Genomic DNA, 144,179 nt, shown 5'->3' with positions numbered 1-144,179 from the left:
AACACTACGCTCACATGCGACACCTCTTCCGGAAGACAGAAACCGAATTAAGGAAACCGTTTCTCCCTGTCGTGTTTGCATGTTAAGGCCTGAAGCGGAATTGCTAGCCCCGTTAAATATGGCGGCTGGAAAACAGCTGATCGAGTTTCTGATTCAGTCAACACAATCGTTATTTCTCTTCACTTAAATATTACAGGTAGATAGCTTCATGCGCAGTCTAATACCTCTGCTTCACCTTCACTGCACAGTAAGCCCATATTAATCGCATATTCTGAAAACAAGACGTAGCTTGACAAACCAAGCACGTTTCAAAACTGGTTGCGTTTTCATGGTAGCGAAAATCGATTCCGTAATTGTAAAACCGGCAACTAGAAGCGGATTTCCAGAATCGACTTTGAAGTGTGCGGTGTTGGGAAATCTATTCACGAAATGCAGTTTTGGGAGCCCCATGTAAACGGGGTGAATGTCACCGTGAAGCCGGCCGTTGTGGCCGAGCGGTTCTAGGCGCTTCAGTCTGGAACCGCGCTGCTGCTACGGTCGCAGGTTCGAATCCTGCCTCGGGCATGGAGGTGTGTGATGTCCTTAGGTTAGTTAGATTTACGTAGTTCTAGGTCTAGGGGACTGATTACCTCAGATGTTATCCCATAGTGCTTAGAGCCATTTGAAACATCTGACACCGTGAACCTATCTGCAATTTAGACGTTTCCCCAACAAAAATCGTACTGTGTCTCGTAATTTAAGCTTGGTGCACGTTTCCAGATGGTGCGGTATTTCATTCGCACACTGTGATGCACGTGCTAGCCGCATCCCAGCAGAACTGTATCTACAAATGGTTCAAATGGCACTTAGCACTATGGGACTTAAAATCTGAGGTCATCAGTCCCCTAGAACTTAGAACTACATAAACGTAACTAACCTAAGGACATCACACACATCCATGCCCGAGGCAGGATTCGAACTTGCGACCGTAGCGGTCGCGCAGTTCCAGACTGAAGCACCTAGAACTGCTCGGCCACAGCGACCGGCCTAACTGTATCTACAGGGAACCCTGAACGTGTACACTCTTTTTCCGCATTGATATCCGCGTGGGACCATACGTATAACCTGGTACTTTAATACGTGACAGCAGGTCAAAGCAGGGGAAACGCTACATGTGTCGGAACACCTGATGATAATGTAGATAACATACAGTGCGACTTTCTCTCTCGAGTTTCTTTGCTCCATATTCCAGAAGCAGGTTTTAATTATTTTTTCCCTCTGTGTTTAATCTGTAAATGTCAGTTTCCATTTAATGGCACGTTTTTAGTTACGTGTATTGTAGATATGTAACGTTTTTCCCGGTTCATAGGTAGCTGCCGAACTAAAACTCTATAGCGTTGAAGAAAATTTTATTGTATTAATGTAGGGGCACAAACGGCGTAAATGCTAGCCAGTTGTAAGATTTAACACAGTGGAGTCGCAGCCTGCTGTGTCATTAGTATTCGGTATGTTTTAACGGCACGGATCGTTATGTGTGCATAGAGAGTGAGAGACAGCATCTTTCTCGATACCTACGAAATGCCCTTGATCTCTGTGGCATTATTAAGAAGTATGTAATGGAACAAAATTGTCAGACAGTCTACCGGTTGAAGTTATCTGTTGTATTGGAATTCACGATATTATTCCAGCACATGGCTCGCAGCATTTGTCACCGAATATGAGGAAATAATTATTATAATTTTATCGTGAAACTGATGGTTCCTCACAAGTTCTATAGACTCTCAAGCATTAAGCCCTGATTAATTCCAGCTTCCTCAACTTACATGTAAATAAACCTTGCGGAAAACCAAAAATTCGAACCACCATATTCACGAGGAGTAGGACTGCTGTACATTATGTTATCGTCACTCATATTTAGTGAATACGAGTCCGTTAGTTGATTAGCAGCAGCCATTGCAATGATAATTTAAATTCTTTCATTAGGTGCTGGCGCGGATATTGACGCTCTTTTGCCATATCCTTTAATTTAGTGTTATGTGTGTATAACTGGAAGTAACGAGGACAGGATAGGGTATCGGACCGTAGGGAAGACAGAAGTACTAGCACGAATTTGGACTATGTAGTCTGAGAAGGTGTAACAGGCGTCTCTGTACAACATAACACGAACCCAGATGATAACTGAAGAGGTTATCGCATCAGTATTCATTCTCAAAGTTTTAAGAGGGTTGACAAAAAGAAAAGTCTGCCAAATTGATGATATGGAAATTTACCGTACGTACTTTAAAAAACACAGAATATTCACTTAATGGTGGTCGTCTTAATATGAAAAATTTTAATTCACATACTTCGACTGCTGAAAATGTACCCCCATGTCGTTTTCTGTGAGAATCAGCAAGAGCTTCGCAACAACATATCTACAGCATCCCACTCTTCACTCTCAGTGACCGAGCGAGATGGCGCAGTGGTTAGCACACTGGACTCGCATGCGGGAGACGATGGTTCAATCCTGCGTCCGGCCATCCTGATTTAGGTTTTCCGTGATTTCCCTAAATCGCTTCAGGCAAATGCTGGGATGGTTCTCTTGAAAAGGCACGGCCGACTCCCTTCCCTAATCCGATGAGACCGATGACCTCGCAGTTTGGTCCCTTCCCCCCAAACAACCAACTCTCAGTGGTTTGATTAATCTTGCTAAAACTTTTAATCGCGAAAAGTCGGGGTGCAAAGTTAAAGATAGTTGCGCAATAGAATGACGCGACAAAAAATTCCCAAGTAATGTGAGTAGTCCTTTTTCTTCTCTGTCAGTCAGCATATATTTAAGTTACACTACTGTTTGTTTGCTACTAACTTCTTTCGGCTATCACGTGCGACACAAAAATGTTTCAAATGGCTCTGAGCACTATGGGACTTAACTTCTGAGGTCATCAGTCCCCTAGAACTTATAACTACTTAAACCTAACTAACCTAAGGACATTACACACATCCATGCCCGAGGCAGCATTCGAACCTGCGACCGTAACGGTCGCGCGGTTTCAGACTGAAGCGGTTCTAGGCGCTTCAGTCTGGAACCGCGCCCCCGCTACGGTTCGCAGGTTCGAATACTGCCTCGGGTATGGATGTGTGTGATGTCCTTAGGTTAGTTACGCTCAAGTAGTTCCAAGTTCTAGGGGACTGATGACCTCAGATGTTAAGTCCCATGGTGCTCAGAGCCATTTGAACCAACACACACACCCATGCCCAAGGGAGGACTCGAACCTCCGACGGGGGCAGCCGCGCGGACCGTGACAAGGCGCCTGAGACCACGCGGCTACCCCGAGCGGCCAACGAAAATATAAACTGCAGACTGGCAATAGCACGAAAAGCGTTTCTCAAAAGAGAAATTTGTTGACAACGAATATAAATAAGCAGTCTGAATTATTCTCAGCTACTGGAAGAATACAATTAATGCGTGATGCCTAAAGCATGACGGTGAACTCTCAAATTAATCGCCACAGTGGTAATTGGTTCAAATTGTTCAAATGGCTCTGAGCACTATGGGACTTAACATCTATGGTCATCAGTCCCCTAGAACTTAGAACTACTTAAACCTAACTAACCCAAGGACATCACACAACACCCAGCCATCACGAGGCAGAGAAAATCCCTGACCCCGCCGGGAATCGAACCCGGGAACCCGGGCGTGGGAAGCGAGAACGCTACCGCACGACCACGAGATGCGACAGTGGTAATTCTGCGTCTAACTTGTCCTATAACTGTACAAAACAGATGTAGCATGTTAAACAGAAAGCTGAAATACGCCTAAATGAGAGTATGAAAAAAAAAAAAAAAAAAAAAAAAAAAAAAAAAAAAAAAAAAAAAAAAAAAACTTAACATCTGAGGCTATCAGTCTCCTATACTTAGAACTACTTAAACCCAACTGACCTAAGGGCATCACACATATCCATGCCCGAGGCAGATTCGAACCTACGACCGTAGCAGCAGCGCGGTTCGGGACTGAAGCGCCTAGAACCGCTCGGCCCTGAACAAACACCGCTTTATGGGGAAGAAGATAAAACACACACTAAATGTTTATATCAAGTGCCACAACGCTATTTTCAAGTTTGCAATGTGCATCAAAATATTCTTTGCAGTATAACTGTGTCTAAAACATGCCAAAAATTGTGGAAGTGTTTTAGTAACTCATCCCATCATCTAGCATCATGTTCTACTAAAGGAAGATACAGTCGATGATACTGTAGGGGTTCATTCCAAGACCCCTACGATTGTCAGAATTGTGCCGAGCTGGGAGCAGAGAGGAGGGTCTGTTCACACTCGAGAGCAACAAGGAAACATTAGTTACATCAAAACATTCATTAACCAGTAGGACAGGATTGTCCGCCATAAACTCTGGCAGTTCAGTTAAGCAGTAGTAGCGGGTGCCCGTCACCTGGCAGTAGTGCTACTATGCGGACAGTATATCGTGGCAGTTGACCGCGACCGTTAACAAACGAGAACCTGAACTGTCCGAGGGGGGAGGAGCGGTGCGGGGGAATAAGCCCCCCCCCCCCCCGAAGGTCTACCACTTTACTTCCGCGTTCTGTGCTTCCACGAAAACAGAACTGACATTAACGATCATAGCGATAGTTGATTTCTTTTCTTGTGAGAGTCTCATGCGGATCCCTTTATGTACCAGAATTAGTCCCTCCACTCATTTCAAAATAAAAAAGGAAAACAAGTAATCCACAACACAAAGTAAATTGGAGTACATAAAGCATTTGCTAGTGGCTACAGCGGAGTTGTTTGCTGCGGTTGGCAGTAGTAGTTGACGCGACCTGTACGGGTATCTTACGCAATCCTGGTTCAAAACTGTCCACGATATTGTGTCTGCATAATATGTCAATGGAAGACTCAGATGGCATTACATTACCGGCGGTCAATGATCCCCAGGCATCGTGTCTGACGGTACCCTCGATGGACGGCAGCGAATTGCAGCCTCTGCAATCTTATCTCCGAAGCGCTCTCATTTAAAACTTGTGCGTAGGAGACTCATCTTCCATCCCAGCCTGTAGTACTCGTCGTCGTGTAAAGTTCGACCTGCGGCCTGCAGTTGGGAGACAGAGGCCGGTAGCATCAGTATCAGTCGCGGGAACGAGGCGAACAGCAAAACTCGCTCACCCTCACGATGGCGGATGGCTACGGCTTCTTGGCCCTAGTGGTCAAGTCTCCAGTGCGCCAGCAGAATGATGGCAGTCTCTGCTCCCCATCAGATGATGACTCGGAAGTTAGCACTTCAGCTTACAGGGGCAAAGTCTCTCCAGCGAGACTTGCGACTCCATAGATGAGTGCAGACGATTTGGAGAATGGAACGTCAACTGACGGCCTCCCCTGTACCACGGGACAGCTGCAAATGAGAATGAGATTAAGAAAGCTGTAGTATTTATGATGACGCTTTCCGTGCACTCTGCTGCGGTGAGGGTAGCACTGACATCATGTGTGCTAGTTTTCTCGTGTGCTCAGCTCTTCGTAGTGACTTCAGACTTCTGTAGCTTCGTCTTTCAGACGCTCTTTCCTAATGCGTCAGTGGCTGAATGGTTACTGTTGCGTTAAAAATGGGCTTCCTTGTGACACTTTGCTCTGTTAGCAATTTGACGTAACAGTCTGTTACCGTTGCCATGATGTCATTGGGCAGCGTTTTTGAGACCGGCGAGCTCAGCCGGCCCTGCTTGTCTCCCCGTCACTTCTGTGTTCACCGCGGCGTGTTCAGCGTTTCTTCATAGCTGGCAGATTCCCGCTCATCGACACAGGCGGCTTACTTCTGGTGTTCCAGGTGAAGAATTTTAGTAAATTTGTAATGTTTCTACATCTACATCTACAAATGGTTCAAATGGCTCTGAGCACTATGGGACTCAACTGCTGAGGTCATTAGTCCCCTAGAACTTAGAACTAGTTAAACCTAACTAACCTAAGGACATCACAAACATCCATGCCCGAGGCAGGATTCGAACCTGCGACCGTAGCGGTCTTGCGGTTCCAGACTGCAGCGCCTTTAACCGCACGGCTCTACATCTACATCCATACTCCGCAAGCCATCTGACGGTGTGTGGCGGAGGGTACCTTGAGTACCTCTATCGGTTCTCCCCTCTATTCCAGTCTCGTATTGTTCGTGGAAAGAAAGATTGTCGGTATGCCTCTGTGTGGGCTCTAATCTCTCTGATTTTATCCTCATGGTCTCTTCGGGAGATATACGTAGGAGGGAGCAATATACTGCTTGACTCCTCGGTGAAGGTATGTTCTCGAAACTTCAACAAAAGCCCGTACCGAGCTACTGAGTGTCTCTCCTGCAGAGTCTTCCACTGGAGTTTATCTGTCATCTCCGTAACGCTTTCGCGATTACTAAATGATCCTGTAATAAAGCGCGCTGCTCTCCGTAGAATCTTCTCTATATCTTCTATCAACCCTATCTGGTACGGATCCCACACTGCTGAGCAGTATTCAAGCAGTGGGCGAACAAGCGTACTATAAACTACTTCCATTGTTTTCGGATTGCATTTCCTTAGGATTCTTCCAACGAATCTCAGTCTGGCATCTGCTTTACCGACGATCAACGTTTAATGATCATTCGATTTTAAATCACTCCTAATGCCTATTCCCAGATAATTTATGAATTAACTGCTCCCAGTTGCTGACCTGCTATTTTGTAGCTAAATGATAAGGGATCTATCTTTCTATGTATTCGCAGCACATTTCACTTCTCTACATTGAGATTCAATTGCCATTCCCTGCACCATGCGTCAATTCGCTGCAGGTCCTCCTGCATTTCAGTACAATTTTCCATTGTTACAACCTCTCGATACACCACAGCATCATCCGCAAAAAGCCTCAGTGAACTTCCGATGTTATCCACAAGGTCATTTATGTATATTGTGAAAAGCAACGGTCCTACGACGCTCCCCTGCGGCACACCGGAAATTACTCGTACTTCAGAAGACTTCTCTCCATTGAGAATGACATGCTGCGTTCTGTTATCCAGGAACTCTTCAATCCAATCACACAATTGGTCTGATAGTCCATATGCTCTTACTTTGTTCATTAAACGACTGTGGGGAACTGTATCGAACGCCTTGCGGAAGTCAAGAAACACGGCATCTACCTGTGAACCCGTGTCTATATGGCCCTCTGAGTCTCGTGGACGGATAGCGCGAGCTGGGTTTCACACTATCGTCTTTTTCGAAACCCATGCTGATTCCTACAGAGTAGATTTCTAGTCTCCAGAAAAGTCATTATACTCGAACATAATACGTGTTCCAAAATTCTACAACTGATCGACGTTAGAGATATAGTTCGACTTCCCTTCTTGAAAACGGGGATGACCTGTGCCCTTTTCCAATCTTTCGGTAGGCTACGCTCGTCTAGAGAGCCTACGATACTGTTCCAGAGTGCTACAGAGCTGAAAGGCTAACATGCATTTTATTATACTTCATTCCAGCTTACTCGAAGTTACTACAATATAAATAAATAAATAAATAAAACTTGTCGTAGAAGTGTGCGACATCTGCTGATTGGAGCTATGGTGCGAAAGCTCTCTAAAACGTTTACAGACTTCATTTCTATAATCCACTAGTAAATAACATAGGTATCTAATTGTAATGCTCCAAAATACGAGATGGGAACACTCAACATAGCCAAAGACAGACGAACTGACCAGGCACCATTATACAGAGGGAAGTAGGAGTTGAACACACACACACACACACACATTTATATATATGAAACTTCGATATCCCGGAACTACGATCTTTGCACCATAGATTTCTGATCATGAATGAAAACTTGATCTTTGCACCAAAATAGAATTATTTCTCAAATGGAAATAGAAATGTCGTGTGGCTAGGGCCTCCCGTCGGGTAGACCGTTCGCCTGCTGCAGGTCTTTCGATTTGACGCCACTTCGGCGACCTGCGCGTCGATGGGGATGAAATGATGATGATTAGGACAACACAACACCCAGTCCCTGAGCGGAGAAAATTTCTGACCCAGCCGGGAATCGAACCCGGGCCCTTAGGATTGACAGTCTGTCACGCTGACCACTTTTTTTTTTTTGACTCGAACTCGGGACCTTTGCCTTTCGCGGGCAAGTACTCTACCACTTTTTTTTCTCTTTTTTATTTAGCATCGCACAAGGTTCGAACTCATTACCTTTCACTTACAAACTTTTTTTTTTTTTTTTTTTTTTTTTTTTACATTTGGAGTAACAATAACAAACATAAACTGCTTCGAGCATTTGTTACTTTAAATATATAAGACGATGACTTTATAAAATAAAATTTTTCTGTGAAACGTAAATAAGTGGACTTTTTTTACATAATAGTGAAAAAAATAAAATAAAATACCCTGCTTCTGTCAGTACAAAACAATAACGTTCTACGTTCCTCTTTTAGGCGCGTACCTCGCTAATCCCGTCATACCTCGCGTTGGTGTCGGGTACGTCTTCACGTGTGTTTGCGGATCCTCTCCACTGTCCTGGTCCTTCCTTGTTCTGATACTTATAGGCAATCATTACATTCTCCTACCCGGGACACCCCAACTGGGTGGGGGATCAAGCAAGGCACTCCCTAAAAAATTTGCGTAATATGTTCGATATCTCGGATGTCTCATAAGCTTTGAGTGATGTTCCTGTAGTAAGGCCCAAAAGTCAAGCACATTCTTACTGCCGTCTCGGAAAAGATAACGCACAGTCAAGCCTCGAATCCAAGTCACTGCGTTTGTCTTCGTTCGGGGATAATATGTCCTATCTGGGAGAAGTAGTGTGCGTGGTTCTATTGTTTGCGGCCCCACCCGAAGGAGGAAGGCGATCATTTTTTTTGACCAAACACCATACGTCCGCCGAAGGACCGCATATCAGGCGATGCTCCTCAGTGTCTATAACACTGCACTGCGGACACAGTGTCTCGTCCGCCATATGAATTGTATGCAACCTGGAACGAGTCACGTATTTCCCATTTACCAACTGATACCACAGTGCGCGCGTTCCCGTATCAAGGTGTGGGTGGTGCACTGTACGCCATACCACTGACCACGTAACTGTTGGTTGGCGGCGCTCTACGGCATTATTCGGTCGTCGTCGAGTCAAGATGTGATATATATCACGTGCCGTTGCCGTCCTGGTAGTCGGTAGTTCCATATGTACATAACTGTGTTCCACAAAGAAGGTTCGCATATGGGCAAGCGATGGTGAGATGTGAGCCACCGCTACCGGAGCCGAACGAGAAGGTGGAGCGAGTTCGTCTAGCAAGCTGCCCGTCAGACTTGTCTGGTGTCGTGTCCACATCTTTATCATTGTGGTTACATAAATAGCCACTGCTCGGTCGCGTACGTGGACTAGTCCAAGACCTCCACGACTACGAGGAAGGGTGAGGGTTTCGTATCCTACCTTAAAAAGCAGACCTGTGCTCACAAAATATCCTAGTGCCGCCAGGATTCGGCGGGCCAACACCACCGGCATAGGAAGAACTTGTGCCAGGTGGGGGATGCGAGAGGCTAGATAAGTGTTGGCAAAGGTGACCCGTTGTATCATATCCAGTGCCCTTAACCTGTGACTTCGGACACTCGCACGAATTGTTTGCAGAAGATGTCTGTAACTCAGTGCCGCCGTGCGTCGAACGTCTGTAGTGAAGATAATTCCTAGGCATTTCATCTTGTTGATCGGCTGTAATGGTGCTACACTTCCTGTCGGGAGTCCTCTCCCGATGTTCATCGCTCCCGACTTTGCCATGTTCAGGCGACTTCCCGTAGCCATACAATACAAATTAATCCAATGCAAGGCCGCTCTTGCCTCGTCGCCTGACCGTGCTAAAAACACTAGGTCATCTGCGTATGTTCGGCATATAAACTTGTTGTGCCTTATCGTCATTCCTTGGAGTCGATTCCGGAGCCCGCAAAGCAGCGGCTCGACAGCGATGGCATACAATATCGTTGACATCGGGCACCCTTGTCTGACCGATCGTGAGATAGTGATGGGCCCCACCAAGCGTCCGTTGATGAGCACTTTGGATGCGGCTCCGTGGAGTAGTCGCATGACGACGGTGACAAAACTTTCCGGAAACTTCATTTGCTTCATCACGTCCGTGAGATAAGTATGGCTCAGCCTGTCAAAGGCGCGATCGAAGTCTATCGATACCAATGCACCCCGGAGACGACATGTTGCTGCCAGTGCGATAACATCGCGGTAGTCGCTGAGTGCCGTTTGTATATTGCTAGCTCCTCCTAGCTGGGTTTGGTCGAGTGAAATCACTTGGCGTATCACGCGTTTAAAGCGTGCTGCAAGTATCCTGGCGTAGATTTTGTAGTCGCAATTAAGAAGGGTCAGTGGCCGGTAGGCCTGTATCCCTGTGCCGCCAGATGGTTTGTGGATGGGGATGATCATTCCTTCGACGAAGGAGGGTGGAAGAGGCACGTTGGGAGACATCAATTCGCAGTACATGGCAGTCCATCGTGGAATCATGAGATCTTGAAATGTGCGATAGAACTCTACCGGAAACCCGTCGGGCCCCGGCGATTTGTGCGACGCTCCCTTATGAATCGCTTCCATTACGTCGTCAACTGTGATTTCACCTGTTAACTCCAGGGTGGCCGACTCGTCGAGACACGCGGAGAGCGTTCGTCGGACCTCATGAAAGGCTGCCAGAACGTGTTCCGCTTCTTCATAGAGATGACCGTAGTGTTCCACGAAAGCGTTGGCAATGTCTTTTTGCGTTGTCATGCGGCGACCACCTGGCAGTACGACCGTCTTTATTAAGGTTCTGCGGCTACGTTGTTTTTCTCTGATAACGTGATACATCGACGGGGATTCACCACGAACTCGTTCAAAGGTCCTTGCACGGATTGCGACACCCTCCAGTCGTCGGCGCGTTATGGAAATTATTTGGGCCTGTGCTCGTTTTATACCGGCACGACGCTCCTGTGAAGGTGCTTGTACAGAAAGTTCGCGGAGCATCGTGAAATAAAATTCCGTCGTGTATCGCCTCCACATCATCTGCTCTCTTCCGTATGCAATTAACGCTCGGCGCAATGCAGGCTTAACGCATTCCAGCCACCACTGCAACGTCGTCGGATATGTCGGGAGGCGTCGTTCACATACATGCCAAGTGTCTTCGACTAAGCGTCTGCACTCAGGTTCCCTAAGGTGTGCTGTATTCATTTTCCAAACACTGCGACTCCTCCACACTTGTTGACGACTCAGGGAGACCGTGCATATATATGCTATGTGATCTGAAAAGGCGACAGGCCACAATTCCGCATCGAGGATCGCAGGTTCGAGACGACGTGTTACGTAAATGCGATCGAGACGACTTGCAGAGTGACTCGTGACGTAGGTGTATCCACGTCTGTGGCCATGTATCTTCTCCCATGTATCTATGAGATTCATGTCCTGTATGAGTTGCCGCAGCTCCGGGCACGAAGTATAACGTGGGTGTTGATCTTTTGGTGCGAGCACGCAGTTGAAGTCGCCTCCAAATAATACATGTTCATATCGACCTAAGAATAGTGTTGCAATCTCCTCTGCGTAAAATCGGGATCGGTCGCGCCGTCTGTCTGACCCCGACGGTGCGTAAATGTTAACGAGCCGTACTCCCAGCACCGTGAGCGCCAGTCCTCGCGCTGACGGCAGGTACACCACGTCCTCGGCTACTATGCCGCTACGTAGTAGTATCGCTGTTCCGCTGCCGCCGTCGGTAGTAGGTGTAATGTACGTATCGTACTCATAGAGGTCGGGGAAGCTCTCAACACATACTTCCTGCAGCAGAACGATGTCGACGTCTGACGCATGCAACATGTCTCGTAATAATTGCAATTTGACAGGCGTTCTGATCGTATTAATATTAATAGAGGCTGTTCGATATGCCTGCCGCTGTTCCGCAGTGCGTAAAGCGCACATGAACGCTTATGTTAATTTGTGTGCTTCTGCCCGGTGACATGCTGTCTGTGCGTCAGTCTGCATCTTCTGCGCGGTTAACATCCGGTGGACGCAGCACTCGCCATGGCGGGTGCGTCGTCGGTGTGGGGGTCAGTATCGGATTCGTCGGCCCAGCTCCTGTGCTGGAGGTCCAGCTCCCGTCGTGTGTCTCCGGCCGGGCTGACCGAAGGCGGTGGCGTTGCTGCGGTGGGTGGAGGGTCTCCTTCCGTCGGCTTTCCGTCCGGTGTGTCTGCATTCAACCCCTGTGTAGCATGATTCGCGTCGTACTGCTGTGTGGGAGGTAGAACCTCCCGTTGCGCGTCCGGAAGCACTGTATCGACGTCACACCCAAGTCCGTCTGACGTCGACTGCAGTAAGCAGGTATTCGACGGCGCTAGCCGTCGTTTCTTGTGGCGCTTCGGCGATCGTTGTTTGCGCGTGTGCGCCTCCGTATCCGAGTGCGGAAGTGACTCCCGGTGCTCAGGGACGAAAGCAGCTGTCGGCACAACCGCAGGATCAATTTCCATTTCTCCTACCGATCCTTCCCGCTCGGTTAAGTGCGTCGTCGGCGCCGGAGCGGCAGAGGTGTGCGTCGTTTCGTCACTGGAGGCGGTCTCTGCCGCAGTCGGTTGCCGTAAACTGTCAGGATTCTGTAGCTGGTCATTCTTCGGGATGGGATCCGTTCGAAATACGTCCGCATACGTTAGTGGCAGCGGCGTCAACGTGGACGGAGGTACGGGTTCGCCGTTTGGAACTTGCACTATCCTCCGCTGCATACATTCGGAACGGACGTGGCCCTCTTTCCCGCAGCCTGAGCATGTTTTGGGTTGTCCATCGTATATGACTATAGCTCTGCATCCGCCGATGAACAAGTATGAGGGTACATGTTGTGTCAGTTCTATTCTGATTTGACGCACCCCATTGAGAACGGGGTAAGTCGTGAAGTTGGACCATTTTTCCTCAACGCGGCTAAGCACTCTTCCATATGGTCGTAAGGCGTCAACGACCAAGTCAGACGGAACCTCGAAGGGAAGTTCGAAAATACGTATGTTTCGTAAGCCCAGTCCTGCGTGATCAATAGTTACGTCTCCAACATGTCCATCAGAGTGACGAAATTTGAGTCCATGTTTAGTATCTCGGATGATTCTGTCACATACTGCATCGTTAATCAGCTTGACGTAAACAACACTGCTCACTATGGAGAGGTGAATTCCGATAAGTTCGTTGTAGTCAAGTTTAACTTCGTCTCGTAGGAACCTTTCTATTTCGTAGGCTTTCGGTCTCGCATATTCATTCGAAAAACTAATCTTGAGAGTCGACTTTCGGTATGCATGTGCCATTCTATATCGAGTCTTCTAAACGCACGAGTACGCCGAAGAGGTAAACAACTGCGCGAGCGCGAACTTCTCCGGCAGGGACGTAAACAGACGTCCGTGCCGTAGCACCGCCGAAGGCAGACTCTCCACTCAGCTACCGGGGATTTCATATCCCGTAGCAAATGGTTTCCAGTGAAATGTACAGATGCAAGATAAAACGCAGGTGCCTACTAAAAACGTGTACAACTGTAAGAAATCACTTATTTACGGGAAAAACAAGTCATGAATTGTTTTATAATCTAGAAATATCGCATAATCAAACAAAATTGTATCATTCTAGATTCCACTAACGATGCCTAAAAGCCTAAAAATAAATGGCGAATCGTGTCTTGAAAAAATAAAATACATTGCAGCAAGAAAAGGTAGCTTTAATTTACAAAACGAATATGAAATATATTTATTTATTGCTTATTTAGCCAGACCAGTTTGGGGTCTTAAGACCCCTCATACAGCTGACCAGAACAACACATATCAAAACATATTACATAATAATAATAATCATTTTCATTATTAGTAATCATAATAATTGATAATAGTAATTATAACATTAATAATAAAGCAATAGAGGGCCTGAAGCATGATACTGATTAGCTTAGCACATTTGAAACCACATTTATTATTATCAGAAGTGGAAGGGCTGAATAAAGAAAGAGGAGAAGATTGAAGTGAAAGTGACAATGGCTGTTAGGAGAAAACAGGATTTCAATTGAGAACTCAGAGGACAATTTAGAGCGAAATGTGGTGGAGGAGAGAGGGTTGACAAGAGAGAGTTGCAGACAAGTGTATGGAGGATTCACTGATCAGTCAGAACATTATGACCGCCTATCTAATAGCCGGTAGGTCCACTTTTGTCACTGATAACACAGGCGACGCGTCATGGCATGGAAGCAATGAGGTCTTGTTAGGTCGCTGGAGGGAGCTGGCAACTGGCACCACATCTGCACACACGAGTCACCTAATTCCCGTAAATTTCAGGGAAGGGGGCAATGAGCTCTGACGCCACTTTCAATCACATCCAAGATCTGTTCGATCTGGTTCAGATTTGGCGAGTTGGGGCGCCAGAACATCAATTGGAACTCGCCGCTGTATTCCTCGAACGACTCCATCACTCTCCTGACCTTGTTACGTGGCGCATTATCTTGTTGGAAAGTGCCACTGCCGTCGGGAAACATGATCTTCATGAAGGGGTACACGTGGTCTGCAATCAGTGTACGACAGTCATTGGCCGTCATGGTGTGTTACACGAGCTCCACTGGACCCATGGGTCAGCACGTGAATGTTCCCCAGAGCATAATGGAACCGCCGGCAACTTGTCTCCACCCACAGTGCGGGTTTCAAGGAGCTGTTCCCGAGGAAGACGACGGATTAGCGCCCTCCCATCGGCATGATGAAGGAGGCATCGAGATTCATCAGATCGTGTAACACTCTGACACTGCGGCAACGTCCAGTGCCGATGATCACGTGCCCATTTAAGTACTAGTTGTGGTGTTAACATTGGCACACTCATTGATCGTCTGCTGCAGAGGTCCTTCGTTAAGAGTGTTTGTGCATTGTGTGTTCAGACACACTTGTAGTCAGCCCGGCATTAAAGTCCGATGTTAGTCACGTCACAGTACGCCGCCTGTCCTGTTTAACCAGTACGCCCAGGCTACGACGTCCGACATCTGTGCTGAGAGTTGGGCGCCCAAACCCCACGATGTCTGAACGTGGTTTCACCTTGGTTTCGCCACGTGATGAAGACGCTCATCACAGCACTACTCGAACACCCGACAAGTCCTGCAGTTTCCGAAATTCTCGTGCCGAGCCTCCCGGCCGTCACAATCTGCACTCGATCAAACTCAGATGCACTGAAGAACCAGCGAAACTGGTACACCTGCCTAATATCGTGTGTTGTGTGATGTCCTTAGGTTAGTTAGGTTTAAGTAGTTCTAAGTTCCAGGGGACTGATGACCATAGATGTTAAGTCCCATAGTGCTCAGAGCCATTTGAACGTAATATCGTGTAGGGCCCCCGCGAGCACGCAGAAGTCCCGCAACTCGACGTGGCATGGATTCGACTAACGTCTGAAGTAATGTTGCAGGGAACTGATACCATAAATCCTGCAGGGCTGTCCATAAATCCGTAAAAGTACGGGGGGGGGGGGGGGGTGGTTGGAGAACTCTTCTGAGCAGCACGTTGCAAGGCATCCCTGATATGCTCAATAATGTTCATGTCTGGGGAGTTTGGTGGGCAGCGAGCGTGTTTAAACTCAGAATAGTGTTCCTAGAGCCACTCTGTAGCAATTGTGGACGTGTCGGATGTCGCATGGTCCTGCTGGAATTGATGAAGTCCGTCGTAAGGCACAATGGATAGGAATGGGTGCAGGTGATCAGACGGGATGCTTACGTACGTGTCACCTACCAGAGACGTATCTAGGGGTGTCCGGGGTCCCATATCACTCCAACTGCACACGCCACACACCATTGTTCGTTCATTGTCTTCCTTCTGCCACATCCACGACTCTGATTGTTGCTGGTAGGTTTGCTCTTCTTCGTCAGTATCATCTTCAATCACCAGCCGCTTACACCGTTATCGTATAGGAGGTAAAAAGTCGCTACCACTGTCACTGGCGCTGTCAAAATATCCTGCAATTCCTCGTGAACACGTTTGCTACACGTCGGGAATATTGTGAAAGTATTTTTGTAAAAAAATGGTTCAAATGGCTCTGAGCACTATGGGACTTAACATCTATGGTCATCAGTCCCCTAGAACTTAGAACTACTTAAACCTAACTAACCTAAGGACAGCACACAACACCCAGCCATCACGAGGCAGAGAAAATCCCTGACCCCGCCGGGAATCGAACCCGGGAACCCGGGCGTGGGAAGCGAGAACGCTACCGCACGACCACGAGATGCGGGCGTATTTTTGTAATGTCGTCAGGTCCGAATGCGGCGAAGAACACTTCGTGTATGCCGCGTGTACTCGATCAGCTCCGCAACGTGTCAAGAGACGTTCTGTTTACATTTGGCGCGGCTGACCGACGACGTCTCTCACACGACATGCGATTGTTCGGCGCGGTAAACATACCACGTCTCTGATACGTCTAGGTGAGCCTCCGCCAGCTTGAAGAGTCCCCTGCTGACATGCAGAGTCCATGGATTCATGAGGTTGTCTCCATACCCGTAAACCTCCATCAGCTCGATACAATTTGGAACGGGACTCGTCCAACCTGGCAACAAGTTTCCAGTCATCAACAGTCCAATGTCGGTGTTTACGGGCCCAAGTGAGGCGTAAAGCTTTGTGTCATGCAGTTACAAAGGGTACACGCTTGGTCCTTTGGCTTCGAAAGCCCATATCGATGATGTTTCGTTGAATGGTTCGCACACTGACACTTGTCGATGGCCCAGCATTGAAATCTGTAGCAATTGGTGGAAGGGTTGCACTTCTGTCACGTTGAACGACTCTTCAGTCGTCGTTGTTCCCGTTCTTGTAGGATATTTTTCCGGCCGCAGCGATGTCTGAAATTTTATGTTTTACCGGATTCCTGATATTCACGGTACACTTATGAAATGGCCGTACGGGAAAATCCCCACATCTTCGCTACCTCGGATATGCTGTGCCCTATCGCTCGTGCGCCAACTATAACACGACGTTCAAACTGACTTAACCCCTTAGCTTACAATGTCGTGTGAGACACGTAGCGTGCCGACCTGGCCAAACATCACCTAGACGTATCAGAGACGTGGTATGTTTACCGCGCCGAACAAGCGCATGTCGTGTGAGAGACGTCGTCGGTCAGCCGCGCCAAATGTAAACAGATCGTCTCTTGACACGTTGCGGAGCTGATCGAGTACACGCGGCATACACGAAGTGTTCTTCGCCGCATTCGGACCTGACGACATTACAAAAATACTTTCACAATATTCCCGACGTGTAGCAAACGTGTTCACGAGGAATTGCAGGATATTTTGACAGCGGCAGTGACAGTGGTAGCGACGTTTTACCTCCTATACGATAACGGTGTAAGCGGCTGCTGATTGAAGATGATACTGACGAAGAAGAGCAAACCTACCAGCAACAATCAGAGTCGTGGATGTGGCAGAAGGAAGACAATGAACCAACAATCTGGACTTATACGGAAATTCCCGGAATAAAGGAAGCAGCTTTACAGCACGTGAGTACAAGCATAAGAGAATTAGACGTTTTCTATGTAATATTTAATATAACATTTTGGGAAAACATCGTAACTGAGACGAATAGATAAGCACAAGACGTACTCAACGATGAACAGAAGAGACGAAAAATAGACCAAAAGTGGTCTCCGATCGGCTGTAATGAAATAAAAATATACATTGCGCTATGTATAATCATGGCTGGAGTAAGGAAACCGTCGATTCAGATGTATTGGTCTAGGAGGGCCATTATAGAAACGCCAATATTTAAGAAGACGATGCTATTCAGGAGACTTCTGCATATAAGTAGATTTCTGCATCTAAAAAATGGTTCAAATGGCTCTGAGCACTATGGGACTCAACTGCTGTGGTCATAAGTCCCCTAGAACTTAGAACTACTTAAACCTAACTAACCTAAGGACAGCACACAACACCCAGCCATCACGAGGCAGAGAAAATCCCTGACCCCGCCGGGAATCGAACCCGGGCGTGGGAAGCGAGAACGCTACCGCACGACCACGAGATGCGGGCTTTCTGCATCTAGTTTAGCCAAAAACACAGATAAGCTATACAAACTAAGGCCAGTCATAGATATGTTCAATCAAAAATTTAAGGAAGTGTACACAGTGCAAGAGAATATTGCCATTGATGAATCATTAATGAAATTTAAGGGGTGCTTATCCTACAAACAATTTAACCCATCAAAAAGAGCGAGATTTGGTTTAAAATTTATAAATTGTGTGAGTCAAATTCAGGATACTGCTATGATTTTAAGATATACACGGGTAGTGACAAACGTGATGTAGTGGTAGTGCCTCTGAAGGTGTAGTTCTAGAACTATCACAGTCGGTATTACACAAAGGGCATACTCTATATTTAGATAACTGGTTTTCTTCACCGAAACTTTTCAAAACTCTCCTCACCAATAAAACTAATGTGGTTGGAACAGTGCGCTCAAATAGAAAAAATATGCCCACAGACTTCCTGAAGGCAAAATAAAAGCAGGGAGAATATACAGTGAGGAGTTGTAATGGAATATTGGCACTAAAATGGAAAGATAAACGAGACGTTTACATGCTTTCCACAAAACATTCAACAGCAGAAATGATTGCCACACACACCTCTCCGCAATGCGTCATGGAAACCAAAATGTGTAATCAAATACAATAGAGGCATGATTGGAATTGATCTCCAAGATCAGATGCTCGCATGCTTCCCTGTGATGGGAAAATGTATGAAAGGATACCGCAAGATATTCTTTTACCTATTTGATGTTGCTTTATTTAACACGTACATTTTGTATTACAAAATACATTGCGGCAAACGACAGAGCTACGCAGAATATAGAATTCACATTGCACCTTTACCGGAATATAATCGGAAGGGACGATTAGCATCCGGCGATATACCACAAAGACTGCACGTGCAACATTGGGCACATTTTCCCAAACATATTGATCCAACACCATCAAAAGTAAATCCTGCAAGAGCTTGTTTAGTGTGCAGAAATCATAAACGACGCAGCGAAACAATGTGGGAATGAAAAAAGTGCAGGGTTGCATTACATGTGCCAGATTGTTTTGAACGATATCATACAATCGAAGAGTATTAAATTCGTGTACATGTATTTGTGAAGACGTTGCGTTTGAAAATATGTTTGCCAACGAACTAACGTAACAGGTCCCAGAATGTTGTGAAAAAAATATTATACAGTCTTAGATCATTGCATTGTTGTGAATATTATTATTAAGATGTATTTCATCAATGTATGTTTGCTTATAAAGGGAAATAAAACGTTTGTAAATACACTCTTGGAAATGGAAAAAAGAACACATTGACACCGGTGTGTCAGACCCACCATACTTGCTCCGGACACTGCGAGAGGGCTGTACAAGCAATGATCACACGCACGGCACAGCGGACACACCAGGAACCGCGGTGTTGGCCGTCGAATGGCGCTAGCTGCGCAGCATTTGTGCACCGCCGTCGTCAGTGTCAGCCAGTTTGCCGTGGCATACGGAGCTCCATCGCAGTCTTTAACACGGGTAGCATGCCGCGACAGCGTGGACGTGAACCGTATGTGCAGTTGACGGACTTTGAGCGAGGGCGTATAGTGGGCATGAGGGAGGCCGGGTGGACGTACCGCCGAATTGCTCAACACTTGGGGCGTGAGGTCTCCACAGTACATCGATGTTGTCGCCAGTGGTCGGCGGAAGGTGCACGTGCCCGTCGACCTGGGACCGGACCGCAGCGACGCACGGATGCACGCCAAGACCGTAGGATCCTACGCAGTGCCGTAGGGGACCGCACCGCCACTTCCCAGCAAATTAGGGACACTGTTGCTCCTGGGGTATCGGCGAGGACCATTCGCAACCGTCTCCATGAAGCTGGGCTACGGTCCCGCACACCGTTAGGCCGTCTTCCGCTCACGCCCCAACATCGTGCAGCCCGCCTCCAGTGGTGTCGCGACAGGCGTGAATGGAGGGACGAATGGAGACGTGTCGTCTTCAGCGATGAGAGTCGCTTCTGCCTTGGTGCCAATGATGGTCGTATGCGTGTTTGGCGCCGTGCAGGTGAGCGCCACAATCAGGACTGCATACGACCGAGGCACACAGGGCCAACACCCGGCATCATGGTGTGGGGAGCGATCTCCTACACTGGCCGTACACCACTGGTGATCGTCGAGGGGACACTGAATAGTGCACGGTACATCCAAACCGTCATCGAACCCATCGTTCTACCATTCCTAGACCGGCAAGGGAACTTGCTGTTCCAACAGGACAATGCACGTCCGCATGTATCCCGTGCCACCCAACGTGCTCTAGAAGGTGTAAGTCAACTACCCTGGCCAGCAAGATCTCCGGATCTGTCCCCCATTGAGCATGTTTGGGACTGGATGAAGCGTCGTCTCACGCGGTCTGCACGTCCAGCACGAACGCTGGTCCAACTGAGGCGCCAGGTGGAAATGGCATGGCAAGCCGTTCGACAGGACTACATCCAGCATCTCTACGATCGTCTCCATGGGAGAATAGCAGCCTGCATTGCTGCGAAAGGTGGATATACACTGTACTAGTGCCGACATTGTGCATGCTCTGTTGCCTGTGTCTATGTGCCTGTGGTTCTGTCAGTGTGATCATGTGATGTATCTGACCCCAGGAATGTGTCAATAAAGTTTCCCCTTCCTGGGACAATGAATTCACGGTGTTCTTATTTCAATTTCCAGGAGTGTATATCGTTGCGTTTGAGACAATGAATGTTTCGTTTCCAATGGGCAACTAATCATCATTATTTATTATGCCTGCAGAAATGTCACGTTACTGGTATCTCACACACGTACTTTTAAATGCCGAGGGCGTCTGCACGACTTTGGACGCCACCAGGCGTAGTGCACCGCAGCCTTAGCGTGCGTAAGCGCCGGTAATCGTAAGGCGCATCCGTACCTTGCAGGCACTTACGGCTCACGCTAACGGTACTTAAATCGTAAGGCAAAGGGTTAGATCTTGATAACCTGCCATTGTAGTAGCAGAAACCGATCTAACAACTGCGCCAGACACTTGTCTTATATAGGCGTTGCCGACCGCAGCGCCGTAATCTGCCTGAATCCGCATGCCTATATTACTTTCTTTGGCGCTTCTGTGTAGATAGAGCGCTTTTCCCATTCTACATAACGGACAGCACGCTCACTGATGCTACACGATCCGCGCGTGTGTCTGACTACCAGTAATTCCTTGCGAGGTGACGCTGCTATCGCCTGTACTGGTTTATATCGACAGTAGGTCGTTGATAATAATGTCCTGGTGGATCAGTGTATACAGCAGGATCGCCCTCAGACGGAAACGTATACTTCAGCCGCATTGCGATATTCTTATTCACTGTTTGTCTCGCTGCGTTGCCCTTATTTTTGTTGATAACCATTTAGTTATATATGGTAAATCGTTTTTTTCCTGCCACTGCAATTTACTAATTGCCGTTAAATCTAACGTCAACCAATCAGTTTCTTCTGCCTTAATTCGCGCTAATCTACCTGCCCGATTAAAAGACCTAACATTCTACCCTCCGACTCGTAGAACGCCAAATATGATTTTCCTGATAACAGCATCTTCCTGGGCAGACCCAGCTAAGAGTTTCGAATGGAGGACTATTTTATCTGGGAAATATTTCATTAAGAAGGCTGAAGTCATCATTACACCAAACAGTATAGTTGCTTTCTTCGGGAAATGGTTCAATTGGTTCAAATGGCTCTGAGCACTATGGGACTTAACTTCTGAGGCCATCAGTCCCCTAGAACTTAGAACTACTTAAACCTAGCTAACCTAAGGACATCACACACATCCATGCCCGAAGCAGGATTCGAACCTGCGACCGTAGCGGTCGCGCGGCTCCAGACTGAAGTGCCTAGAGCCGCTCGGCCATTACGGCCGGCCAGGGAAATGTAAATGCTGTAATTTCCCCTTACGTTCAGCCGTTCGCAGTACCAACTTAGTTGATGTTAGAAGACTATATCAGTCAGTCATCCACACTGTACCCCTGGAACTACTGCAAATGTTGCTGCCGTGCTTCAAGAACCATGTGTTACTCTGACCTCTCCACAGATACCACTCCGATGTGGTTGCATCCAGGGCACGTTTTTCCATATCGTAGAGGCACGCAAACCACCCGATCGCGGCATAGGCCTGTTGCTGCAACATTCTTCCGTGTACGAATTCTTCTCGGTCCCTATTTATTGAGACGTTTAATAAATACCCTTCTTATTCCAGTCAGCAGCATTATCTTTTTTACTATGATCAGTGGTTACAGATTCCCATCATTACAGTTGTGCGTCATTTCCCCTTGAATCTACTGCCTAACTTATAATATCTCTCCTGTATTTATTATTTTTAAGTTTCTTGGTCTCACAATTATTACAGATTATGGTCTCGATCAGTATCGCTACTAGAGTACGCTGTATTCTCGAGTTTCTTATCTTTGCCAAAACACTGTGTTTTTCGGATGTTATCTTTCTATGGTACTGTTCTTTTCTACCTGTGAATTTTTGTCTTACGAGGCTAATGTAGACTTAAAGAACTTTTTAAAAAGGCAAAAATGTTTCAGCTTCCATCTGATTATGGGTATTATACTTACTGATTCTCGTCAGATAGGTATTCTACATCACTTGCGAGCTGTAGGTTTGCTACCTATAGCTGCGACACTACCACTGGCCCTACACATTACATTGCAACCTGCTTATTTTCTGCTTTTCGTTTCAAGCCACGCAGTGTCAATTCCACGTGCATCCCTCCTGATGACGATACCTGTAGCTTGCTATATTTACTCGCTCTTAATATACACTCCTGGAAATGGAAAAAAGAACACATTGACACCGGTGTGTCAGACCCACCATACTTGCTTCGGACACTGCGAGAGGGCTGTACAAGCAATGATCACACGCACGGCACAGCGGACACACCAGGAACCGCGGTGTTGGCCGTCGAATGGCGCTAGCTGCGCTGCATTTGTGCACCGCCGCCGTCAGTGTCAGCCAGTTTGCCGTGGCATACGTGAACTAAAAAGTGACATTCTGTGCATACAGGAGCCCTACACTAGACAAGGGCATATCCCCAACTTTCCTCCAAGTGCGGTGACAGTTGCGGAGGGGACAGGCTGCATGGCATCTGTCATAATCCTAAACAAAGAAATACATCCAGTCAAAATTACAGAACTCTGTTCCGAGCACCTAGTTACAGTTGAAGTCACACACAAGGGGGATACTTGGATCATCGCGTCGCTGTACGCCCAATTCTGTCATTGCATCAAACCATACGCAGACCTCATCAGAGATGTTGCGCAATACGCTGGCAACAAAAAACTTCTCATCTGTGCAGACATAAATGCCAGATCAACCCTGTGGCATTCAGACAGAACTGACGACAGAGGTAGAATAATAAATGACATCATCCAAGAAAACAGACTACACGTACTCAACAAGGAAGGACATCACCCGACTCACATCGGACACAACGGTCATTCATCAAACATAGACATCACCCTCGTTAATAATGCCGCCATCAACCACGTACGAGACTGGACCGTACTTGACCAGATCACTGCTAGCGACCACAACATCATCACACTAAAATTAAGTGGTACACCAAACGTCAACACAGAAACACTACCAAAAAGACTATTATTTGACAAAACAGACTGGGACAGGGTCAGACAAAAAATACATGAGCACATACCGCAAGACATCACCGGCAGTGTTGATTACAGAGCACACATGCTGACAGATATCATCACACACACACACAGATCACTTGCATACCCACACAAAGAATGACAAAACACCAAAATATTCCCTGGACTACACAATTAACACGACTCAAACAAGACTCAAAACGTAAACGTAAACTTTACCAACGAGCAATTTCAGATAGAGAAAGACAATTACGACTACACGACTACCGGCTTGCCAAGGATAAATATAAACTTGAGCTGAATAAGACCAGGAAAGACCATTGGAATAGCCATGTAGCAGCACAAACACAACTAAACATTTGGGGGGAACCATACAAAATCGTGACAGAGAAAATTAAGAGCCCACTGGTTCTGGGAACGCTGCGACAGGAGGATGGTGAGATGGCTAAGGGCTGGAGACGCACAGCGGAGTTCCTGCTGAGCAAACTCCTGCCCGACGACATCGCAGACACAGACACACCACAACATGCAGCACTGAGACGCGAAGTAGACACAGTATACACCACACCAACCGTCACCTGTCCATTTGCGCAGGAAGAAGTGGCGACAGCGATCTCAGAACTCAAAAACAAAAAGGCGCCTGGACCGGATGGTATCCACTCTGAGGTACTGAAACAAATTGCACCGCAGATCACCCCGTTTCTCACAACGTTGTTAAACGATGCATTAAGGCTGGGCCGTGTGCCTGCAGTGTGGAAGACCTCGAAGGCGGTTATCATCAAAAAGGCTCCAGACAAAGACCCATCAGACCCCAAGTCATACAGACCAATTTGCCTTATCAATACACTCGGTAAAGTACAAGAAAAACTACTCTGCAAAAGACTACAAGCACACCGAACACTACGGGGACTGACACCACACCAATACGGCTTCAGTGAAGGGAAATCTATAGACGACGCAATTAACAGAGCACTCCAAATAGTACACGACACACCCTCCAAATACACACTTGCAATTATGATAGACATCTCAGGTGCCTTCGACAACCTCTGGTGGCCGGCCTTGTTCAAGAGGCTCAGACACCTGCAGGTACCGGAGTCTCTGTATAATAGTTTCATGGACTACTGCAGAGACAGAACGGTCGTTTGGCAAATGGACAACCAGAAAGTGATTAAACGAATTACAAAAGGCTGTCCACAAGGGTCGATCTGCGGCCCCATCTTCTGGGACATAGTTATAGAACCGCTCCTACAGTTACTAGAGGAGCACATCTTGACAGATGGAGCTGTCGCTTATGCTGATGATCTACTCGTCGTAGTTTCAGCAAATAACCGTGCCCAGCTAGAAGAAAGAGCCAATGGAACACTTAGGACAATAACCCAATGGTGCACAGATAATAAATTAAAGATAGCAGGAAACAAAACAACTTATACATTGCTAAAGGGTATCCTGCGCAGGAACCCAATAGTCAAAATCGGGGACACAAACATAAAAAGACTAGCAGTCACACGCTATCTAGGAGTATACATTGATGAACGATTGAACTTCCACGAACACATGCGAATATGCACAAACAAAGCAGAAAAGATACTACACAAACTGGCTAGGCTAAATTCGGAACAATTCAGACTACCCCTGTCCGTGACACGAACATACCATTGCGCTCTCTTCGAGTCATTACTATGCTTTGCCGCCAGTACGTGGGCCCACAGGTTAAATCTCTCAACCAACAGAACCATTGTACGTCGAGGCCAAAGAAGTGTTCTACTTCGACTAACAGGGGCATTCAACACAACATCAAATGACGCACTATGTGTCGTCATGGGAATTTTCCCCACAGATATCACCATCAGGTACCGCGCAGCAATGTACTGGCTTAGGGTGGGGAGAATAGACCAGGTTCGGCAGATCACTGGTGTACCGATTGAGACAACACGCCAACTCAGAGCATGGCGAGTGGATACCTGGCAGAGCGAGTGGGCCAACAGCGATAAGGGCCGCCGTGTCTACAACTTCTTCCCTGACATCCGGGAAAGACTAAAACTAAAACATATTGATCCCAGCCGCGGTATGGTACATTTCATCACAGGACATGGCCCTTATCCCACGCACCTGTACCGCGTGAGTCTGCAGCAGACTAATAGATGCACATGCGGGGAAGAAGGTTCCCCTGAACATACTGTCTTCTTCTGCGGACAACGCACGAACATAAGACACACAGTACACATAAATCGCCTGAACACACAGAACGAACTACATGTCATAATACGCGACCCGGAAAGGTGGACTGAACTCAACAAACTAACGGACGAAATCTCGAAGATCCAACAAATAGAATACTTGCGCAACAGACCCTACCGAAGGCAAGTCGGTCCAAACAGACGTCACGATGCCCAGGGGGATACAGATATGATTAGCACCACGAGTGATGAAGAAGAAACAGATACAGACCAGGGCACCAACACAGATATTGAAGCGTCCAGCGCGGATGATCCATAGTGTCAATCCAGTCAAATTCAAAGAACAGAGTGGAACAACCGACAATAGGTGCACAAGTCACACACAATCCTAAAAACAGATTGCACCGTATATATATAAATAGTTAACAGCATCTCCATGTCCAATAAGAGCTTAAAGCTAGGTACCTCTTCAAGGGACCTACACCCTCCGTTAAGAGGCAGCGCACAGTCTGTATGGAAGGATCTTAATTGTGGTCCCTCTCTTTTGAGCCCAACCCGACGGATACCTATGGTAGATCGGGGAAAACCACCGCTCAGGCTGTGTTGCTGGCGGGGCCGGAAGGTTCTAACTGCCACACCACGTATCATTGTAAGTCTCATTGGCTCAGTGTGAACTGTTTGTACAACCAACCTACACAGCCTGTACCTCAACCTCCACTATGCTAAGAACCTCTCATCTGAAGCTTAAAGTTGGGCACCTCTTCAAGGGACCTACGCCCCCCTGGTAAGAGGCGGCGCACGTCCTGGATGGAAGGATCTTAATTGTGCTTCCTCTCTTTTGAGCCCAACCCGACGGATACCTATGGTAGATCGGGGAAAACCACCGTTCAGGTCGTGTTGTCGGCGGGGCCGGGAGGTGCTTGCGCCTGATGTACTCTACTAGGAGCCTTGCAGGCTCAACACAAACCGTTAGCGTCATTACCTTATTACTTTTACCACGAGTACCCTTTCATTGGCAACTTTGAGCCAAGCACAAAATCAGTTACCTCTCTATTGTATATCGTAAATAGTTTAGCAGGCTGGACATGGAGGTCTTAGTCTTAGTTTCTAGCTTTAACGTACCATAATCTCTTCTAGTTAAGGTAGTTTTTAGGATGGTAGATGTTAAAAGCATGGTGAGCAACGGCCAGCGTCTTGAGGGTCATTCCAAGACCCGGGCCGCCGCCCACAACCAGGTGACGGGCCATATTATACCTATAACTTCTCTATTCAGTCCTCTTCCTTCCTTCTCTCTAAATATTAATTTCGTTTTGTTTATTAATATCTTACTTGATTTTGTATTAGTTATAAGTTTTTCTAATGCTGCACAAAAAAAAGATATGAAATGGATCTAAACAGAGCCCGCCTCCACGTGGCGGGACACGGGCAACGGTGTGAGTGGGGACGGGAGCCGGTGTGGTGTTACTTTCAGTCACTGCGGACCCCGGACCCAGTCACAGCGGCTAAGTGGCAATATACGACCCACCATAAGAAATCAGACGGTGCGTCATAAAATATAAGCAGCTAGTGAAAAAAAAAAGTCTTTAACACTGGTAGCATGCCGCGACAGCGTGGACGTGAACCGTATGTGCAGTTGACGGACTTTGAGCGAGGGCGTATAGTGGGCATGCGGGAGGCCGGGTGGACGTACTGCCGAATTGCTCAACACGTGGGGCGTGAGGTCTCCACAGTACATCGATGTTGTCGCCAGTGGTCGGCGGAAGGTGCACGTGCCCGTCGACCTGGGACCGGACCGCAGCGACGCACGGATGCACGCCAAGACCGTAGGATCCTACGCAGTGCCGTAGGGGACCGCACCGCCACTTCCCAGCAAATTAGGGACACTGTTGCTCCTGGGGTATCGGCGAGGACCATTCGCAACCGTCTCCATGAAGCTGGGCTACGGTCCCGCACACCGTTAGGCCGTCTTCCGCTCACGCCCCAACATCGTGCAGCTCGCCTCCAGTGGTGTCGCGACAGGCGTGAATGGAGGGACGATTGGAGACGTGTCGTCTTCAGCGATGAAAGTCGCTTCTGCCTTGGTGCCAATGATGGTCGTATGCGTGTTTGGCGCCGTGCAGGTGAGCGCCACAATCAGGACTGCATACGACCGAGGCACACAGGGCCAACACCCGGCATCATGGTGTGGGGAGCGATCTCCTACACTGGCCGTACACCACTGGTGATCGTCGAGGGGACACTGAATAGTGCACGGTACATCCAAACCGTCATCGAACCCATCGTTCTACCATTCCTAGACCGGCAAGGGAACTTGCTGTTCCAACAGGACAATGCACGTCCGCATGTATCCCGTGCCACCCAACGTGCTCTAGAAGGTGTAAGTCAACTACCCTGGCCAGCAAGATCTCCGGATCTGTCCCCCATTGAGCATGTTTGGGACTGGATGAAGCGTCGTCTCCAGCGGTCTGCACGTCCAGCACGAACGCTGGTCCAACTGAGGCGCCAGGTGGAAATGGCATGGCAAGCCGTTCCACAGGACTACATCCAGCATCTCCATGGGAGAATAGCAGCCTGCATTGCTGCGAAAGGTGGATATACACTGTACTAGTGCCGACATTGTGCATGCTCTGTTGCCTGTGTCTATGTGCCTGTGGTTCTGTCAGTGTGATCATGTGATGTATCTGACCCCAGGAATGTGTCAATAAAGTTTCCCCTTCCTGGGACAATGAATTCACGGTGTTCTTATTTCAATTTCCAGGAGTGTATTTGGGGTGACCTGTCTCAGCTGCGTCTCCCTCAATAGCTGGCTTATCGCTAGCTCCAGGGCTTAATAATAGACGCGTAACTCTTCACAGTTAACCTTCTGTTCCGTCATTTTAACGTATTTCACTGCACAGTATTTGTACTTGACAGTATGACAAACGAACGGTTAGAATTTACCATTGCATTAAGGTCGATTTTGTAACGATGGAGCCCTATCTCAGATAGGCAAAACTGGGGAATGAATTCAGCCACGGCATGGCTGGCGCAGCAGTAAAAAAAAAAAAAAAATAAATAAAAAATAAAAAAAAATAAAAAAGGCTCTGATCACTATGGGACTTAACTTCTGAGGTCATCAGTCCCCTAGAACTTAGAACTACTTAAACCTAACTAACCTAAGGACATCACACACATCCATGCCCGAGGCAGGATTCGAACCCGCGACCGTAGCGGTCACGCGGTTCCAGACTGTAGCACCTAGAACCGCTCGGCCACTCCGGCCGGCGTAAAGGTGGTACAGCTTCACTTACAATGAGATGTTTGCAAGGTTAATTTCAATTTCTTGGGAATCGACTGAAGGTACTTGCCATTCCAGACTTGCAGCGAAGTCGGCCTACACGGATAACCAACAGTCTCATTTTTCTCTTACGAGGCTAATGTAGGCGTAAACTTAGTGTTTAACAATCCATTACATAGGGGCGAAACACGAGATCATTGAAAACGTGAAACGAGTGTGACATTAGTGATGGGACGATCTCGGCTCTCGCCTGAAGCGAATTTGTGATTCTACAGAAACCTGACTCAGTACTGCCTTCCGGCCATTTCAAACATGCTAATCTAAAATATGAAACGCCTTCTTTAACCACTGCTCGAGTTCACACAGTGGGAGATAGAGTGGCTTATGAGTTTTTCGAAGGAACCAACTACCTTTTGTTCGGACTAATATGAGGAAATATAAAGGATAATAATATCCCAGAAACATTTCTCACGGAGGAAAGCGCGGCAAGCCACTACCTAGCTGCCATTTCATCCGATAACAACTCATTCCTGGATCTCCAATGTAATGAAATATCTCCTGAAATGTCTGCTAGAAGAACATAAAATCATAAACTTGTTTCCATATCACATAAATTTGCATGTCAGCTGGCAACGTGGACAGCTGTATTCACTTGTTTCTCTGCCTCGATGAAAGTTGGCGAGATCCCTAATTGAATTGACCAAGAGGTACGTAATCGCCGTATTTAGGTGTTATTTATCGATGGCTTCTGGCAGGATGACACAGCTAATTGCATCATTCTTTATTGAGATTTCTTGCGCATATGCATTCTTTCCATCTTTTTTAGCATGTTGTGACGACCAAAAGTAATTACGGAAATGTTCGAAATATTTACGTCTATGAAAATGAAACTGACATTTTAACTAAACTCGTGTGTATTCAGGCTCGTTTCTGGTATGAGCAGTACGTTTGACACCTAAGCTTATGTTAATAGACCGATCTTATGCATGATAGTTCCCTCTGCGAATAAATGTGTAGGTAGCGGTGGTTTGTACTTCAAATAATTTTGTTTATATGGTGCTTGTATTTTGCTTCTAAGTTTACAAAAAATGTTAAACAATTAAAACTTCAATGCTAATGAGGTATGCGTAGAACAGGAAATAAGGGCGAATAAAGATGCATTCGATTAACAGGAAAAGTGTCATGACATTGCTATTTTATTAATCCAGGAATTACTGAACTTATATGACATAATCTCACAAATCTTTGATTTACTGAAAATAATGTGAGCAGTATATTTTGTTGTGAATCATGCCGAACTTATTGCAATATACAGTATGCTTCCAGCCAAGCATGTTTTAAATAAGATTGAAAATGAGGAATGAAGCATTAAGAAAGAATGAAACAAAGCGACAAGTCGTGTTTCCACAAGTACAAAATGCGACAAAGGCACAAAAATGCCACTATTTCCATAAGGACCTCGTGCGAGGATTAGCTCTGGAAATTTTAAAGGTAAGGAGGCAAGCTTACTGAGTGTGTATTCAAGGAGTGTATTGCCCAAACTCTCAAAAATATTCCTTTCTCTTCAGTAAATAAACAGATGACGGTCTTTCTTAATAATGGCACATTATTAAAAGGTGCTTTTGAGGTAAATGCTAGTTGGTTATTGAATCCGTTCTTCATTAGAATATCGTTTCCTTCTTTGTAATGACGTTAAATAGTGTCAACATAGAAAAAAGATTAAAAACCTATACACAAGTGTGTGGGGAGAAACTCACTTAGCTTTGCACGCAACACAGTCTCATAAATCGCTTGAGAAAATTCAGAAAATCTAAAACAGGATAACAGGACTGGGTTTACGTCTCACCAAATAAAAACCGGAAGGAAAGGGAAACATGGGAAAACAATGAACAGCAACATAGTGCTATGATAGAAAGGTTTGTATTGGTAGCTTTTTATACGGGCGTATGTTTGTGATGTTAATACATCCGAAGAGAACGTTCAAATTATCTCTGCACGCGCGTGACACAGCTGAAGATGAATCTCTCGCATAGTATATCACAGCGGCTCGGGGTCAGCTAACGGTGTCCGCACTTGGTTTAAGCACACACTCATATCAGCGAGCAATCCCATCCGTGAGCGATTGCAATGCACATACACCTTGGAAAGGTACCGCCAAGGAAAACAGCTAGCTATATTTCCTGTGTACAAGTCAGACTCACAAAGCAGCAAACGCACGTAATAAACCGGTAGTCACGCCGAGTAAAGTGCCTGTCTCTAGCTTCCTCCACCTCTCATTGATGACCAAGTGCGATGCCGTATACAGCGGTAATCTACATGGTTCTCTGCCTGGCGCGTAGATGGTGTGGCTATCGACGAATATTTTTATATTGGTATATGCTATACAAAAGTAATCTACAGAATAGTTTTGTTAACATGCCATTTTAAAGTAGTTACGTTATGCGCATTTCATTCAAATGGGCAAGCAGAAATACCGCGGCGTCGCAAAATGCTTTGTTTTTGACGGAAAACTTTGAACAAAGGTTCATCTAAATTATGTGAAAGATTAAAAGGATGTTGCTTCGTCATTTTCAGCACTTACAGTGGGCAGCTTAATTTAAAAATGGTCGTAGGAGAACTATAGGGGAAAGATATATGGATAAAGGTAGAGAAACCTTTGCTGTTTTTATAGATTTAGAAAAGGCTTCTGACAGAGTTCAGTGGAACAAGCTGATGGATATTTGAAGAGGAAAGAAGTAGATTACAAAGGGAGACGAATGATACAGAATCTATATTTACACCAGAAAGTAAGGATAAGGACTGGAAATGAAATGTCACAAGGAAGCAGCATTGGACGAGGTGTAAGACAAGGTTGTTGCCTTTCCCCACTATTGTTTAACGCATACCTTGAAGAGATTACTGCAATAGGCTTAGATGGGAAAAGAGGAATATGAATTGGTGGAAAGAGAATAGAATGTATAAGATTTGCTAATGACATGGTATTGCCGCGCGGGATTAGTCGAGCTGTCTCAGGCGCTGCAGTCATGGACTGTGCGGCTGGTCCCGGCGGAGGTTCGAGTCCTCCCTCGCGCATGGGTGTGTGTTTTTGTCCTTAGGATAATTTAGGTTAAGTAGTGTGTAAGCTTAGGGACTGATGACCTTAGCAGTTAACTCCCATAAAATTTCACACACATTTGATGACATGGTATCAGTGGCAGAAAGTGAGCGGACAGTGAATAACATTCTGAAAGATGTGAATGAAGCTTGTGTGGAATATGGGATGCAAATAAACACAGCAAAAACAAAGAGCATGGCCATCAGTACAAGATGCAGACTTCCAATATTAAAATAGGACAATCTACCATTAGCCAAGTAATTGCATTTAAATATCTTGGAAGCACAGTAACTGAAGCCTTGAGATGACACCAGGAGGTGAAAACTCGAACTGCCATAGCGAAGGAGGCATTCGACAGAAAGAGGAGACTCTTATGTGGCAAATTAGATAAAGGTCTAAGGAAAAGGTATGCCAAATGTTTTGTCTGCAGTGTGGCACTATGTGGGGCAGAAACATGGACTCTGAGAGGATGAAAAAAGGTTAGAAGCATTTGAGATGTGGATGTGGAGGAGAATGGAGAGAATAAGCTGGATGGAAAGAGTGAGTAATGAAAGAGTATTGGAAAGGGTTGGTGAGAGAAGATGTGTACTGAAGGTTGTAAGAGAAAGGAAAAAGAACTGGTTGGGACATTCATTGAGAAGGGAGTGCTTGTTAGCAGATGCTTTGGAAGGACTGGTTTGTGGAAGAAGACTGAGAGGAAGAAGGAGATACAAGATGATAGACGACATAAAGGGAAGAGGAAATTATGCAGACCTGAAGAAGATGGCAGAAGGCGGGACAGCCTGGAGAACTACTACGTGAAAACCTGCCTTTTGGCAGAACGCTGATGATGATGATGTAGGTCTTTTGAAGAGACGTGGAGGGGATTGCAAATATACTGTAAAACCACGGGTTCAAAACGTCAGGTATCTGCTCAATATAGTATTGGAATTTTAAAAACGTTTGTGGCATCTTACGCCAGTAAAACAGAGCACTATTTAAGCTCACCGAATAAAAATTTTCTACTCCCAGGATACATGACGCTATTGCAGTGTAACGACAGCTGTAACCTGCGTAATGGCCCCAGTTCGGGGACGAAGAGAGTCCACAAGTTTTCTCAGGCATGCCATACTGAAATAAAGCTGCTCGTTTATGTTTAGATACCGTAGCTCTACCAAAGTTCGACAACGTTCGCTATTTTTCACATGCTGGTCCAAAGAGCCCAAATGGTTCAAATGGCTCTGAGCACTACGGGACTCAACTGCTGAGGTCATAAGTCCCCTAGAACTTAGAACTACTTAAACCTAACTAACCTAAGGAGCCGGCCGGAGTGGCAGTGCGGTTCTAGGCGCTACAGTCTGGAACCGCGCGACCGCTACGGTCGCTGGTTCGAATCCTGCATCGGGCATGGATGTGTGTGATGTTCCTAGGTTAGTTAGGTTTAAGTAGTTCTAAGTTCTAGGGGACTGATGACCTCAGAAGTTGAGTCCCATAGTGCTCAGAGCCATTTGAACCATTTTTAACCTAAGGACATCACACACATCCATGCCCGAGGCAGGAATCGAACCTGCGACCGAAGCGCTCGCGCGGTTCCAGACTGTAGCGCCTAGAACCACTCGGCCACTCCGGCCGGCCCAAAGAGCCCCAGATATTTTCTATAGGATTGAGATCGGTTAAGTTAGCAGGCTAGTTTAAGTGCAATAGTGTGCCTGGGTGTTCATCAGTCCAGGAATGTATGTACTGTGAAGATGGCTGGTGACACCTGGAATACATGTATGTCTACAGCATACTAATCACGAAGATGTATCGGGTGTTTACACTCCTGGAAATGGAAAAAAGAACACATTGACACCGGTGTGTCAGACCCACCATACTTGCTCCGGACACTGCGAGAGGGCTGTACAAGCACGGCACAGCGGACACACCAGGAACCGCGGTGTTGGCCGTCGAATGGCGCTAGCTGCGCAGCATTTGTGCACCGCCGCCGTCAGTGTCAGCCAGTTTGCCTTGGCATACGGAGCTCCATCGCAGTCTTTAACACTGGTAGCATGCCGCGACAGCGTGGACGTGAACCGTATGTGCAGTTGACGGACTTTGAGCGAGGGCGTATAGTGGGCATGAGGGAGGCCGGGTGGACGTACCGCCGAATTGCTCAACACGTGGGGCGTGAGGTCTCCACAGTACATCGATGTTGTCGCCAGTGGTCGGCGGAAGGTGCACGTGCCCGTCGACCTGGGACCGGACCGCAGCGACGCACGGATGCACGCCAAGACCGTAGGATCCTACGCAGTGCCGTAGGGGACCGCACCGCCACTTCCCAGCAAATTAGGGACACTGTTGCTCCTGGGGTATCGGCGAGGACCATTCGCAACCGTCTCCATGAAGCTGGGCTACGGTCCCGCACACCGTTAGGCCGTCTTCCGCTCACGCCCCAACATCGTGCAGCCCGCCTCCAGTGGTGTCGCGACAGGCGTGAATGGAGGGACGAATGGAGACGTGTCGTCTTCAGCGATGAGAGTCGCTTCTGCCTTGGTGCCAATGATGGTCGTATGCGTGTTTGGCGCCGTGAAGGTGAGCGCCACAATCAGGACTGCATACGACCGAGGCACACAGGGCCAACACCCGGCATCATGGTGTGGGGAGCGATCTCCTACACTGGCCGTACACCACTGGTGATCGTCGAGGGGACACTGAATAGTGCACGGTACATCCAAACCGTCATCGAACCCATCGTTCTACCATTCCTAGACCGGCAAGGGAACTTGCTGTTCCAACAGGACAATGCACGTCCGCATGTATCCCGTGCCACCCAACGTGCTCTAGAAGGTGTAAGTCAACTACCCTGGCCAGCAAGATCTCCGGATCTGTCCCCCATTGAGCGTGTTTGGGACTGGATGAAGCGTCGTCTCACGCGGTCTGCACGTCCAGCACGAACGCTGGTCCAACTGAGGCGCCAGGTGGAAATGGCATGGCAAGCCGTTCCACAGGACTACATCCAGCATCTCTACGATCGTCTCCATGGGAGAATAGCAGCCTGCATTGCTGCGAAAGGTGGATATACACTGTACTAGTGCCGACATTGTGCATGCTCTGTTGCCTGTGTCTATGTGCCTGTGGTTCTGTCAGTGTGATCATGTGATGTATCTGACCCCAGGAATGTGTCAATAAAGTTTCCCCTTCCTGGGACAATGAATTCACGGTGTTCTTATTTCAATTTCCAGGAGTGTATAATTAAGGTGCAGCTGGTCACTGAGGTCCAGTGTGGACTGTAACTATCGTACGCCAGCAAAACTTGTTAGATATGCTAATGTGTTAATGTGGGATCGATTCACACTGAAAAAAATTAGCTCCAATTACAGCCACCAGGTGCAAATCTGGCGCTGTACACTTTCTGTATGACGGATGACATTAACTTTGTCATTTGACAAGCCATGACAGTTAATAATAAAATCAACGTTATACCTTCCTCACTTGTTTGACATTTTTTCTGCTCACGTCCTGTTCCTGGAATTAATTTTATTTTTCTGCTTAATTCGGTTCCGCATTAACGCGATAGCATGTCTATCAATATTCGCTGCCATATGATAATTGCAATCCATACTGGACTTCTTTGAGTAGTTGCACTTTAATTATAATCACCCAGTAGATGGAAGGTCGCTGAGAATGATGAGATAAACATTCCGGTTCATATTCACAGTAAACGGAAAGCGATACTGCAAGTCCTGTGTTATTCTCAATCACGATGCGAACTTCCTTTGGACATCCCTGCATGCCTAAAGGAACAGGGACTGCGGCGACTACAGCCGTTATGAAATACATGAAATGTATTCGCAATTGCGAATACGGGTAACCAGCAGCTGTATAATGGAATGGAAATGAAGAGTTGTGGCAGGCAGGGACTCGAACCCAGATTTCCCGTTTATCACGAGCGGTCGCCTTACCATTTGGCATACATGTCCAAAGGAACATTGCAACGTAATTCGCAATAAGACAGACACTGCAATGTCGTATTTATCCGCCGACACCGGGCGAGCGAGTTTCAAGTAAAATGTCTCCTCTGTACGGTAGTATACATAATGGTTGTACTAGTACCGGTTGTAGACACACGGTTGACGACATATGGAAGTTTGGGTAAGGCCGTGACTCGTGCTTGGAATAGCCAAATTGTTTGCAAATCACTTAAGGTCGTTGTTTACGAACGCTCCAGACTATTGGGGTGCACCGGATGTGAGAAGAGATTGACGATACAATACATGATTGACTGAAGAGAGAAAAAAATTTTCAGATGTGTGTGAAATCTTATGGGAGTTAACTGCTAAGGTCATCCATCAGTCCCTAAGCTTACACACTACTTAACCTAAATTATCCTAAGGACAAACACACACACCCATGCTCGAGGGAGGACTCGAAACTTCGCCGGGACCAGCAGCACAGTCCATGACTGCAGCGCCTCAGACCGCTCGGCTAATCCCGCGCGGCACTGAAGAGAGACATCAACAGTAATTATAGGTTGTTTAACCCTCACTGAACGAGAAGATGACGTGGACATCCCATCATGTGGCTGCTGTGGAGACTGCCGGAGAAAGATTAAAAACATAAAAAGTAACAAATAAAAACATAAAAATTAAAAATAAAACAAATAAAATATAATAAAAGTATTATACCCTTTCTTGTATCCATTTCTTTTTTAACAAAACGATCAAAGTTGTATTTAATTTTTGTTCGTGGGCAGAGCCTGAAGTGGTGGCAAACATCCATCCTAGCTGGCTTTTAGGGTGAAAGTGGCGGTAAAACTAGCTATTCTTTATGTTTGTAGGTTAGATAGGTTTTGGGGGTAGTAGAGGTGATAGGGGCTAACGCCTGAAGTGGAAGAGGTCTGCGGGAAAAAAATGAAATGAAATAAGAACTGAAAAAGGGAAAAAGGGGGAAAATATGGATAGACTGATCGAAAAAAAAAAATGGTAAGGTGACCGCTAGCGATGAGCGGAAAATACGAGTTCGACCCCTAGTCTGGCACAATTTTTCATTCACTTCATTCCATTATGCAGCTGATGGTTGTGCGTATTCGGAAACGGAATGAGTGGGCCTAAGTCATGGTACAAAGAGCACACATACTACGTCACATAACGACCTCCAACCTGAGTTACACGCTCAACATAGCACCCGACGCTTTGAGTTATTTGAACACAGGCAAAATCGTGACTGGTTGGATCACTTTAAACGTCTCCCGTCAGTTACTATCCAATTTCTGTGTTGTTCGACCCACTGAAGATGTGCAGATTTATGTACTGCAGTGAGTAACGTCCTCTTTAAATCTACCCGACACCAGACGTCTATTGAGTGCAGTTCCCTTCGAAATGTTCGCTTGGAAAACGCTTGAGATGGACCTGCATTCACTGATAGCGGTAATTTCTGTCCGGTGGGAAACCGATTGTCTTCGACAAGGCGTGACACTCGTCTCCAGTCCTTGTTGATTAACATCTTCTGAAATCATTGTTCTTATTCCGCGTTACACGTCTGTGAGTGCTATACATTTCCTTATAGAAAAGTTAGATACACCAACAAATCGGGCAACGTCATTAACGGGAGGTTTATTATCTTTGGCCCGAAAAAAGCGCATTCTTGGAGAATTTTTTTTCTGACGATGTGTTATAGATATCAATGTGAAATTTTGTCAAAATGTTTATTGATATTTCCTCTAAAAACTGGAATTTTTTCGACCGGAAATGTAGAAGAGCAAAGGCAGAAGTGCCGTCGGAACGAAACAAAATTTCGATGTAGACCTCCACGTGCGGTATGTCACAGGTCAGCCGGCTCACCTGAAATCAAAACTGAGTTGGCGTTATCGAAGTATATAAGATTCTTTAGGAGTTGTACCTCGCTTAACTTATTTCGGCCATAGGAAACAAAATGGCGGACATTTGAAAAAAATTGGCTTTTTTCATCGATTTTTCTACTTCGTCCGCCAAGTAAAAATATGTATAGTTGATGGATCGGATTAAAAGTGGTATAACTCCTAGACAATTTAGTTAGCTTCGTCGGAAACAAAGAATCATGCCAATCGGTTCAGTAGATTTGAAGTTACCATACCGCGCGATAAAAAAAGGTCATTTCAAGAAAAACGCGTTCGAAGTTTTGACTACATATAACTGCAATATTATGCAATTTACTTCAGTCTGCTATTCCGGGCCCATAAACTAGTCCTTCCTCTTCCTAATAGAGGGCGTTCTGCTCGATCTGGGCCATCCTACGCCGCTCCAGACCCGCTCGTACGGCCGGTGACAAGCGGTTTTCAGCAGCTTGAATCCGGTGGTCGTCCTAATGCTTGGCGAACTGCGTCGAATGGAGTCCCAGGGCGACGTCCATCGTTGTCATGGTCTTCAGAATTGCTGAATACCCTTCGTTGAAGCTGCTCACTGCCAGGAAAGTCGCAATCTCCACAGTCTTCGCACCAGAATGCAAATGCTTTTAGGCTAACTTCCAAACACACGCGTTCAAACTTTCATTTGATTTTTGTTTTTCCTCCCAAGCACCGGTATAATAACTCGTCCTCCTAAAGAAAAAAACTGGTGCGTGAAAAAGGCTTATTTCAGGAAGGTGCAGTTTTCAAAAAAATGGTTCAAATGGCTCTGAGCACTATTGGACTTAACATCTGTGGTCATCAGTCCCCTAGAACTTAGAACTACTTAAACCTAACTAACCTAAGGACATCACACACATCCATGCCCGAGGCAGGATTCGAACCTGCGACCGTAGCAGTCGCACGGTTCCGGACTGAGCGCCTAGAACCGCTAGACCACCTCGGCCGGCTGCATTTTTCGTTCAACTCGAATAACAAACATTTCCGTTCCGTATTCGGAAAAACCGTTTCAGGGGTGGATTCTGAGCACTTTCATGGATCCAAAAATACAACTTTAAAAAAAATCGATTTTTTGAACCAAAAGATAGTAAACCTCCCCTTAACGGTGTGGTCACGGATACGTCTAAACACGATAGAGCCGTTCTTCACGTCTCCACGTCGACCCAATCTTACTTTGCTTATCCCATATAATCTAACGGGATATTCACACCACTTTATTGCCATCATCTACGCCAGCGGTGAAGGGCATATATCCACGTGCATGATGCTCAGATTGTTCAAATATTCAAATCTGTGCGAATTCCTAAGGGACCAAACTGCTGAGGTCACCGGTCCCTAGATTTACACACTACTTAAACGAACTGAAATTAACTTATGCTAGGAACAGCACACACACCCATGCCCGATGGCCGCGCAATCCGTGACATGTCGCCTCTAAACGCGCGGTCTCAGCGCGCGGCGTGCAGATGCATTTCCTTTACATTTTCACTTATACTGATGTACACTCCTGGAAATTGAAATAAGAACACCGTGAATTCATTGTCCCAGGAAGGGGAAACTTTATTGACACATTCCTGGGGTCAGATACATCACATGATCACACTGACAGAACCACAGGCACATAGACACAGGCAACAGAGCATGCACAATGTCGGCACTAGTACAGTGTATATCCACCTTTCGCAGCAATGCAGGCTGCTATTCTCCCATGGAGACGATCGTAGAGATGCTGGATGTAGTCCTGTGGAACGGCTTGCCATGCCATTTCCACCTGGCGCCTCAGTTGGACCAGCGTTCGTGCTGGACGTGCAGACCGCGTGAGACGACGCTTCATCCAGTCCCAAACATGCTCAATGGGGGACAGATCCGGAGATCTTGCTGGCCAGAGTAGTTGACTTACACCTTCTAGAGCACGTTGGGTGGCACGGGATACATGCGGACGTGCATTGTCCTGTTGGAACTGCAAGTTCCCTTGCCGGTCTAGGAATGGTAGAACGATGGGTTCGATGACGGTTTGGATGTACCATGCACTATTCAGTGTCCCCTCGACGATCACCAGTGGTGTACGGCCAGTGTAGGAGATCGCTCCCCACACCATGATGCCGGGTGTTGGCCCTGTGTGCCTCGGTCGTATGCAGTCCTGATTGTGGCGTCACCTGCACGGCGCCAAACACGCATACGACCATCATTGGCACCAAGGCAGAAGCGACTCTCATCGCTGAAGACGACACGTCTCCATTCGTCCCTCCATTCACGCCTGTCGCGACACCACTGGAGGCGGGCTGCACGATGTTGGGGCGTGAGCGGAAGACGGCCTAACGGTGTGCGGGACCGTAGCCCAGCTTCATGTAGACGGTTGCGAATGGTCCTCGCCGATACCCCAGGAGCAACAGTGTCCCTAATTTGCTGGGAAGTGGCGACAACATCGATGTACTGTGGAGACCTCACGGCCCACGTGTTGAGCAATTCGGCATGCCCACTATACGCCCTCGCTCAAAGTCCGTCAACTGCACATACGGTTCACGTCCAGGCTGTCGCGGCATGCTACCGGTGTTAAAGACTGCGATGGAGCTCCGTATGCCACGGCAAACTGGCTGACACTGACGGCGGCGGTGCACAAATGATGCGCAGCTAGCGCCATTCGACGGCCAACACCGCGGTTCCTGGTGTGTCCGCTGTGCCGTGCGTGTGATCATTGCTTGTACAGCCCTCTCGCAGTGTCCGGAGCAAGTATGGTGGGTCTGACACACCGGTGTCAATGTGTTCTTTTTTCCATTTCCAGGAGTGTATTTTAGAGATCACACTTACGTTGCATCGAAGTAATTTTTTAGTTTTGACAACGTATAAAACTGTTTACAAGAGCATAAGCATCATATTTGAAAAAAAGTTTTACTCATCTCGTAACAGTGGTCCTAGTGTCAAGGCTTCTTCCTTTGTGTCGTCGTAACATAAAGAAAGATTTGTCCAGGGTTCTTGGTAATGACTAACGCTGAAACATTATAGCTGTCTTTTCCATCGCAGTTTATTCATATTTGTTTGAAACACCACTTTCGTTAACATTTGCATAAACACTTCTTCAAACACACACAGTATAAAACTTGCTCACGCTACACAACGATCAAGTAATCTCAAGCCCATTTAAACGGTACAAAACCACTGCTTCCGCCTAATCCTAGGGGCACCTAAATGAGCGAATGTTCGCGACCTTTACGACGAACTAAATCAAGTAACTATACGGGCTCCCCACCCGCTACACACAGAGACTCACCGATAAAATCGAGGCCTTACCTCCCACATCTCGTCGTCTCTAATACACACGCTCTGTCAGACCCAAACACTAGCATCGGGATCGGGTGCCTCGTGCTATCAAAGAAGTTCCGAAATGACATGACGCCTGTAGGAGAAACAAACATAACATAAGAGCTCAAGGACAAAATATATTTCCAGAAAAATTGTTTTTTTGGCCAATTAGAAACATACATAAATATCTACAGATGAGAAATACATACATCAAAAAAAGTTTTGCATCACCCCGGATCCCAGAACTCCTGAAGATACTCGTTGACTGTGGATGTTTTATCACAGACACAGTCCTTTCGACTGTTCAGAGATGAGTAAATAAAGATAATATTACCCAGCTGCCTCACTCACAGAAGTCCAGCCAGAAAGTCGGTACCACTTCGCAGACACCACGCACACAAGGAAGCAAAAAATCTATCTGAGGGCTATATATTGGTACAACATATCTCAGAACGCTCTCTGAACAATCCGAACGCTATCTGACCCTGTCTGACGCTATCTGACGCCCTTGGCGCCAAAACATCGTACACATGTTACAAACCCAGGTTCCAGGACCTTCCAGAACTGGAAATAGACCATTAATTTTGCAATTGAAATTATTTATCCGTTTTAGTTTATATGTCTTTTCTGAAAATAATTATTTAAGTAAAGAGTTATAGGTCTAATGATTAATCACACAAGCTGCAAATTTTGACTTAATAATTGTGACCAATAAATTTCATGCTAAAAGAACAATACTATGAAACATGTAGATACAAATAATAAAAATATATTTCCAGAAAAATTGTTTTTTTGGCCAATTAGAAACATACATAAATATCTACAGATGAGAAATACATACATCAAAAAAAGTTTTGCATCACCCCGGATCCCAGAACTCCTGAAGATACTCGTTGACTGTGGATATTTTATCACAGACACAGTCCTTTCGAGATGTCACTAAAGCCTCCCAAACATATAAACAACGATCCATGAGCAGCGCCTATTAGAACGGAGGGGGTCCGACGGCCGATCAGTTCCTGTCATTCCATCAGGGAGGAGGTACATGGCTCGTGTTGTCTGTAGTTCAACCATACCTAGACGGTCAATACCGCGGGTCGATCACGTCCACATTGTTACTTTGTGCCAGGAAGCGCTCTCAACAAGGGAAGTGTCCAGGCATCTCGGAGTGAATAAAAGCGATGTTGTTCGGACATGGAGGAGATACAGAGAGACAAGAACTGTCGATGACATGCCTCGCTCAGGCCGCCCAAGAGCTACTACTGCAGTGGATGACCGATACCTACGGATTATGGCTCGGAGGAACCCTGACAGGAACACCACCGTGTTGAATAGTGATTTTCGTGCAGCCACAGGATGTCGTGTTACGACTCAAACTGTGCGCAATAGGCTGCATGATGCGCAACTTCACTCCCGAATTCAATGGCGAGATCCATCTTTGCTACCACGACACCATGCAGCGCGGTACAGAAGGGCCCAACAACATGCAGAACGGACCGCTCAGGATTGGCATTACGTTCTCTTCACCGATGAGTGTCGCATATGCCTTCAACTAGACAATCGTCGGAGACGTGTTTGGGGCAACTCGATCAGGTTTAACGCCTTAGACACAGTGTCCAGCGGGTGCAGCGAGGTGGAGGTTCTCTGATGTTTTGGGATAGCATTATGTGGGGCCGACTTACGCCGCTCGTGGTCATGGAAGGCGCCGTAACGGCTGTACGATACGTGAATGCCATCCTCCGACCGATATTGCAACCATATCAGCTGCATATTGGCGAGGCATTCGTCTTCATGGGCGACAATTCGCTCCTCCATCGTGCACATCTTGTGAATGACTTCCTTTAATTAATGACGTCATTCGACTAGAGTGGCCAACATGTTCCCCAGACATGAACCCTATCGAACATGCCTGGGGTAGATTGAAAAGGGCTGTTTATGGACGACGTGACTCACCAACCACTCTGAGGGACCTACGCCGAATCGCCGTTGAGGATTGGGACAATCTGGACCAACAGTTCCTTGTTGAACTTGTGGATAGTATGCCATGGCGAATACAGCCATGCATTAGTGCAAGAGGACGTGCTACTGGGTATTAGAGGTACCAGTGTGTACAGCAGTCTGGACCACCACCTCTGAAGGCCTCGCTGTATGGTGGTACAACATGCAATGTGTGATTTTCAAGAGCGATAAAAAGAGCGGAAATGATCTTTATGTTGATCTCTACTCCAATTTTCTGTACGGGTTCCGTAACTCTCGGAAGCGAGGTGATGCAAAACATTTTTGATGTGTGTATATTATTTAAGTAAGAAAATTGACCCAAGTCTAGCCAAAATTTATACGGAATCGGACGTTTCAGCTGGCATGCCAGAGCTACGAAAGGACTAGATTTATTACACGTGGTACCAGTTCTACAAAAGCTATACTGCTCCAAAATGACCAGAGTACCTTTTTAATGGGGTAACTAATAATTTGTTTGGCAAGCTTTCATCAAAAAACTAAACGAGCTGTGTTGAATGTGTATCGCATTTATTGAACACTGGCCTAACGTAAATGCGGAAAAGAACTTTCAGTAATGTTTTAACAATATTTAGATTAATCCAGTTAATCTTGCGCGCCGTTGATTACTGCGCTTGAAATGTATTTAAACACTTTGCGCCATAAAGGAAACAGCAGTGGAGGAAGCTTCTGGGAATGCATTAGCGAAAGCAATGTTAATTTCCTCAACCAGAAAGTTCTTGAATCTTGTTTTCGGGAAGAGAGGGATTCCTACTAACACATTGACTGTCATGTGTATCAAATTCATACACAGGGTGACTTCCCTGGCACACCATGTGCATCAAATTGATACAGATACTTCAGACAGTCTGTATAATTCGTATACACAGCTACAATGAATTGAAATGGCTATACAGGGGGAATCACCTAAAACTTGCACGTCAAATATTGCGGAATTCGAAAGTGCTGTTGATGTGCGGTTTTCACAGTATGGACTGGTAGCCAGGGGCTCACGTTGTTAGCCAATCAATAGATTGTATTAATATTAGAAAGTGCATTTTTGTTCAAACATACACATTTTTAATAGTGCAGTGCCTATTGACATTAACAAACTAAATGTTGGGTACATGAGAACGTCAGTGGTGTATGTTGCCGGATTCTAGTGCGAGTCGTTTACGAGATATCGTATTTTAAAAAGTTCCCACACCGGCACTTCCACAATACCTATGGTAACACACATTAAAGAACAACACAAATGCGTACACTCGTTATGTGGATTCCGACCAGTAATGAGAATTGACCATCACAGGTTGTGTTCAGAATGACCACCGGCAGCGGCAGTTCACGCTTCCAGTCTCGTATGTAACGACTGCTGCACACGTGCCAGCATTTCAGAGGAGATTTCCGAGCAGGCTGCAGTAACACGTCGTTGGGAACCATCAGGTGTAGTTGGTACGTCCTTGTAGACAGCGTCTTTCAGCTTTCCCCACAGAAAAAAATATACAGGGGTCAAATCCGGGGAACGGACCGGCCAACATACACATCCTATGCGTGAAATCCAACAATTTGGAAAGAATTTGTGGAGCTATGATGTAGTACTTCACTGAGCCGGACAGCCATCATGTTGGCACCGCATGTTCCTCCTAGTCTACAGGGGAACGTCTTCTAATATCCGTGGAAGATGGTCTGTTAGGAGGCTGCGATACTTATACACATTCAGTGTACGAGGCCTGTTCAGAAAGTAAGCTCCGATTGATTGCCAAATTGAAACCACAGTGAACATCAGAAATGTTTTACTTGTAACAATTAGCTACACCTTTCAGCTACTTCTCTACGTAGTCGCCGTTCTGACTTAGACTTTTGTCATAGCGTTGTACCAACTTTTCAATAGCCTCATCATAGAAGGCAGCCGCCAGTGCTTTCCGCCAATTCTCCACGCTGGCCTACACCTCGTTGTCTGTGTCAAAATGTTGTCTTCAAAGACAGCGGTTCATGTGACCAGAGATGAAACTCAGGGGGAGACAATTGCGGACTGTATTGTGGGTAATCTCACATTTCCATTTCAAAACGATGCAGGAGCATCTTCATTGCCCCTGCAGAATGCGGCTGAGAATTGTCTTGAAGAAGAAACAGCACGACAGTTATGTAATGTTAGCTGCATAGCTTCAGGCGAAATTTCTCACTAGGCCCTCGTACTTGGCGGCAGACACTATTTTCTAGACATCTTTACGCACTCACTGCGAGCTCAGAAATGAGAAGAGCGACGTGATGCTAACTGGGGTTATACTAGAGACACTACCCAACACATCTGTGCAAAGCTTTATCGGATTTTCATAGTCGTTTCCATTTTGCGACCGATCGGAGCTTACTTTCTGAACGCCCCTCGTATGATGTGCAGATGTTAACACGATTCTCAATCGTTTCCACGCAGCTCTTTATGGCGAGATATTTGATAGGGATGAACTTATGTCGATGCAGAACGCGTAGGATACTTGTGTAACTCATGCCACTTCCTCGTGTGAATGCGCTGGAGCTAGCGTGCGGATCAAATGCAATAGCAGCAAGAACATTAATTTCCCCCTCTCCTGTCGTCACTTGTTTCTTTTGTTACGTTGTCTACGTGTTACACTACCACTTTCATGTAACTGGTTGAAGAGGTTGGTAAATAATTACAGACATGATTGACATCTATTCGGATATATTCCCGCATACACCGTACAAGAACGAACTGCACTCTTCCTACACTCTCCATACACCATGAGCATGTCGGTTTTTTCTGCATTGATAAATTCCGTTTCCCACTCACGGTCTGCTGCTTGGACTGTCACACACTGGTTTATAACTTTCCAATTCACCGTTTGCTTTAGCTTCAAACGCTCACAGAATCTTTACTTTTTGGAGTTCGCGCATAATATTTTGGGGAATAATTCTTCAATGTATATAAATTCGAATTCCGTAATAATAAAGTTACCAATGTTTTTCCACCGTCACCCTGTCGTTTCCCATTAAGCAGGTGAGCTAGCCGTCGTTTCTTGTGGCGCTTCGGAGATCGTGTTCACGCGCGTGGACCTCCGTGTCCGAGTGCGGAAGTGACCCCCTACGCTCCGGGCGAAAGTATACCAACCGTTACCATGGCTGAAAGTATAGTTATTGATATATTACATCTAACAAAGACGCTAGGTCCTGCCAAAATGGCGTAAGACGCAATTCCTCTTAAAGTCGCTGCCTTATTCTTGTTTGTATATGCTCCATCTACAGTTTAATACTACAGACTTTCAACTGATTTTTACACCGTAGAACGGTGACGATGAATCCTGCGATGAAACTAACGAGGCATCTCTGTGCGTCGTTCAATGCTGTTTCCATGCATGCTGTTGACATGCATGCATGTCCGAAGCAAAAATGCATCGTAATTTGGAATAACACAGGCACTGCAATATCGTAAAGCTCATGTACTGCCAACAGAAAAAAATGGCTCTGAGCACTATGGGACTTAACTTCTAAGGTCATCAGTCCCCTAGAACTTAGAAGTACTTAAACCTAACTAACCTAAGGACATCACACACATCCATGCCCGAGGCAGAATTCGAACCTGCGACCGTAGCGGTCGCGCGGTTCCAGACTGTGGCGCCTTTAACCGCTTGGCCACCCCGGCCGGCCTGCCAACAGACATCAAAGTTAATTGTATTTCACTGTATTAGGTTTGGGACATCAAGCGCCACACATCAAACTGTACCAGAGTTAAGTGCCATTTAGTAACATGCTCTGAATAAAAGTTATCCATTATTTCTTACTGTGTTGCCACATATCTGCTACGGAGCGCCCTGCAAGACAAGCAGCTACCAAGTATGCAGTGGCTACGTGTTATGAACTACAGCAGTTTTCTGCTACCGTGGGTGTTTGGGCTGAATTAATAGTAGTATTCAGTTGCTAAATTCACAACAACTGTAAGAGCAGAAAATCTCTTAAGTAACATAATATTTCTATAAGGAACAATTATTGTCAATGATAAAATGGTTCAGTAGGAACTGAAGTGCAAGAGCTAAATATACGAGGGCAGTTCAATAAGTAATGCAACACATTTTTTTTTCTGAAACAGGGGTTGTTTTATTCAGCATTGAAATACACCAGGTTATTCCCCAATCTTTTAGCTACACAACACTATTTTTCAACGTAATCTCCATTCAATGCTACGGCCTTACGCCACCTTGAAATGAGGGCCTGTATGCCTGCACGGTACCATTCCACTGGTCGATGTCGGAGCCAACGTCGTACTGCATCAATAACTTCTTCATCATCCGCGTAGTGCCTCCCACGGATTGTGTCCTTCATTGGGCCAAACATATGGAAATCCGACGGTGCGAGATCGGGGCTGTAGGGTGCATGAGGAGGAACAGTCCACTGAAGTTTTGTGAGCTCCTCTTCGGTGCGAAGACTTGTGTGAGGTCTTGCGTTGTCATGAAGAAGGAGAAGTTCGTTCTGATTTTTGTGCCTACGAACACGCTGAAGTCGTTTCTTCAATTTCTGAAGAGTAGCACCACAATACACTTCAGAGTTGATCGTTTGACCATGGGGAAGGACATCGAACACAATAACCTCTTCAGCGTCCCAGAAGACTGTAACCATGACTTTACCGGCTGAGGGTATGGCTTTAAACTTTTTCTTGGTAGGGGAGTGGGTGTGGCGCCACTCCATTGATTGCTGTTTTGTTTCAGGTTCGAAGTTATGAACCCATGTTTCATCGCCTGTAACAATCTTTGACAAGAAATTGTCACCCTCAGCCACATGACGAGCAAGCAATTCCGCACAGATGGTTCTCCTTTGCTCTTTATGGTGTTCGGTTAGACAACGAGGGACCCAGCGGGAACAAACCTTTGAATATCCCAACTGGTGAACAATTGTGACAGCACTACCAACAGAGATGTCAAGTTGAGCACTGAGTTGTTTGATGGTGATCCGTCGATCATCTCGAACGAGTGTGTTCGCACGCTCCGCCATTGCAGGAGTCACAGCTGTGCACGGCCGGCCCGCACGCGGGAGATCAGACAGTCTTGCTTGACCTTGCGGCGATGATGACACACGCTTTGCCTCAACTTTTCACCGTGCTTTTGTCCAGTGCCAGATCACTGTAGACATTCTGCAAGCGCCTATGAATATCTGAGAGCGCCTATGATATCTGGTTTTCCGCCAAAACAAACTCGATCACTGCCCGTTGTTTGCAACGCACATCCGTTACAGACGCCATTTTAACAGCTCCGTACAGGGCTGCCACCTGTCGGAAGTCAATGAAACTATACGAGACGAAGCGGGAATATTTGAAAATATTCCACAAGAAATTTCCGGTTTTTTCAACCAAAATTGGCCGAGAAAAAAAATGTGTTGCATTACTTATTGAACTGCCCTCGTAGAATCAGCTGGGTATTACAGGTCATACCTAGGGCCGTGGGGACGATGACACATAACATCAAGACAGCTCTGTTCCTTATGCCAGAATGCAGGAATGTCTTAACTGAATATATCCTCCCAAAAGTAACGTAAAATTATTTACTGAGGTGAGAAAAGCCGCTGGACAGAAATATGCTCATATACAGATGGTGGCAGTATCGTATACGCAATGTATAAAAGGGCAGTGCACTGGTAGAACTGTCTTTTGTACTCAACTGATCCATACGGAAAGGTTTCCAATGTGATTATGGCCGTACGGCGGTAATTAACAGAATTTGAACCGGAATGGTAGTTGGAACTAGACGCATGGGACATTCCATTTCGGAATTCGTTAGGGCATTCAATACTCCGAAATCCAAAGTGTCAATAGTGTTTCGAGAATACCAGATTTTAGCCATTACCTCTCACCACGGACAACGCAGTGGCTGACGGTCTTTACATAACGACCGAGAGCAGCGGCATTCCTGTAGAGTTGTCAGTGCTAACAGACAAGCAACACCGTGTGAAATAACCGCAGAAATCAATGTGGGACTTACGATGAGCGTATCCATTAAGACAGTGCGGCGAAATCTGGCATTAAAGAGCTATGGCGGTAGACGACTCATGTGTGTGCCTTTGCTAACAGCAAGATATCGTCTGCTGTGTCTCTCCTGGGCTCATAACCATATCGATTGTAATCTAGGTCACTGGAAAACTGTGGCCTGTTGAGACGAGTCCCAATTCAGTTGGTATGAACTGATGGTAGGATTCGAGTGTAGCGCAGACATCACGAGGTCATGGACCAAAGTTGCCAACAAGTCGCTGTGCCAGCTGGTGGTGGATCTACAATAGCGTGGGCTGTGTTTACATGGAATCGATTGGGTCCTCTGGGCCAACTGAACATACCATTAACTGGAAATGATTATGTTCGGCTACTTGTAGACAATTTTCAGCCTCTCATAGAGTCCATTTTCGCAAACGACGATGGAATTTTTGCGGATGACAATGCCCCATGTCACCTAGTCACAATTGTTCGCGATTGATTTGATGAACATTGTGGTCTGTACCAGCGAATGACTGGGCCACCCAGATCGCCCGACATGAATCCCATCAAACATTTATGGGAGAGGTCGCTTCGTGCACAAAATACTGCATCGGATACACTTTCGCAATTATGGATGGCTATAGAGGTATCATGGCTCAGTATTTCAGCAGAGAACTTCCAACGACTTGTTGAGTCTATGGCCGGCCGTTGTGGCCGAACGGTTCTAGACGCTTCAGTCCGGAACCGATCTGCTGCTACGGTCGCAGGTTCGAATCCTGCCCCGGGCATGGATGTGTGGGCTCTCCTTAGGTTAATTAGGTTTAAGTAGTTCTAATTCTATGGGACTGATGACCTCAGATTTTAAGTCCCATAGTGCTCAGAGCCATTTGAGCCTATGCCACGTCGAGTTGCTGCACTAGGTCGGGCACAAGGATGTCCGACACGATATTAGGAGGTATCCCATCACTTCTGTCACCTTAGTGTAAATCACTGGGACTGCGCCTAATACACGGCTTGTTACGTATATCCGAGTATGTTTTACTGACTTACAAATAAAAATTTTAAGGGGCGTGCTTGGACATACCTTGTTAAAAGAGAAAATAAATGTTGCAGAACATTTTTGTAAACTTTGTAATGTTGTTGCTTTAATTTGCTATGAAAGCGGTGCTGATGGACAATAAAAGCGGGTTAAAAGCTGTGAGCTGTCTGGGGAAGTTAACCTTGCATTACTGCGCAACTGTTTCACCAGGTATCCAGTCTAGCTTACCAAATTCCCAACCAGACTAACATTAATTATAATCTTTTAATAGTCATAAGATAACCGGTGAGATATATATATATATATATATATATATATATATATATATATATATATAAGAGAATTTAAATGAAATAATCAGTTTATATTTGGAAATTTATTTTAACATTGATCATTGAAATTTCAGCATATTAAACTTGATTCATAACTAAACTGGTGCCGTATTTAGGATTGTGAAAATGTGAGTTTGTAATCTTACGGAACACATCAAATATGGAGCCAAGATTGGGAGACTGCATACAACACTGCATTCATAAAATAACACACAAAGAACGTTGAAACATATGCAAGAGGAAATTAACCACAACTAACCGATTCAATTTTCACCCAAAGAAATTACGTTCGTAGCGCAATCCTGTCCGTCATGAAATTACCACACACTGGTATACTAAATTCATACTAACTCTCTGTGAAATCTTCCCGAAAAGAATAGCTGAGGGTTACTTTGATGCTTACACCACATGCTTCACGTGGTCAACTTGGTTTACACAAAGAGTGTAACTCCACAATAATTTTGATAACTAAAATAAATTACATCGAAACGCAATTTACTAAAGAAAAACCTCGAACTGGTTACTGTCGTCTTACTATTAACCCGATGGGTCAAACAATTGTATAAGCACGTGGTACTGGTCTCACAAAGTACACCACACGTGGGTTGAACATAAAGAAAAGTTGCTATATTGAAAAATATTGTCAAGACGAGACGTTATAATCTCACGCACATTCGCATTTAAGATTGATGATCTTAGTTAGAGTTACTGATCAACACGTGGTTCCACTTTACTCACAAAGTAGTGACAAAGCAACTACTGGAAGATATTCTGAACTTCACACTCGAAATACACTGCGTTGCAATTTAAGATAACATTAGATATTTTAGAGCTAAACCTGAAATAAAGGTGATTAAATTTTCAGTTAGGCTGAACTTAAGAAATCCATTGTCCTACGGACTTAGCAGAGACGCGCTTAGCCGGAGATCTTACCACTTCAGACGCTCGCCACGGACAGACTAACCTGGGCTCCTACCAAGGGTGCTTCCGTATACAAAACGGAAGTGACCAGAGAGGCAGCTTCCTATACCAACATGACAATGGACGGACAGGACCATACTTAGAAACCTCTTTGCTTTTAGAAAGCGTAGCTACCTGTTCCGACGTTGGTCCTACTGTTCTCTAGCAGACAGGCTTGTCTGCTACCATCCAGCATGTAACTAGAAATACATTTGCTCATTCATTCTTTCACACAGAAGGGAAGGGGGATGACAGTATCTTATCATATACAGTATATAAAAGAAAGCGGATGTAGGTTCCGTATGAGACTGTGTGACATGAATTACATATAAACTGTGTTTTAAAGTGTAGTAGTGTGACAGATCGTTCTTGTTTATGTGTAAAAGTAACACGTTTCACTGGTCAGTCTCCTCCCAGATAGAAACACCACAGTAAATTTAGAAGAGGAATTTATGCCGTAAATGACAACAGATTTAAGAAATTAACATGAAAGGAATCCAACAGAGACCTTTCAACTTAAAAAAAAACAACGGAAGATCAATCGTCCTCTGTTGCCTGTTTCTCTTTACTAACGGGTGGTGTACTACTCTCAGACCTCTTTCTAATTCTAGTGTATTGCTTCCTGGCCAGAAAAACATATTGAAGTACGCCGCATTAACTGTTGTTTTTATTATTGGTATGCAATAGTAAACAAGATTCTGTGACTACAAGAGTAAAACGGAAAGATACGGATATTGTTAGTTGACTGGTTTTCGCGTCTGAAAGAAGAAACTCTATAGTTGTTTCAACAGTTATACTGGGGCATATTTCACAGACGCATTAACACAACATATTTTACCTTCACCTAATTTACCTGGAAAGAGAAAGAAAGAAAGGCTTTCTGGTATGCTTAACATTACATACTGCCCGACAGAATGGAGCAACCAGAAGGCGAGGAGAAAATCAAATTAAATTTCACGAGTTGAGAGGGCATGTGATGTAATGTTAGGGATTACAATATCGATTCAAATTTACGGAGAACTTGGCAGTATGAGAGAACTTATCAGTAAGACGTTCCGTCGCATCTGGCCTGGATGCATGCACTGAATCGGTTGGGGATGGCATCATAAAGCCGCTGTATCATATCCTGAGGCAAGCTGGCTCACACTGTTGTAACTCATCGTTGATATCCTGGATACTGGTTCTAGGACAGAGTTCATGTTCAAACTGGTCCCACACAAACGCCATCGGGGACAGATCTGAGTGTCTTGCTGGTCACAGGAGTACCTCAACAGCACTCATGCAGTTCACTGGGACACATCCCATATGTGGCAAAGTATTGTCTTGTTGAAAAATGGCACAACGGCACTGCAACATGAGAGGTAACATATGAGGGCGCAGGATTCTCGTACTTACCTTAGTGCCGTCAGGATTCTTTTAATCACTACCTGTCGTGACCTGATGTTATACCCAGTGGCTCCCCACAACATGATGTGAGGGGGGGATCTCTTCTTAGGTCGTCATAATATTAACCAACGATGGTCAACCAGGATATGGCAGCAACGCAACTCATCATAGAACAAAATGCGACGTCACTGATCAGCAGTCCATGCTTTCCGGTTGCGGCACTACTCCAAACGCAGCCGTTTGTATTGTGGTGTTAACGGTAGTCGACGCATGGGACGGTAATTCCTCGTCCGGCTGCTGCTAGTTTCCAATCAGCGATGCAGAATGGCACAAAGTGTTGCAGGGAGTCCATTTCTTGTTCTCAGATGACAGGCACATACATGAAGGCATTACAGTGTGCTTGGTGCACAACACGGTGATCCTCCTTGTGGTGGTCAGGCACGGTCGATCAGAATCTTGACGACGAGTATGCCTGTTCTCACGTTCCCGCGCAATCCAACATTGAGCCACTGCCACATCCGAATGCCCCACATATCTGGATACTGCTCCATTCAACCGGCCGACCAAACGGAGGCCGACAGTGAGATTCCTATCAAACTCTGATCGGTGCCGATAACATTGTCTCATGCGAGTACGCAACATCTCCGTCTCTTTCATCACGTTTAGTCAACCTCTGGCGCTGTTCAGGCCTCTTATATGCCTTGACAGTCCTAGTAACAAGGCGAAACACGAATAGCACAAATGCACTCTGATGGCCGTTGTACTTGTTATAGAGAATTGCAACTCAAATCATTTGCATACCCGCCGATGATGTGTACGTGTACGAAGTTACATTGACAGTCAACCATATCTTCTGGGTGTTTCGCTTTTTTTTTTTTTTGTAGTGTATTCATGAGCCAACGGTCATGCCGAAGCGGTAACATCAGTTCTTGTCAGATCACCTAAGTTAAGCGCTGTCGGTGTTGGCTAGCACTTGGATGGGTAACCATCCGTGTCTACCGAGCGCTGTTGGCAAGCGGGATGCATTCATCCCTTGTGAGGCCAGCTGAGGAGCTACTTGAATGACAGGTAGCAGCTCCGGACACGAAAACTGACAACGGCCGGCAGAGTGTTGTGCTGACCACATGCCCCTCCGTATCTGCATCCAGTGACACCTACCGGTTGATGATTACACGGCGGTCGGTCGGTACCGTTCAGCCTTCTGAGGCCTTGTCGGACGGAGTTAGTTAGTTAATTAGTTAGTGTATTCATTAACAAACAAGATATGCAAGTGATAGAAGAGGTATCTGAGGGGTAGAACGAAGTTTTCACACACAGAGAAACCTCTGTCCCAACACAACGAAAATTATCGTTCATATCAGCCTGTTATTTGCAGAAATAACGTGAACAGTTCCTTACTTGATTTATTAAACAGACTGCTCTTATCATTGGCAGTAGCGACTAGCGTTGACAAGTTTATCTGAAGCGGTTTGCAATTCGCAGAACTTTATTTCGTCCACTAGCATACATACAATGAATTAATTTTCAAGCTAGGTTACGTATGGTTTTAACTGAACGTGTATGCCATGATTTATTAAATTTATACACGTGTTAAATGTATTCCTCTGAGATTTATTTAGAAACGGTGCTAACAATCCCGCCATTGAATGCCCTAAACCCAAAATAACACGCGCTTCATGTACTTTAGCGACGGAATTGTTTTTTTAATGTCCATATTTGGTGTAAAAATGTGTAGTAGGAGCTGATTGACCATAGTATACACAGACAGGAAAATGTTAGCAGAAAATGTCAAGCTTTCTTACACAAGTCAATCGAAGTTTGCTTCTTACCTACGCTTCCTTGTCAAACAATTACACTCCTGGAAATGGAAAAAAGAACACATTGACACCGGTGTGTCAGACCCACCATACTTGCTCCGGACACTGCGAGAGGGCTGTACAAGCAATGATCACACGCACGGCACAGCGGACACACCAGGAACCGCGGTGTTGGCCGTCGAATGGCGCTAGCTGCGCAGCATTTGTGCACCGCCGCCGTCAGTGTCAGCCAGTTTGCCGTGGCATACGGAGCTCCATCGCAGTCTTTAACACTGGTAGCATGCCGCGACAGCGTGGACGTGAACCGTATGTGCAGTTGACGGACTGTGAGCGAGGGCGTATAGTGGGCATGCGGGAGGCCAGGTGGACGTACCGCCGAATTGCTCGACACGTGGGGCGTGAGGTCTCCACAGTACATCGATGTTGTCGCCAGTGGTCGGCGGAAGGTGCACGTGCCCGTCGACCTGGGACCGGACCGCAGCGACGCACGGATGCACGCCAAGACCGTAGGATCCTACGCAGTGCCGTAGGGGACCGCACCGCCACTTCCCAGCAAATTAGGGACACTGTTGCTCCTGGGGTATCGGCGAGGACCATTCGCAACCGTCTCCATGAAGCTGGGCCACGGTCCCGCACACCGTTAGGCCGTCTTCCGCTCACGCCCCAACATCGTGCAGCTCGCCTCCAGTGGTGTCGCGACAGGCGTGAATGGAGGGACGAATGGAGACGTGTCGTCTTCAGCGATGAGAGTCGCTTCTGCCTTGGTGCCAATGATGGTCGTATGCGTGTTTGGCGCCGTGCAGGTGAGCGCCACAATCAGGACTGCATACGACCGTGGCACACAGGGCCAACACCCGGCATCATGGTGTGGGGAGCGATCTCCTACACTGGCCGTACACCACTGGTGATCGTCGAGGGGACACTGAATAGTGCACGGTACATCCAAACCGTCATCGAACCCATCGTTCTACCATTCCTAGACCGGCAAGGGAACTTGCTGTTCCAACAGGACAATGCACGTCCACATGTATCCCGTGCCACCCAACGTGCTCTAGAAGGTGTAAGTCAACTACCCTGGCCAGCAAGATCTCCGGATCTGTCCCCCATTGAGCATGTTTGGGACTGGATGAAGCGTCGTCTCACGCGGTCTGCACGTCCAGCACGAACGCTGGTCCAACTGAGGCGCCAGGTGGAAATGGCATGGCAAGCCGTTCCACAGGACTACATCCAGCATCTCTACGATCGTCTCCATGGGAGAATAGCAGCCTGCATTGCTGCGAAAGGTGGATATACACTATACTAGTGCCGACATTGTGCATGCTCTGTTGCCTGTGTCTATGTGCCTGTGGTTCTGTCATTGTGTTCATGTGATGTATCTGACCCCAGGAATGTGTCAATAAAGTTTCCCCTTCCTGGGACAATGAATTCACGGTGTTCTTATTTCAATTTCCAGGAGTGTATTAAAGTTATGGACCCAGAACCACACTATGTTTCACATAGGAAGCTCCCATAACTAGAGGAATTCCCGCCAAGTCGAAAATATAAATGATGTGAGTCATATCATATTCGATAAGTAGATCGCTATCTTTAGAGACTGGAAGAGAACACGTCACTATTTAGTAAATGAGTGGGAGCAGAACATAAGCCGGCCGGAGTGGGCATGCGGTTCTAGGCTCTACAGTCTGGAGCCGAGCAACCGCTGCGGTCGCAGGTTCGAATCCTGCCTCGGGCATGGATGTGTGTGATGTCTTTAGGTTAGTTAGGTTTAAGTAGTTCTAAGTTCTAGGCGACTGATGACCTCAGGAGTTAAGTCGCATAGTGCTCAGAGCCATTTGCACCATTTGAGCAGAACATATCCATCCGATTAGCGCTCCAGATCACTGACATCTTTCTGTGGGCGGCTACATAACACAGTCTTTGTCTTCGATAGAACAGTTTACGCAAAATGAAAAGTACTGATGTGTCACAGAAATGATGATGGTATCAATGTATTTTTATTTTCATTTTATGTTCTTACACTACTGGCCATTAAAATTGCTACACCAAAAAGGAATGCAGATGATAAACGGGTGTTCATTGGACAAATATATTATATTAGAACTGACATGTGATTACATTTTCACGCAATTTGGGTGCATAGATCCTGAGAAATCAGTACCCAAAACAACCACCTCTGGCCGTAATAACGGCCTTGATACGCCTGGGCATTGAGTCAAACAGAGCTTGGATGCCGTGTACAGGTACAGTTGCCCATGCACCTTCAACACGATACCACTGTTCATCAAGAGTAGTGATTGGCTTCAAAATGGTTCAAATGGCTCTGAGCACTATGGGACTTAAGTGCTGTGGTCATCAGTCCCCTAGAACTTAGAACTACTTCAACCTAACTAACCTAAGGACATCACACACATCCATGCTCGAGGCAGGATTCGAACCTGCGACCGTAGCGTTCACGGTTCCAGACTGTAGCGCCTAGAACCGCACGGCCACACCGGGCGGCCTAGTAATTGGCGTATTGTGACGAGCCAGTTGCTCGGCCACCATTGACCAGACGTTTTCATTTGGTGAGAGATCTAGAGAGTGTGATGTCCAGGGCAGCAGTCGAACATTTTCTGTATCCAGAAAGGCCCCTACAGGACCTGCAACATGCGGTCATGCATTATCCTGCTGAAATGTAGGGTTTCGCAAGGATCGAATGAAGGGTAGAGCCACGGGTCTTAACACATTTGAAATGTAACGTCCACTGTTCAAAGTGCCGTCAGTGCGAACAAGAGGTGACCGAGGCGTGTAACCAATGGCACCCCATACCATCACGCCGGGTGATACGCCAGTATGGCGATGACGAATACACGCTTCCAATCTGCGTTCACAGCGATGTCGCCAAACACAGATACGACCATCATGATGGTGTAAACAGAACCTGGAATCATCCGAAAAAATATGGTTTTGCCATTCGTTCACCCAGGTTCGTCGTTGAGTACACCATTGGAGGCGCTCCTGTCTTTGATGCAGCGTCAAGGGTAACCTCAGCCGTGGTCTCTGAGCTGATAGTCCGTGCTGCTGCAAACGTCGTCGAACTGTTCGTGCAGATGGTTGTTGTCTTGCAAAAGTCCCCATCTGTTGACCCAGGGATCGGGACGTGGCTGCACGATCCATTACAGCCATGCGGATAAGATGCCTGTCATCTCGACTGCTAGTGATACGAGGCCGTTGGGATCCAGCACGGGGTTCTGTATTACCCTCCTGAACCCACCGATTCCATATTCTGCTAACAAATGGTTCAAACGGCTCTGAGCACTATGGGACTTAAGTTCTGAGGTCATCAGTCCCCTAGAACATAGAACTACTTAAACCTAATTAACCTAAGGACATCACACACATCCATGCCCGAGGCAGGATTCGAACCTGCGACCGTAGCGGTCGCGCGGTTCCAGACTGACGCGCCTATAACCGCTCGGCCACACTGGCCGGCATCTGCTAACAGTCATTGGATCTCGACCAACGCGATCAGCAATGTCGCGATACGATGAACCGCAATCGCGATAGGCTACAATCCGACATTTATCAAAGGCATTTCTCCTCCTTACACGAGGCATCACAACAACGCAGGCACCGCCGGTCAACTGCTGTTTGTGTATGAGAAATCGGTTGGAAACTTTGCTCATGTCAGCACGTTGTAGGTGTCGCCACCGGCGCCAACGTTGTGTGAATGCTCTGAAAAGCTAATCATTTGCTTATCACAGCATCTTCTTCCTGTCTGTTAAATTTCGCGTGTGTAGCACGTCATCTTGGTGGTGTAGCAATTTTAATGGCCAGTAGTGTACATCTTGCAGATACATGTTAGTCACCTGACAGTTTGATGCAATATTTCTCTTTAACTTAGTCAAGTTGTGTGCTTTCGTACATATGCACAAACTGGAGTACCGTGCCGACACAAAATCTTTTATTTTGAACAGTTCATCGACAATAGAAATTTATCTACAGCCTGTGCGGTTATGTAAGGCGCGTACTTCTTCATTTTAAACAGTTAATTAATGTTGGCTCATTTGAAATCTGGCCTTACTTCTCATCAATACAATCCACGTGGAATACGTCTGATTACTAGCACAGATGGAAATGTCAAGGAAATGCACAATTTATTTGTGGATCAATGCCATGTATCAAATCTATAACGTCATAAGCATACCAGAAGAAAGGGTATGATAAATTTCATAATAAGGATCGGTGTTATTTTACAAGAAGACTTAACTACATTGCAAAACACAGTCAAAGGACCCTTTTTTTGAAACCCCATAACTGTTTCTCATTGAGACGTATAATTTTGAAATTTGGCTCAAAGGTGTCTACAACTTACCTTTGTAATGGTGCAACAGCATAGCAGCCTCCGACGCCATCCTCCGGTTCGACGACGCTTTAAACGGCTAGGCTCAAATGGCTCAAATGGCTCTGAGCACTATGGGACTCAACTGCTGAGGTCATTAGTCCCCTAGAACTTAGAACTAGTTAAACCTAACTAACCTAAGGACATCACAAACATCCATGCCCGAGGCAGGATTCGAACCTGCGACCGTAGCGGTCCTGCGGTTTAAACGGCTAGGTTTTGATGCCTGCGAACCCTACCTGGGGTTGTGATGCAGCTGAATGGGTTGAAAATAAATAGATCGCCAGGTCCTGATGGGATTCCAATTCGATTTTACAGAGAGTACTCTACTGCATTGGCTCCTTACTTAGCGTGCATTTATCGCGAATCTCTTGCCAACGTAAAGTCCCGAGCGACTGGAAAAAAGCGCTTGTGACGCCTGTATATAAGAAGGGTAGAAGGACGGATCCTCAAAATTGCAGACCAATATCCTTAACATCGTTTTCTTGCAGGATTCTCGAACATATTCTCAGTTCGAATATAATGAATTTCCTTGAGATAGAGAAGTTGCTGTCCGTGCATCAGCACGGCTTTAGAAAGCATCGCTCCTGCGAAACGCAACTCGCCCTTTTTTCACATGATATCTTGCGAACCATGGATGAAGGGTATCAGACGGATGCCATATTCCTTGACTTCCGGAAAGCGTTTGACTCGGTGCCCCACTTCAGACTCCTAACTAAGGTACGAGCATATGGGATTGGTTCCCAAGTATGTGAGTGGCTCGAAGACTTCTTAAGTAATAGAACCCAGTACGTTGTCCTCGATGGTGAGTGTTCATCGGAGGTGAGGGTATCATCTGGAGTGCCCCAGGAAAGTGTGGTAGGTCCGCTGTTGTTTTCTATCTATATAAATGATCTTTTGGATAGGGTGGATAGCAATGTGCGGCTGTTTGCTGATGATGCTGTGGTGTACGGGAAGGTGTCGTCGTTGAGTGACTGTAAGAAGATACAAGATGACTTGGACAGGATTTGTGATTGGTGTAAAGAATGGGAGCTAACTATAAATATAGATAAATGTAAATTAATGCAGATGAATAGGAAAAAGAATCCTGTAATGTTTGAATATTCCATTAGTAGCGTAGCACTTGACACAGTCACGTCAATGAAATATTTTGGCGTAACATTGCAGAGCGATATGAAGTGGGACAAACATGTAATGGCAGCTGTGGGGAAGGCGGATAGTCGTCTTCGGTTCATTGGTAGAATCTTGGGAAGATGTGGTTCACCTGTAAAGGAGACCGCTTGTAAAACACTAATACGAACTATTCTTGAGTACTGCTCGAGCGTTTGGTATCCCTATGAGGTCGGATTGAGGGAGGACATAGAAGCAATTCAGAGGCGGGCTGCTAGATTTGTTACTGGTAGGTTTGATCATCACGCGAGTGTTACGGAAATGCTTCAGGAACTCGGCTGGGAGTCTCTAGAGGAAAGGAGGCGTTCTTTTCGTGAATCGCTACTGAAGAAATTTAGAGAACCAGCATTTGAGGCTGACTGCAGTACAATTTTACTGCCGCCAACTTACATTTCGCGGAAAGACCACAAAGATAAGATAAGAGAGATTAGGGCTCGTACAGAGGCATATAGGCAGTCATTTTTCCCTCGTTCTTTTTGGGAGTGGAACAGGGAGAGAAGATGCTAGTTGTGGTACGAAGTACGCTCCGCCACGCACCGTATAGTGGATTGCAGAGTATGTATGTAGATGTAGATGAAAGGCCACAGCTCAGATGTTCATGTGAGGTGTGAGGTGCATTATGGCTAACGCCACTGTGGACGTCTCACACAATGGAAAGGTCGTAACATCCTCTCTTATCCACATTTTACCCATTTTAAGCCTCTGCGACGAAGGTCTGAACAGCGACACCCAGCGCTGAAATCACGTTGTCTTCTTATAGGTAGCAGAGTAAAAGGGTTCTGACACACCACCACTCAGAATCGACCGGAAAAAGCCTCAAGGTGTGGCATAAATGGCGTCAATGAAACCACTATTTTCCTTGGGCCGTCGATCCCCGAGCATTTCGCGGTCGAAAACGGCAGTTCAAAGTGCGATGAGCAACAGGACGAAGGCCTTGACAATTTGACGCTGCTACCACCCTCAGATATTTTAATCACTCTCTGAGACATTTTGGGCCTGCATTCCCTCTTTATATGCTCGTGCCCCTTTGGAGTGCAACCCTGCCGTAATTTTTGCTCTTGTGCACAGGTTGTAACCTCTAGGGACCGTTCAAAACCATTCGACGAAATATGAACGTGATCCAAAATAACAACGTGTGGTTACTCGTTTTCAGCACTCTTATTTCCCGCTCTCCTGTGACATTATCACAGAGGGTTGCGAAATTGACACATGCGTGAATACAAAAGAAAAGGGTCCTTCTAAGACCATCAGTTCAGCAGTAACCTCGGTGACACCCACATTTACTGAAAAGTTTCAAACCTGTCCTTTACAGAGAAAACCTGTGAAGCACCCTAGGCGCCTGCCGGCAGGCAGCCAACTGACATCCCTCCGACGCTAGTTGCCTGCCTGCAGACATCTAGGACCATTTCGCCGGTTTCCTCTGTAAAGACACATTTTTAAAATTTCCTGTATTTATGGACTGCGGCCACCGAGTTTATTGCCAAACTGGTAGGCCTCAGAGCGAATCTTTGAAGTTTTATTTATGTATTTGTCAATCTTGCACCCCTCTGTGATGTCGCCACATGAGGGCATGAAGCAGGAGGGCTGAAAAAGCATAAGCGCCTTTCGCTGCTTCGGACCATGTTCAAATTTCGTCGAATAATTTTGAGAAGTCTCTGGTGGTTCTAACCTACATACAAGAGGAAGAATTGTGGTTGTGCTGCACTCCAAAAGGGGTGCGATCACTGCAAACAGGGTGAGGTCCATAATGTCTTTAGAAAGGGACTAAAGCGTCTGGGGGCGTCGGCAGCGTCGAAGGTTGTCAAGGCCTTCGTCTTGTTGCTCATCGCTCTGAGAACAGTAGTTTTCTACCACAAAATGTGCGGGATTCAACGCTCCAAGGAAACGGGTTGTTTAATTGGACGCCCTTTGTACCACCTCCTGAGGCCTTGTCGTGTCGATTCTGTGTGGGGGTTTGTCTGAAATCCATCACCCATAAGAAAACCAACTGATTTCGGCGCTGGGTATCGTCGTTCTGACCTCCATCGCAGCGGCGTCAAAACAAGGAGTGAACTGTAGGTCCATCGAGTGACACGCCCACGGTGGCATTGTGCATAATTGTGGTGAAATATGACATCATTAACCCACCTTACCTGTCCCATGAATTTTGTCCTCTGGCCTTTTTCTCGCATGTGTCGTCACCTAGCTGTCTAAAGTGTCGTCGAGCCCGAGGCTGGCGTCGCAGGGCGCCACCGCTTTTGTATAATTACAGGGGAAGGTTGTAGGCAGCTTTGAACCAAATTTCAAACTTTTGCGTAACCGTGGGAGACAAATACGGGGTTCTGTAAAAGGGGCCCTTTAAATGTATTGTGCAGTGAAGACTTGCACAAAAGCCGGCCCGCCCGCATCTCGTGGTCGTGCGGTAGCGTTCTCGCTTCCCACGCCCGGGTTCCCGGGTTCGATTCCCGGCGGGGTCAGGGATTTTCTCTGCCTCGTGATAGCTGGGTGTTGTGTGCTGTCCTTAGGTTACTTAGGTTTAAGTAGTTCTAAGTTCTAGGGGACTTATGACCACAGCAGTTGAGTCCCATAGTGCTCAGAGCCATTTGAACCATTTGAAAAGCCGGCCGGAGTGCCCGTGCGGTTCTAGGCGCTACAGCTTGGAGCCGAGCGACCGCTACGGTCGCAGGTTCGAATCCTGCCTCGGGCATGGATGTGTGTGATGTCCTTAGGTTAGTTAGGTTTAATTAGTTCTAAGTTCTAGGCGACTGATGACCTCAGAAGTTAAGTCGCATAGTGCTCAGAGCCATTTGAACCATTTGAAACTTGCACAAAGTATGTGTCGCGTATGGTGATGGCAACCAGAAAAGGCTTTCACAGCTACGTTTGGAATTTTATTTTATATGTGTTCAACCTGTTTTCACCCGTTTTGACCCGTTTTGTGCGCTGATAACGTAGACTGTGAAAGTCGTGGTTCTTCCACTTCGCGATACAGTCGTGACAGCCATCAAAGCAGTGGGTGCATTCTGGTGGCCTCGGAGCGAAGAGACTATGTCGAATTTTGGGCAGTGGTAAAAATGAGGTATTTAAAGTATAAACTGTTGTAAAATTCTTCCCGTTTAATCGATTTTCCATCCATATTCGCCCACTTGTAAAGACATTTATGGCTCTGAGTCGAATAAATGTGTAGATGTGTATATTGCAGAACTTTAAGAACTGCATTTCAGTGATGAAATCCACTTGCTGAGAAAAAGATGGAGAAAAATGTCTTTTAGTCCCATCAATCGCGATGCCAGGCCGAAAATTTCTTATGTTACCCCCGTAGAACTTTGAAAATAAATTAATAAGGCCCATATGATGATGGAAGATATTTTGAAGTTTTATGTGTAGTCTGTCGTACATCCATTCATAAAATTCTTCCGTTCTGTTATCTGCACCTGTCACGCCACGTGATAATAGTAAAACACAGAAATGTCAAATCATATGGCATATCCATTTACAGTGACCTTGGAATTTTCACGGAGTGGATATCGCCAATACCAGTGCACAGGTTTCCCTTAGTTTACCGATCGTCTGTAAACTATTGCTCAAAGAGTAGCACCACGTGTTGTATCTGTATATGAAGTGGCTCAACGTTCCACACTCGATGTTATTCATGAACTTGATCAAAAACTGAGACCGTGCACTTGAAGGACCATCGCGGACCTAAAAGCCAGCACTTTACCAAATCGGAATTTGTCTTCAGATCGCGCTCGTCCATATAAAAAAAGTCAGTCACTCGAAAATTATAAATTCTGGGTATTACAAACTCGACAAGGAAGATCCAACAGATACATTGTTGTTGTTGTGGTCTTCAGTCCTGAGACTGGTTTGATGCAGCTCTCCATGCTACTCTATCCTGTGCAAGCTCCTTCACTTCCCAGTACCTACTGCTTAGTGTATTCATCTCTTGGTCTCCCTCTACGATTTTTATCCTCCACACTGCCCTCCAATGCTAAATTTGTGATCCCTTGATGCCTCAGAACATGTCCTACCAACCGATCCCTTCTTCTAGTCAAGTTGTGCCACAAACTCCTCTTCTCCCCAATCCTATTCAATACCTCCTCATTAGTTACGTGATCTACCCACCTAGTCTTCAACATTCTTCTGTAGCACCACATTTCGAAAGCTTCTGTTCTCTTCTTGTCCAAACTATTTATCGTCCATGTTTCACTTCCATACATGGCTACACTCCATACAAATACTTTCAGAAACGACTTCCTTACACTTACATCTATACTCGATGTTAACAAATTTCTCTTCTTCAGAAACGTTTTCCTCGCCATTGCCAGTCTACATTTTATATCTTCTCTACTTCGACCATCATCAGTTATTTTGCTCCACAAATAGCAAAACTCCTTTACTACTTTAAGTGTGTCATTTCCTAATCTAATTTCCTCACCATCACCCGACTTATTTCGACTACATTCCATTATCATCGTTTTGCTTTTGTTGATGTTCATCTTATACCCTCCTTTCAAGACACGGTCCATTCCGTTCAACTGCTCTTCCAAGTCCTTTGCTGTCTCTGACAGAACTACAGTGTCATCGGCGAACCTCAAAGTTTTTATTTCTTCTCACTGGATTTTAATGTCTACTCCAAAAAAAAAAAAAAAAAAATGGTTCAAATAGCTCTGAGCACTATGGGACTTAACAGCTGTGGTCATCAGTCCCCTAGATCTTAGAACTACTTAAACCTAACTAACCTAAGGACATCACACACATCCATGCCCGAGGCAGGATTCGAACCTGCGACCGTAGCAGTCGCGCGGTTCCGGACTGAGCGCCTAGAACCGCTAGACCACCGCGGCCGGCTAATGCCTACTCCCAACTTTTCTTTTGTTTCCTTTATTGCTTGCTCAATATACAGATTGAATAACATCGGGGACAGGCTACAACCCTGTCTCACTCCCTTCCCAACCACTGCTTCCCTTTCATGTCCCTCGACTCTTATAACTGCCATCTGGTTTCTGTACAAATTGTAAATAGCCTTTCGCTCCCTGTATTTTACCCCTGCCACCTTTAGAATTTGAAAGAGAGTATTCCAGTCAACATTGTCAAAAGCTTTTTCTAAGACTACAAATGCTAGAAACGTAGGTTTGCCTTTCCTGAACCTTTCTTCTAAGATAAGTCGTAAGGACAGTATTGCCTCACGTGTTCCAGTGTTTCTACGGAATCCAAACTGATCTTCCCCGAGGTCGGCTTCTACCAGTTTTTCCATTCGTCTGTAAAGAATTCGCGTTAGTGTTTTGCAGCTGTGACGTATTATACTGATAGTTCGGTAATTTTCACATCTGTCAACACCTGCTTTCTTTGGGATTGGAATTATTATATTCTTCTTGAAGGTATTTCGCCTGTCTCGAACATCTTGCTCACCAGATGGTAGAGTTTTGTCAGGACTGGCTCTCCCAAGGCCATCAGTAGTTCTAATGGAATGTTGTCTACTCCCGGGGCCTTGTTTCTACTCAGGTCTTTCAGTGGTCTGTCAAACTCTTCACGCAGTATCGTATCTCCCATTTCATATTCATCTACATCCCCTTCCATTTCCATAATATTGTCCTCAAGTTCACCGCCCTCTATATACTCCTTCCACCTTTATGCTTTCCCTTCTTTGCTTAGAACTGGGTTTCCATCTGAGTCCTTGATATTCATACAAGTGGCTCTCTTTTCTCCAAAGGTCTCTTTAATTTTCCTGTAGACAGTATCTATCTTACCCCTAGTGAGATAAGCCTCTACATCCTTACATTTGTCCTCTAGCTATGCCTGCTTAGCCATTTTGCACTTCCTGTCGATCTCATTTTTGAGACGTTTGTATTCCTTTTTGCCTGCTTCATTTACTGCATTTTTATATTTTCTCCTTTCATCAATTAAATTCAATATTTCTTCTGTTACCCAAGGATTTCTACCAGCCCTCGTCTTTTTACCTACTTGATCCTCTGCTGCCTTCACTACTTCATCCCTTAGAGCTACCCATTCTTCTTCTACTGTATTTCTTTCCCCCATTTGTGACAATTGTTCCCTTATGCTCTCCCTGAAACTCTGTAGAACCTCTGGTTTAGTCAGTTTATCCAGGTCCCATCTCCTTAAATTCCCACCTTTTTGCAGTTTGTTCAGTTTTAATGTACAGTTCATCACCAATAGATTGTGGCCAGACTCCACATCTGCCCCTGGAAATGTCTTACAATTTAAAACCTGGTTCCTAAATCTCTGTCTTACCATTATATAATCTATCTGATAGCTTTTAGTATCTCCAGGATTCTTCCATGTATACAACCTTCTTTTATGATTCTTGAACCAAGTGTTAGCTATCATTAAGTTATGCTCTGTGCAAAATTCTACCAGGCGGCTTCCTCTTTCATTTCTTAGCCCCAATCCATATTCACCTACTGCGTTTCCTTCTCTTCCTTTTCCTACTCTCGAATTCCAGTCACCCATGACTATTAAATTTTCGTCTCCCTTCACTACCTGAATAATTTCTTTTATCTTATCATACATTTCTTCAATTTCTTCATCATCTGCAGAGCTAGTTGGCATATAAACTTGTACTAATGTAGTAGGCATGGGCTTCGTGTCTATCTTGGCCACAATAATAAGTTCACTATGCTGTTTGTAGCAGCTTACCCGCACTCCTATTTTTTATTCATTATTAAACCTACTCCTACATTACCCCTATTTGATTTTGAATTTATAAACCTGTATTCACCTGACCAAAAGTCTTGTTTCTCCTGCCACCGAACTTCACTAATTCCCACTACATCTAACTTTAACCTATCCATTTCCCTTTTTAAATTTTCTAACCTACCTGCCCGATTAAGGGATCCGACATTCCACGCTCCGATCCGTAGAACGCCAGTTTTCTTTCTCCTGATAACGGCGTCCTCTTGAGTAGTCCCCACCCGGAGATCCGAATGGGGGACTATTTTACCTCCGGAATATTTTACCCAAGAGGACGCCATCAACATTTAACCATACAGTAAAGCTGCATGCTCTCGGGAAAAATTACGGCTTTAGTTTCCCCTTGTTTTCAGTCGTTCGCAGTAACAGCACAGCAAGGCCGTTTTGGTTAGCGTTAGAAGGCCAGATCAGTCAATCATCCAGACTTTTGCCCCTGCAACTACTGAAAAGGTTGCTGCCTCTCTTCAGGAACCATACGTTTGTCTGGCCTCTCAACAGATACCCCTCCGTTGTGGTTGCACCTACGGTACGGCTATCTGTATCGTTGAGGCACGCAAGCCTCCCCACCAACGGCAAGGTCCATGGTTCATGGGGGGAGGCCAACAGATACATGGTATCAAAAAAGTAAATGTGTGAATTAAATACAGTAGAAACACATATGCGTATCAAAATAGAGAAACTATTTCTTTGGAGATATTCTGTGGAGAACGTGGCGGCATACAACACCCATCCATGAAATCTCTCTCTCTCTCTCTCTCTCTCTCTCTCTCTCTCTCTCCCACTTCTTTCTCTTTTACACGTTTTAACTAGAAACAATCTAAGTTACGAAAACAACCGTATCGACATAGCTCTAAGCAGTCGCAGGATCGTGAAATTGTTGTATTTTAATTGAAATATTTGTGGGTAATATGGCCGCATCATAACGTGTACAACTAATTTTTTTCTCACAGTTTCTGTGAATGTAATAAAATCGATAGTCTTCCTTATGACCTTAGTTCTTGAACTCCAACCCCCTCCCCAGTCCGGCATACCACGTCAATTGACATGCCTATGACGTTGGCAATCACTTGTCGACCGAATTGGACAAAATGAAATCACGACACCGTCACTGCTGCCATAAACTTGTGTCACAACTGTGCAACGGCACAGTAAAATGAACGCTATGAAAGCCGTCAACCAAATCCTACGAGGGTTGTTTTTTAAGTAAGGTCCGTTTTTATTTTTTAAAAAAGATACAAATACTTTTGTAAAAAAGCTTTTATTTTCTGATTCTACACACTTTTACCTATTTTTCTACATAGTTGCCTTGTTTATTTATGCACTTGTCATACCATACAACTAAGTTTTTAATTCCCTCTTCAAAGAATTCGGCCGCCTGCTCCGACAGCCAAGAGTTCACGGCCGCTTTCACTTCATCGTCGTCATTGATGCGCTGCCCGCCAAGATGGTGTTTCAGGTACCGGAAATGGTGAAAATCGCTAGAAGCAAGGTAGGGGCTGTATGGTGCATGGTCCAAAACTTCCTAGCCAAAAGAATCAATCAAATTCCGAGTCTTTTGAGAGGTGTGAGGCCTAGCGTTATCGTGCAGGAGCAAAACTCCTTTTGTCAGCATGCCGCGCCTTTTGTTTTGAATTGCTCTGCGGAGCTTCTTTAGAGTTGCACAGTAGGCATCTGAGTTGATTGTCGTTCCTCGTGGCATAAAGTCCACTAGCAAAACACCGCGCCGGTCCCAGAACACAGTTGCCATAATCTTGCGCTTTGACAGCGTCTGTTTGGCTTTGACCTTGACGGGTGAGGTTGTGTGTCGCCATTCCATCGATTGTCGCTGGCTTTCGAGAGTGATATGGGATACCCATGTTTCATCTCCAGTGACAATTTGACTCAACATGTCATCCCCTTCTTCCTCGTAACAAATCAAAAAGTCCAATGAAGTGGCAAATCTCTTCCCTTTGTGGTCTTCTGTGAGGAGTCTGGGTACCCACCGAGAACAAAGTTTCTTAAAGTTTAGGTTTTCAGACACAATTTTGTACAAAACCGATCTTGAAACTTGTGGAAATTCCAAAGAAAGAGTGGAAATTTTGAATCTTCTGTCCTCACGAATCTTTGTTTCGACTGCAGCCAACAAATCATCAGTGACCACAGAGGGCCGGCCTGAGCGTTCTTCGTCATGGACGTTTTCACGGCCGTTTTTAAACTCTCTAACCCATTGACGCACTTTACCATCACTCATTGCATTCAAGCCATAAACTTCAGTTAACTGACGATGAATTTCTGCAGCTCATAGGCTGCTCTCGGTCAAAAAACGTATCACTGACCGTATCTCACACGCGGCGGGCGATTCAATAATCGTAAACATTATAAAGTAGCACAGCGATGCGTACACGTCAGCTATAGAGCTGCAACTTGCATCAGTGTGAACGGGAAGGATGCCGACAAGTGGCGCGGTGGCTTGTTGCGGCGTCCGCGCGAACAACGGGACTGTACGCGCGAACGGCCCTTACTTAAAAAACAACCCTCGTAGATTCTGCTTTAGTAGAGAGAGTGATGTTCACGGTGGAGGTTTGCACTGTTGGAGAACAGCGTTCGACCTTTACTAATACTTACACGGGAATACTTTAAGGAACATTATATTGAGGATGACTCCCATGGGTGCATTATTGCCGCCACTTTAAGTAGATGAGAGGCAAACAATCAGCAAACCGAGATTCTTCCCCTTCAGGTTCTAGTGGCAAAAACGAGGACTCAGTGTGCCTTAAACGTTTGAGTCAAATGTTCAAATGTGTGAGAGTACTTAAGGGACCCAACTGCAGAGGTCATCGGTCCCTAGACTTACACAATAATTAAACTTAATTAAACTAACCTATGCCCGAGGGAGGACTCGAACCTCCGACGGGAGGGACCGCGCAATCAGTGGTATGGCGCCTCAAACCGCGCGGCCACTCCGCGCTGCGTTTCAGTCCTTGCTCACATTCAACATGAGGTCAATAAAGAGTACTGTATACATACTCCGCATACTGTATACATACTCCATGGCGGAAGATACCGATTACCATTGCTGTTATATCCCTTTCCTGTTCCATTCCAAAATAGAACGACGGAAATCGATTGTTTATATGCTTCCGTACAAGCCCTGATTTCTCTTGTCTTGGTGGTCGTTAGGCGAGGAGCACGTTGTTGGCAGTCGTTCTGCAACCTGTCACAAATCAGGGTTTCCTAAACTTTCTCAATGATTTTTCGTGAAAAGAACGTCTTCTTTCCTCCAGGCGTTACCACTTTAGTTTACGGAGCATTTCATAATACTCGCGTGTTGTGGATGTAAGCAGTACAAGAGACAAAAAGCTAAACTAAACTCCGCCCTAACAGGTCATGAAGGCCCAGCGGTACCGCATGGCCGCCGTGTCATCTTCAGCCCACAGGCGTCATTGCATGTGGATATGGAGGGCACGTGGTCAGCACATCGCTCTCCCGGCCATATGTCAGTTTACGAGTCCGGAGCCTCTCCTTCTCAATCAAGTAGCTCCTTAATTTGCCTCACAAGGGCTGAGTGCACCCCGCTTTCCAACAGCGCTCGGCAGACCGGATGGTCACCCATCCAAGTGCTAGCCCAGCCTGACAGTGCTTAACTTCGGTGATTTGACGGGAACCGGTGTTGCCACTGCGACAAGGCCGGTGGCCAGTACAAGAGACAGAGCACTAAAAATGAGTAACATGAGGCATATTGTATTTATGTAGCTGCAGCTCAGAGTATGAAATTAAAGAGCTCAGTGATGAAGATGTTTGATAATGGTGTTTTGCTCCTATCATGAATTATACTTCATTTTTATTTCTGCTTAAAACACAATCTTTCATGATATAGTTCATATGAACAAATTTATGGAACTGCCAAATGAATAAACACAAATATGAAGAAGGTAAAAGGCGTCATTTAACATGATATATATGAGGGACGGGGCTCTCACAGGCGATTTGATATGGAAAAGTGAAAAAATTATTTTTCCAAAGCCAATGGTGATAACCATTTATACTTCGACACGATAGCACTTCACAATGTGATCTGTATTGAGAGCAGCAGCCTCGTTGTCATAGCGAATATACAGGGTGAGTCACCTAAAATTACCGCTGGATATATTTCGTAAACCATATCAAATACTGACGAATCGATTCCACAGACCGAACGTGAGGAGAGGGGCTAGTGTAACTGGTTAATACAAACCATAAAAAAATGCACGGAAGTATGTTTTTTAACACAAACCTACGTTTTTTTTAAATGGATCCCCGTTAGTTTTGTTAGCACATCTGAACATATAAACAAATACGTAATCAGTACCGTTTGTTTCATTGTAAAATGTTAATTACATCCGGAGATATTGTAACCTAAAGTTGACGCTTGAGTACCACTCCTCCGCTGTTCGATCGTGTGTATCGGAGAGCACCGAATTACGTAGGGATCCAAATGGAACGGTGATGGACCTTAGGTACAGAAGAGATTGGAACAGCACATTACGTCCACATGCTAACACCTTTTTATTGGTCTGTTTCACTGACGCACATGTACATTATCATGAGGGGTGAGGTACACGTACACACGTGGTTTCCGTTTTCAGTTACGGAATGGAATAGAGTGTGTCCCGAATTGTCAGGCCAATAGATGTTCAATGTGGTGGCCATCATTTGCTGCACACAATTGCAATCTCTGTCGTAATAAATGTCGTACATGCCGCAGTACATCTGGTGTAATGTCGCCACAGGCTGCCACAATACGTTGTTTCATATCCTCTGGGGTTGTAGACACATCACGGTACACATTCTCCTTTAACGTACCCCACAGAAAGAAGTCCAGAGGAGTAAGATCAGGAGAACGGGCTGACCAATGTATGCGTCCTCCTCGTCCTATGAAACGCCCGTCGAACATCCTGTCAAGGGTCAGCCTAGTGTTAATTGCGGAATGTGCAGGTGCACCATCACTCTAATACCACTTACGTCGACGCGTTTCCAGTGGGACATTTTCGAGCAACGTTGGCAGACCATTCTGTAGAAACGCGATGTATGTTGCAGCTGTTTGGGCCCCTGCAATGAAGTGAGGACCAATGAGGTGGTCGCCAATGATTCCGCACCATACATTTACAGTCCACGGTCGCTGTCGCTCTACCTTTCTGAGCCAGCGAGGGTTGTCCATGGACCAGTAATGCATGTTTCGTAGATTCACTGCCCCGTGGTTTGTGAAACCCGCTTCATCGGTAAACAGGTAGAACTGCAACGCATTCTCTGTTGATGCCCATTGACAGAATTGCACTCGATGATTAAAGTCATCACCATGTAATTGCTGATGTAGCGACACATGAAACGGGTGAAAGCGGTGACGATGCAGTATGCGCATGACACTACTTTGACTCAGTCCACCGGCTCTCGCAATGTCCCGTGTACTCATGTGTGGGTTCATGGCAACAGCAGCTAACACACCAACTGCACCCGCTTCTCCTGTGACGGGCCTGTTACGGACCCGTTTGCGTGCTACGACCATACCTGTTGCATACAGTTGGCGGTAGATGTTTTGCAATGTGCGGCACGTTGGATGCTCTCTGTCCGGGTACCGTTCTGCATACACCCTGCAGGCTTCAGCTGCATTTCGTCGACACTCACCATAGATGAGTATCATCTCAGCCTTTTCAGAGTTCGAATACACCATGGTCACAGTTCCTATAACACTACACTATCACAGACGTCTGGTAACACGGTGTACTACAGTTGGTCTGCGTGCGGAGACGAATGCAGAATAACAGTAGCAGCAAGCGCTACATGCGGACACTGCGACAGCTTGACCAAACCACAACAGTGTACTACAGCCACACTCGTAAACACGGTCGTCATCGTAAACATGTCCCTGAAGATACTGCTCGCCGACCGTGGCCCGTGTTTGTTACAACACGCAACTGAACGTCGAAGGTTTCAAGCGTCAACTTTAGGTTACAATATCTCCGGATGTAATTAACATTTTACAATGCAACAAACGGCACTGATTACGTATTTGTTTATATGTTCAGATGTGCTAACAAAACTAACGTGGTTCCATTTAAAAAAACGTAGGTTTGTGTTAAAAAACATTCTTCCGTGCATTTTTGTATGGTTTGTATTAAACAATTACACTAGCCCCTCTCCTCACGTTTGGTCTGTGGAATCGGTTCGTCAGTATTTGTTGTGGTTTACGAAATATATCCAGCGGTAACGTTAGGTGACTCACCCTGTATATGCACTGTTGTGCAGGACCATGTAGTTAAACACTTTTAGAATAAACTTAAGCATTTATTAACAGAGAAAAGCAGTTATTCAGTAGAAGATTTCAAGTTGTAACCACTGTATATAGCTTAAATTGGTTTTTGCAATACAAAAGTGGTATTTTCTGAACTTCACACACTATCAATGTATGCAGTTATATTTCAAGTTGCAAAGTCTCTCTGTAAAACAGCTTATATAGCATAAGTTTGTTTTTGCAACAAAAAATGATAATTTCTAACATTCACTGTTTATATAAATGTGTGCACTAATGTGTGTTAACTAAACCTTTGTACATGTGAACTAAAATCTATGACAATGTCCGAAAAATGGTCGTTATATGGACAGCAAACAAACAAATAAAGAAATTTTCGGCCAGCAGCTGTGGCTTGTCGGTACGTGATCTATGTATGTGTGGTGTATTAACAATGAATAGTCTGACGTACATACCTTCCATTTTATTATCTTCCTTGTTTGCTACGTAAGTTATTTTTAATGTCTTGAAATCAGTAACGTCAAAATAAACGGTTTTCAGTGGTAGCTACTGTTTGAATTATTCATACTAGTTTTCGTCTAGGATGAGGTTTTTATATTACATCATTATGACTTAGAAAATAATTTTAGCAGCTTACCTGCACGGTGCAAATCGTCATCTCAACATAGGAGCAAGTTGTCAAAAAACACATCCATGGCAATAATGTTAATTACTGGACACAATGCATGAAGTGCATAGCCAAATTATACGTAAAATGCGCCAGAAGGATTGTTCTTTCGGATATAGTTTCCCAACTGCTGAGATAGTTGTAAAACTTCGGTTCGTAATATTTGTATTGGATACTGCCACGGTCCACTACGCAGTCTGTATAGTACGTTAATGGGCATGAACTTCTCCATATGAACAATACTCCTAAACATCTTCTCTGCAGTCATTGGATGGAGGAGTGTACTGAGATGACGCTAGTTAAATTTTGAGTAAAACTTTCCAAAAAAATAATTGTGCAAAATTTGATATGAAAGTTATTATTGTTTTCCACCTTTAATTTTTTTTGTGCATATTTTCCTCCTTTCTCCGCGAAAAATGTCATTTCAACCAGCAATAAGTTTCATATAACTATACTCATTTTCTTTTTCTTTTTTTATCTCGTTTTTAGGGGTTGCCGATGCTAAAGAAAACTTACATATTTCAGAGTTCCATTTTAAAAATCCCTTAATGACGTCAGCGTCTCAGTCAATAAGTGTTTCTAGCATTAACCGTTGAGAGGAGTACGGGGCCCACAAATCACTTAATTTCTGGAATGTGGCATCTGGATGTAAATATTTCATGAAATATTAGGGGTGTGCACGTTCTGTGAGACGACCTGTAAATCCCGGGTACCCCTGATTTATCATACCAGCTCTTTTTCTCGAAGACATTATGTCCTAACTTCTTCTAGGTTAGGCGAACTATTAAGGACGAACGGAACGGCGAAACTCAAATTGCTTGTAATCTGCTAGGCAACGAAGACAATTTCATTTGAGGAACTCGAGCAATATTAGTATCGGTGAACAGTATCTCTTAAAAGTCAAGAGCTCTTGTTCAGAAAGTGTTTTTCTATGTTATGATTTTCATAGCAGTGACTGGCTGAGAAACGCTGAAGAGAAGATACAAATTCTATATTTTAATAGGTGTAATTAAAAATTAGTATATAATATATTCTAATAGTTCTTCTTTCACATATCGCATCCTTCTCGTCAAACGATAAAAAATTATGATGTTCTACGCAGTCGCCAGTTTTCGCTAGTAAACCGACAATCAGTAAATTTGTTCTTTTTTATTACATATTTTTGCTTTAAAATTGGCAAAAAATATGTTTATTTAAAGTAGGCACTGTAAGGAAAAGTGTTGTCCTCACTACAAAATTAAAAATGTATATTTAATCACATAATGAATGTCCTGAAAATGTGTTTAGTATGGTTTTATACTTCATCCGACCCGCAGTGTCATAAAATTTGATTTGATGTCATCTAACGGCGGAATATATAAAAAATATTCAGACAAAATAATACCCAGTTTCGAGAGCTTTATTCAACTGTACAAATCTTGGCTTGTCTTCCAATGTGTAATTCTAAAGATGTCCATGATTCTCCTTCTTTCCAGCTGATTTCAAGTGTTAGGTTATGCTTTTATTTGGTCGTCAGTTGGTTTGCCTAAAAGGCAGTCTACCCAACTGAAGCGTTCACGTTCACGTTGTTTTCAAGTAATGAGTTGGTACGGTATATGCGGGACATGTTTGAGAAGAGCTACCTTCAGAACCAGACTTTGGTTTGAAGTGTCTGTGCTCCCGTGTGCTTTGTCTTTCGTTAGTCCTCTCAACTCACTGTAGATGTTACAATCGTTTTTTTCTTGTATTAGTTGGTCTGTGTACTGACTCCGAGGTCATTCCTTGTCCCTATGATCACCGATACTAATATTGCTCGAGTTCCTCAAATGAAATTGTCTTCGTTGCTTAGCAGATTACACGCAATTTGAGTTTCGCCGTTCAGTTGGTCCTTAGCAGTTCGCCTATTGTCATGTTTCCATAGGTTCCCAGGATATGAGGATCTTACAGTGATTAAAATGAAATTATTTTATTTTCTATTTCCAAGTTTGGCTTACATACACCATTATACCCCACAAAGAGTCTTGACTAAGTCCGTTTGCATGTCTCTTCTAAAAATTTATAAAGAAATTATTTATTTTATGTAATGTAAGCTAATTTATCCCTTTGCATTCCACGAACTGTCTCTTGTCGGTTCTGCCATCTGCTGTTGTCTTACTAACGACGTACCTAAATTCGTCTACATAGACTTTTATTTATTCTAGAAACAATTACACGTATAGTATGTTAACAATCATTCCACCTTTCGGGCATACATTGTTGGTCTTCAGCCACTGTAGACACCTGGGACATATAAAGTCAAAAAACGGAGTAGGTATGGCGAAAATAGGCAATGATTGTTGCCCCATAATAAATTAAATTGTGTCTATAATAAACAGAAGTATGTAATAAGTTAATCAAAAATCTTCATAATTATTGTACATTTATGGCAAAACATTGTCTAGAGCTTCCGAGTCACTATTCCCTTTTTAAACAAGTTGGTTAGTTTTGGTCTTATTTAATTTCAGCTTGCACCCTAGTAATTTCTTTCACTTTCTGCTATAACTAGATCTACATGGTGTTCCAGAAATCTTGTGTCAAACTTCGAGGGGTCGTAGAGGGTGTCTTGAGGAACAATTCGTGGATAGGAACCAATATCCAGAAATGTCATCCAACGACGCTACGGGGCTCCGAAGATATCTGGCTCCTGTAATTTCGACGTTCCGTAACGTCGCTGGATGACATTTTCGGACACGAGTTCCTATCTTCCATTGATTCCTCCTTTTATGTTTGTAGCAACATTTATGAGACATACTTGATTAGGCTCCTATACTCTATGCAAACCACAGAGAAAGAGAGTACTTACCACTGCATCACATGTTAGGGATTATTTCTGCTCCATTCGCGTATGTACACAGGAACAAAAATTCCTTAAATGGCCCTGTGCGCACTGTCGTTAGCCTAATCTAGTCCTCGTTACCCCGTGGGAGCGACGCGTTCGAAATATATTACTATATTTGCAGTTTACTCAGCTAATACTGGTTGCCGAAATTTTGTAAGTAGGCTTTCACGGCGTCTATCTTGAAGCTCATGCCACTTAAAGTTTTTCAGCACATCCTCGACGTTCTCCCCTGAGTCAAACAAAACTGTGACCTTTCGTGCTGTCCTTCTGTGTTTACGTTCAATATCCCCTGTTAATCCTACGACGGTAGGAACTTAAATAGTGGCAACTATTTATTCACAACCGATACAAAAAAATGGTTCAAATGGCTCTGAGCACTATGGGACTTAACATCTGTGGTCATCAGTCCCCTAGAACTTAGAACTACTTAAACCTAACTAACCTAAGGACATCACACACATCCATGCCCGAGGCAGGATTCGAACCTGCGACCGTAACACAACCGATACAAAAGAGTTACATGTTTGCACCTGTCCTTCAAACTGGTCACCAGCGTTGTGTAGAGCCTGTTGCCAGCGATATGGAAAGCGTAGTATACCGTTAGCAGATTCTGTTCTTTTGATGGTGTGAATGGAGCGGTCTACTGCGTGTCGAATCTCTGGAACAGTTCTGAAGCGAATGCCACGAAGTGGTTCCTTCATCTTCGGAATCAAATCAAAGTCACAAGGACTTAAGTCTGGGGAGTATGGTGGATGGTACAGTACTTTCCAGTCCCATCGACCGAACAGAGCAGCCACAGCTTGCGCTGTATGCGCCCGCGCATTGTCGTGCAAAATGATGGGTGGGCTGCGCATAAAGTGTCGCCACTTCTTTCGCAAAGCTGGTCGCAGGTGATGCTCCAAAAACGAACAGATAACACCATCACAGTCGTACACGAGAATGACCATAACTTTCACCATACTGGGGCTCTGACGCACTTTCGACTTTCGCGGCGACCCATAATGACGCCATTCGTTGGATTGGCGTTTCAGTATTGGCTCGTACGATATGGCCCATGTCTCATCCAGTGTTACGATGCGACGCAAGAAAGCCTCTCCTTCGCGCTCATAGCGCTTCAAGTGCGTTTTAGCAGCGTCGTAACGCATCCGTTTCTGCATTTCCGTCAAATCATGCGGAACCCATCGTGATGCAATTTTCCGCATGCCCAGGCGTTCCTTCAGAATGCGAAGCACAGTCGCATACGCTAATCCGGTTTCGTGGCCGAGCTCACGAATCGTATGGCGTCGATCACTGTCCACTAAGGCGGCAACAGCATGCACTACTTCTTCAGATACGCTAGGACGACCTGCCCGATGTATGTCTGCCACAGTTTGCCGACCTTCGTTGAAGGCATTTACCCAACGTGCCACTGTTCTGTGCGGCAATGCCGATTCCCCGCACGCCTCTTGAAGACCTTGATAACACTGTCGTGCTGTACGACCTCTGGCACATTCAATCTATACCCAACTCCGTTGTTCCTGTTTCGAAAACATAGCGACACCGTTACGTTAGATCGCTCTCTCACAAGTGACTGTGTTTCCCTCGATTGTGCGCACGCCGGTGACGTGCGTCGGGCGAGTCCATTTGCTCGGAGGTAAGGTAGGTATGTCAACAACGTGTGCTATCAGCGACAATAATAGATTCCATTGCATAGTGTCTCCACAGCAGTGTTGCCACTATTTAAGTTGCAACCTACGTATTTAGTCGGATTCACCACACATGAGCAACATTCCAAGAAGGTTAGCGTGAGTGCTTTGCAAGCAGTCTCCTTTGTAGGCTCACTGCAGTTTTCCAGTATCCTACCAACGAACTGAAGCCTGTCACCCGCTTTACCCACAACTGAGCGTTTGAGATCATAACGCTTCATATCGCTACCAACAGTTAGACTCAGCTACTTTTATGAGTTGACTGATTGCAATTGTGACACACTGGTACTGCAGTTCCAAGATGCTACTCCAGGCGGGTGTAAAATGAATCCGCGCAACGGAAAATAATAAACGCTAAATGAATATTTGGCCCTGTCTGACTACCCTTTGAAGCAGATCTTAGGATCTCTTAATTCTATAAATTACAATCTAAACATAAATGAATAATGAAGGCAACTAATCCTACTAAATGATAAACATTGTTCCTGCTTATATATTTACTGTAGATTAAAAAACCTTTAGATTACAAAGCCGAAGCAATTTGCGATATCACCGTATGTACTGTGCCCGGTGCGTCGAAGTGATGGTTCTCGTACTCGTCTGCGGCGATGGAAAAACTCCAGCCACAAATAAACTCTTTCAAACACTAGGACGGCAGGAGACGGTCCTCTGACTAATATACTGTAATACTGTCTTCTCCTCTCTGTGTTCTACAGACGAGAAACGCGAACTCCCAGCCACAAGAACCGAGTTCAAATAACGTCTCAACGTAAGTATAGGCAGTGCTCTCAATTACTGAACGCTGCGTACCCAACGACGACTTCCAACCCGGAGGTGAAGTCCAGAATCGTATAGGTTCGCAACAATACAGTGCCTAACTGTTCTAACTATAAACTCTCCTGAGAGCAAAGACAGCAAGTTCGTCCGTAGCAACAAAGCTGATATCGAGCGACCGTCACACACGGGCGCTCACAACGGAAGACCCCATCTCTCCAGCGCTGGCTTTCCAGCAAGGCTCGGCACCCCACCATCGTAATTCCGAAAACGAATCATATTCCCGAAACCACGGAATATTCTCCCTCTCTACAGATTCTTCCGAACGCCGACCAACCACATTTTAGTCCTTTGTCGTCCAGCGTGGAAAGTTTGCGAGGTACTCGTACAATGGTACGCTTCTGAGTAAAAATCCTTGAAAATAACCCAACCTGCGTGATTTCCGAGGTGCCGCTTCGTCGTTCCTCTCACCTGCGTCCAAGATTTTCAGCATTCCGAAGTATTATCCGGTTATCCTTCCGGCCCCTACTACAATAGAGGCCGGCCGTCATCCTATTGTGCTCCAGAGCTCAGGTGCCACGACGTCTGCCTAGCTACTGCCTGTGTTTAAGCAGGACCAACACCTGTGCGGGCCTTCCACCCAGAGCTAGCCGGCACGGTAGCTCAGCGTGTTCGGTCAGAGGGTTACGTGCCCTCTGTAATAAAAAAACTGAGTCAATCGATCAACAATGAACATAAATGGATGTCTTACGACGTCCGCCCCGAGCACATGCAACGAACAAAAGCGAACAAAATGAGAGAAAAAAAAAAAAAGAGCTTGAGTTCTGCCTGCCGTTTCATCTCCACTGGCGTTCCAACCTCTACTTGTATAGGCAATCATTCATTACGCCGTTTTTATAAGGAAGACACTGCGTCACCTTTCATGCAATATGCGTTAACAATTATTTACAAAACGTACGTGACACTGTCAGTCGCCTTTATATATTCATATATACGATGTACAACCTATTACATGATACCTAACTGTGTTGGTAGACCACGGCAAAGAATGTTGATGAGTTCTTGTAAGGTGCGAAATTATAGCCACCTTACACAGTCACTAGATGCGACGTTTTACCGTTTTGTAATGTGCACAGCTTTACACGTCTCAACGGTAAAGCTACACTCTCTGATCAAAAGTATTCGGACACCTATACGTAATACGGAACTGACCACTAGATGTCACTAGAGGCAGACCATCCAATGTAAAAGGAGACGGGCAGTGCTGTGTAGCCAGCAGAGAAGCAGTCAGCAGAACAGTTCGGTCAGGAGAGCTCAGTGACTTCGAACGTGGACTAGTCATTGGATGTCACCTGAGTGACAAATCAATCAGGAGCATTTCATCCCTTCTGTCGCTGCCCAGTTCGACTGTTGGTGGTGTGACTGTGAAGTGGAAATGAGAAAGAACAACCACAGCTAACTAACGACCAGGGAGGCCTCGTGTGCTGACGGACAGGTACCGTCGACCATTGCCGTGGCTGATTGTAAAAAATCGCATGAAATCAGCGGAAAGATTCACCAGAAGTCTACCTAGCACAATGACTGTGCGTCGAGAGCTAAAATGAATGGGTACCACGTTCGAGGAGCTCCTCATAAGACGCGGATTTTGGTAGTCAGTGCTACGCGACGCCTGAGGTAGTGTAAAGAGCAATGCCAATAGACAGTGGATGACTGGAAACGAGTGATTTGGGGTGATGAATCACGGTATACCCCGTGGAAATCTTGTACAAGCGTTTGGGTTTGTCGAATCTCTGTAGAACGTTAGCTGTCATCACGTGTAGTGCCAACAGTGAAGGTGGCGGGGTTACGATGTGGGGGTTATGTGTGGTCCTCTTATCATGATTAAGAAAACGCTGAGTGCGGAGCGATATGATCACCTTGTACAGCATCGCGTACTGCTACAGCAGAACAGTTCCGAGAGGATGATTGTCAGTATCAGCATGAGAGTGCTTCTTGTCATAAAGTAGCATCTGTAAGGTAATGGTTTGTGATCAGTAATATTCCTAAAACGGAATGGCCTCCCCAGAGCCCCGATATGAACACAACTGAACGCCTTTGGGATGAGTTAGAACGTTAACTTCGCTTCAGACCCCCCAGCGACCAACATTACGGCCTTCTCTGGTTTCGGGTCTTGAGAAAGTAACGGCTTATGTTCCTCCACAGACACTGAGACACCTCACTGAAAGAGTGGCCAGCAGAGCTCAAGTCACCATAGAGGCCGAGATCGGACGTGTCCCATACACACTGATCAACCAGAACGTTATGACCACCGACCTGCTATCGATATAAACACGTCCAACGATGGCAGCGTCGCATGGCTGGGAATGAATGCTAATCAGACACACGGACGGTTCATGTAGAATCAGCGTCTCTGTAGAATGGGGAAGGCGAGTTTGACCGAGGGCAGGCCCGGAGGCTCGGCACAAGCATTTTGGAAACTGCACGAGTTGTCGGACGCTCGAGGAGAGCTGTGGTGAGTGTCTTCAAAACGTGGCAAAACCAACGTGAAATAACGCCCAGACGTCGTGGTGTCGGGCGGCCAACCCTCATTACAAATGTCGGACGTCGTAGACTGGGCAGACTGGTAAAACAGGACAGGTTGCGAACGGTGGCGGAACTAAGATCAGACTTTAATGCTGGGCGGAGTACAAGTGTGTCTGTACACACATTGCACCGAACACTCGTAATGATGGGCCTCCGCAGCCGATGACCCGTGCTTATACCAAACACCACGACATCGGTAGATGCTACTGAAATGGGCACGTGACAATCGGCACTCGACGATGGCACAGTGGCAGAGCGTTGCAAGGTCCGATGAATCCCGATACCTTCTTCATCGTGCCGATGGGAGGGCGTCCTTTTCCAGGAGAACAGCTCCTCGGCATCCGTACTGCGGGATGGAGACAAGCTGCCGGCGGCTCCATTATGCTCTGGGGAACATAATGGTCCAGAGGAGCTCGTTCAAAATGGTTCAAATGGCTCTGAGCACTATGGGACTTAACTTCTGAGGTCATCAGTTGCCTAGAACTTAGAACTACTTAAACCTAACTAACCTAAGGACATCACACACATCCATGCCCGAGGCAGGATTCGAATCTGCGACCGGAGCGGTCGCGCGGATCCAGACTGTAGTGCCTAGAACCGCTCGGCCACTACGGCCGGCTGAGGAACTCGTGAAAGACACCCTGACGGCCAAAGAGTACCGTAGACTGTTTACAGAGCACGTACACCACTTCGTGACGATCATGTGTCCAGACAGCAGTGAAATTTTTCAGCAAGATAATGCGCCATGTCACGAGGCCAGGAGTGTGATGGAGTGGTTCGAGGAACACGGTGGCGACATCCACTTGTTGTGATGGCCCACCAACTCGCCAGATCTGAACCAGATCGAACACACCTGGGATGTGATTGAACGTGGCATCAGAGCTCATAGGCTCCCTCCCCAGAATTTACGGCGATTAGGTGACTTGTGTGTGCAGATGTGGTGCCAACTCCCTTCAGAGACCACCAAGGCCCCAATGCTTCCATGCCACGAACGTCGCCGCCGTTAGCAGTGCCAGAAGTGGACATGCCGGCTATTAGATAGGTTGTCATAACGTTCTGGTTGATCAGTGTAGCTGCCCGCTAATATGAGACCAGCTACTTCTTATCACACAATATGGTTGTCACTCCACGGGACTCACGACGGGACTGAATACAATTGGTATATCATCTGAGAAACTTAAAATACTTCTTTTCCGACCAAATACAGGGTGTTTCAAAAATGACCGGTATATTTGAAACGGCAATAAAAACTAAACGAGCAGCGATAGAAATACACCGTTTGTTGCAATATGCTTGGGACAACAGTACATTTTCAGGCAGACAAACTTTCGAAATTACAGTAGTTACAACAGATGGCGCTGCGGTCTGGGAAACTCTATAGTACGATATTTTCCACATATCCACCATGCGTAGCAATAATATGGCATAGTCTCTGAATGAAATTACCCGAAACCTTTGACAACGTATCTGGCGGAATGGCTTCACATGCAGATGAGATGTACTGCTTCAGCTGTTCAATTGTTTCTGGATTCTGGCGGTACACCTGGTCTTTCAAGTGTCCCCACAGAAAGAAGTCACAGGGGTTCATGTCTGGCGAATAGGGAGGCCAATCCACGCCGCCTCCTGTATGTTTCGGATAGCCCAAAGCAATCACACGATCATCGAAATATTCATTCAGGAAATTAAAGACGTCGGCCGTGCGATGTGGCCGGGCACCATCTTGCATAAACCACGAGGTGTTCGCAGTGTCGTCTAAGGCAGTTTGTACCGCCACAAATTCACGAAGAATGTCCAGATCGCGTGATGCAGTAATCATTTCGGATCTGAAAAATGGGCCAATGATTCCTTTGGAAGAAATGGCGGCCCAGACCAGTACTTTTTGAGGATGCAGGGACGATGGGACTGCAACATGGGGCTTTTCGGTTCCCCATATGCGCCAGTTCTGTTTATTGACGAAGCCGTCCAGGTAAAAATAAGCTTCGTCAGTAAACCAAATGCTGCCCACATGCATATCGCCGTTATCAAACCTGTGCACTATATCGTTAGCGAATGTCTCTCGTGCAGCAATGGTAGCGGCGCTGAGGGGTTGCCGCGTTTGAATTTTGTATGGATAGAGGTGTAAACTCTGGCGCATGAGACGATATGTGGATGTTGGCGTCATTTGGACCGCAGCTGCAACACGGCGAACGGAAACCCGAGGCCGCTGTTGGATCACCTGCTGCACTAGCTGCGCGTTGCCCTCTGTGGTTGCCGTACGCGGTCGCCCTACCTTTCCAGCACGTTCATCCGTCACGTTCCCAGTCCGTTGAAATTTTTCAAACAGATCCTTTATTGTATCGCTTTTCGGTCCTTTGGTTACATTAAACCTCCGTTGAAAACTTCGTCTTGTTGCAACAACACTGTGTTCTAGGCGGTGGAATTCCAACACCAGAAAAATCCTCTGTTCTAAGGAATAAACCATGTTGTCTACAGCACACGTGCACGTTGTGAACAGCACACGCTTACAGCAGAAAGACGACGTACAGAATGGCTCACCCACAGACTGCGTTGTCTTCTATATCTTTCACATCACTTGCAGCGCCATCTGTTGTTGAAAATTGTAACTACTGTAATTTCCAAAGTTTGTCTGCCTGAAAATGTACTGTTGTCCCAAGCATATTGCAACAAACGGTGTATTTCTAACGCTGCTCGTTTAGGTTTTATTGCCGTTTCAAATATACCGGTCATTTTTGAAACACCCTGTATGTTGTGTCCTAGTTGCACAACTTTCTCTTTTTTGACAGACTTTGGGCATGTACATGTGCAGTAGTATAAGGGATTATAAAAAGTTTCCGTCTGAGTGCGTTGCTGCAGCGTATATGCATCGTAGCGCCACCCCGATGTGGGTATATAAGCACCGACATGTAGGCAAGGGAACAGTGTGGCGTTCGCGTCTTTCCGACTCACGAACGTCAAATGCGGAAAAGTGAACTGTGGCAACGTTATTACCAAATGCGTCCAAACAGGACTAACGCAGTGTTATTACACTACTGGCCATTAAAATTGCTACACCACGAAGACGACATGCTACAGACGCGAAATTTAACCGACAAGAAGAAGATGCTGTGAAATGCAAATCATTAGCTTTTCAGAGCATTCACACAGGGTTGGCGCCGGTGGCGACACGTACAACGTGCTGACATGAGCAAAGTTTCCAACCGATTTCTCATACACAAACAGCAGTTGACGGGCGTTGCCTGGTGAAACGTTGTGATGCCTCGTGTATAAGGAGGAGAAATGCGTACCATCACGTTTCCGACTTTGATAAAGGTCGGATTGTAGCCTATCGCAATTGCGGTTTATCGTATCGCGACTTTGCTGCTCGCGTTGGTCGAGATCCAATGACTGTTAGCAGATTATGGAATCGGTGGCTTCAGGAGGGTAATACGGAACGCCGTGCTCGATCACAACGGCCTCGTATCATTAGCAGTCGAGATGACAGGCATCTTATCCGCATGGCTGTAACGGATCGTGCAACCACGTCTCGATTATGGAATCGGTGAATATAAGATGAACTGCGTGGCGTTCACCAGAGGGATACCCAATATCACACCCTGATGCTTAGGATGCCTAATTACAACATTTCGACATTCCATGTTGCCTCTGTAGAACTGAATCTGGTATTCAACGGGATCCTTAAAGCTCGATTGTGGAAGTCCATAGAGGAAATTGGAGTTAGCCAGGCTTTAAGATACGTCAGGAGCCTGTACTCGAAATGGAGGAATTACGTGAGCACAGTGAATCAGATATCTGTTGAGTTCATTAAGGGGCAACAAGTCCGGCTGCAGAAGATAGGGCTTGAGATAAACGTCGTAAACACAAAAACCATGGTATTAAACAAGCTGAAGGAAAGCCGCTAGAAGACCTTTGTAAATTTCAGTGCTTCAGTTCTATTAGCAGTACAGAGGGGAAGATGGAAAAATAAATTAAGAAAATAGCGAGAAAAATAAATCGTTTCTTTTTTTCAGTTAGACAGAACTTACTCAAGAAGGGAGTGATATCGAAAGAGACAAAGTTAGCTGCAGATTTCTGATGGGGAGTAAGCGAGCATGAAATCAGATTGAAGCAGCAGCAATGAGACACCTCTGGAAAACAGAAAGCGAGACTAGCAGTACGTAAAATTCAAGATATGATCGACTTCTTTAACATGGGTGTGTTGTGAACAAAACGTCGGCAGCACAGTAATGCTGTTTTTCTTCTTTTGTTTACACGAAAGAATTTGAGAACTTTATTGTTAAGCTGCACTGAATTTTACTTTTTCGCAGTTCACAAATTTAGCTACGTATCTATGCTGTACAATATGCAACAAGCTGAGTTTCCCCGGAGTATCGCGGCCAATGCAAGCCGAAGATAATACATCTTCACTTCTAATTGTTAATAGAATTGCTGGTGATTTGAAACCGTGTAATGCCCAACAGAACGCAACTCCAAGCACTGCCGTGCTAACACCTGAGAAAGAGAGAGACGGAGATAATATGTTATGCACCGGTGCCCTTGCAAGTGAAGCGCTCTCACACGTCAAACTTATCTCATTAATAAATAGCTAGCGGTAATTTTTTGAGCAAAATTTATCGCACACAGTGACCTTTCTTACATTTATTCATATTGCAACGTACACTAATCCACATCTTTAATCACTGGCCATTTGAATGTCAATGTGAAGTCTTTCATAAAATATGTGATATACACTACTGGCCATTAAAATTACTACGCCATGAAGATGACGAGCTACAGACGCGAAATTTAACCGACAGGAAGAAGATGCTGTGATATGTAAATGATTAGCTTTTCAGAGCATTCACACACGGATGGCGCCAGTGGCGACACGTACAACGTGCTGACATGAGGAAAGTTTCCAACCGATTTCTCATACACAAACAGCAGTTGACGGGCGTTGCCTGGTGAAACGTTGTTGAGATGCCTCGTGTAAGAAAGAGAAATGCGTACAATCACGCTTCCGACTTTGATAAAGGTCGGATTGTAGCCTATCGCGATTGCGGTTTATCGTATCGCGACATTGCTGCTCGCCTTGGTCGAGATCCAATGACCGTTAGCAGATTATGGAATCGGTGGGTTCAGGAGGGCAATACGGAACGCCGTGCTGGATCCCAACGGCCTCGTATCACTAGCAGTCGAGATGACAGGCATCTTATCCGCATGGCTGTAACGGATCGTGCAGCCACGTCTCGATCCCTGAATCAACAGATGGGGACGTTTGCAAGACAACAACCATCTGCACGAACAGTTCGACGACGTTTGCAGCAGCAAGGACTATCAGCTCGGAGACTATGGGTGCGGTTACCCTTGACGCTGCATCACAGATAGGAGCGCCTGCGATGGTATACTCAAAGACGAACCTGGGTGTACGAATGGCAAATCGTCATTTATCAGATGAATACTGGTTCTGTTTACAGCATCATGATTGTCGCATCCGTTTTTCGCGACATCGCGGTGAACGCACATTGGAAGCGTGTATTCGTCATTGCCATACTGGCATATCACCCGGCGTGATGGTATGGGATGCCATTGGTTACACGTCTCGGTCACCTCTTGTTCGCATTGACAGCACTTTGAACAGTGGATGTTACGTTTCAGATGTGTTACGACCCGCGGCTCTACCCTTCATTCGATCCCTGCGAAACCCTACATTTCAGCAGGATAATGCACGACCGCACGTTGCAGGTCCTGTACGGGCCTTTCTGGGTACGGAAAACGTTCTACTGCTGCCCTGGCCAGCACATTCTCCAAATCTCTCACCAATTGAAAACGTCCGGTCAATGGTGGCCTAGCAACTGGCTTGTCACAATACGCCAGTCACTACTCTTGATGAACTGTGGTCTCGTGTTGAAGCTGCATGGGCAGCTGTACCTGTAGAAGCCATCCAAGCTCTGTTTGAGTCAATGCCCTGGCGTATCAAGGCCGTTATTACGGCCAGAGGTGGTTGCTCTGGGTACTGATTTCTCAGGATCTATGACCCAAATTGCGTGAAAATGTAATCACATGCCAGTTCAAGTATAATATATTTGTCCAATGAATACGCTTTTATCATCTACATTTCTTCGTGGTGTAGCAATTTTAATGGCCAGTAGTGTATTTTCTCGACTACTGAAGAATAAACACCTGTAGACATCGACCGGAGAATGAAGAATGTGTATGGGGCAGTGTATGTGTATGTCTGTCGAAAACCATTGCTGTGGAATGGGGTTGCTTCACTGTGATTCACGCCCCAACATCGGATATATCGTAACGCAGAAGTTACGCCAACTCAAATGGAAGACACTCGAGCAGACGCCCTACAGTCTTTATAACACACACGTGAGTGTGTGTATACAGAAAGCTCCGGTACAAACAAGAGGAAAACTTCGTAGAAGATGGAATTCAGATACATCGTCTGAATAATAATACAATACAATTCATTTCTTAGATGATATGCTGATCTTGTACACTATATTTAGTTACAGCGATATTGTTCTCAAGGTCGTATAGGAATTCCTTAAACAGCAAAATTTTGTTTGTTTGGCCCCGTTCACTCGGACTGTCCTCACGTCTAAGTGTGCGACCGTGACGAACTCCGAATCCCTCCTCGCGTGTTTGCCGAAACGCGGACTTTTTTTTTACCACGAAATCTGACCTTTGCATTTTCTGTGAGAATCTCCAACTTTCAGGGACGATTGCTAAACAGTATTACGTAAAGCTCAGTGTCCGGATCGATTACTGAAGGTGACGCAAGAAGCGCCACTTTCATTTCCTGGCCGGTGCTTGCGGGTCCGTGAACGAAGGGTTTCGATAGGGCAGTATTTATTGTAGGGGCAGGGGCCCGTGTGTTTCCGGCTATGACCTTCTGGGGGAGAAAGCGGAGGAGCTGCCGCTGCCGGTTTCACTTTCTGGCGCGGGCTCGCCGGCGCGCATGATTTACGGCGCAGCTCGCCGGTCCCCAATCGTCACCCTGCCTACCGCACAACGCCGCCTGTCTTCGCATTCCCCTTTCCGGTTCGGCCCACGGGGCAACCGTAAACGCCGTATTCTCCTCGGTGGAAGGTCGCTCCCCGATATCTACCTTCGATTCGTACTGAGGACATGCTAATTAAATTTCCCGCCAGCATTTGCGAGGCTTCCCAAGTGAATTTCCCGATGGTATCTTGCCCAAGGTGAAGGACGAGTCCTTCACGAAACGATCACAACATACATTTGCTTTGATTGTATTTATTCGCTACATTCCTTTCATTACTTATGTGATTTTAAAATAGCTTGTAAGTGACCTCTCCACACAAACTATTCTCACGCACGTAAGAAGGCACACTGTCTCTTTGGAGCGTTGCAGATGGTGAATACTTGATACCAACCGGTCATTTTACCGTCCAACGCTGACGTCAGTCACGGCATTGAAGTAGTGTGTATGTGCCAGTCGCTTACGGAACCGCCGTAGTAAGGTGGAGAGCCGCGCAGACGTGACAGAAAGGTGATATCGTGTTTAGACGCGTCCCTGACCACATAGTGCCCTGTTTGTTGTTGCGCTGTCCACTGTGTGTACAAGGAATGTTTCATGACTCACAGCCATGTAACACGGCGGAAGGACAGTGGTCGCAAAAAGACTGGGACTTAAGACGAGGGTCACGCCTTCTCAATGATAAACGCCTTCAAACCCGATGGGACCTGCTGCTGTCAGTGAAAGCAGTTTTGTGGGTGAACGTTGCAAAGGAACTGCATGCAGAGGATATTTGGGGTCGGATACCTCGCAAAAGTTATTCCTCACTTCTGTCTGGAGGCGTGTAGTATGGTTCAACGAGCCGGCTAGGCTGGCCGAGCAGTTCTAGGCGCTACAGGCTGGAACCGAGCGACCGCTACGGTCGCAGGTTCGAATCCTGCCTCGGGCATGGATGTGTGTGATGTCCTTAGGTTAGTTATATTTAAGCATTTCTAAGTTCTAGGGGATTGATGACCTCAGAAGTTAAGTCCCATAGTACTCAGAGACTTTTTTTTTTTTATGGTTCAACGAGACAGAAGTTTGTGGTTCAGGTCGAGAGTGGTTTTGTAAAGTTTTGGGAGTGTTTCATTACTATGACTTCTGGCGTTTAGTTTACCACGAACTTGAACTAGAATGTTTACATCAATGTTATCGGTCACCGAAACTTGTTCTTTCTTTAATATTCTCATGATTTATTATTTTATGCCTAGCTGTAATTTTCAGTAATTGCAGTAAATATTTCGGAATAAAGATCAGTCATCTGTTGCAAATATATTTTTTTTCACTTTACCAGTTTCGATAAATTAGTTATCTTCAGAAGCCTACAAAATTAGGGATATAAAATCATTAGACCTTTGCCATATATTTATGTAAAGTATAAGAAATATATTACAGAAATTTACTTTGTTAAGCATATGTCAAAATCTTCTTCATAAATGCAAAATGCCATGATAAGAAATGTACATATTGTATGCGATAATTGTAAACACACATTGCCAATTTACAGTAACTGAGTCACATCTGTGTACATTTCAATCTGTTGTGCTACCAGCAAGGAACATATATAAAAGCATAAAAAATTATAACTAAGGTATATAAAGAAATTATGTACAGTACATTCGAAAAACATGGCATTTAGTTCTAATATATAACTAAGGTATATAAAGGAATTATGTATAACACATTCGAAAAAACATGGCACTTAGTTCTAATATATAAAATGAGTGGGCTAACTTTCGTATTTTATAACAGATGACGTGCAATCAAAATAGAGAAGATATGCAATCCAAACAGACACTATTTTGATTGCATATCATGTTTTATAAAATTCGAAAATCAGCCCATTCCTTTCATGTATTAGAACAAAGTGCTATTTTTTTTTTTCAAACATATTACATGTAAGTTCCTTACATACCTTACTTACGCTTTTTGTGTACTTTCATATATGTCCCTTGCTGCTAGCACAACAGTTTGACATGTACATAAATGTGATTCAATTACTGTAAATCGTCAGTCTGTGCTTACAATAACCACTTACAATACGTACATTTCTGGACATATGATAGCATTTTGCTTTTATGAAGAAGATATTGACATCTACTAAATGACTACTAAATAATTTTCTGTAACATACTTCTTATACTTTACATACACGTAAACTCAGAATCTAAAGACTTATAATATTCCTAACTTTTTAGGCTTATGAAGACGAAAAATAAATTTGTCGTAACCGGTGATGCGAAATAAAAATATATTTGCAAATTTATGACTGAATTTTATTCTAAAATCCCCATGATTATTATGCTGTGGATGCTCTCGCCATCCAACCTGAGAACAGCCGTGGTCTGAGTACTGCTCGCATGCCTTCTTGGTTTGACGAACACTCAGGCACCCTATCGCACGTCGACTAGTCTGCAAAATCTCTCATTCTTAACTGCATTAAAAATTTCTGGAACTACGAGGGCTGACATGTAATGCCTTCGAATGTTTCATTTGAAAATTCTTAAACCTTTTTTAATAAAACAAATGTTATTAACATTCTACATCTTTATTATTCATCTCTACTTATTTTTTTCTCAACATAGTGACCCTAGCGACGAACAAATTTCTTCCGACGAGAGACCAGTTTGCTGAAACCGTCCCTGTAGAATGTTTGACTTTGTTTACGGAGCTACAACTCCACCTCTGCTAGCACCGGTTCATCACTGTCAAAGTGGAGTTCTCGAAGGTGTTGTTCAAATTTTCGAAACAGACGAAAATCGGATGGGGCCAAGTCGGGACTGTATCGAGGATCATCGACGACAGTGAACCCAAGGCGCTGGATTGTTGCGGATGTCGCAGCGCTCAGTGTGTGTTCTAACATTGTCATGCTGAAGGAGAGGATGCTCCTTGTGCAGCCGAACTCCTCGGATTCGAAACTCGATAACAGCACGCTGTTTCTCAAGCATCGACATAGCTACGTTACGCATCGCCGTGTTACACGGTACAATTCGGAGCCCTCTAGCGGCAGAGCGCTGAAAATATGTAGTTGGTTGGTTAGTTGATTTGGGGGAGTGGACCAAACAGTGAGGTCATCGGTCCCATCGGATTAGGTAAGGATGGGAAGGAAATCGGCCGTGTCCTTTCGGAGGAACCATCCCGGCATTTACCTGAAGCGATTTAGGGAAATTACGGAAAAGTGAAATCAGAATGGCCGGGCGCGGGTCTGAACCGTCGTTCTCCCGAATGCGAGTCCAGTGTGCCAACCCTCGCCACCTCGCTCGGTAAAATATATAGACATGTAGAATAAAGAGCTGGAATGCTAATAACGTATGCCTCATTTAAAAAGCCTTCAGAGTTTTCGCAAAAAAAAAAAAAAAAAAAAAAATCGGAGGCATTACTTTGCAGCACACCCCGTATTTGGAACTGCAGGTAAAACGTAAAAGTCAACATCCCCGCTCTACGAAATCGAATCATCAATGATTGGCGTAATCTGGATGTGACAAATCTGAAGAAACTTGTGCTCTCTCTTCCTCACCTATTTGAGGCAGTTATCGGGGTGGAAGTGGTATTACACAATATTACCTTAACGTCTTCTCGGTGTGACTATTTTTATGTCCGATGTTCTTATGACATACACAACTACACACAGTCTATGCGTGGCAGGGGCAATTGTCTGTTCCGTCAAGGTTTCTTCCCCGTCTATTCATAGATAAGTATTGGACAGTAGATGTAACACAGTGAGTCTGTACCAAAAAGTCAATTTCATCTGACGTAGAGGTTATGGCTAATCATTTCTAGGATTCAAAAGATGTTCTTCTTGTTGAAACTCTTGCCAAGAATAAACCAATAGCTGGCAAATTTTATGAAAGCCTTGTGAATGTAAACGAACGTAACAAGAGCCTTGTACTGATCAAATGTGCCTTGGAAAGTGTAAGTCCCACAGTCAGAACACTGAAAAATAATTAGAAAACTGAGGGGTGTGAAGCACATACTTCTGAACAACCAGCGAATTTATCAACCTGGTTGAGATTCATAGGAAGAATTCTAAGAAAATGTGACTCATCGACGAAAGAAGTAGCTTACAAAACGCTTGTTCGTCCGATTCTTGAGTATTGCTCATCAGTATGGGACCCTTACCAGGTTGGATTAATAGAAGAGATAGACATGATCCAGCGAAAAGCAGCGCGATTCGTCATGGGGACATTTAGTCAGCGCGAGAGCGTTACGGAGATGCTGAACAAGCTCCAGTGGCGGACACTTCAAGAAAGGCGTTACGCAATACGGAGAGGTTTATTATCGAAATTACGAGAGAGCACATTCCGGGAAGAGATGGGCAACATATTACTACCGCCCACATATATCTCGCGTAATGATCACAACGAAAAGATCCGAGAAATTAGAGCAAATACGGAGACTTACAAGCAGTCGTTCTTCCCACGCACAATTCGTGAATGGAACAGGGAAGGGGGGATCAGATAGTGGTACAATAAGTACCCTCCGCCACACACCGTAAGGTGGCTCGCGGAGTATAGATGTAGATGTAGATGTAGATGTATAATTAATGTGCAACGACTGACGGAGGTCCAGTGTTGGCTGTATTTATCGGATGGCAAAGAAACTTGGTAGATATGCTAATGCGTTAATACAAAACCGATATGCGCTGGAAAAAAAAAGAGTTCCAATTTTGAACACCAGTTGCAAATCTGACGGCATGACGTCAATCCTTGTCATTTGACAAGCCATAACCGTTAATAATAAAATCAACATTATGCCTTCTGACTTGTTTGACCTTTTCTGCCCACATCCATTCCTAATCCATTACATATTTCCACACGTCTTTCTTGCATTCACAGCTCCAGATCTGCAACTGGTTCCCAAAATTGGAACTAATTTCTTCCACGCCGTAAATCGGCTCCGCATTAACGCATTAGAAGATCTACCAAGTTTTCACTGCCATCCGACAATTACAGCCCACACTGGACCTCTGTAAGAAGCTGCACTTTAATCATAAGCGCCTGGTATTTGTCATTACGCCATAGCTGGGTATTTTGTAGACGTTCCAGAATCGCAGCTCACGGACGGATTATATTCACTGAGAAAGCGTCGGACAAAGTGCACTGACATTAAAGAGGACTACATTTAACGTAAAAATACAGTCGTTCTTCTCCAGGCCGAGAATGTTTCACTATTTCCTCGTCCATTACCAATCTGTGTCGTCTTACGACCAACAGCATCAATTCTTACACCATAAATTACTTATAAGATCCTTTGAGACGTGTTATTTGCCAAACTTTATCCTCAGCGCACCTAAGAATTCGAAACATAGTGGACTGAAGAACATTCTCAGAAATTTGTTTGTAGATTTCCTCAGACTACAAGGCGTCTTTGCTAGAATGCGCCGGCCAGGGTCGCCGAGCAGTTCTAGGCGCTACAGTCTGGAACCGAGCGACCGATACGGTCGCAGGTTCGAATCCTGCCTCGGGCATGGATGTGTGTGATGTCCTTAGCTTAGTTAGGTTTAAGTAGTTCTAAGTTCTAAGGGACTGATGACCTCAGCAGTTAAGTCCCATAGTGCTCAGAGCAATTTGAACCATTTGCTAGAATGCGCAGTGGTTGAGTTCATTACAATTGCGCTCTTTCTTGATACAAACAAGCCGTTTACCAGTCTTGCCATTCTTATTTGTTTAATTCGATAACCACTGTTACTTCCTACCCGCCTCTGTAGGCGAGATCGCTAACGCACGCTTCTGCAGTGGCGCTCGACTCGTAGAGAAGCTGCCTCGAATCGAGGTGGTGAAAAGTATTCACTTCCTGAATTTGGCCGGCGAGAGGGAGAATGGTGGTGGTGGCGTCAAGTTCCTGCTCAGCAGTCTTTGCGCCAGTGTCCAAGATTAAATTCCAAACGTCTCCGCAGTGTTTCATGAGAGGGGGAGCAAGTGCTACTGTTTACGGTGGTCAGTCCGTCGGATAAGGCTGCCTTGGTGGTATTCGAGAGGGGTAGTCTATGTTCCGCGCCGGTTTTCAGCCTCTCGCTTTCCTTTACCCATAACACAAGCCCAACACTACACTGCACAGGTACTCATTACACTCATCTCCACATGACAAACATATACACTGACAAGGGTTGGAGAAAGGCTTCTACACTAGATTCAAATGGTTCAAATGGCTCTGAGCACTCTGGGACTTAATTGCTGAGGTCATCAGTCCCCTAGAACTTAGAACTACTTAAACCTAACTAACCTAAGGACATCATACACATCCATGCCCGAGGCAGGATTCGAACCTGCGACCGTAGCAGGCGCGCGGTTCCAGACTGTAGCGCCTAGAACCGCTCGGCCACTCCGGCCGGCTTCTACACTAGAATCTTGGGCTGTACGGCGATGGAAGTTTTCTGCATTTGCATAGACACACACACACACACATTCCCTTACTATGTGACTCGTGCGTTGGGTTACTGTTAGTGCAGTCTGACAGGTTTCCACGCGCTATAGTGAATTTCCTGTTACGACTCTAAAAGTATTTCTTAATCCACGTCTTTGACAGATAAACTGGATTCCACAGTGTCTTCCAATGACAGTTTGACCGCTTGTACGTATTGTTTACTCTAAGGTCTTTATGTGGCATAACTGACTTCATTTGTTATTCATAAAACAGACATCGAATGGGTACTGCCATTTTATGTTCTGTGGAGTTCACCATTTAATTTTTGTCTATAGTGAGACTTAGTTCCAAATTTTTTCAGCCGCCATTTTTTTGACAGGATCTGACTGGATGTTGCTACAATTTTTAACAAATAACGCACTCCCATGGACGATTGTAACACCTACGGAAAGACTGAGATTACAGTTAACAGTTTTCCTTATTTTTTGGTTACATCATGAACAGTGAAGACATTATTTCAGTTCCTTGGAGACAGAATCAAAATTACTTCTTAATCTGCGGATTACTCTCCATACTGGATAATGTGGCGAATTCTACCTGTCGATAAACCACTAATCCGATCTGAAAACGGAGTGGTGTCGGTGAGGTACTGATCTGGACACTACTCGAAAATGTAGGAACAACAAAACCAGCTAGTCACCTCTACACACGACACCGAGGATATTATATGAAGAGCTTATTTCAGTAGTGGTACAAGTCCATTACCTCCACTTTTGTGCCTATAATGCTTCTGAAATTAATGATACAAACAATCAGAAAGAAAGGTTCATTTCTAGCAAGAAGCCATATGCTTGAATATTTCTGGTATCTCAACTGCATATTTTTCAGCGCTCATTTAACTTTAGGACTCTGTATCTCACAATGAACAAAAATGGACTTGTACCACTATTGAAATAAGCCTTTCATATGTGAATAGGATAAACAGGGTTTCGCAAAAATCAGTTTTTTAAAACTATCCTTGTTCCAATGAGGAATGTAATTTCGTTCCAGGTAGACTGTAAAGTTTGAACTTGAAATTTTTCTCTAGAGTAGCAAACAATAGTTACTTTTTTCCACTCTGTAATTAGTGAATTTTCTATCAATGGTGTGAAAAAGAAACAAACTGAATGAAGATCAAATGGAAGAGATAAATACAACCTTCTCTCTATCCAATGAAGCCAACAACTGCCTATATCCCTAAACTAAATGTCTGAGCTCTAATTTCCACAATTCCGTACGATATACTATTGCCATCTCTGCCAATAGATATGTTTCTCTCTTTGTATACTAGAGTCTGTCCGGCTGTATTTTGTTCCCAGGTATTTATCGAAACTACGTAGGCGTGGACCCAGGATTTTCCGTCACCCCAGTATTTAACGTACCATAGATACGTACGGTTCTAATAATAATAAAAACAATAATATATATAAAATATTTTAGTATAATCACAATAATTTGTTAATATCAGGGGTAATTTTAATATGTCTGGGGGATCATTACCCCCATGCCCCCCCCCCCCCCCTCCATGGATCCACACCTGAGTTTACGCCTCATAGGTCGTTCTATTTCATGTCAAAGAAGATTTCCACTTTACCTAAAACATCATTTTGGAAACAAATACGGTACTTTACATTTGAAACATGACTGAATCACAACAGTATAACTGCAGCATTAAATTATACTGATAGGTTTCTGATGTATTGTGTCGCATCTTTCCTTTTTTTCAATCTATTGGCCTAAGAGCAATGACAATGAATCCATAATGAATAGTTTACATTAACATTTACAGAAATTTGTAGCTCCTGCTTTTGTGTAGCTGTTTGTAAATTCCTACAGAATTTTATGAATTTTATTTCTTCCTGAAATTACAACTGATAATGATGTACTCTTGAATCCCCACCTTTCCATATGCTCGTTTTTTTTATCACTTCTCTGTAGAGGTATCGGCTACAATCCGTGGTCTTTAAGCGCATGGACGGTACCTCGTGTAGGATCTATATAATCCAAGTTGACTGTCCCTCACAAGGGGCTCGGACCTGTTCGCCATCCCTGTTTTCGTCCAATATGTGATCAAAAGTGTCCGGACACACCCAAAAATATACGTTATTCATATTAGGTGCATTGTGCTGCCACCTACTGCCAGGTACTCCATATCAGCGAACTCAGTAGACATTAGACATCGTCAGGGAGCAGAATGGGGAGCTCCGCGGAACTCGCGGACTTTAAACGTGGTGAGCTGATTGGGTGTCACTGGTGTCATACGTCTGTACGCATGATTTCCACACTCCTAAAGCATCCCTAGGTCAACTGTTTCCGATGTGATAGTGAAGTGGAAACGTGAAGGGACACGTACGGCACAAAAGCGTACAGGCCGACCGCGTCTCTAGACTGCCAAAGACCGCCGACAGTTGAAGAGGGCCGTAATGTCTAATAGGCAGACATCCATTTAGACAATCACACAGGAATTCCAAATTGCATCAGGATCCACTGCAAGTACTATGACAGTTAGGCGGGAGGTGAGAAAACTTGGATTTCATAGTCGAGCGGCTGCTCATAAGCCACACATCACGCCCGTGAATTCCTAACGACGCCTTGCTTGGTGTAAGGAGCGTAAACATTGGACGACTGAACAGTGGAAAAACGTTGTGTGGAGTAACGAATCATGGTACACAATGTGTCGATCCTATGGCAGGGTGTGGATACGGCGAATGCCCGGTGAACGGCATCAGTCAGCGTGTGTAGTGCCAACAGTAAAATTGAGAGGCGGTGGTGTTATGGTGTGGTCGTGTTTTTCATGGAGGGGGATTGCACCCCTTGTTGTTTTGCGTGTAACCTTAACAGCACAGGACTACATTAATTCATTAAGCACTTTCTTGCTTCCCACTGTTGAAGAGCAATTCGGGGATGGCGATTGCATCTTTCAACACGATCGAGCTCCTGTTAATAATGCACGGCCTGTGGCAGAGTGGTTACACGCCAATAACATCCCTGTAATGGACTGGCCTGCACTGAGTCCTGACCTGAATCCTATAGATCACCTTTGGGATGTTTTGGAACGCAGACTTAGTCTCAGGCCTCACCGACCGACATCGATACCTCTCCTCAGTGCAGCACTCCGTGAAGAATGGGCTGCCATTCCCCAAGAAATCTTTCAGCACCTGACTGAACGTATGCCTGCGAGAGTGGGAGCTGTCATCAAGGCTAAGGGTGGACCAACACCATATTGAATTCCAGCATTACCGATGGAGTGTGCCACGAACTAGTGAGTCATTTTCAGCCCGGAGTCCGGTTACTTTTGATCACATAGTGTACATACAGGGCTTGTACAGAAACGAAAGTGATAGAAGTGAGAGCTCCAGATGGCATAGCGTTAAGAAAAAATTGCATTTTTGGCTCGGCTCAGGTGAGGTATGATCCATTTATGTTAGTGTAGATACTGTAGCATGCAGCGGTTTGCACAGCGGAAGGAGTACAAAAAGCTAATGTGAAGATCGTGGGTTTGGATCCCTGCGTAAAAAAAAATCTTTTTTTTTAATTGCCATTTTTACATTACTTACACTGTAAATAAACCGAAATAGTATTCAATATATTGTATTTTCAAGACAGAGGAGGATTGCCGTCGTGCAGTATTAAAGTAATTCACCCCCAAATGCACTCCGCTAGCGGAAGCCTGCGATCTGTTTTTATCGTCAGGTAAAGAATCTGACCAAAAAGCTTCAAAACTGCTCTTACCGAGAGAGAAAAATAATTCGCATCCCGAGAAGACTGCATCACAGTACATTCCATTGTACGTCACCAGTTATCCTCGCCAGTACTGGGCGAAATGGTGCATTACAGTTGGTTTGCTGTCAAAAGCGTGCGGTTTGAGAGAAACCAAGTTTTTCTTACCACAGAAACTTTAAAACGAACATATAATTGTAAAAATTCGTCTTTCATAACAGAACTTACGAATGTAAACCAAGTTTGTCTTCCCATATAAACTTTAAAACACACATGTAATTGTAAAAATGCGTCGTTTATAACGTGTGCAAGATGCCCTGAAAATTAGTGCTTTCGCTGGTTTTACCATGACTGTCAACCCAGAAAAAGAAAAAAAAGTATCAGTTTTATATACTGTGTTCTCGTATACGCCTGACAATCTCTTACTTGAAACTCATTTGCAATCCCAAATTTTACTTTGCCTTGTCTTTCCACGTCTTTTATAAAAATTGTAATAAATTCAGTATATTGAGCATTATTTTGGTTTATATGCAGTACAAGTTACGTAAAACTAAAAAAAAATTAAATAAAAAAGTTCCCGCACAGGGGCTTGATCCCATATCCCCCTAATTACCGTTCTGTACTCTTTCCGATGCGCAACTCGCTACCTCGAAACTGTTCTGACATAAGTGGTTCATGCCAGCCCCAGCCGCACAAAAATTCTGTTTTCTCTGAATTATTGACATCTGAAGCTCTCACTTCTGCCGCTTTCATTTCCGGCCAAGCCCTGCGTACACCATAAATCTGAACGAAATCGGTGATAACGAGTAGGTGCGAACCCCTTGTCTGTCTGTCTTTCATATTCTAAATGTCAGACTTGGTAGTATAGCGGTAAATTGTATACCTGGAATCCACGAGGTTGCAGGGTCACGTCCCGGTCGGACCACGGAAATTTTCAGTGTGCCTTTAATCTGACCTTCACCTCTCAACGGTATGAGAAGTCGCCAGGAATAAGACGTGGTTCGGCTTCCATTTTACATTGTACGACCCCTTTTCCCCATTCGATTCCGTAAAGGTTGTTTGACAATGGGGAAACTGAAATATGGTTGAGTTGAAATATCCATCCTACTCATCATTTTTTGCATTCACAGACTTCCGAGTATTCCCGCATCTAAAGAAACTTTTGACAGCTGGCTAATTGGTGAGCATTACTGAGTCGCTGTTGTGCATTGTATGTGAAAGTATGTAGACAGCATCAAACACTAAATTGGTCTCCTGCAGTAACGACCCTGAATATCCTCAAATAAGCGTGCTTAACAGAGCGTGACGTTCCTTGAGTCGGAGGTATAAAATTAAGAATGCTCCACAGTTCACTGTCAACAGAGATCACACAGCAGTTCAGCAGGTGTAAGCTGTACTTTTCTTCCCTGTTGGTTTATGTTTCTGATTACGTGGCAGCGTACTGGTTCGCCCATTAGCCACGGAGTAATTGGCCGTTCCGAACCGTAACGTATTACGTAATACACAGTCTCAAGCTAATAGCCCGTCACACAGAGTATTCCTGTAACGCCTGAGGTCAGATTCCACGTGGATCCCATAAAAGGAAGGTACGTTATAATATTTCTCTTGTGACGTACCCTTGAGATAAATATCCCTTTCACGCACGGACGCCAGAACAAGTGTGCACTCACTGAAACGTGGAAATTTGGGGTTTGATCGCTATAATGTAAATACAAAAGAACTACTGATATTTGCGTGCATACGTCAAGCTGTGGATTTCGAACAATTTTGGCTTAATTTTTGCACCGCGTTACAGACTTCGCTGTTCTGCGGAGTGTGTGAGAGTACAGATGATGTAATATGGCAGCAGATTTAATTTCATTCAGTTTCTCATGAAACATATTTTAAAATTCCTGTTCTTCATTACGTTCCACTTCGCATTAATAATATCACTGGACACCCATCTTCCTGCCCTTCCTCCTTCCTAGTGATCATCAAGAACTGAATCCGCAACGTGAATACGTTACATCTCCTTAACTGAGTTTTTCTTCTTTAAGTACCTACCACTTCTAAATGTTCGCGATTTTATTAGCGAATATACATAGTTCTCTTGTAACTTCATACGTGTGTATTGATGCTATGTACTTTCGCGTTCCAAAAAAATAGTCATAACCATTTATTTTTGAAAATTCCATTTTTGAGTCACTACACAATGTAGTTACAAGCGTTGTGAATGATCGTCCTTGCCATTATGAGATGCTGACATTACAAATAAAACTAATATAGTACATTGCACGTTATCGTTTTCTGATGACTGTAAGGAGAAGTTCATCTTACAGAAACCGAGCGAGGTCGGGTAGTGGTTAGCACACTGGACTTTCATTTGGGAGGACGACGGGTCAAACCCGCGCCTGGTCATCCAGTTTAGGTTTTCTGTGATTTCCCTAAAACGCCCCAGACAAATACAGGGATGGTTCATTTGAAACGTCATGGCTGACTTCCTTTCCCATCCTTGACACAGTCCGAGGTCGATGTCGACGGGACGTTAAACCCAATCTTCATTCCTTCGATCTTATCGAAGGAATCACCTAACAGTGACTAATAACTCCAACAACGTGATATTTTTGCCGCAATTGTTAAATCGGCAGTTTACGTTGTGTTCTTACTTTTTACATCGACAATCGTGCTTTAAAATATATCCACGCTTTGATTACAGAAAATAAAATTACGTCCTTGGTGTTAGTGTGTTAAGTTTCCATAAGCTACTTAATCATGATCACATTATTTCACTGGTCTTCTGAACATATGTTGCACGTAACAAACGTTTTCTACAGTTACTTATTATACCAAAACTTATTGAAACGAAGATGATTTCGCCGATATCTTCCATGAACCAGAGTTGCCAATTGAAACGCTTACAATGACACCACAAGGCAACCTGATATTAGTAAATTTTTATATTTATGGCATGTGAAGCTCAGAGCTCAGACATAAATCAGCCAAAGCCATTCGCTGCAACTCTCAGAAATTCTCGAGAAAGTCAGAATTGAAGTTTGTGGTATCGTCCAGATATGGCGGTGCCACATCAAAGTCGGCAACGCGAATCGATACTACAGACATCAGCGAGGGCTCGCTGTAATCTGCGACGACGTATGGGAAGCCCTCCTGACGACCAAGTCTCGCTCTCAGCAGCAGCAACGCAATCGTGCTGAGGTCAATATAAAGACATGCTCAGAAAAACGGTCCAGCCCTCAAATGTAAAACGTTAGAGATAAGTGTTGGCATCTGTTGCTGGGTCCGGGAACCATCAAAATTGACTTTGATCTCACCCCTAAATATCACTTAGGGGTGATACTAATGTCAATTTTGATAGTTCCCATACCCAGCAACAGATGGCAACACTTGTCTCCACGCTTTCATATTTGAGCATTAGCCCCTTTTTTCCGCACATGTCTTCATATACTGTTGAGCATCGAAAGCTCACACTCGTTCAAGATACGCAATGTGATCAGAAGTATCCGGACACCTGGCTGAAAATGACTTACAAGTTCGTGGCGCCCTCCATCGGTAATGCTGGAATTCAGTATGGTGTTGGCCCACCCTTGGTCTTAATGACAGCTCCCACTCTCGTAGGCATATGTTCAGTCAGGTGCTGGAAGGTTTCTTGGGGAGAGGTATCGACGTCGCTCGGTGAGGCCTGGCACGAAGTCATCATTCCAAAACATCTCAAAGGTGTTCTATAGGATTCAGGTCAGGACTCTGTGCAGGCAGTCCATTACAGGGATGTTTTTGGCGTGTATCTACTCCGCCACAGGACGTGCACTATGAACAGGTGCTCGCCCGCATCTCGTGGTCGTGCGGTAGCGTTCTCGCTTCCCACGCCCGGGTTCCCGGGTTCGATTCCCGGCGGGGTCAGGGATTTTCTCTGCCTCGTGATGGCTGGGTGTTGTGTGCTGTCCTTAGGTTAGTTAGGTTTAAGTAGTTCTAAGTTCTAGGGGACTTATGACCACAGCAGTTGAGTCCCATAGTGCTCAGAGCCATTTGAACCATTTGAACAGGTCCTCGATCGTGTTGAAAGATGCGGTCGCCATCCCCGAATTGCTCTTCAACAGTAGGAAGGAAGAAGGTGCTTAAAACATCAATGTAGACCTGTGCTGTGATAGTGCCACGCATAACAAGAAGGGGTGCAAGCTCCCTCCATTAAAAGCTCGACCACACCATAACACCACCGCCTCCGAATTTTACTGTTGGCACTACACACGCTGGCAGATGGTGTTTACCGGGCATTCGCCATACCCACACCCCGCCATCGGATCACCACATTGTGTACCGTGATTCGTCATTCCACACAACGTTTTTCCATAGTTCAATCGTCCAATGTTTACGCCCCTTACACCAAGCAAGGCGTTGTTTGGCATTTACAGGCGTGATGTGTGGCAAGAGCAGCCGCCCGACCATGAAATTCAAGTTTTCTCTCCTCCCATCTAACTGTCACAGTACTTGCAGTGGATCCCGATGCAGTTTGGAATTCCTGTATGATGGTCTGGATAGATTTCTGCCTATTACTCATTACGACCCTCTTCAACTTCCGGCGGTCTCTGTCAGTCACCAGACAAGGTCGAACTGTACGCTTTTGTGTTGTACGTGTCCCTTCACGTTTTCACTTTACAGACGTATGACACAAGTGACACCGAAAACACCTGACCACGTTCCAAGTCCGTGAGTTCCGCACGATGTATAAGGACTGCTGAGGTCACTGATATGGAGTGTCTGGTAGTAGGTTGCACCACAATGCACCGAATATGAAAGAAGTATGTTGGGATGTCCGGATACTTTTGATCACTTAGTGTAGCTACAGCAGTCAACATCTCCGTCTAGGACTAACGAGTAGTTGAAATTTCAAATGAACTTCTACTGTTGTTAATGTTGAACGTTGTACCACAAGAGAATAGTTTGTAATCTGTGTATGAGGTGATGCTTTGTTAGTTCATGACAGCTGCAAACTATTCAGTACTCCTGTGGTAAAGAACTGTGGCAGAGTTGGGTAAGTCTTTAATTCATTAATGTAAGAAAGTGAGCTAATATTTCATGTGTTCTAGTTTGATGAACCTTCTCCCACAGCAATCAGAGAACCCATAGTTGTGACCGGACGAAAACAGTTTTACATGGCCACAACAAAGTTATTCGCATGACTTCAATTCACTAACTCCGTTTAGTTAACTTAAGTCGCGAGGGAAACTTCTAAGTCGATTTTCTAGGTGTTTTTTAGAGTTGCGTAGTCCTGATTAGGAAGACTGATATTTAAGTTCTGAACTTCAGGTAACGTACATATAAAAAATTACAAAAATACAGTTGTCGTATCGTCCCTTTCTTAGTAATTTTTTTCAGAAGCTAGGTATCCCAGGGGCGTAGAAATGGTTCCAAATATTTCTTTATATTTTTCGCTTATTTGAATATTGTATACATTCACCTGTGTGAATGATCTTGTTAACGAAAGAGAGATAGAACTACTTACCTTCCACTATTTTTCCATACTGTAGCCAACCACTGCTCGCACACTTTTGATATCTTTGATTAGTTTCTGTAAATCACCCTAGAAATTCATTGTGTGTTATGATGATTATTTTGTGTAGAATGGTTCACGAAATTTCCAGATACTGAAACTCCTGTTTTCTCCGGACGTGGCATCAAAATGGTTCAAATGGCTCTGAGCATTATGGGACTTAACATCTGAGATCATCAGTCCCCTAGACTTTGAACTGCTTAAACCTAACCTAACCTAAGGACATCACATGCATCCATTCCCGAGGCAGGATTCGAACCTGCGACCGTAGCAGCAGCGCGGTTCCAGATTGCAGAGCCTAGAACCGCTCGGTCACAGCGGTCGGCGACGTGCCATCGTTTTGTCCAGATTTCCAATACCCGTTGACAGTCGTCACTCATTCTGTTCGATGTAAACACTATCGCGACTTTACACTGAACACCTGCTCGTGTTTACTACTTAGCGATTCACTTACTTGTAGGGTTTATACCGCCTGTGACGAGATCTGATATTTCATAATTTGTTAATTACTTACTTTAGCTTTGTGGCCGTATGCCCTTACTTCCGTCATGGTCGTCAGTTCTGAACCTTAGATTTGAGAATAATAAACGGCAACAAGAAACACAAGAAATGTATAATTAGGTGGCTATAGCCTCTACTTTGTCCACCGAGCGAGGTGGCGCAGTGGTTAGCACACTAGACTCGCGTCCGGCCATCCTGATTTAGGTTTTCCGTGATTTCCCTATATCACTTCAGGCAAATGCCGGGATGGTTCCTTTGAAAGGGCACGGCCGATTTCCTTCCCCATCCTTCCCTAACCCGAGCTTGTGCTCCGTCTCTACTGACCTCGTTGTTGGGACGTTAAACACTAATCTCCTCCTCTACTTTGTCAATGAACAGTACCTAGCAAAAGCGTCAGCTTGCAGTTAGAAGTTCCCAAAGAATATTTTAAACAAACTTGAAAGGATTTTTTTTATTCTATAGTTGGAATATAGACTAACGGAAAAAAATTACAGCACCAAAATATAATTAAAGTACAGTAATTAAATTTCTGGAGTACATTTGTCTAGGTTAGATATTTAAGCGATAAAAATTGAAAAATCACTGGTTAATGTAAGAGCAAAATAAGCCATTGCAAATGAGAAATGCTGGAACAGTAATAACCGGTGTAACCGCTAGAATGTTGAATTGCAGCATGCAAACGTGCATGCATTGTGTTTTGCAGGTGCTGGATGTCATTTTGTGGAATGGAGTTCCTCGCCTTTTGCACTCGGTCGGTCAATACAGGGAGGGTTAATGCTGTTTGTGGATGACGCTGGAGTTGTCGCCCGGTATGCCAGATATGTGCTCGATTGCAGGCAGATATGATGATTCAGCAGGCCAAGGCAACATGTCGACACTCTGTAGGGCTCGTTGAGTTACAACAACGGTATGTGGGCGAGCGTTATCCTGTTAGAAAACACCCTCTGGAATGCTGTTCGTGAATGGCAGCACAGCAGATCGAATCGCCGGACTGAAGTATAAATTTGCAGTCGGGGTGCGTTGGATGACCACGAGAATGCTCTTGCTGTTATATGAAATCTTACCCCAGACCATAACTCCAGGTTTAGGTCCAGTGTGTCTAGCACACAGACAGCTTGTTTGCAAGCCCTCAGCTGGCCTCCTTCTACCCAACACACGGCCATTACTATCACCGAGGCAGAACTAGCTTTCAGCAGAAAACATGACAGACCTCAACCCTGCCCTCCATTAGCGCTCGCTTGACACCACTGAAGTCGCAAATGGCGTTGGTTTGGGGTCAGTAGAAAGCCCACTACAGGAAGTGTGGCTTGGAGCTGTCCAAGAAGAAACCGATTTGTAAGAGTTCGATGTGGTGCCAACTGCTGCTCAGATTGCTGCTGTAGATCCAGTACCATACGCCAGAACCATACGTCGAAAACGATGGTCTTCTGTCTGGATACTGCCATCTGCCCATCCGGAGCTCGGTCTTCTTGCGAACCTATATTCTCGTGACCGCCACTACCAGCAATCATGTACAGTTGGCACATCCCTACCAAGTCTTTCTGCAGGATCGCAAAAGGAAAATCCAGCTTCTCATAGTCTAGTTAAACGACCTCGTTCGAACCCACTGAGGAGTTTTTGTCTAATATCTGTTCACCACATCCAATCTCAAAGGCAACTAATGCTGACGACAATTACCGCGTGTGCCGGCCGGAGTGGCCGTGCGGTTCTAGGCGCTGCAGTCTGGAACCGAGTGACCGCTGCGGTCGCAGGTTCGAATCCTTTCTCGGGCATGGATGTGTGTGATGTCCTTAGGTTAGTTAGGTTTAATTAGTTCTAAGTTCTGGGCGACTGATGACCTCAGAAGTTAAGTCGCATAGTGCTCAGAGCCATTTGAACCAGTTACCGCGTGTGTTTAAGGCAAACCTGATTTGCATCCTCATACCGGCGTTAGTAGCGCCTCACTTATGCGACTGGCGCGAAACTAGAATAGACAATATATTTCAGATGTAAAAACACACCTACCAACTTTCGTTTACGCCGCAAAACTCCTTGGTGTTGCGATTTTCTTATCCGTCAATGCATATGTTTCATTTTCAGTTTAGGCTTCAGACTAATATCTATTTTTAGACGTCATTCGAAAATGCCCCCTCTGTGCAAAATTTGTCAATGAGGATGTCACTGCAAGCTATGAACTCCAGACAGATTAGGTTTCCAGTAAGGGTCCATAATGATGAACTGTAGACGAGAAATTTAGTTGGCGAATCGAAAAAGAAAATAGAGCGACGTGGGACAGTAATCACAGAACTGGATTCGAATTCGGGAGGATGGTGGTTCCAATCCTCGATCGGCTACCCTGAGTTTGGTTTCTGCAAGTAGCAGTATGATTCCTTCGAAAATGAGACTGGCGATTATATTTCTCAGCTCTAGCTTTTTTTCGTCACTAATGGCATCATCATCGACCGTGCGCTAAACATTAATGTTCATTCTTCCTTTTAAAATGAAACTAGTTACCGTAAATAACGTTGTCGGAAGGCAGTGATCGAGATATTGTCAGACCTTGCCCTGGGCATTTGAGCGACAGTTCTGCATGGGGTAGCTACGACACGAGATCTCTCGGTAGATAGATTATCGGCATCTAATGGCACGTTGCTTGCCAGGAACACTCAACTATTCACCACGTAATAATCTATCTGTAGTACCTAGATGTGTACAAACACGCGGCAGTCGAGTGTTACCGTCGTGTCTCTCTATTAATCATAACGGCCACAGAAATTAGCTAGAAATAAAACAGTGAGGATGTGGATCTCAGTGTAGGTGATTTTACAATTCAGCTCCGGAAAACAGCTACACGCGTGTTCCAAATAAAGGGATCTTAGAGATCCAAGAAAGATGAGGCACAATCTCAGTATCCCCGCCAGAGTAGGATGTCGATAGCAGATCTGGGGCACTACAGTTAGTATCTGCCTGGTGCCCCCAGAGGTGCGATCACAGGGTCTCGACCTTTCTTTGGACAATGACTTTCTGACTTACGTTCTTGATGAATATACAATGTTCCTCTCACGAGAGCGTTGGCTTTGTTCGCAGATTATTTGATCGTATCCGGTGCAGACACTTTATCAGTGATAACATGTACTCTAAAATGCCCCTTGACAACATTTCAGCATACACTATCTGATCAAAAGTATCCGGACACCCCTATGTAATGCGGAATTGACTACCAGATGTCACAAGAGGCTGACCCGCCAGTATAAAAGAAGGCAGAAACTATTGCATTGTCAGTAGGGGAGCATTAACAGCAGAATGGGTCTGTCAGAACAGCTCAGTTACTTCGAATCTAGGCTAGTCATTGGATGTCACCTGAGGAGCAAGCAGCCCAAGTCTTAATATTGGTGGTGAGATTTTGAAGATGAAACGCGAAGGAACGACCTCATCTAAACGGGATGACCAGGGTGTTGGACCGTTCCTTCCAACCCTCTGATCCGGACATTACTTCCCTCTCCAGACATTATGCCCGTTAACTTTTTTCTTCTGGGTCTATATCAAGGACAGAGTCTTCGCCACACAAGTTGCTGACATCGACGAACTGAAGGCTAGGATACAAGCTGCTGTGGGTACTGTGACAGAATACATGTTATGAAACACCTGGCGGGAACTGGAATACTGCCTCGACATTCTCCGAGCTACTAAGGGAGCACACGTTGAGGTTTACTAACGCAAGTGGTCTAAAAAAACTATTAATACTAACGGCATCCAATGTAACTTATTATGTCAAACGGTTATTCTTTCACAAATTGTTATAATCAAGGCAAGACTTTGTGCTCACCCTGTAGAAGACTGGGGTGGATCGTTGTTGGCGGATTGCAGTGGTAGCAGGCGAATGTAACTGTGTCAGGAATCAGGCCTCGTATTTCATAGTGCATGTAAGGTAGTGCTCATCTGTATCTTCACATAGGTAAATTCTGCAATATAGCGACGTAGCCAGAACGATATGTTGTAGTCGTTTGTTGTAGGGAAACCTGCCGTTTGCAATGTGGTACCAGTGCGTCCTGATGTCAGATGGAAGGAAAGGCGAATAGTCTGCCACACCGTCGACTATTGGACTTCCGGGCACTGTGCGTTGCGGGGGGATGTGCATCAACAACTTATAAAAATCCTTTGCACGTGGTGGGTGAATTGTTGGAGGAGTGTCGTGTACGTAACTAAGTGCGACGAAATAGGTGGAAATGTGAGACGGCGCTGAAGCAATGAAAGCCAGATGAGTCCGGCACGAGGTTTTTGCAAGAAGCATTGCGTAAGGGATGTTGAAGTTTCGTGCCAACATCTTAACATTTTGTGTACATATAATGCGTTGGCTCTGGCCCAAACATGGACAAGAAAAAAATGGTTCAAATGGCTCTGAGCACTATGGGACTCAACTGCTGTGGTCATAAGTCCCCTGGAACTTAGAACTACTTAAACCTAACTAACCTAAGGACAGCACACAACACCCAGCCATCACGAGGCAGAGAAAATCCCTGACCCCGCCAGGAATCGAACCCGGGAACCCGGGCGTGGGAAGCGAGAACGCTACCGCACGACCACGAGATGCGGGCATGGACAAGACCGAAGCCACCTTTGTAAGAGTGAGGGTGAGGGTCTCTTATCGGATTTTCAAGATGCTGCCTGCCAAATCGAAGTACCCAAGGGCCAGTTTGAGTTGATGTCCCAGGATCGATGGTAGAGGGAGCATTTTGGCTGCATGGACCAATTTAGGTGCTACATATTTGTTGACAAAAGTTACTTTCTGTAGTTGGTCCAGGCTGCGCAGGAAGCGTGGTGAACATGATGACGGATGTACTGCAGCAATCGATAGTATGTTTTCACTGCAGTATGCTGGGTGGAGCTGGTAAAGTCGATACCCAGGTAGCACAGCGTTGTCGCACTGCGCAATGGTAGTGATCCCTCGTCTTGGAGTCCATGTCCACCGATTTGGTAACGCTGTAGTGACTACCAGACGCTGGCCGGAGTGGCCGAGCGGTTCTAGGCGCTACAGTCTGGAACCGCGCGACCGCTACGGTCGCAGGTTCGAATCCTGCCTCGGGCATGGATGTGTGTGATGTCCTTAGGTTAGTTAGGTTTAAGTAGTTCTAAGTTGTAGGGGACTGATGACCACAGCAGTTAAGTCCCATAGTGCTCAGAGCCATTTGAACCATTGACTACCAGACGATTGTCTGTAAAGTAAGCTAATGCGGATGTGTAGGAAAAACAAACTCGTAATGGACGGATGCAGCATTAGTATTATCCTGCTTCGGACAGTCATGTCGTTTAAATATTTGGGCGTAAAGCTGCAAAGCGATATGAAATGGAGTTTAGCATGTGAGGACTGCGGAAGGGAAGGTGAATGATCGACTTCGGCTTATTTGGACAAATTTAGGAAAGCGTGATTCATCTGTAAGGAATAGCGCATATGCAGGGTGGTCCATTGATTGTGACCGGGCCGAATATCTCACGCAATAAGCGTCAAACGAAAAAACTACAAAGAACGAAACCTGTCTAGCTTGAAGGGGGAAACCAGATGGCGCTGTTGTTAGCCCGCTAGATGGCGCTGCCATAGGTCAAACGGATATCAACTGCGTTTTTTTTTTTTTTAAATAGGGACCCCCATGTATTCGTGTAGTACATATGGCTCACAATTTTAGACGAACACTTCGTAACAGGTAGGTTTTTTAAATTAAAATACAGAACGTAGGTACGTTTGAACATTTTATTTCGGTTGTTCCAATGTGATACATGTACCTTTGTGAACTTATCATTTCTGAGGTCGCATGCTGTTACAGTGTGATTACCTGTAAATACCACATTAATGCAATAAATGCTCAAAATGATGTCCGTCAACCTCAATGCATTGGGCTATACGTGTAACGACATTCCTCTCAACAGCGAGTAGTTCTCCTTCCGTAATGTTCGCACTTGCATTGACAATGCGCTGACGCATGTTGTCAGGCGTTGTTGGTGGATCACGATAGCAAATATCCTTCAACTTTCCCCACAGAAAGAAATCCGGGGACATCAGATCCGGTGAACGTGAGGGCAATGGTATGGTGCTTCGACGACCAATCCACCTGTCGTGAAATATGCTATTCAATACTGCTTCAACCGCACGCGAGCTGTGTGCCGGACATCCATCATGTTGGAAGTTCATCGCCATTCCGTCATGCAGTGAAAAATTTTGTAGTAACATCGGTAGAACATTACGTAGGAAATCAGCATACATTGCACCATGTAGATTGCCATCGATAAAATGGGGGCCAATTATCCTTCCTCCCATAATGCCGCCGGCCGCGGTGGTCTCGCGGTTCTAGGCGCTCAGTCTGGAACCGCGCGACTGCTACGGTCGCAGGTTCGAATCCTGCCTTGGGCATGGATGTGTGTGATGTCCTTAGGTTAGTTAGGTTTAAGTAGTTCTAAGTTCTAGGGGACTCATGACCACAGATGTTAAGTCCCATAGTGCTCAGAGCCATTTGAAACATTTTTTTCCCATAATGCCGCCAAGGTCGCTGATGTTCCACTTGCCGCAGCCACCGTGGATTTTTCGTTACCCAATAGTGCATATTATGCCGGTTTACGTTACCGATGTCGGTGAATGACGCTTAGTCGCTAAATACAAAGCATGCACAAAATCTGTCATCGTCCCGTAATTTCTCTTGTGCCCAGTGGCGGAACTGTACACGACCTTCAAAGTCGTCGCCATGCAATTCCTGGTGTACAGAAATATGATACGGGTGCAATCGATGTTGATGTAGGATTCTCAACACCGACGTTTTTGAGATTCCAGATTCTCGCGCAATTTGTCTGCTAATGATGTGCGGATTAGCCGCGACAACAGCTAAAACACCTACTTGGGCATCATCATTTGTTGCAGGTCGTGGTTGACGTTTCACATGTGGTCGAACACTTCCTATTTCCTTAAATTACGTAACTATCCGGCGAACGGTCCGGACACTTGGATGATGTCGTCCAAGATACCGAGCAGCATACATAGCACACGCCCGTTGGGCTTTTCCGCAGTTGGTAAACGGTTCATTTCGGTCCATTTTAACACGGGTAATGTATCACAAAGCAAATACCGTCCGCACTGGCGGAATGTTACGTGATACCACTTACTTATACGTTTGTGATTATTACAGCGCCATCTATCACATAGCGAAAAAAGTGGTCCAACTAAAACATTCATATTTCTTTACGTACTACACGAATATGTAATAAAAATAGGGGTTCCTATTTTAAAAAAACGCAGTTGATACCCGTTTGACCTATGGCAGTGCCATCCAGCGGGCCAACCATAGTGGCATCTGGTTTCCCCCTTCAAGCTAGACAAGTTTCGTTCTTTGTAGTTTTTTCGTTTGACGCTTATTTCGTGAGATATTTGGCCCGGTTACTATCAATGGACCACCCTGTAGATGTAGACGTAGAATGATCATACATCTGTCAAAAGCCGGCCGGGGTGGCCGAGCGGTTCTAGGCGCTACAGCCTGGAACCCCGCGATCGCTACGGTCGCAGGTTCGAAACTGCCTCGGGCATGGATGTGGGTGATGTCCCTAGGTTAGTTAGGTTTAAGTAGTTCTGAGTTCTAGGGGACTGATGACCTCAGATGTTAAGTCCCATAGTGCTCAGAGCCATTTGAACCATTTTTGAACCTGTCAAAAAATTAGGAGGTAGGGTACTCTCTACGGGGAGGACTGTTGATCACACTGCAAATAGTTGGCAAAGGTCCGACGATATGTGAGAGAACGTTAGACGGTACTGTGAACTTCCAGTATATGGACAAAAAATCAAGTTCGGAGCGTGGGGTATCATGGGAAAGGTAGGCGATGGCCTGATCTCGGAACCACGTGATACCGTGGTGCTTAACTGGGGGTAAATGATAAGTGTATCGGAGAAGTAGAAGATTGGGGTGGCCCGTTGTTGACAGGTTGCGATGGTAGTAGGCGAGTGTAACTGTGTCAGGAACCAGACCTCGTAGTTCATAGTCCATGTAAGGTGGTGCTCATCTGTATCTTCACAGAGGTAACTTTTGCATTCGTTGGTTGTTCGGAAACCTGCCGTTCGCAGTGTGGTACCAATTCGTCCTGATGTCAGATGGAAGGAAAGGCGCATAGTGTGGAAAATGAAGGAAAATCACTAGTAGTGCTAAAGGGTACCTTCCGGCGTGCTCCATACGGTGGATTGCTGAGTATCTATGTAGATGTAGATGTGGAATGGTCGTAAATGTGTCAAGAACGTAGTAGGTTGGGCGCTCCCCATCTCTGGGGAGGATAGTTGATCGCACTGCGCAAATAGTTGGCAAAGGTCCGACGATGTATGGGGGAACGTTCGGGGTTACTGTGAGCTTTCAGTATATGATCTTAATAGGGTATGTGACCCCCATGCTGGCCACGAGGTTGGTAAACAGTTCTTGTGGCAGGGCGTTGCATTCCTCCACCAGAGCGACTGACAACTTCTGGATGGTCGTTGATGCATGTCGACGTGCTGCAATACATCTCCCCATTGCATCCGACAAACACTCGATGCCATTTAAGTCGGAGGAATGGATAGAACAGTCCATTTGCCGAATATCTTCTCGTTCCAAGAGCTCCTCCAGCTGCGCTGTTCGATGCGTTCGTGCAATGTCATCAATAAAAATGCAGCGCTGAAGAGACACACGTGATAAGGGAGTATAGTGTCATAATATCGTTAACCGGTGAGTGTACCATGTTCAAGATTTAGAGGTCAGTACGCCAGGGCGATGTTATGCCTCCCCACACTATAACACCTGGGCGTATTACCTGTCCCCATCTCTCTCCATATGAGTGTACGTCCACAACCACAACTCGTACTGAATCTGGTCTCATCCGAGAAGAGCACGAGACCCCATTCCTCGTTGGTCCAGTTCCTATGCTCTTGGCACCATTGCATACGGAGCCGCGTATGCCAACGAAACAGAACGTACGGGTCGTCGAGCAAAGACGCCACCCACTCCATGCAGTCGCCGTGCCACTTACCTTGCATTCCTTTAAAATGTGGTTGCAATTCCCCCACTATTTGACTTGGTTCCCTTCTTGCCTGTTGCGGAACGTAGCGGTCATTTGTGTGGGATCCTGCCCGCTCGTCTCGTATAGTTGCCTAAAGGATGGTGCCTTCTCGGATAGCTATACAACAATTCAAGCAAATCACATTAATAGTTCTTATTGCAATAAAGACGATTGACAATACTTAACGTTGGATTTACAACGAGTTGTCACAAGCGATGGGCGACATGCAAACAGTCAGTGTCGTTTGCTATATACAGTACAATGTTCATGCAAATTAGTCAGACAGTCTGTGGATCACTAACAACGGCTATCGTAGTGCTCTCAACTAGTCCGGGTCTTCTAGTGTCCGTCTTTTACTGTCCGCCGAGGCTGACAGGAGCGGCGCTTATATTCGCTTCGTATAGAGGTCGCTCCCGTCGTGGTGCGCTCCTAGTCAGCGAGCTATTGGCTGGCGTCGTCGCACAGCCTTCCCTGCTCTTGCGTTCTTCATCTTCGTGCCGGCGCTTTCGTTACGCAGGAACAATTTCCTGCTGTAGTTGACCGTGCTCGACCGCTCCCTCCCCTTCGGGCAACATTCCCTGTGTTTCGGAACGCACCCCATGCACGTGAAACAATGCTGTGAGCAACACCAAACTCTTGGGTTACACTCGTCACACTTCGTCCTTTTTCTAGTTTCCTGGTGATTCGTCTCCATATGCAGACATCTCAATGTTGTCCCCGGCTCACGTTGTCAGTGCTTGCTGATTGACAAATAGTCTTTTGCCGGTCCTCCAACTGCCTCGTGTTGTGGAGCCAGCAGCATGTGGCGCTACAGCCACGCAGACTTCACGCTATGTGGCGTTCAACTTTCTGTCCACGACTGGGAGACTCCTGGCGACGTTCTCCACCACATTCATTCATTTCCACCTAATAGCTAATACGTCATGTTATTTTATTTATCTCGTCCTTAAGCTTTTCAGAACAGTGTAACTACGATGATCAGTAGCACCATAGATTCTTTCCACTGATACATGACTGGTTCATGCACTCTTTAAAAGAGCTGGTAGAGTGATAAGCCACTTCAGGCACACATTGCGGAGACGAGGCGCCAGATGGATAAATCTGTTCTTAAGACGAGTTACAGAATATTTAGAAATTGTACTATCTTCTTCCTTTGTGGGAACAACTGAAATGATTTATGCCTAAACACAATATACACTGATCAACGCCGGCCGCGGTGACCGAGAGGTTCTAGGCGCTTCAGTCCGGAACCGCCAGTCTGCTACGGTCGCAGGTTCGAATCCTGCCTTGGGCATGGATGTGTGTGATGTCCTTAGGTTAGTTAGGTTTAAGTAGTTCTAAGTTATAGGGGACTGATGACCTCAGATGTTAAGTCCCATAGTGCTCAGAGCCATTTGAACCACTGATTAGCAGAACATTATGACCACCTACGGAATAGCCGGTATGTTCACCTTTGGCACGGATAACAGCGGCGACGCATCGTAGTATGGAAGCAATGAGGCACTAGTAGGTCGCTGGAGGGAGTTGGCCCCACATCTACGCACACAAGTCACCTAATTCCCGTAAATTCCGAGGAGGGGAGGGGGCGATGAGATCTGACAACACAGGCACATCCCAAATTTGGGAGACAGCACATCAACTGGAACTCGCCACTGTGTTTCTCGAACCAGTACATCACACTCCTGGCCTTGTGACATGGTGCATTATCTTGTTGAAAAGTGCCACTGCTGTAGGGAAACATGATAATCGTGCAGGGGTGTATCTGGTCTGCAGCCGGTGTAGATACTCCTTTTACGTCATAGTGCCTTGCACGAGCTCCAATGGACCAATGCATGCCCACGTGAATGTTCCCCAGAGCGTAATGGAACTGCCGCCAGCTTGTCTCCGTCCCGCAGTACGAGTGTCAGTGAGCTGTTGCCCTGGAAGCCCTTCCATCGGCATGATGAAAAAGGTATCGGGGTTCATCAGAGCGTGCAACACTCTGGCACTGCGCCCACGTCTAGTGCCGATGGCCACGTGTCCATTTCAGTATTAGTTGCCGATGTCGTGTTGTTCACATTGGTACATGCATAGGTTGTCGGCTGCGGAGGTTCATCGTTATGAGTGTTCGGATCACTGTGTGGTCAGACACACTTTTACTCAACCCAGCATTAAAGTCTGCCTATCTTGTTTCACCAGTCTGCCCAGCTTACGCTGTCCGACATCTGTAACGAGGAGTGGCTGCCCAACGTCACGACTTCTGGACGTGGTTTTACCTTGGTTTCGCCACGTGCTGAAGGCACTTGCCACAACACTCATTGAACACCCGACAAGTCGTGCAGTTTCCAAAATGCTCGTGCCGAGCCTACGGGCTATCACAATCTGCCCTCGATCAAACTCAGCTACACTCCTGGAAATTGAAATAAGAACACCGTGAATTCATTGTCCCAGGAAGGGGAAACTTTATTGACACATTCCTGGGGTCAGATACATCACATGATCACACTGACAGAACCACAGGCACATAGACACAGGCAACAGAGCATGCACAATGTCGGCACCAGTACAGTGTATATCCACCTTTCGCAGCAATGCAGGCTGCTATTCTCCCATGGAGACGATCGTAGAGATGCTGGATGTAGTCCTGTGGAACGGCTTGCCATGCCATTTCCACCTGGCGCCTCAGCTGGACCAGCGTTCGTGCTGGACGTGCAGACCGCGTGAGACGACGCTTCATCCAGTCCCAAACATGCTCAATGGGCGACAGATCCGGAGATCTTGCTGGCCAGGGTAGTTGACTTACACCTTCTAGAGCACGTTGGGTGGCACGGGATACATGCGGACGTGCATTGTCCTGTTGGAACAGCAAGTTCCCTTGCCGGTCTAGGAATGGTAGAATGATGGGTTCGATGACGGTTTGGATGTACCGTGCACTATTCAGTGTCCCCTCGACGATCACCAGTGGTGTACGGCCAGTGTAGGAGATCGCTCCCCACACCATGATGCCGGGTGTTGGACCTGTGTGCCTCGGTCGTATGCAGTCCTGATTGTGGCGCTCACCTGCACGGCGCCAAACACGCATACGACCATCATTGGCACCAAGGCAGAAGCGACTCTCATCGCTGAAGACGACACGTCTCCATTCGTCCCTCCATTCACGCCTGTCGCGACACCACTGGAGGCGGGCTGCACGATGTTGGGGCGTGAGCGGAAGACGGCCTAACGGTGTGCGGGACCGTAGCCCAGCTTCATGGAGACGGTTGCGAATGGTCCTCGCCGATACCCCAGGAGCAACAGTGTCCCTAATTTGCTGGGAAGTGGCGGTGCGGTCCCCTACGGCACTGCGTAGGATCCTACGGTCTTGGCGTGCATCCGTGCGTCGCTGCGGTCCGGTCCCAGGTCGACGGGCACGTGCACCTTCCGCCGACCACTGGCGACAACATCGATGTACTGTGGAGACCTCACGCCCCACGTGTTGAGCAATTCGGCGGTACGTCCACCCGGCCTCCCGCATGCCCACTATACGCCCTCGCTCAAAGTCCGTCAACTGCACATACGGTTCACGTCCACGCTGTCGCGGCATGCTACCAGTGTTAAAGACTGCGATGGAGCTCCGTATGCCACGGCAAACTGGCTGACACTGACGGCGGCGGTGCACAAATGCTGCGCAGCTAGCGCCATTCGACGGCCAACACCGCGGTTCCTGGTGTGTCCGCTGTGCCGTGCGTGTGATCATTGCTTGTACAGCCCTCTCGCAGTGTCCGGAGCAAGTATGGTGGGTCTGACACACCGGTGTCAATGTGTTCTTTTTTCCATTTCCAGGAGTGTAGTTCGGGAACTTTCCCCATTCTATACACGGACAACATGCTCAGTAATATTACATGAATCGTGCGTGCGTCTAACTAGCACCTATTCCTTGCCAGGTGACGCTGCTATCGTCTGGACGGGTTTATATCGATAGTAGGTCGGTGATCATAATGTTCTGAATACCGTTAATTTTGATTTCTGCTCAGTTAGCTTTATGATTTAGGGCATCCATAACTGTTGACGACTGTATGTCTTCGACAAGAACTATGAGATGGTAGTGAAGAGGTTCCTTCTCTGCTGTTCCTCTGCCGTGAATGTCTATCTTGCAAGGACGGATATGTAGACGAGGACTGCTCCATTGCGTCAAGGACCCAGACGGCCGTGGGCTACGGGACAGCGACAGACCCTGGCATTTCACGCACCTTCAGTTTCCGCACAAGTGACGCGCTTTACCGTGAGAGCACTTGACACGCGAAGCACTGAGCAGCCTCCGTAGTTCACGAGTTCTCTCGTGCGATTTCATAAGCTTCGAAAACAGAATGTCCTCGCAGTTGCTCAGTGGGTAAATTGTGTCTGACATTCCGATAAAGACGGAAGCGGCTGCCCGTGTGAAGGAGCGAGCACTTACGTAGTATGCTACTTACCAGCGGTGTGTGTAAGTGCATTTTTGATCGCAGGGGTCTCGGAGACACCCATCACCGTATCAATAGCGAAAGGAACCTGACGGCTGAAGAGCCAATTTGTTTTTATGAAGCTAATTTCGCTCCATGATTGTGAGAAATTGTTGCGAGATTGTATCTTACGCGGAGCCCGCACTTTCCTTCCGTCATTCTTCGCACGTGTTTCGACACTTGTGTGCTATCCTCATTCTGACGGCTGGTTCTAGTGTGTTACATGAACTCTGCGCTGGATTACTGTGGCTCTTAAAGGCCTACTTGCAGAACCTGACTTAGTACAAGCAGTAACTTGTGTCAATCATTCAAGTGTGAAATGGTGAGATGAAGACAGTGCCCAGTAATTCAAAACATTTTATTACACCGTTACCTGTTTTAGGTCGATTACCTTCAGACAATGGGATAAAACGATTTTTACAGAATTTAAGGGGACCTGGACGTCATGAGGGTTCAAAAAATGGATAGTTTGTTTTTATTTAATAAAATTCTGTGATTCTTCCTGATTCTGAAAATGTATATTTCATGTGTATTACGTCATGATTTTCGTGTTTAAATGTCTTTTTAAAACAGATGTGACGCCTGTTTTTAAATTCCTAGCTTTCACACTACTGCCAAACACAAAACCTTGGCTAAAATGTCTCGTTATTTAATTTTGGCTCCGATATTTCCATAGCAGTAAGTTCGTGTAATATACTTGACGAAAATATCGGCTATAAAGCGAGCAGAGATTCATTACAATCGATCTTTCCGTCGATACAAATAATTTACTTCAGTTTACTTATGTTGCTCGTGGGCATTTGTGTTGTAAACTCTTTGTTGTGACTGCTTTAGGCGTGTTTCAACGATTTGGCACTGCAAAACGCCAAAAACTAAAAAATTCAATTGCAGTCGTAAATTTTACGATAGTAAACACACATATGTTTTTGGAAATCGTATTAAAAATGAATAAATTTTTACACAGCACGGTAGTTAGATAAAGTCTAAAAGTGTGCCAGGCATTGCTTCAAAACTCAAGTTGAAACATCTTGTCGAAACTAAGCAAGATGTTGGCGTTGTATATAGTGAAAATAACGGTTATATTTTAATCAGTAAGTGCAAGCTTTCAGGCATGCTTTTGTTTGTTGCTAAATGTAAATACTCTAATAGTGAAAATTACTTGGGTTTAGTGAGGACATAAATAAGAAAACAGGCTATCTAGCAAAACTGTGTTGGAATGCCAAGCGTATAAAGTTACGAAATGTACAATGATATCTCCTATAACACGCACAAAATATTGTGAAATGAATAATTGGTCACCTTGTTTATGCCATGAGGTGTACTGGGAAGGGAAGGCAAGCAGCCCAGATATTCTGGGTTGTGATGGAATTCCCAACGTCATCTGAAAAATTTGAGAGATATTGTAAACGTCTGCGCAACGTAATAACAGAAGTCAGCGAAGCATCTATTCAGAGGGCAGCAAAAGAAACTGCAGATATCTGTCAACCTACTGATACTGTTGCTGCATTGGATGATTACTGGCGAGGAATGGAGTTGTCCCAGTTACCTGTATAGATCAGGGCTACGTGCTGGGCTATGAATGCCTGAAAAAACACTGCCGGGGTTATGCCAACAAGGTAAATGAACACAAATGTGAGGAAAACAGCACTTTGTTGATGGTGACTCTAAAGGATTCACTACCGTTGTGGCTGCTAAACCGTATGGTGAAATTGAAATTTAAAAGAAAAAAATGGAACATGTAGGATATGTGCAGAAGAGCGTAGGCCCAAGACTTAGGAGATTCTACAAGGACAGGAGAGGAAAAAAATTCTCCGATGGGAAGCAAGTGGTGGACAAGGCAGAATCACTAAATCAGAAGAATATTATGGTCTAGTCATCAGTAGAATCAGTGAAAATATCAGCCATTTCGACAACTCTGTTTCACAGAAAATACACTGATGAGCATCTACAGGATGACATGTGCCTAGAAGCCAATACTTCATGGTGATAGTACAATGACTGTTAAGCAAATGGACACAAACATACACATGCACACCCCATGCCAGGAACCGTTATGGTAGAACTGAAGACTATATATGGAAATCGTTCATATTCTAAACTAAAAAATTATTATATGGCAAAACGCAAAATCCAAATGAAACTTTCAATAGCTGCATTAGGTTCAAATGGCTCTGAGCACTATGGGACTCAACTGCTGAGGTCATAAGTCCCCTAGAACTTAGAACTACTTAAACCTAACTAACCTAAGGACAAGACACACATCCATGCCCGAGGCAGGATTCGAACCTGCGACCGTAGCGGTCACGCGGTTCCAGACTGTAGCGCCAGAACCGCTCGGCAGCTGCATAGGGATCAGTCGACAAAAACTGTTTTTATTAGTATGTTGGCTTTTCAGATTGGTGTGATAGATACTATAAAATGTTTTAATGATAGACTAACAAGCAGATGAAAAACCATGAGCAGGCTAGATATGAAAACTGAAGACAACATCAAAAACGGTTGTCTTCAAGCGAACAATCATTGAGTCACTGAAGCTGAAAAGTCTGCTGAAAGTAAGACAAAAGATGCCACAATAACAAAGAAAAGATAGGAAACTAAAGAATATTAACAAGATACTGAGAATCAAGATTATGGATCTTTTATATTTGACATATTATTAAGAAGAAAATGACCTGCAATTCCTTAGATTCAGTTTCCCGTAATTAATATTTTTGCCCACTTACACATTATCGCATTCAATATTAAAGATACAAAAACATAATTTTGAAAGACTAATAATTTAGCGCTTGTCTACACAGTGAACCAGATTGTTCAACAATGTATTAAATACACTCCTGGAAATGGAAAAAAGAACACATTGACACCGGTATGTCAGACCCACCATACTTGCTCCGGACACTGCGAGAGGGCTGTACAAGCAATGATCACACGCACGGCACAGCGGACACACCAGGAACCGCGGTGTTGGCCGTCGAATGGCGCTAGCTGCGCAGCATTTGTGCACCGCCGCCGTCAGTGTCAGCCGGTTTGCCGTGGCATACGGAGCTCCATCGCAGTCTTTAACACTGGTAGCATGCCGCGACAGCGTGGACGTGAACCGTACGTGCAGTTGACGGTCTTTGAGCGAGGGCGTATAGTGGGCATGCGGGAGGCCGGGTGGACGTACCGCCGAATTGCTCAACACGTGGGGCGTGAGGTCTCCACAGTACATCGATGTTGTCGCCAGTGGTCGGCGGAAGGTGCACGTGCCCGTCGACCTGGGACCGGACCGCAGCGACGCACGGATGCACGCCAAGACCGTAGGATCCTACGCAGTGCCGTAGGGGACCGCACCGCCACTTCCCAGCAAATTAGGGACACTGTTGCTCCTGGGGTATCGGCGAGGACCATTCGCAACCGTCTCCATGAAGCTGGGCTACGGTCCCGCATACCGTTAGGCCGTCTTCCGCTCACGCCCCAACATCGCGCAGCCCGCCTCCAGTGGTGTCGCGACAGGCGTGAATGGAGGGACGAATGGAGACGTGTCGTCTTCAGCGATGAGAGTCGCTTCTGCCTTGGTGCCAATGATGGTCGTATGCGTGTTTGGCGCCGTGCAGGTGAGCGCCATAATCAGGACTGCATACGACCGAGGCACACAGGGCCAACACCCGGCATCATGGTGTGGGGAGCGATCTCCTACACTGGCCGTACACCACTGGTGATCGTCGAGGGGACACTGAATAGTGCACGGAACATCCAAACCGTCATCGAACCCATCGTTCTACCATTCCTAGACCGGCAAGGGAACTTGCTGTTCCAACAGGACAATGCACGTCCGCATGTATCCCGTGCCACCCAACGTGCTCTAGAAGGTGTAAGTCAACTACCCTGGCCAGCAAGATCTCCGGATCTGTCGCCCATTGAGCATGTTTGGGACTGGATGAAGCGTCGTCTCACGCGGTCTGCACGTCCAGCACGAACGCTGGTCCAACTGAGGCGCCAGGTGGAAATGGCATGGCAAGCCGTTCCACAGGACTTCATCCAGCATCTCTACGATCGTCTCCATGGGAGAATAGCAGCCTGCATTGCTGCGAAAGGTGGATATACACTGTACTAGTGCCGACATTGTGCATGCTCTGTTGCCTGTGTCTATGTGCCTGTGGTTCTGTCAGTGTGATCATGTGATGTATCTAACCCCAGGAATGTGTCAATAAAGTTTCCCCTTCCTGGGACAATGAATTCACGGTGTTCTTATTTCAATTTCCAGGAGTGTATTTTAAGCTGGAGCATATGATCTGATCTTAAATGATTAGGAGAAAAACTTACTTCTAAAAACATTTGTTAAACACACAAAACAAGAAATTAGTAAATATTCCTGATTTATTGTATTAATAAATAAATAATTCAAAGAATAAAGTTTGTTTAGATCTCTTATTTTGAATACTGTGGAAGTGCAGTGAATTTTAAATAAAAATTACAAATTATCCAGTATGTAAGGTAAAATCAATTTTCACCCCATTATGAATTGCGCAGTATTCCAATTTTTATGCCATAGAGATCACAGTACACTAATTATTTGATAAAAGAATCATCTCAACATCCATTAAAGTTTTTGGTTCGTTGTATTTAAAAATACTAGTAAAAACTACATACCTTGATGTTCATGTCCCCTTAAACGTTACGACTGCACGGAAAAATAACAGGAAACAGAATCTCGTTACTGATAGTTTTAAATGAACTAAAATTATGTTACACAGAAGTGAGACTTTAATTACATTGCCTCCAACTTCACTGTACGTTCTAACACGAAGAAAGAAAGATTTTTATCACTGTGCAGTTAACTTCTTTATGACGACAGTACAGTTTTTACTTAGTTGAGTCTGTCATTACAGAGCTCCTATTTCTTCTATCATTTGCGTAGTTTAAATTCCAGTTTATGTACAAACAATGAATTCAGTCTTATGATTGGTGATGTAATAAAACAGTAATGGTGTCGTACCAGTATATTTAACTAATTGTTACTGTCTCCTTTCACATCACAGTGTTGTTTAAACAACCACATAGTTCCGGAGCGATCATTAATAAAAGGCCCAACTCCGCTCGTATCGGTACGTACATTTATGAGGTGGTACACAGTATGAAGGTGGCAGCTCGAATCATTGTGGTAAAAAAAGTTATCACAGCCATTATTTGAACAGCAAGAGCTAGAAGTGTGATGGCATAAGAGTCTTCATCGCGAGGCTGTGCGCCAATGTCGTGCGTTCGGCCTTTCCTGTACGTCTCAAGTAGTGAGGCCTTCGTCACTGTTGATAATACGCCGCTCGAATGTGTGTTCTACGATTATCGGCACCCGGCGGCCAAACGGATTTCACCCTCCCCAATCTTGCTGGTCATGGTCGACAATGTTGTTGTTGTTGTTGTGGTCTTCAGTCCTGAGACTGGTTTGATGCAGCTCTCCATGCTACTCTATCCTGTGCAAGCTTCTTCATCTCCCAGTACTTGCTGCAACCTACGTCCTTCTGAATTTGCTTAGTGTATTCATCTCTTGGTCGCCCTCTATGATTTTTACCCTCCACACTGCCCTCCAATGCTAAATTTATGATCCCTTGATGCCTCAGAACATGTCCTACCAACCGGTCCCTTCTTCTGGTCAAGTTGTGCCACAAACTCCTCTTCTCCCCAATTCTCTTCAATACCTCCTCATTAGTTATGTGATCTACCCATCTAATCTTCAGTATTCTTCTGTAGCACCACATTTCGAAAGCTTCTATTCTCTTCTTGTCTAAACTATTTATCGTCCATGTTTCACTTCCATACATGGCTACACTCCATACAAATACTTTCAGAAACGACTCCCTGACACTTAAATCTATACTCGATGTTAACAAATTTCTCTTCTTCAGAAACGCTTTTCTTGCCATTGCCAGTCTACCTTTTATATCCTCTCTACTTCGACCATCATCAATTATTAGCAAAACTCCTTTACTACTTTAAGTGTCTCATTTCCTAATCTAATTCCCTCAGCATCAGCAGACTCAATTCGACTACATTCCATTATCCTCGTTTTGCTTTTGTTGATGTTCCTCTTATATCCTCCTTTCAAGACACTGTCCATTCCGTTCAACTGCTCTTCCAAGTCCTTTGCTGTCTCTGACAGAATTACAATGTCATCGGAGAACCTCAAAGTTTTTATTTCTTCTCCATGGATTTTAATACCTAATCCGAATTTTTCTTTTGTTTCCTTCACTGCTTGCTCAATATACAGATTGAATAACATCGGGGACAGGCTACAACCCTGTCTCACTCCATTCCCAACCGCTGCTTTCCTTTCATGTCCCTCGACTCTTATAACTGCCATCTGGTTTCTGTACAAATTGTAAATAGCCTTTCGCTCCCTGTATTTTACCTCTGCCACCTTTAGAATTTGAAAGAGAGTATTCCAGTCAACATTGTCAAAAGCTTTCTCTAAGTCTACAAATGCTAGAAACGTAGGTTTGCCTTTCCTTAATCTTTCTTCTAAGATAAGTCTTAAGGTCAGTATTGCCTCACGTGTTCCAATATTTCTACAGAATCCAAACTGATCTTCCCGAAGGTTGGCTTCTACTAGTTTTTCCATTCGTCTGTAAATAATTCGCGTTAGTATTTTGCAGCTGTGGCTTATTAAACTGATTGTTCGGTAATTTTCATATCTGTCAACACCTGCTTTCTTTGGGATTGGAATTATTATATTCTTCTTGAAGTCTGAGGGTATTTCGCCTGTCTCATACATCTTGCTCACCAGATGGTAGAGTTTTGTCAGGACTGGCTCTCCCAAGGCCGTCAGTGGTTCTAATGGAATGTTGTCTACTCCCGGGGCTTTGTTTCGACTCAGGTCTTTCAGTGCTCTGTCAAACTCTTCACGCAGTATTGTATTTCCAGAATATTGTCCTCAAGTACGTCGCCCTTGTATAGACCCTCTATGTACTGTTTCCAGCTGAACTCTTGATATTCATACAAGTGGTTCTCTTTTCTCCAAAGGTCTCTTTAATTTTCCTGTAGGCAGTATCTAGCTTACCCCTAGTGAGGTAAGCCTCTACATCCTTACATTTGTCCTCTAGCCGTCCCTGCTTAGACATTTTGCACTTCCTGTCGATCTCATTTTTGAGACGTTTGTATTCCTTTTCTGCCTGCTTCATTTACTGCATTTTTATATTTTCTCCTTTCATCAATTAAATTCAATATTTCTTCTGTTACCCAAGGATTTCTACTAGCCCTCGTCTTTTTACCTACTTGATCCTCTGCTGCCTTCACTACTTCATCCCTTAGAGCTACCCATTCTTCTTCTACTGTATTTCTTTCCCCCATTTGTGACAATTGTTCCCTTATGCTCTCCCTGAAACTCTGTACAACCTCTGGTTCTTTCAGTTTACCCAGGTCCCATCTCCTTAAACTCCCACCTTTTTGCGGTTTGTTCAGTTTTAATCTACAGCTCATAACCAATAAATTGTGGTCAGAGTCCACATCTGCCCCTGGAAATGTCTTACAATTTAATACCTGGTTCCTAAATCTCTGTCTTACCATTATATAATCTATCTGATACCTTCTAGTATTTCCAGGATTCTTCCATGAGTACAACCTTCTTTTATGATTCTTGAACCAAGTGTTAGCTATGATTAAGTTGTGCTCTGTACAAAATTCTACCAGACGGCTTCCTCTTTCATTTCTTTCCCCCAATCCATATTCACCTACTATGTTTCCTTCTCTCGTTTTTCCTACTCTCGCATTCCAGTCACCCATGACTATTAAATTTTCGTCTCCCTTCACTACCTGAATAATTTCTTTTATCTCATCATACATTTCATCAATTTGTTCATCATCTGCAGAGCTAGTTGGCATATAAACTTGTACTATTGTAGTAGGTGTGGGCTTCGTGTCTATCTTGGCCACAATAATGCGTTCACTATGCTGTATGTAGTAGCTTACCCGCACTCCTATTTTCCTATTCATTATTAAAGCTACTCCTACATTACCCCTATTTGATTTTGTATTTATGACCCTGTATTCACCTGACCAAAAGTCTTGTTCCTCCTACCACCGAACTTCACTAGTTCCGACTATATCTAACTTTAACCTATCCATTTCCCTTTTTAAGTTTTCTAACCTAACTGCCCGATTAAGGGATCTGACGTTCCACGCTCCGATCCCCAGAAAGCCAGTTTTCTTTCTACTGATAATGACGTCCTCTTGAGTAGTCCATAGACACTATAACACTCTTCACAGCCCTCTTCACCAAACATAACCGGCACACCAAAACACTTGAGAAGAAGGTGAAATGTTATCAACTGGGAAGTTTTTCCCGAGATCGTGTGATACGCAAATAATAAAAATTAATAAATGGCCTAATGTGATTATATTGAAGATTTAAAAATGTCGACTTAATACCAAAAGTATTCCACTGGCTTCTACACTACTGGTCATTAAAACTGCAAAGTCATGAAACCTGCATGCAAGGAATGTCAAACTGACATGAAGATTACTGCACTCGTTGACATGCAAATAACTAGCATTTCAGCGGAACCACGCAGAGTAGGTAGAGGACGAAGTACATAGTCCAGAATTCGAATCAAGAACCACTGACAACATGAGTAATTAAGAAGTACACTACTGGCCATTAAAATTGCTACACCAAGAAGAAATGCAGATGATAAACGGGTATTCATTGGACAAATATATTATACTAGAACTGACATACGATTACATTTTCACGCAATTTGGCTGCATAGATCCTGAGAAATCAGTACCCAGAACAACCACCTCTGGCCGTAATAACGGCCTTAATACACCTGGGTATTGAGTCAAACAGAGCTTGGATGGCGTGTACAGGTACCGCTGCCCATGCAGCTTCAACACGATACCACAGTTCATCAAGAGTAATGACTGGCGTATTGTGACGAGCCAGTTGCTCGGCCACCATTGACCAGACGTTTTCAGTTGGTGAGGGATGTGGAGAACGTGCTGGCCAGGGCAGCAGTCGAACATTTTCTGTATCCAGAAAGGCCCGTGCAAGACCTGCAACATGCGGTCGTGCATTATCCTGCTGAAATGTAGGGTTTCGCAGGGATCGAAAGAAGGGTAGAGCCACGGGTTGTAACACATCTGAAATGTAATGTCCACTGTTCAAAGTGTCGTCAGTGCGAACAAGAGGTGACCGAGACGTGTAACTATTGGCACCCCATACCATCACGCTGGGTGATATGCCAGTATGGCGATGACGAATACACGCTTCCAATGTGCGTTCACCGCGATGTCGCCAAACACGGATGCGACCATTATGATGGTGTAAACAGAACCTGAATTCATCCGAAAAAATGACGTTTTGCCATTCATGCACCCAGGTTCGTCGTTGAGTACACCATCGCAGGCGCTCCTGTCTGTGATGCAGCGCCAAGGGTAACTACAGCCATGGTCTCCGAGCTGATAGTCCATGCTGCTGCAAACGTCGTCGAACTGTTCGTGCAGATGTTTGTTGTCTTGCAAACGTCCCCATCTGTCGACTCAGGGACCGAGACGTGGCTGCATGATCCGTTACGGCCATGCAGATAAGATGCCTGTCACCTCGACTGCTTGTGATACGAGGCCGTTGGGATCCAGCACGGCGTTCCGTATTACCATCCTGAACCCACCGATTCCATATTCTGCTAACAGTTATTGGATCTTGACCAACGCGAGCAGCAATGTCGCGATACGATAAACCGCAATCGCGATAGGCTACAATCCGACATTGATCAACGTCGGAAACGTGATGGTACGCATTTCTCCTCCTTATACACGAGGCATCACAACGTTTCACCAGGCAACGCGGTCAACTGCTGTTTGTGTTTGAGAAATCGGTTGGAAACTTTCCTCATGTCAGCACGTTGTAGGTGTCGCCACCGGCGCCAACCCTGTGTGAATGCTCTGAAAAGCTTATCGTTTGCATATTACAGCATCTTCTTCCTGTCGGTTAAATTTCGCGTCTGTAGCACGTCATCTTCGTGGTGTAGCAATTTTAATGGCCAGAAGTGTAGACATGCTCGGTGTAGCGAAGCAGCTTAAACCACTTAATAAAGGCAAGGCGTCCGGTCCAGGCTGTATAACAATCACGTTCCTTTCAGTGTATGCTGATACAACGGTTCCATACTTAGCATCATATTCAACCACTCGCTCGTCGTAAGATCCGTACCTAAAGACTGTAAAGTTGCGTAAATCACAACAATACCCAGCAAAGCAAATAGGCATAATCCGCTGAATTACAGACTCATACCAATAATGTCGATTTACTGTAGGATTTTGCAACATATACTGTTCTCGTTCATTATGAATTACATCGAATTGAACGGTTTATTGACAAACAGCCAACATGGATTCAGGAAACATAATTTTTGCAAAACACATCTAGCTCTTTATTCTCACAAAGTAGTGAGTGCTATCGACAGGGAATGTCAAATTAATTCCATATTTTTAGATTTCCAAAAGGCTTTTGCCACCATTCCTCACAAGCGATGTGTAATGGGAGTGTGTGCTTATGGAGTATCGTCTAAGTTGCGCGACTGCATACGTTGATTTCCAGACGGAAGGGTCACATTTCGTAGCAACTGACGAAAAGTCATCGAACAAAAACGTTCCCCAAGGAAGTGTTATAGGCCCTGTTTTTCCTGATCTACATAAGCGATTTAGGAGACAATCTGAGTAGCCCTCTTAGATTGTTTGTAGATGATGCTGTTATTTACCGCCTTGCAAAGTCAGTACATGATAAAAACCAATTGCAAAATGATTTAGACAAGATATCTGAATAGTGGAAAAAGTATTAATTGAATCTAAAAAATGAAACGTGGGCAGTACTAGAGTGTGAGTACTAGAATGAATTCATTCCATTTAAGAAACAAAGGCCTGCCAATGGGAAGCCCAGTCTCATAAATACTAGTCAATATCCTCATGATCCACACTTAAAACAGAATTTTTGCAAAAATAATAGAATCAAAAACATAAAGTAATATACTGGTACTCACGAACGAGACTGGGCCCCCAGCGGATGTGGCTGCTGATAAGAGCGCCCCGGCAGCCAATCAGCGCACGCCGGAAGGGCGTTGCCGCACCGGAAGCTCTTTTTAGTAGCGGATCGCGCTTAGTTAAAACTCAGCGCGATCCTGCGAGGCCCTGGCGGCAGCGAGTGGAACTCGCTTCAAGGTCACCCGCCTTGCGCAACGTTATGCGATGTAGACAGTCATGCATGCGCTGAGTTTTAACTAAGCGCGATCCGCTACTAAAAAGAGCTTCCGGCGCGGCAACGCCCTTCCGGCGTGCGCTGATTGGCTGCCGGGGCGCTCTTATCAGCAGACACATCCGCTGGGGGCCCAGTCTCGTTCGTGAGGCAACAGCATGCTCATTCTACTCGAGGCAGCTGCACGACACACACAGCCATGCCTTACCGCAGCAGCAGCAGAAGATACAGAAGGAGAATGAGATTACCAGTTTACAAGAGTGTAGATACCTTTGATCTTACACCAAAACCTACAGCACAACAGCAACTACTTGGAGGACCAATAACTTTTGTAGGATGTGAAGTTAATTTTTCCTGTACAACTACAGAGGTTGTGTGTGGTAATTCTTGGTTGACAATCGCTATACTACGAGGAGGAGAGACATCACTTGGAGGACTTGAGAGCTATAATGAGAGAGATATTATAAGCTTTCGTACGTTTTCTGTTGGTGTAATTCCAAACAAGAGTAGGTGGTATATGCCTCATAGATGAACCACAAAAACATATAATCCTTTTACACAGATAAATAAATAACATACACTATAGTATTTAGTGTACCATGGAAAGCAGAGGCAATACACTAATTCAGCCTCAAAATCGTAATATCTAACAACAGGCACAACTTCAACGTTTTCAGAAAGGAGACAGCAACAGATATGAATATTCCCCAGGAATAAAAGATCTACAGTCTCAAAACCTTGCAGCCATATGGTATACAGACTATGCACAATACCTCCAAGCAAGAACTGTCAAGAACTAAACATGATCATTAATATAGCATGAAACAATGGATACAGCGGCAACATAGTACAAAAAATAGATGCCACCATTAAAAAGAAAAAATAAATCACACACACACAAACACACACACACACACACACACACACACTCAGTGCCCTGCCACCCACTCTATCTCCATCAGCACTCCAATGCCCCACTCCACTCTCCCAGGATCACTCAGTTCCAACTATCCCCCAATCAGCTCCCATGATACCTCAGTCAGCACTATGGCATGTGACCAACAGCAGTACAAATATTATTAGTTTTCTACATTATAGATTCTGTGCAAAGAACCGTTTACTTGAAGAAACATATATCATGTGCATTTAGTACATATAGAACAACAAATGGCTGAATGAATGTGAAACAAAGTGAATGCAAGTATAAAGCACAAATAAATAATTGTGAATAAAAATAGCTAAATTTAAACTAATTGCCAAAGCGTCATTAGAAATCTAACATCAAAATGTGTATAATTAAATAATTTTATGTCTGTTATAAAGCACTGGAAATGCCTAACATGAATACGCGAAACATACCTAGTACTGAAGAATAAACTTCTGTTTCAAAAGGCCGAAGTCTTCTTATCTTTATGATAAAACATGACTGAAATGATTAGCAACTCAAGAAAATGGCTGTAAATATTAACGATGTTAAAAGAAATCCGCTAAATTTCGGTTACACGATAAATCACACTCTTTTAAATGCTGTGCAGTCAATTACAATTGCGAATAATTTAAACTGGAATGATCATGTAGACCAGGGCCGGCCAGAAATTCTGCACGCGTGCGGTACTCCTGCACATGTGCAACTTCAGGGTCACAGCGTGCACGCCGCAGCCGTCAGCGTTCATGTAGTGCATGTTTATACGCACAGATGTCGCTTTATCCACTTGCTGGGATACTCTGTGCCGGGACATTCTAGTGCTCTTTCCACAGCTTGCAAGCCAACCATGGGAAGGTATTTCGCGTATTAAACATTTAAAATACTGTCACAGTCTACTCATTGAGACGTCTACTTTTATGTTAACAGTTTAACGCAGTAAGACAAGTAATACAGTTAACAACCGTGGGTTTTTATTAAGGCAGCTTGACTGACGGCACGTAAATACGAGTAATGTTTTTGATCTAGTATTTAAGAAAGAGAGCACTTAGCGACTTCCAACGAACCTTATTCATGATTTCAAATAACATTAAACTAATGCAAGGTTTCCTATAACTAATTCTCGGTGCCCTCAGTTACACCCACATAATTTCTGTCTCACTGACCTCTGAACAGAATGATAACCGCAGACCTCTCGATGATTACCTGTTATTTCAATACCATTATTGCTACATCTTTCATCAGCTCCATCTGAAATCTGCATAATAACCGACAATTAGATGAATGTTACGTTTTATCGACCTCAGCTCAGCGTAGACCTACACACATTAAAAAAAAAACCGTAAATGTACAGGGTGTTTCAAAAATGACCGGTATATTTGAAACGGCAATAAAAACTAAACGAGCAGCGATAGAAATACACCGTTTGTTGCAATATGCTTGGGACAACAGTACATTTTCAGGCAGACAAACTTTCGAAATTACAGTAGTTACAATTTTCAACAACAGATGGCGCTGCGGTCTGGGAAACTCTATAGTACGATATTTTCCACATACCCACCATGCGTAGCAATAATATGGCGTAGTCTCTGAATGAAATTACCCGAAACCTTTGACAACGTGTCTGGCGGAATGGCTTCACATGCAGATGAGATCTACTGCTTCAGCTGTTCAATTGTTTCTGGATTCTGGCGGTACACCTGGTCTTTCAAGCGTCCCCACAGAAAGAAGTCACAGGGGTTCATGTCTGGCAAATAGGGAGGCCAATCCACGCCGCCTCCTGTATGTTTCGGGTAGCCCAAAGCAATCACACGATCATCGAAATATTCATTCAGGAAATTAAAGACGTCGGCCGTGCGATGTGGCCGGGCACCATCTTGCATAAACCACGAGGTGTTCGCAGTGTCGTCTAAGGCAGTTTGTACCGCCACAAATTCACGAAGAATGTCCAGATAGCGTGATGCAGTAATCGTTTCGGATCTGAAAAATGGGCCAATGATTCCTTTGGAAGAAATGGCGGCCCAGACCAGTACTTTTTGAGGATGCAGGGACGATGGGACTGCAACATGGGGCTTTTCGGTTCCCCATATGCGCCAGTTCTGTTTATTGACGAAGCCGTCCAGGTAAAAATAAGCTTCGTCAGTAAACCAAATGCTGCCCACATGCATATCGCCGTCATCAATCCTGTACACTATATCGTTAGCGAATGTCTCTCGTGCAGCAATGGTAGCGGAGCTGAGGGGTTGCCGCGTTTGAATTTTGTATGGATAGAGGTGTAAACTCTGGCGCATGAGACGATACGTGGACGTTGGCTTCATTTGGACCGCAGCTGCAACACGCGAACGGAAACCCGAGGCCGCTGTTGGATCACCTGCTGCACTAGCTGCGCGTTGCCCTCTGTGGTTGCCGTACGCGGTCGCCCTACCTTTCCAGCACGTTCATCCGTCACGTTCCCAGTCCGTTGAAATTTTGCAAACAGATCCTTTATTGTATCGCTTTTCGGTCCTTTGGTTACATTAAACCTCCGTTGAAAACTTCGTCTTGTTGCAACAACACTGTGTTCTAGGCGGTGGAATTCCAACACCAGAAAAATCCTCTGTTCTAAGGAATAAACCATGTTGTCTACAGCACACGTGCACGTTGTGAACAGCACACGCTTACAGCAGAAAGACGACGTACAGAATGGCGCACCCACAGACTGCGTTGTCTTCTATATCTTTCACATCACTTGCAGCGCCATCTGTTGTTGAAAATTGTAACTACTGTAATTTCGAAAGTTTGTCCGCCTGAAAATGTACTGTTGTCCCAAGCATATTGCAACAAACGGTGTATTTCTATCGCTGCTCGTTTAGGTTTTATTGCCGTTTCAAATATACCGGTCATTTTTGAAACACCCTGTAAGTATACATTGGAACAATCGGTTTAATGACTACCTTTCCTGATAATAATGTAACATGGAGCAGAATGAGGCACTAATGCATAGTTATTAAACAATAATTTTTAATTACGAAAGGAATAAATCCAAACACATTAATCACTGGTCATGAGAAATGATAATCGAGTTGATGTGTCTCATCCATTTTCTTAAGGACATTTAATTTTGCTTGCTGTTCTTCACTCTTGAATACACTACACTCGTCTTTGTGATATGTATTGCAGTGTCTTTCAATTGAAAACTTACGCTGGCCGCCTATTATTCGGCGGCATAGCAAACACTGTGAGTTTTCACCAACGGCTACAAAAAAGAATTGCAGTTCCCAGTCATTTTTAAACGACTGAGAACATAGATCTCCCGTCCTTTGCTTCTTCACAGCACCTGCCATTCTCAGTACTTCTCTGTTAAGGTTACGGTTACCAGGGGTAAACGAGACTGGGTATGTTGCGCTCTTGCTTGTACCACATAAACAGGGAAGTGAAGCCGCCGCCGTTCATTTAGGGCACATGTCTAATAAGAGATGTCGCTGTCGCACACGTGCGCACATGTGCAGCACTTCCGCACGTCTGCACACTGTGCAGCGCTTGGCCGGCCCTGATGTAGACTATGTTGTGGGGAAAGCAAACGAAAGACTGTGTCTTATTGGCAGGACACTGAGAAAATGCAACAGATTGCTAACGAGAATGCTTCCACTACATTTACTCCCCCTCTTCTGGAGTACTTCTGTGCGGTAGGTGTACGATCCTCATCAGATAGGATAGACGGAGGACACAGAAAAAGTTCAAAGAAGGGTAATTCGTTTTATATCATCGCGAAATAGGGGAGAGAGTGCCATGGATATGATGCGTGAACTGAGATGCAGTCATCAAAACAAAGGCATTTTTCGTCGCGGCAGTATCTTCTCATTAAATTTCAGTCACAAACTTCCTCCTCAGGGCGTAAAACATTTTCTTGGTACCCACTTAGATACGGAGAAATGATCAACATAATAAAATAAACAATAAAATATGAAATCAGAGCTCGCACGGTAAGATTTAAGTGTTCGTTTTCCTCACGCGTTGTCCAAGACTGGAATCGTAGAGAAATAAGTCGAAGGTTCGATGAAGCCCTGCCAGGCACTTAATTGTGAATTGCAGAGTAGTCATGTAGACGTTGATGTAAATACAGAGTAACGCCATTTACGTTCTGTATACGAAGAGCGTTGAATAAGTATCGCAACACTTTTTTCTTCGGAAAATTTTCGGTTGGAAAAATGAGGAATTTGTTATGAGACATCGTGGAATGTTCCCGCTTCAGCACCTATGACGGCTGTAACGGAGGCACGTTCCAAGCAGAAACTTGTCAATGAGTTTCTTTTGATGGAAAACCAGAACACTGCAGATATTCATAGGTGCTTGTAGAATGTCTATGTAGACCTGTCAGTGAATAAAAACACGGCGAGTCGTTGGGTGAGGCGTTTATAATCATCGCAACAAGGTCGCGTGCATATTGGAAGGTGCCGACACATTCATTCGAAGTGATCGACGGGTCACAATCAAACACCTCGCTGCTGATATGGACGTATCTGTTGGCAGTGCTGACACACTCCTCCACCAGTTGTGGTACTGAAAGGTGTGGGCACGCTGGGTTGTTAGTCGCCTAGTACAACATCATAAAGAGCTATAATGGACCATCTCTGCGGAATTGCTTGCGCGTTAGGAGACTGATAGTGACAAATTTGTGTCGAAGTTCATCACAGGCTATGAAACAACGGCCGGCCCCGGTGGCCGAGCGGTTCTACGCGCTTCAATCTAGAACCGCGCGAACGCTACGGTCGAAGGTTCGAATCTTGCCTCGGGCATGGATGTGTGTGATGTCATTAGGTTAGTTAGGTTTAAGTAGTTCTAAGTTCTAGGAGACTGATGATCTCAGATGTTAAGTCCCATAGTGCTCAGAGCCATTTGAACCATTTGAAATAACAGTTCATCACTTCGAACTGGAAACAAAGCGGAAATCCATGCAGTGTTGCCATACCACCTCTCCTCCAAAGAAAAAATTCAAAACCGCACCCTAAGCCGGTAAAGACATGGCGACGATCTCCTGGGATTCTGAAGGGGTTTATTCTGTTTGTTGTTCTCCCTCACGACGCAATGATCATCTCGGAAGTACACTCCTGGAAATTGAAATAAGAACACCGTGAATTCATTGTCCCAGGAAGGGGAAACTTTATTGACACATTCCTGGGGTCAGATACATCACATGATCACACTGACAGAACCACAGGCACATAGACACAGGCAACAGAGCATGCACAATGTCGGCACTAGTACAGTGTATATCCACCTTTCGCAGCAATGCAGGCTGCTATTCTCCCATGGAGACGATCGTAGAGATGCTGGATGTAGTCCTGTGGAACGGCTTGCCATGCCATTTCCATCTGGCGCCTCAGTTGGACCAGCGTTCGTGCTGGACGTGCAGACCGCGTGAGACGACGCTTCATCCAGTCCCAAACATGCTCAATGGGGGACAGATCCGGAGATCTTGCTGGCCAGGGTAGTTGACTTACACCTTCTAGAGCACATTGGGTGGCACGGGATACATGCGGACGTGCATTGTCCTGTTGGAACAGCAAGTTCCCTTGCCGGTCTAGGAATGGTAGAACGATGGGTTCGATGACGGTTTGGATGTACCGTGCACTATTCAGTGTCCCCTCGACGATCACCAGTGGTGTACGGCCAGTGTAGGAGATCGCTCCCCACACCATGATGCCGGGTGTTGGCCCTGTGTGCCTCGGTCGTATGCAGTCCTGATTGTGGCGCTCACCTGCACGGCGCCAAACACGCATACGACCATCATTGGCACCAAGGCAGAAGCGACTCTCATCGCTGAAGACGACACGTCTCCATTCGTCCCTCCATTCACGCCTGTCGCGACACCACTGGAGGCGGGCTGCACGATGTTGGGGCGTGAGCGGAAGACGGCCTAACGGTGTGCGGGACCGTAGCCCAGCTTCATGGAGACGGTTGCGAATGGTCCTCGCCGATACCCCAGGAGCAACAGTGTCCCTAATTTGCTGGGAAGTGGCGGTGCGGTCCCCTACGGCACTGCGTAGGATCCTACGGTCTTGGCGTGCATCTGTGCGTCGCTGCGGTCCGGTCCCAGGTCGACGGGCACGTGCACCTTCCGCCGACCACTGGCGACAACATCGATGTACTGAGGAGACCTCACGCCCCACGTGTTGAGCAATTCGGCGGTACGTCCACCCGGCCTCCCGCATGCCCACTATACGCCCTCGCTCAAAGCCCGTCAACTGCACATACGGTTCACGTCCACGCTGTCGCGGCATGCTACCAGTGTTAAAGACTGCGATGGAGCTCCGTATGCCACGGCAAACTGGCTGACACTGACGGCGGCGGTGCACAAATGCTGCGCAGCTAGCGCCATTCGACGGCCAACACCGCGGTTCCTGGTGTGTCCGCTGTTCCGTGCGTGTGATCATTGCTTGTACAGCCCTCTCTCAGTGTCCGGAGCAAGTATGGTGGGTCTGACACACCGGTGTCAATCTGTTCTTTTTTCCATTTCCAGGAGTGTATATTGTGCTACACTCAGGAAATTGAAGAAACGACTTCAGCGTCTTCTTCGCCACAAAAATGCAAACGACCTTCTCCTTCATCATGACAACGGAACGCGCCGAACAAGTCTGCGCATCCGAGAGCAGCTCTAAAAACTACAGTGGACTGCTGTTCATTATCCACCCAGCAGCCTGGATCTCGCGCATTCTGACTTCCATTTCTTTGGTCCAATGAAGGATACACATCGTGTGAGGCAGTACATGGATGATGGTAGGTTATTGATGCAGCACAACTTTGGCTCTGACGCGACCGATAGAGTGGTACCATGTTCTCATACAGGCTCTTCCAGTAAGGTGGTGTAAAACTGCCGCTTTTTACGGGGAGCCGGCAGATGGTGGCCGAGCGGTTCTAGGCGCTTCAGTCTGGAACCGCGCGACCGCTACGGTCGCAAGTTCGAATACTGCCTCGGGCATGGATGTGTGTGATGTCCTTAGGTTAGTTACGTTTAAGTAGTTCTAAGTTCTAGGGGACTGATGACAGATGTTGAGTCCCATAGTGCTCAGAGCCATATGAACCATTTTTTTAACGGGGACTCTGTTGAAAAATAGGATTTTGTAGCCGGAAGAGTTGGGAACTATGTGGTGTACTGGCATCCTGAATAAAGCCAACCCGCTTGCAGAAAAAAATGTATTGCAATACTTATTGAACGTCAATCGTACAAGGAATGATTACGCAGCGGGTTTGTTATTCAGCTGTCGCATTTGGATACTGGTTGGTTGTACGAAGATTGTGTTATACCTCGTGCAAGAAGAAGAAATGCTTACAAGCACGTGCTGGAACTCGACAACGGCAACATGGTGGCCTATGGAGACTATAGTTAATCGTTCCACGATACTGGCGCTCGTGGTCGTTGGGTTCCCACGAGTGTCATACAATATGGAACCGGTGGTTTCAGGAGAACCCTACTCAACCCTTTTCAGCATCTCAACCACCCTATGCGACTAGCACCCAAGAGGGCAGCAATACTGCTCACTGGACGCTATGAGATCGTACAGCCACGTTTACATATCTTGAGTCGAGAAATAGGCTTGTCTGCAGTAATGCAAGCATCCCACAGACAGTGTGACGAAGTCAGAAGCAACACGCACGGTCAGCATGGCGCCCATTGTTGTGGTATCCCTGTAAGGGGCAGCCAAGAGAGACACATTGACAGTGGTTCGATCGGCGCCGATATTGAACACAGGAAAGACACCACGTCGTCTTTTCTGACGATTCCCTGTTCTGTGAAGGTCATCACGATGGATGTAGCAATACGGACTCTCTACGAAGAACAAACATTGCCCATTTTCATTCCTCGTCGTTGTACAGTAACAGCTACTTGCGTGGTTGTTTGGGATGCAATTGAGTACGATCATCTCTGGTCAACATAGCCGGTAATTTGGAGAAAAACATTTATGATTCAGGTAGATAGCTGTACTCGATATTCGAGGTCTTTGTGACGTTTTCAAGAAGATAACCCAAGACTGCATGCTGTCCATGCTATCATCACCTACTTCGTTACAGAGAATGTTCGATTGTTCCCTCGCCCAGCATTTCCTCCGGACCACTTATCCACTGAAAACATCTGGTCATGGGTTGCCAAGCCACTATGGCTGATGAACTCTGTCATAGGGCTGAAGCAGTATATAATTATACACCCGCATCAGTCAGTTCAGTTTGCCTTGTATACAGTGGTAAGAGTAGGTGCGCTACAGACTTGTGCAGCAACTGTCGTCGTAGGGAAGCTGGACAGGAGCAGAAATGATTAGCGAACAAGCTAACACAACAAACAGAAGATTCATTTCCCCAAGCATATGAAGACACATTACAGATAATGCAGCAAGAAACAGAGCCCAACTCACCAGTGTCAACAAGAAAGAGTGTCACAGTACTAAGCATGAAATATGGTGTCGGAGCTGTGATTAGTAGCCATGCGTGTAGCTTCACGTGGCGAAGTGGCTCCTAGCGCAAGGGGGATGAGTCGCTGCTGCTGGCCGTCCTACAGTGCGGCGGCAGGAAGCACACTTGGTACAGTGCCACTGGAGGCGTGGCTCAGCGGGCGTGCACCATTGGGTCCGAAAGACCCCGCGTGACTGCTATCAGCGTTTAATGGAAACTTGCAATTCCGTTACTATGATGCCCATGGGGTGGTATCAATATGTGATACCACAACTTGTATCTAAAAACCTATCTATAATCTGGATGCAAAGCGCTAAAAAGAAAACACCTGAAGAATATTAATATGACACGGAGTTAATACTGAACTGATGATTTTGTAACCTCCGAAAGGAAACCACTTACCTGTGTGCGAAGAGATTATCTTAGAAGAGCTCGAAAATAGGTCTCTCCAAGATGAGCCACAAGCCCCAAAGCAGTATGATGTTTCAATTTTAAAATTCATTTTTGGCATTACGCTGCGTCTTAACACTAAAAAATTATAAAACGACGTTTCGGTCGTCTTTGCAGCAGTTCTCTTCAGGGCAATCAAACAGGAAATCGATCATCCCACGTAGAAAACTTTCTTTGATTCAGTGCACCAACAAAAGCAGTCCTCCAGAATTTCGACAAGAACCTGGATGTAAGACTAACTGCAGACCTATACAGTAACGCTGGTTGTGGTAAGGTGATCGGTGTGTGTTGCAGTAGACTTTTTAATCTGTTGAAACATTAGTAACGGTGTTCCAATTCGGGTTAGAATATTATGTCAGCATCATGATTTTATCACAGTACAGCGACGAGATTTATTACAAAGACATTTTTGTACCTGTTTAGAAGCTACAAAATCTAGCAGTGGTTCAAACTATATCAGTATCGGGATGTAACACCGGACGATTCGTAAGCGACATACAAAGGTTTCGTTCCTGATTCGCGAAAGTTGCAGTGTTCCTACGCAAAGGAGGCCTCAAAAATAAACCAAAAGAACTGAAATTCATACAGTTCTGCTTCCTCCTTTTTTGTCCACGAGACGTTAGTAACATAAATTGTAATGATGCCTTATATGCAGTATACAGTCCCATTTGCTCCATACAATTTACTGACGACCAGTACTGCGACTGGTAATGTGCCAAATAAAATGACTTTTGAGTCAGTACAGTAAACAACCATAGCAAATACACTGCAGAGCCAAAGTGACTGGTACACCTGCCTAATATCGTATAGGGCTCCAGCGAGCACACAGAAGTGAAACAACACGACATGGCATAGACTCGACTAATGTCAGAACAGAAGTAGTGCTGCAGGGAATTGACACCATGAAACCTGCAGGGCTGTCCATAAATCCGTCAGAGTACGAGGGGGTGAAGGTCTCTTCTGAAGAGCATGTTGCGAGGCATCCCAGATATACTCAATAATGTTCATGTCTGGGGAGTTTGGTGGCCAGCGGGAGTGTTTAAACTCAGAATAGTGTTCCGGGAGCCACTCTGTAGAAATTCTGGACGTGTGGGTGTCGCATTGTCCTGCTGGAATTGCCCAAGTTCGTCGGAATGCACAGTGGATATGAATGGATGCAGGTGATCAGACAGGATGTATACGTACGTGTCATCTCTCAGAGCCGTATCTAGACGTTTCAGGGGTCCCATATCATTCCAACTGCACACACCCCACACGATTACAGAGCCTCCACCAGCATGAACAGTCCCCTGCTGACATGCAGGATCCATGGCTTCATGAGGTTGTCACCATCCCCGTACACTTCAATCCGCCGGATACAATTTGAAACGAGACTTGTCCGACCAGACAACATGTTTCCAGTCATCAACAGTCCAATTTCGAAGTTGACAGGCCCAGACGAGGCGTAAAGCTTTGTGTCGTCCAGCCATCAAGGGTACACAAATGAGCCTTCGGCTCCGAGAGCCCATACCGATGATATTTCGTTGAAGGGTTTGCACACTGACACTTACTGATGACCCAGCATTGAAATCTGCTGCAATTTGTGGAAGCATTGCACTTCTGTCACATTGAACTTTTCAGTCGTCGTTGGTCCCGTTCTTGCAGCATCTTTTTCCGGCTGCAGTGATGTTGGAGATTAGATGCCTTACCGGATTCCTGATATTCACGGTACACTCGTGAAATGGTCGTACGGGAAAACCTCTCTTTATCGCTAATTCGGAGATGCTGTGTCCCATCGCTCGTGCGCCGACTATAGCACCACGTTCAAACTCACTTAAATCTTGACAACATGCCATTGTAGCAGCAGAAGCCGATCTGACAACTGCGCCGGACACTTGTCTTATACAGGCGTTGCCAACGGCAACGCCGTATTCTGCCTGTTTACTTATCTCTGTATTTGAATACGCATGCCTATGCCAGTTTCTTTGGATTTTCAGTGTATCATTATGCATAACATGAATTCCACTAAGATCAATATCCATTTTATGTCATTTCTTAGATTATTTCATATGCAGAAGAAAATATTTACCAACAACACAAGCCAGATACGAGAAAAAATTGGAAATATTACTTTCCGAATCTGATTGTTAGAGTTAAATATAATTTCAAATATTGAAAATATTTTTTTCAGATGTTATTGTACAACTGAAGAACTATTACGAATTTATTTATCCTATATTTACATATGATTATTATTTATTAGTGTTGTGTAGTCAAGTATGGTTATAAAATTGAAAGTAGAAATGGAGTGAATTCCAATATTGACATAAAGGGAGGCACCAGATTCAACATTGCGTTCCGATCGTTAAATAATTATACTTACTTGTGACACACCCGATGAGGCACTGAAGGACAATAAAATTATCGGAAAATGTATACTTATGCCTCACCTTCCTAATTGCCAAACAGCAATACCTGAAGTTCATAACATCACTGATTCTCTAAATGACTACCTTCAAGCTAGGAACCATCGCATCACCACGATATAACAACCACGTCATCTAAATCAATATGAATCAATTAAATATGAGCGATATGAATGTGTAGTGTTTTATAAAGTTAAATAGTTATTAGCATTTAATATTTTTTATCCACAACAGACGTTACGAGAATCTCTGTGATCGTATTAAGTAAACTGACTTCTGAGTCAGTCCAGCAATGAATAATTTAACTAAGATCTACTTATTCCTTTATAGGTTTCAAGTGGCAAAGATTATCTGCAGATTGCGAACATTCTACATTATACAACTGCAATTACTTGTCGGAGAGCGTTAGCATTACACTTGAGATAACATGAAAAAAAGAACATAATAGGAAGCTGATGAAAACTCGTTGAGTTCTCTGAAAGTTCTGTGAAATGTTACAGCACAATGTGCGCTGCTCTCTATCTTAAATAGTACTATTAAGGCTGATTTAAATAATACGTAACTCGTAAAGAGGAATTTCTATAGATCATAAGAAGTTACCGTATAAATTGTCGGTAGCGTAAATGAAACGTAACACATGTTATTTGCCGCTAGTGAAACGCACGGCGACATCAAATTACCCGTAATTGACATTCCCATCGTTTTCTGTATGCAATATATACGATAATGTATGTTGTGAAACGTAAGGAAAACGTCGTGCATCTATTTACGGAATTCTCACCAAGCCGAACGTATAAACCGGTAGGTCAACGACGTGGTGCTGTTATTTTCGTTTTTCCCAAGGGTTCCTTAACACACTGTGATTATTCTGTACCGTATAGCTTGTAGGTATTTTGATTTTACCTCATCTTTCCCGCCTTAAGGCGATAATGCCCAATAAACGTATATGCAGTTTGAGGTTGCGGTACACACTCAGGAACCATTACACAGCTGTAAAATGGTTTTTGTACACTGAAGCGCCAAATAAACTGGTACAGGGATGCGCATTCAAATACAGAAATACACTCCTGGAAATGGAAAAAAGAACAGATTGACACCGGTGTGTCAGAGCCACCATACTTGCTCCGGACACTGCGAGAGCGCTGTACAAGCAATGATCACACGCACGGCACAGCGGACACACCAGGAACCGCGGTGTTGGCCGTCGAATGGCGCTAGCTGCGCAGCATTTGTGCACCGCCGCCGTCAGTGTCAGCCAGTTTGCCGTGGCATACGGAGCTCCATCGCAGTCTTTAACACTGGTAGCATGCCGCGACAGCGTGGACGTGAACCGTATGTGCAGTTGACGGACTTTGAGCGAGGGCGTATAGTGGGCATGCGGGAGGCCGGGTGGACGTACCGCCGAATTGCTCAACACGTGGGGCGTGAGGTCTCCACAGTACATCGATGTTGTCGCCAGTGGTCGGCGGAAGGTGCACGTGCCCGTCGACCTGGGACCGGACCGCAGCGACGCACGGATGCACGCCAAGACCGTAGGATCCTACGCAGTGCCGTAGGGGACCGCACCGCCACTTCCCAGCAAATTAAGGACACTGTTGCTCCTGGGGTATCGGCGAGGACCATTCGCAACCGTCTCCATGAAGCTGGGCTACGGTCCTGCACACCGTTAGGCCGTCTTCCGCTCACGCCCCAACATCGTGCAGCCCGCCTCCAGTGGTGTCGCGACAGGCGTGAATGGAGGGACGAATGGAGACGTGTCGTCTTCAGCGATGAGAGTCGCTTCTGCCTTGGTGCCAATGATGGTCGTATGCGTGTTTGGCGCCGTGCAGGTGAGCGCCACAATCAGGACTGCATACGACCGAGGCACACAGGGCCAACACCCGGCATCATGGTGTGGGGAGCGATCTCCTACACTGGCCGTACACCACTGGTGATCGTCGAGGGGACACTGAATAGTGCACGGTACATCCAAACCGTCATCGAACCCATCGTTCTACCATTCCTAGACCGGCTAGGGAACTTGCTGTTCCAACAGGACAATGCACGTCCGCATGTATCCTGTGCCACCCAACGTGCTCTAGAAGGTGTAAGTCAACTACCCTGGCCAGCAAGATCTCCGGATCTGTCCCCCATTGAGCATGTTTGGGACTGGATGAAGCGTCGTCTCACGCGGTCTGCACGTCCAGCACGAACGCTGGTCCAACTGACGCGCCAGGTGGAAATGGCATGGCA

This window comes from Schistocerca nitens, chromosome 3 (genome assembly GCF_023898315.1).
Source record: "Schistocerca nitens isolate TAMUIC-IGC-003100 chromosome 3, iqSchNite1.1, whole genome shotgun sequence".
Lineage (NCBI taxonomy): Eukaryota > Metazoa > Arthropoda > Insecta > Orthoptera > Acrididae > Schistocerca > Schistocerca nitens.
The sequence above is the reverse complement of the archived record's forward strand: the minus strand, read 5'-3'. Positions refer to the sequence as shown.